General features: G+C 38.6%; 12 protein-coding genes and 2 pseudogenes across 12 annotated transcripts; 2 read left to right on the top strand and 12 right to left on the bottom strand.

Annotated features, from left to right (window-relative positions):
* The first annotated feature begins 4,698 nt into the window (after positions 1–4,698).
* Positions 4,699–8,764, top strand: LOC112180506 (probable aspartyl aminopeptidase). The gene is made up of 11 exons (XM_024319066.2): positions 4,699–4,859; positions 5,046–5,181; positions 5,338–5,416; positions 5,523–5,725; positions 5,835–5,904; positions 6,737–6,823; positions 6,984–7,139; positions 7,311–7,484; positions 7,741–7,815; positions 7,894–8,034; positions 8,202–8,764. Exons 1-11 carry the CDS (start codon positions 4,766–4,768, stop codon positions 8,421–8,423), a joined length of 1,437 nt encoding a protein of 478 aa, XP_024174834.1. The 5' UTR covers positions 4,699–4,765; the 3' UTR covers positions 8,424–8,764.
* Positions 8,765–9,673: 909 nt separating this feature from the next.
* LOC112178746 (adenylate kinase 4) lies at positions 9,674–12,528 on the bottom strand. The gene is made up of 6 exons (XM_024316954.2): positions 12,283–12,528; positions 11,361–11,506; positions 11,141–11,260; positions 10,865–11,032; positions 10,559–10,648; positions 9,674–9,994 (listed from the first exon to the last, which is right to left on the bottom strand). Exons 1-6 carry the CDS (start codon positions 12,380–12,382, stop codon positions 9,893–9,895), a joined length of 726 nt encoding a protein of 241 aa, XP_024172722.1. The 5' UTR covers positions 12,383–12,528; the 3' UTR covers positions 9,674–9,892.
* Positions 12,529–13,030: 502 nt separating this feature from the next.
* Positions 13,031–16,487, bottom strand: LOC112179286 (nucleolar protein 56). The gene is made up of 8 exons (XM_024317665.2): positions 16,127–16,487; positions 15,257–15,471; positions 14,983–15,140; positions 14,662–14,849; positions 14,322–14,574; positions 14,055–14,203; positions 13,828–13,962; positions 13,031–13,631 (listed from the first exon to the last, which is right to left on the bottom strand). The coding sequence occupies exons 1-8, from the start codon at positions 16,329–16,331 to the stop codon at positions 13,282–13,284; spliced, it is 1,653 nt and encodes a 550-aa protein (XP_024173433.1). The 5' UTR covers positions 16,332–16,487; the 3' UTR covers positions 13,031–13,281.
* A 5,923-nt stretch (positions 16,488–22,410) lies between these two features.
* Positions 22,411–26,058, top strand: LOC112179807 (probable inactive leucine-rich repeat receptor-like protein kinase At3g03770). The gene is made up of 8 exons (XM_024318288.2): positions 22,411–22,638; positions 23,019–24,338; positions 24,428–24,561; positions 24,659–24,899; positions 25,009–25,217; positions 25,312–25,334; positions 25,420–25,531; positions 25,660–26,058. Exons 2-8 carry the CDS (start codon positions 23,054–23,056, stop codon positions 25,885–25,887), a joined length of 2,232 nt encoding a protein of 743 aa, XP_024174056.1. The 5' UTR covers positions 22,411–22,638; positions 23,019–23,053; the 3' UTR covers positions 25,888–26,058.
* Positions 26,059–26,140: 82 nt separating this feature from the next.
* Positions 26,141–29,279, bottom strand: LOC112177360 (annotated as a pseudogene).
* A 1,307-nt stretch (positions 29,280–30,586) lies between these two features.
* On the bottom strand, positions 30,587–33,368 carry LOC112179827 (protein MAK16 homolog). Its single transcript, XM_024318308.2, has 9 exons — positions 33,209–33,368; positions 33,017–33,126; positions 32,699–32,817; positions 32,484–32,581; positions 32,223–32,310; positions 31,983–32,123; positions 31,702–31,810; positions 31,392–31,510; positions 30,587–30,907 (listed from the first exon to the last, which is right to left on the bottom strand). The coding sequence occupies exons 1-9, from the start codon at positions 33,268–33,270 to the stop codon at positions 30,863–30,865; spliced, it is 891 nt and encodes a 296-aa protein (XP_024174076.1). The 5' UTR covers positions 33,271–33,368; the 3' UTR covers positions 30,587–30,862.
* A 1,520-nt stretch (positions 33,369–34,888) lies between these two features.
* LOC112177359 lies at positions 34,889–36,759 on the bottom strand (annotated as a pseudogene).
* Positions 36,760–51,701: 14,942 nt separating this feature from the next.
* On the bottom strand, positions 51,702–52,691 carry LOC112179446 (probable inactive leucine-rich repeat receptor-like protein kinase At3g03770). Its single transcript, XM_024317863.2, has 3 exons — positions 52,365–52,691; positions 52,024–52,245; positions 51,702–51,929 (listed from the first exon to the last, which is right to left on the bottom strand). The coding sequence occupies exons 1-2, from the start codon at positions 52,660–52,662 to the stop codon at positions 52,091–52,093; spliced, it is 453 nt and encodes a 150-aa protein (XP_024173631.1). The 5' UTR covers positions 52,663–52,691; the 3' UTR covers positions 51,702–51,929; positions 52,024–52,090.
* Positions 52,692–52,714: 23 nt separating this feature from the next.
* On the bottom strand, positions 52,715–53,416 carry LOC112179444 (preprotein translocase subunit SECE1). Its single transcript, XM_024317862.2, has one exon. The coding sequence runs from the start codon at positions 53,365–53,367 to the stop codon at positions 52,849–52,851; it is 519 nt and encodes a 172-aa protein (XP_024173630.1). The 5' UTR covers positions 53,368–53,416; the 3' UTR covers positions 52,715–52,848.
* Positions 53,417–55,495: 2,079 nt separating this feature from the next.
* Positions 55,496–56,098, bottom strand: LOC112177358. The gene has a single exon (XM_024315654.1). It carries the CDS (start codon positions 56,096–56,098, stop codon positions 55,496–55,498), a length of 603 nt encoding a protein of 200 aa, XP_024171422.1.
* A 10,359-nt stretch (positions 56,099–66,457) lies between these two features.
* LOC112179761 (probable adenylate kinase 7, mitochondrial) lies at positions 66,458–68,162 on the bottom strand. Its single transcript, XM_024318240.2, has 5 exons — positions 67,709–68,162; positions 67,394–67,537; positions 67,115–67,196; positions 66,920–66,960; positions 66,458–66,711 (listed from the first exon to the last, which is right to left on the bottom strand). Exons 1-5 carry the CDS (start codon positions 68,066–68,068, stop codon positions 66,589–66,591), a joined length of 750 nt encoding a protein of 249 aa, XP_024174008.1. The 5' UTR covers positions 68,069–68,162; the 3' UTR covers positions 66,458–66,588.
* Positions 68,163–69,175: 1,013 nt separating this feature from the next.
* Positions 69,176–72,378, bottom strand: LOC112177116 (argininosuccinate synthase, chloroplastic). The gene is made up of 8 exons (XM_024315323.2): positions 72,225–72,378; positions 71,828–71,957; positions 71,416–71,464; positions 71,115–71,297; positions 70,792–70,866; positions 70,527–70,712; positions 69,927–70,015; positions 69,176–69,824 (listed from the first exon to the last, which is right to left on the bottom strand). The coding sequence occupies exons 1-8, from the start codon at positions 72,289–72,291 to the stop codon at positions 69,272–69,274; spliced, it is 1,332 nt and encodes a 443-aa protein (XP_024171091.1). The 5' UTR covers positions 72,292–72,378; the 3' UTR covers positions 69,176–69,271.
* Positions 72,379–75,193: 2,815 nt separating this feature from the next.
* Positions 75,194–79,721, bottom strand: LOC112177115 (argininosuccinate synthase, chloroplastic). The gene is made up of 10 exons (XM_024315321.2): positions 79,566–79,721; positions 79,221–79,276; positions 79,003–79,087; positions 78,058–78,199; positions 77,518–77,566; positions 77,217–77,399; positions 76,878–76,952; positions 76,613–76,798; positions 75,992–76,080; positions 75,194–75,888 (listed from the first exon to the last, which is right to left on the bottom strand). The coding sequence occupies exons 1-10, from the start codon at positions 79,630–79,632 to the stop codon at positions 75,336–75,338; spliced, it is 1,485 nt and encodes a 494-aa protein (XP_024171089.1). The 5' UTR covers positions 79,633–79,721; the 3' UTR covers positions 75,194–75,335.
* A 10,349-nt stretch (positions 79,722–90,070) lies between these two features.
* On the bottom strand, positions 90,071–91,099 carry LOC112177357 (F-box protein At2g26160-like). The gene has a single exon (XM_024315653.1). The coding sequence runs from the start codon at positions 91,097–91,099 to the stop codon at positions 90,071–90,073; it is 1,029 nt and encodes a 342-aa protein (XP_024171421.1).
* Between the last annotated feature and the right edge of the window lie 15,115 nt (positions 91,100–106,214).

Below are 106,214 nucleotides of genomic sequence, written 5' to 3'. Positions count from 1 at the left end.
AGATGCATTCGAAAGTTTGAAGTGAAAAAAGCAACAAAATATGATGAGTCCCTAGCACGATTGGAAGCTTTACGTACATGTAGATGCATATAGCTAATCGAATCAGAGGGCCTTTTTTTTTTTCCTAGTGTTTACACACTATGTTTTTCTTGCTGGTGTTTGCACACTATACTGCTATAGCGTAAAGAGCCGCTGTTTTTGGGTCCTAGTGATTTGAAGTTCAAGCCTTTGGAGGTAGCTAAACTAGTCAGGAGAAATCAGTTATGGTTAAAAACAAGTAGGGACTCGATGTCTTAAATGAAGTATTAAAAACTATATGATTAATCTCCATATGCTTTCTCACATCTAAGGATCTATCATCAATCCGCAATCAAGTTCTGAATTATTGCAAAATTCTTGAACTCAATGTACCCTAATTAGACAATGAGAATAAAAACTTGAGAATGATAAAGATATCATGCCAAAGAAAAGATGAGCAGTTAACATATTGTAAAGTGGTTTTGACATTGTAAATTTTTGTCCAAAATGCCTCATTTCATTATCAAAATAATAGAAATTAACATCTCACTTATAATATCTCGGCTTGATATTTGGAACGCTAAGAAGGAATACTCTCATACTATATTCCAGAAGTTAAAGAAAAATGTTTATTTTTTCTATTTTGAGTAACGAAAGCAAATTTGCAATATAGCAGACATGTTCTCCCCGTCGCTTGACGATCAAGAGTTGATGATTACTTACTATTGAAATTAGTACCAACGAATGACATTGACATTGAATAATGTTGAAGAGAAAATTAGAAAAAAAAACCCAAAAAATAAAGCTCCTATTAGGAAAACTCATTCCTATATTTTCTTTTAATCTACACATATTCACATAGTTAAACCTTCCTTATAGGTTTTAAGTCTATAATTATGATTTTTCCTTGTTTTTTTTTAGTTCGACTATTTTACCCTTCTGATTGAATAGGTAAAATATTCCTCAAATATAGTTGTTGACTTTTTAGTAAAATATTCATTTCACCTCATTTACCATAAATGAAATAGAATAATCCAACACCCTTGTCATTAACTTTCACTTGCTAATTTTGGTATTTCTAGATGAATCATAGGCCTAACTGTATAATTTTTCCTATCGTACGTACATGTGTTAAATATTATATGAGTTTTAACATAAGCAAATGATTTAGGTACCTATCATTTAGGAGTTCAAAATTTGTACCTATCAAACAGGGAATAAATTAGGTAGAATGAACCATTGGTAAAATTGCATAATTTTGTCTATCGTTCAAGTGTTAAACATCGTGTGGGTTTTAACATAAGTAAATTATTTAGATACCTATCATTCAGGGAGCTCACAATTTGTATCTAAATCATTCAGAGAATGACTTAGGCACCTATAATTTCAGCTTTTGAATGTGCTTCAACCCAGGTATTGATTTAGATTAGGCCTTTGAATGTGGAGATTACATAACCTCCAACCCAGGTATTGATTTCAATTGCTGAAATCAAGAGTTGATTAATTCTGGGCAATGTCTTTGCGCAACCGTTTCAAGACTTGCATTTACAGAAAGTTTGGAGATGGTGGCAGCTTTAGTAATTTTTAACAACAATGAGTTTTAATATTTATCCTATTTAATAGGTTTTGTTTTAGATAAACCTAATTAATAGGTTTGAGTGTATATTAAAACAATCTTATAGATTGGTTTAATCTAAAAGGTGTGTGTGAAATTAGGTGTAGAATCAAATTCCCCAATGTTGAATAATATACTGGTTGTAGGGTGGGGACTCCCTAGAAGGTCCAATGAAGGGCTCATTTGAAATGATGAAGCGTGTGTCTGGCAAATATGCACCGCACTCGTCCCATCTATGCTAAGTGTACACTGACTCATGATATGAGCATTTTAATGTGATATTTTAATAGTTAATTCCTCACATTTTGCTTAGTTAATTCCTTAACTGAATCGATTTTTAATTCAATTTCTATTTTTAGGTACATTGGAGTAGATGAAGGTGAAATGAGCGTTAGGTCCATAATTACCTGGAAATGATGGAGAAAAATGGAAATGTACTAAAAGATCAATTTTACACATATTCCTACTCTGGCTAGGAGAAACCAAGCCAAGCAAAGAAGAAGGAGCGGCCGCCTGACCAAATGAACTTCAAATGAGCTGAAACCTTCCAGATCCATTCTAGACACCCAAAGGATCATTTCTTATGAAGAGTGCCAGAGCAAAATATGAGTGGAAGACCTTCAAACAATCAGCCCAATTTTCTACAGAAGCAAAACCGGAAAACTGGACCTGTAAGAGGTCCAGCAGCATTTCCGGCCCAACCACATGGATTGAAGCTCTGAAAATTTGTCAGGATGATCTACACTCATAGAGGAACATTTGATATGAAGAAATCGGAGGCCCAATATGAAGTTTTGATGGAGAAATAATTGAAGGAATAAAGGGGCAGAAACTGACCTGAAAACAGCTCAACACCACATATTCATGTTTCCCACCCACATGAAGAAAGCTAGATGCTTTTCTCTTTTTCCTTGGATATATTTTTTCTATAATCTCTTTAATAGATCATCATCACTTCCATGTTGCTGCACCTTCATGCTTTGCTTTCATTTCATCATTTCTCTTTCTTTTCCATATTCTACAAATCACTTTCATACTCCACTTTCATTATTTTTCTTCCACTCATCATTTCACTCTTCTTTTTCTTCCCTATATAAACACTTTCTCCTCTCATTCTAAAACATCTTCCTTCATCCATCTCATCTTCTTTGTCTCTCCATTTCCTTTCCATTTTTCTCTCCATTCTCTAGTTTTAAGTTTCTGCATTTTTAAGCAAAGAGAAGAAGAGAAGAAGAAGCCATGAAGCCTCCTAGCCGTCATCATCCACCTTGTGCCGTGATAGTGAAGTCTTGCTTTAAGGATTCAAGATCAACGTCTAAAGCTCTTCATCATCCACTCCCTTCATGGTGTAATTCTATCTTTTTCCTTGTAATTTCTTTTGGTTTTCTTTGTTTAGATTTGTAGAACTATGAATTCTAGTTAACAAATAATGTTAAGGGCAAAGTTTAAAGCCCGTTTATATGTTTTGAGATAAAGTTGTGATTTCTATATGTTGATTTTTATGTTGCTTTATGATTAATTGAGAATTTTCAGATTCATATATTGTGATTCGAGAGTTGCTTATGTGAGTTTGTTTAATTAAATTTGCGTTATAGATAACTTTTGTATTTTAATCTTATGTGGCTGCAAACACGTAGGGTTTTGATATGAATGGTGCTAGGTTTAAGAACATGAAATCGACTTTTCGTTTTGTGTAAACTTGAATCAAAGTAGTAAAGGTTTTGTGCAAAGACCGAATTTAATTAAAGAGAATTGCAATTAGGTGGACTTTTCCATACTAAGTTGTACACTTGAGTTGATAGCCTTTCTCTATGTGTAATGCGTTAAACATGACATGATTGACTAGCTTTCTAGGGTTTGATTGCATGTTTAATAGGATTAATCTAGGTGCTTTCGCTTAGGTTAATTAGTATTGAAAAGTAAAAAAATGGGAATTCATTTGCTTTCGAATGATTCACATGATCAACTCCTCTCTCATGACTTAGATGAACAATATTAGGGTTTGAATCAATTTTAATCATATGTTTCGGTTTTTGATCTTTGTTCTCTCACTCCATTTGTATTTTTATGTTTTTGCATTTTAATTATTTTGTTAACTTAGTTTTATTTTCGAAAAAACCAAAAACAAAATCCCCCCTTTTTCGTAAATAATGTTTATACTTGTGAATATCTTTGTGAATATTATACTTTGTTTTAATTTTAATTGTTTAATTGTTTGACAATGACAGGTGTACCCTCAATCCCCGGAATAGAACGATCCCTATTTGCTTATACTACTAACGATATTTCAGGGTTAAATTATGCGCTTGCTAAAAGCGCATCAACTCACAACCTCAACGGATAGCTCCCTAACTAAGAAGAACCTTCTTACTTAGGGACTTGTAGGCACGTCCACATATGTGAACGTGAGAGCCACACTTGTGCGAAGCAAGTAACTCCAGCATGGGGCCTATTTTGACTCCTTGCACGCTCTCCACGTAGAGGCTTCTAGAAGACCGACGTGCAGACATACACGTGAGGACGTGATCCTTTGAGCGAGAGTCGGTACAACAGCTGACACCGACTCTCATCGACCCCCGCCACCTATAAATAGGGGTTCACTCCTCATTTGTGCGGAATTGATTTCTTGAGCTATACTATCTCTCTCTTTTTCTCGCTTAAAATGTATCCTGACTTGAGCATCGGATGAGTGAAGTTCGGACGACTCTGAACTGATTTCTACCGTTACTTGAAGCTTCCAACAAGCAGGATGCGTAGCGCGGAGCATCGGCGGATCCGATCTCCAGTGAAAACACTCCTAAACACTGGTGAAATAAATTTGATGATACATGACCAAACAATTCTTGATCACCAGGTGACCTGTAAAATCAGTGTTTGTTGCGCAAGTTCTAATTGGCCACAAAAATAAACGGTTGGCAATGGAGGCTTGATGAATGGGTCACTTCGGGTAAGGGCCCGTACAGCCCAAAAGAGATATTCTGATTCCCCGATTCAGTAAGTAAATCTCACGCAAAGCTGCAAAGCCCGCCGGCCCAAACAAAGCTAAAATCCTCAGTACAAAGTTACACACACACACAAGGGAGAGATACAAAGAAACAAACTTTAGGAGAAAGAGAGAGAGGAATAGCAGAAATGGCAAAGCAAGAATCAAACTGTGAAGGAAGCTCAGTCGTCTCTGACCTCATCAACTTCCTCAACGCTTGTCCCACTGCTTTTCACGCCGTCGGTAAACTCCAACTCCATCACTCTCTCTCTCTCTCTCTCTCTCTCTTTTTCCTCCATTTTCGAAGAGATCGTGATCACGCTTTCCACCTTATCGGTTAATTTTTTGATCGGTGTTGTTAGTTTGAGTTCGGAATTTGATTTCTTCAAGCGCTTGAATCTGTTATCTGCTTTGGTTTTTGTGTTGCAGACGAGGCGAAGAAGCGTCTGCAAATCGCGGGGTACGAGCAGGTTTTGGAGAGAGAGGATTGGAAATTGGAGGCTGGTAAAAAGTACTACTTCACCAGGAACTACTCCACCATTGTGGCTTTTGCAATCGGTAAAAAGTAAGTACCGCTTCTTCAATTTGAGCTTGTTTTCATTGAGTTTTAGCTCTCTTTGGTTTTAGACTGTGAAAGTTTACGGATTGAATAGTTGAGAAAGCTGAAGTTTGTATGTTATATTGGTTTTTATGCTCATATAGTGGCTATATTGTGGTTTAGATTTGTTGCCGGAAATGGATTCCATATAGTTGGTGCTCATACTGATAGTCCTTGTCTCAAATTGAAGCCTGTTTCCAAGGTGATGTAGTGTAATTTGTATCTGATTTGAACTGTTAAGAAAAATGACGAATGAAGAGTGTGCGAGAGCTTTGAACTCAGCATTGGTGTATCGGTGGCTTGTGCAGGTAGCTAAGGGTGGGTACTTGGAAGTGGGAGTCCAAACATATGGAGGTGGCTTGTGGCATACCTGGTTCGACCGTGACTTGACAATTGCAGGAAGGGTGATAGTAAGAGAAGAGAAAGATGGCGTTGTTTCTTACTCACATAGACTTGTCCGGATTGAGGAGCCCATCATGCGGATTCCTACTCTGGCAATTCACCTGGACAGGTAATCTTGCTGTGCAATTTATTATTCACATGTTTGGGTTGTTGAGTGGTTTGTGCTTTGGACTGACATATGCGTGTATTTTTCATTTTTATTGGCTTGCTCTTGACAGGGATGTTAGAGAGGCGTTTAAGGTGAATGCACAAAGTCACCTTCTTCCTGTCTTGGCAACAGCAGTCAAGGTAATCTTGTAATATATTCAATTTATCGTTAGCATCCACCATCACTTTTAAGAATAATTGATTTACTCATAGTTCAATTGTTATGACTTATTAGTAGTAAATGACATAATTTGTATTGATAAAACAGACAAAGTTTGTCTTTGAATGCTTGGGTTCAAGTACTACCATGTCATTGTTCTTCGGTCCGACTATACTACCATGACAGTCTCTGAAGATTGCATCTGGTTACATACGATGAAATGATGTAACTTCTTCAAATTTACAATTATAGTTATATTTCTGATTAGCCACACTGGGTTCATATGTTGAATAGTTGATAGAGTGAGAAGCCTATGTGGTTACTTGCATCCATGTACTTGCAAGTAGTTACTGCCAAAACTTCATATTATGTGTCTGCAACTCAAATTAAATATAAAAGATTAAGAATGACTCTGTAAAGAATCTTAGTGCTGGACATTTACAAACTAGTTGTATCTTCCACGATACACACTCTGGTTTCTTTGCTTATTTATATGACTAAATGGCTAACTATTTTTTTCTTGTATGTGTATTCACTTAGGCCTTGTATAAATGTTATTTAGGTTAGTTAGGATGTTGTATTTGATTAGTCATGCAAGTGTATACATGAAATTAGACTTGGTATAAGGTATCGAGCCATGTGTTGGTTCATAAGTCTGATTTGTTAAATGGTGCATCTGTCACATAGTTATTTATGAGGATGGTATATAATTACTGAAAGCCCAGTAACTGATGGTTTTTCTCATATATCTTTATAGGGAATTAGAGTCAATAAACTTCCCTTTCAATCTAACGAATTAATGTTTTTTAACAGGCAGAGCTCAATAAAGTAGTTGCAGAAAGTGGCCAATCTAAGGAAACAACCTCAATTAACTCAAAGCATCACTCGCTTCTGTTACAGGTCATCAGTAAACTCTAGAACTTTGGATTTCTTTTGTATGTTGGAGGATCGATTGACTTTTTAAATGTGATAATAAGAAGATTAATACTCCTTTAGATGGAATCAGATTTGGGTATGCTCTTTTGGTGATGAAATTATTCATCTGCTTTCTTTCTTTCAGCTGCTTGCAGATAAGCTTGGGTGTGAACCAGAACATATAAGTGATTTTGAATTGCAAGCATGTGATACTCAACCAAGTTTAGTAGCCGGTGCAGCAAAAGAATTTATTTTCTCAGGAAGGCTTGATAATCTCTGCATGTCATTTTGTTCCCTAAAGGTATTAACGTTTTGATTTCTTTAATCGAAGATTAGCAATGGCGTTTAATACAATCAGTATTACTTTCTTATATTTCTTGTGCTTTGTGCATAAGATGAAGTATAATCTATTATGTGGTTTCAATTTGGAGAAGCTGATGCATATTTTTTTTACTTTATTGTTTATATTAAGGCATTGATAGACGCAACAGCTCCTGAAAGCAACCTTGAGGATGAGACTGGTGTTAGAATGGTGGCTTTGTTTGATCACGAGGAGGTTGGATCTGACTCCGCCCAAGGGGCTGGGTCTCCAGCCATGTTGAATACTCTTTCACGAATTACACATTCCTTTACCACAGATTCTAAGGTACTGACTCTTTGATGTCCTATTAATTCCATGGTATTGGGTTTGTTTTGATAGAGAAGGGATCACTAGTTACTGCAATTTTTTGTAGATGCAGAACTCATAGAGACAACTGTAGTAATTGGTCCAGTGCCATGACATTCTGCTATATTTATTTTAACATACACACATTCTGTAATTATCCTATTGTTTGGACAGCTTGTTTGGTTATACTGCACTGTTTGTTTGTTTGTGTAATATTTTTTTATTTTTTTTACAGCTGCTTGAGAAAGCAATACAGAGAAGCTTTCTTGTATCTGCTGACATGGCCCATGCCTTGCATCCTAATTATATGGTAGGTTGTTTAATATAGTTATTTTTCCATGCTGTTAATTTGCTCTATAGTCTATACTGATATAGGGATCTTTTACAGGATAAACATGAAGACAATCATCAGCCCAAGTTGCATGGGGGACTTGTGATCAAACACAATGCAAATCAACGTTATGCAACCAATGCTGTCACTTCCTTAATATTCAGGGAGATAGCAAGGAATCACAGCCTTCCTGTCCAGGTCAGCTTATCCTGTTCTAACTAGAAAAGTTTTAGGCATTTTAAGTATATAGGCGTTTGATGTCGACACATTACATATTATAAAAGGAAGTAGGAAACTGAATAAAGAATTGAAAGCCTTTCGCAGTTTTTCTTGATGGTTGAGAGTGTATCTCTATCTGTATGCAGGATTTTGTGGTTCGTAATGACATGGCCTGTGGTTCAACCATCGGTCCCATTCTTGCAAGTGGAGTGGGGATACGTACAGTAGACGTAGGTGCACCGCAGTTGTCAATGCACAGCATACGCGAAATGTGTGCTGTTGATGATGTGAAGCATTCATATGAGCATTTCAAAGCCTATTACCAAGAGTTCACTCATCTGGATGCAAAGATTAAAGTAGATGCGTAGGTATCTGATCCTCATCTTCCGAAGTGTTGTTGGAGTCTGGTGCTCTTGTGAGGTCTATGCTCTTGAGATAACCGTGGAAACATAGTAATTGCCTGTAATAAGCACCCATGAGTGGCTAAAACTGCAATGCTGAATTGATTGGCAAAGATTAAAGTGAATGTACAATGAATCGAGTAGGATAGTTCTGGTTGCACTCGCAGAGTTTTTACTTGGGAAACCCATCTAGTTTTTAAGTTTATACTAATCACAGCCGCAGAACACTCAAACTCAAGGGCTAAGACTCCATTTTGATATTTGGTTCATTTTTTGATTATGATTTTAGACTTTTAGTTGTGGATTCATTTTGATGGGGTCATATCCAATTCCTTAATATCCGTGAAAAATTTGAGTAAAATTTTCGATGATAATTTTGTGCTAAGCATGTGTTCTTCTATTTTATTACCTCATATATGAAATATGAAGGATGCGTAATTGCATAGTAGCTCATTATTTATTTAGCAACAGACTGCTAAACAGTAGAACTTTGAGTAATCCATCCTCAGTTATTCATAATGGATTTCAAGATAACAAACATGCATCGTTTTGTCACACGTTCTAAACTAAAACTGAAGCTTTGGAGATTTAGGATGGGAGACGACATGCACGCACCATTTTGCATTAAAAACACTAATCACACATCCTTTTATATTAGAAATTACTTGCCAGCCACACTCGTGTGTTACATAGAATATCACCTCCCTCATTATGTTTTTATACAAAGAAATTACTTGAATAATGATGATCTAATATCGATAGCATTGCATCTGCCTCCATGACAGAGATTGATGCAGAGGAATGAGAGGAGGTCGAGATTAAGAGAGATCAAGGACTGGGCTTCCAATTTTTAAGACTAGTTAGGAGAGTAATAATGATAGAAAGATTGTAAATGAGGAACTTATTGGGTCAAGTACAATCAGAATTGATTAATGACTCTGATTCTGAGCTGAGTGAGGATTTTGCTTGTGATTTCTTTGAATATCATTTTCAAAATTGTATTTGAATATCCTTGATTTAAGGGTCTGATTGTGAGCTGAATGAGAACTGATTATGGAGTCAACTGAATTTGTGATCATATTGCTGTTAGGGTTTGTGTAAAAAATCTGCTTCGAGTCCTTTTTAAGCATATTTGCATATAACAGGATATCAAGTGGCCAGGCATTCGAACAGATAACATGTGCATCAAAGTAACGCATAAGACTATGATCAGAAGGTAACCAACACTAACTTTTCACTTACGAAAAAAAGGTTCAGTAAAATTTTATTTGACAGGTTACTTCTCTAATGAAACTCTTTGAGAGTTGACAGCAGCCGGTGCTTTCAGTTTGAAATTCAACACATGAGCAGAAAATCATCCAACTCAATTGTATATCAGAATACAAGTGACCAAAAAAACTTGCGCTTTTGGATGAATAATCCAGGAGGACCATGTTTTACGAAGAGAGCACTTTCTGAACCTCAACAGTGACCTCTTTTGGAGGTTTCTCAGCTGGAAGATTGGCAACAACGCCTTTCTTGGAATAATAATCAATAACCTGCAATTCCAGATAATGATCCCCCATTAGAGAAACTGATTAGCAGCACCAAGGAAAACCATGCAAATTGTGAATGGTACAACAAACAAGAAATTTGAGATGCATATCTAACACTCGAACAAAAAGCAAAGAGCAAAGAATGCAACGAAATGAATAATAATACGCAGATACTGAATATAAAAATGTAACTGAAGACTAGAGAAGTTTATGAACAGTGAAAGATTTTTCCACAAGTGATTAATCCAGCTTATTTATATAGCAAGCACTTATTGCCTTGGGTTATCAGATTGTTACGATAATTCAATACAGTTCTTAAAAAAAAAAAAAAGACACATATCATCACCAGAAGAAAAAACAACATAAGCACACTTGCATAAGAAAGTGGTCATTATAAACTTCAGAACTCTGAAGAAGGTATAGGTAAATTTCTCAAGACCAGAGAAGGTCATTATAAACTTCAATCATGGAAAGAACTAGACCGACAAGGATAAATCATGCACAATTCAACTAATCCAGTTTTCTTCCTTATCAAATATTAAATCTAATGGAAAGAAGAAGCCTTACTGGTTCAGTTTGCTTGTGAAATGCTTCCAGCCTTGACTTGAGAACGGCTGCAGTATCATCCTTACGTTGAATGAGAGGCTCTCCAGTTACCTTCAACAAAGCAAGAAATCATGATATTTAGATGGAATTTGAAGCTCAAGTACAGTATGCTTACAACCATACACAATAGACTCGAGTCTAGTATGCTGTTTTTGTTTTCCAACAGTCGATGTTTCTTGCATAATAGTCTTAGATGCATGAATGGTGCTATTCTAACTAAAAGATAAAAAAATTAAAAATCAAAATAAAAGGTTGTGGCCTTCTTACATCATCAACACCAGGAACCTTGGGTGGTGCAAATTTTGTGTGATAGCTTCTGCCACTGGATGGGTGAATCCAGCGACCTGTAATCCTCTCTTCCAAGATTGAGTCATCAATTGCAAAGTTGAGCACCTTATCAACCTTAACTCCACGATTTTGGAGCATCTCATCTAGCTGCAATATAACCCTACTATTAGTACACAAGGACACAAATAGGGATACTTTTGAGTATAAGATACTACAGCAATACTTATTCCAACAAACATTATATAAATACAGCACCTTCTGTGCTTGGACCACAGTTCTCGGAAATCCATCGAGAATGAAACCTTTCTGGCAAGAAGGCTTCTTCAATGCTTCATCAATGATGCCCACAACCAGGTCATCAGAAACAAGTTCTCCCTGAAATATAGTATCCAATTAGCAATCTATTGCGAGATACAGAAAAGTATGAAGACGAAGATAGTGATATGGTAAAACAACAAAGAAAGAGAGGATTCACCTTCTCCATAGCCTCCTTAGCTTTAACGCCAAGAGGAGTCTTAGCAGCAACAGCGGATCTCAACATATCGCCGGTAGCCAAGTGGCACAAGCAGTACTCATCCTTAATTATAGGCGATTGGGTACCTTTTCCGGAGCCAGGTGGACCTGCAGGACAATTTGCAACCACAATCAGGTTTCCATCCTCACTCAGACACTGGAAAACCGTCAGGAAAGAAAAGCATGCAGAGCTCATTGCCATAGAAACCAAGCATAATTTGAGACAAACATTCCTAAACACTCAACAAAATTGGCCCTCGAGTATCAGAAGTCATCACCGTAAGAGGAAACACAGGGAATACAACTCTAAAACTTATAGTCCTCTCCTTTTTCCCGTCTCAGTTTGCACAAGGTGGGGACTGGGGATAATGATCTCAACTTAAACAACGCAAACAGATACCTACATGTGTATACAATGCACTAACGGGTGGGATGTGAACATGCCGGAATTCCTCAGCATGACACCCTTTTGAAAAGAATGACTCCGCATTGTACTGCTCACTAGAGAAGAAACTAGCGAGAGAGAGAGACAAATGAATACATAATTGTTCAAACATTCAAAATTCTGATTCATAAGTAGAGAGTGCAAAAGGGCAACAACATTTAAATTTCTTCACTCTAACAAACAAAAATCTCATTCACTAACTGAGCAGAAGAAAGAAATCTGAGTACATGGTCATACAGCCATCTAATTTCACAAGTCAAAAACACAAAAAGCATCAAACTTTGGAATCAGAAGAACATCAAACTGCCTGGATCTGAGCGGCGTTCTCAAAAATCAAAACTTTTTTTTCACCCAAAATTGGCACAGAACAAAAATCAAAATCAAAACTTTAAGAATCGTATACTACAAAGGGATGCAGTAGGTGAATGTAGGGACTCACCCACAAGAATGAGGCGCTTGTCAGGCTTGGTGGAGCACTTCAAACGACGGAGCACCTCACTGAAAAGATCGGCGGAGGGCACATCTTCCAAGTTCGACATCACTGGTTAATGGGTTAGGGTTTTGGTCTGTGGCTCTGAGATCGAACAGGAGATTGGGATTTTTGTTTTGTTTTGTTTTGTGTTTTTAAGGTGAGAGGCCTGGAAGAGGTTGTTGTGTACTAGTTCAGACTTCGGACCTTCCAATGCTTTGAACTCAAGCAGCCGTTTTTACCTAACCAGCCTCGGTCATGTGAAATGCCTTCCTTACCCCTTTTGGACAAGAGTGAAACAATTCCCAATTGTGGTTTTGGATCAAATTCTATTTAATAAAAGAGTCAAAAGGACAAAAGCAAAGTCAAATTGTGATTTTTTTTTTTCTTTCCCTTTATTAAAAAAGGGTCAAATTGTGATTATCTTCTTGCCAAATGCATATTTCATGCTCTCAATCTGGCCTATCCAACCTTTAAAGGTCAAAACCGAAGGCACAAGAAGAGGAGCATCAGCTTCACACTATTTTCTTTTAAGAAAAAGTTTCATGTCAAGCACGAAACGTATAACATGATTTTATGTCAAGCACGAAACGAATAACATGATTTTATGTCAAGCACGAAACAGATAACATGATGAAAACTTGAACAGTGGTCCACATTCATTCGAGTTTGGAGTCGAAGCTTGCAGAGGACTGCAATTTGTATTGGCAACACAACATTATAAATATGATCCTAGTATCATTACCATAACCAAAATCTGCAAGATACCTATGGTGTTCATCACAATTTCAAAACTAACATAAAAGGCAGCGACTTGAAAAGTCACTACTAGTGTATTTGACATTGCTAGACTGATAACATAAGAAAGCAAGGGGCCATTTCTACAACTACGAAACAGTTGACATCAAAACCGGATAGAGGAATACACCAGATTAATATCCACACGAGACTTGAGCTCCACCAATAAATCTAATCGGAGTCTTCACTTTTAGATTTCTTCTTTTTCTTCTTCTTAACATCACTGGCCAAATCAGCTCCATCAGCCTCTCCGTGTTTACTTTTCTTCTTCTTCTTCTTCTTCTTGCCTGTTCCATCCTCCTCAGCATGTCCATTGTTTGCATCCTCCATCTCTTCATCTTCCTCATCCAATTTCCTCTTGTCCTTCTTCTTCTTCTTCTTTTCAGATTTACCCTCAGCAGCATCTCCATTTGTAGCTGGTTCATCCACATCACCATTCTCTGTAGCTGCACTCTTTGATTTCTTCTTGCTTTTCTTTTCTGAAGCTTCAATAGTCACTTCTTCTGTTTCCATATCTGTATCTGTACAAGTTACATGACAAGTAATATGCAAGATTACAACACAGAAGTGAGACTAACAAAGTTTATACTTCCAAGTCAAAATTTTATGTCTGATCAAATTATTGACAAATTCATTAAAAAAAAGTTGGAAACTGTTAATTGGATGTATGGCAAGTGAAATGGAAAACACTGGCAACATATTGGTTTGCTTCCTCACCTTTGCTTTGAGTACTCTCCATCGCAGATTTCATCACATCAATGTTTTTACGAGGTGCAACACCCTTGTCATAAAAGTCAAGACGCTCCTCAACTTGTTCGCGGAGTTTCTCCCCAAAAGCAGTAGTGCTATTATCTGCAAGCCAAAGGTTGAAAAATTATATATACATGCAATGCATAAGAAAAGAAAAGTAACCCAGATAATTATATGTGCGAGGCTAGAGTCACCTGCAAAGCAGTCAATGCGAGAAGCAATAGAACACTTGTTTGCAAGATAACGAGCCATTCGGCCCTTGTTCCGGGCAGATGCGCGACCAATAAAAGATGAATGGAATATCAGTCCATACTTGGGTGTGTTTCCCTTGGTTTTCAAGGCTCTGTGAAGAACAAAAGTATCGACACGAATCAAGAGGATTAATATTTCCTATTGTCGTACTCAACTAACTTTCATGTGGTATCTATGAAGCAATTGAATGAAAGGAAAAGTAAAAGCACCTGAACAGGGCCTTCTCGGCACCAAGGATCTGAAGGGTAGAAGAAGGGCATTTAGCCAAGTTTGTAAGACTACCCGCATGAGAAATTAAACGTGCTCCAACTACTTCCCCGATTAAAGAGGCCAAATTGGGTGCAATATCATTCATCTTAGTGACCAGATAGTCATACAGTTTTTTCCTATACTCAGAAAGGTTCATCACTTTTTGTGCAAATTGTTGAACATTAAGCAAATCAACATCAGACAAATCCTGCCCTGTAGAAACATTAAACAAAAACAACGATAAGGATACATATTTGATAAAGAAACATAAATGAAAGGTAGTGTACTATTAAATCTTACCCATGGATGCTTTGGCAGCTTCAATGATCTCCTTTGCCTTATCTTCATCCCCAACAATATCAGTTAATTCTTCGAGGTTGTCTTCAGACAAAGTTGACTTATCTCTTATAGTTTTTGCAAGTTTAGCATAGAGATAATTGTCATTGACAATCTTCACCAATTCAGGAAAATGCCAAGAGTACCATTCTCTGCACGGATATGAAAAACCACAAGGAGAAACATTAGTTGCTTTTATTTTACAAAATCTTAATACAGTCCAGACGCTCTTCCGGAATAATAGAGGAAGATGTGCGCGTGAATGACAGGGCCATACGCCCATACCTGACTCTCATTGAGAAAGAATTCACATCCTTATCGAGGGTATCTAAAAGGAAGATTGCTTGAATCACCATATTGTCAACACGGTTAACATTAAACTTGACCTTGGACCTGCTGTAACTGTGGCTGAGACCAAGCTGGGCTTTCTCTAAGTCCCCGGGCTGAGGTGAGAACAGAAGACAAAGAAAAAAAATTAAAGAATGAAAATAAAAGAGTTCTTAATTTCTTAAATACAGAGAAAAATACCAATAGAAAGACTAAAAGACATTTATCAAACCTTTAGGTCCTTGATAAACCTATCAAAATGAAGCCGAACTCCACGAAGTAGCTCAAGAACAAACTCATTGCTTTGGCAGGGGATTTTAGTCACTTCAAATATGTGAGACCCGAGCTTGGGTTCATATACACCCAAACTGAACTTTGGCTTCTTGCCTTCCTTTACTTTTGGGAGATTAAGTTCCAAAAAGTTCCTCAACTCATCAGTCATAATCCCTGAAAATAAACCACAACTGATAAGCACAGACCCTCTGTCCTGACGGAAACTAACCAAACCAAATTTACAAACAACACCTTGCAATGAAACGCACCAAGCTAGCAACCTCAGTGTATATTATATACAAGATTAGCTCATTTCACCCTAAAGCCAAATCAGAAGTTTTGGAGGAAAAAGAAGGAAAGGAGAAAACGGAACACCAAAACCATGAAGCATGTAGAAAACAACATTAGAAAAGTTTGGCCTATAGGGTTTAGGGTTTAATAAGCAGGACTGAAAGCTCAAGTCTTCTAAAACTTTTCAACTAGTATGTTTTCCTTTTCTGTCAATATAGATTTTTCAGTGTTACAGAGCACTAGAAACCAAGTATACGGCTATCTGAGTTTGTCGGTTCCACTTACTCATTATTTCTTACTAATCCAAAATCGAAAACACTAACAGTAAATAATCAAATGCAGCAACAGTAAAACCAAAAATCTTCATACATTTATAAACTAGCTTTTCATTCTCCTCCCATTGAGCAAATGAATAAGCAAACACAAAAAAAAAAAAAAAAAAAAAAGACAGATAAAAATTTACATATCAAATCAACCAATCAATATATACAAAGCGAAAGAAGTAAAACCTAAACAAGCTTGGTTCTTTAGTCTTTACCTTCGGAGACTGAGTTGCACTGGTTAAGGGCATCGAGGGCCTGCTCAAATGGGTGAAAAGCCGCGAGCTGGACCACCTTCCCGAAACGGTTCAGGTCCGAAACGGAGCTCCTAACCGCCTCGGTGTTCTGGCCGATTTGGTCGAGGCCGTGAGCTAGGAACAGAGAGTAACCGGAAGCTGCTTCGTAGAGCAGGTAAACCGCCATCGAGAACTGTGAAGGTGAGGCGGTAAAGGTTTGAGCTTTATAGACGGAACCCTCAGAAACTCTCTCTCTCTCTCTAAGGCAGTTGGAATCGGCGGTGAATTTAGAGAGGAAGAGAAGCTCGCATTTTAGGGGGTTAGGGTTTAGGGTTTTTATCAGTGAGAGGAAGGGTGGCGTTTATGTAGGTGGGGGTGGGTTGTTTTGGTCCGTTGGATGTGGAGACTGATTTTGACTCGTGGTGAATCTAACGGACCTTGGCTGTGTATGTAGGGTTATAATCATACCTAAAATTAAGACCCTTTTTTTCTTTTCTTTTTTAGACCATGATAGAACAAAATGAAATAAAATGGAGACATATGATATGAAGCTAGTATTTAAATTTTATTACAAACAAAATGTCACTTTAATTTTATACTGGCCTTAAAATCTAAGACGGAATTGGGATTTAAACCATAGTTGGAGTGACTCAATAATTATCAACCTACCACTACACTAATGCTAATGTATGTGATTTATGTGCAAAGTTTATACATATATATGAATTATATTAAGGGGCCGTGACCATTTACCTAATTTTAGCCCAAAAATTGTCCACTTACTCCACCAAGAGTTTTTTAACCTCATTTACCCAATTCAACAGTATTTGACAGTATTGCCCTCGTTTTAATTTATAAATTACACTCATATCTATCTCTCTCTCATCCCTCCGATCTACGTTTTCTCCCTTCTCTCTCTCTCCCCCCGCACCATGCACCAATCCACAGAGGTCAGACGACGCCGCCTAGGCCGGAGATGACGCCACAGAGGCCGGACGACGCTGCAGAGGCAGGACGACGCCGCATAGGCCGAAGGCGACACCTCAGATGCTGCAGATCGAGGACTTTGTTGAGATCGGACGGCGACGAGCACAGTTGATTATGCGACCGGGCTTCTGGTCGATTTCAGCGATTTGGGATTTCCGGAATCCGGCGACGAGCACAATTGATTGGAGAAGCAGCATCCACTCCTGAAGACGACAAAGAAGCTTTGGTCCGCCTACCTCGCCGGAGTCCAACACCTGGTAGGCGAGAAGCTTTTGTCCGGTTTTGTTGTGGGTGCCCAGATCATTTTTCTGGGTGCCCAAATTTGTTTTTTTGTTTTTAAGTAAAATAAGGGGCAGATGGAAAGAAAAAAAGAAAAAAAATGTTTTGAATGTAAAATGGAGGCCAATTTCTGGGTGCCAGAAGCATTTTTTTTTTTTTTTGTACACTGTGAACCCCGAGAATGAGGAAGGAATTGCAATGTAACTGTGGGGTTTGTTTGATGGTCTACTGGGGGCAGTAGACACATTATTGGCCCCCAGTAGACTTCGATATGAGGGACAGGGATCACTATAGTGTGGTGTTTTGATAAGTTATATGTTGTTTTCTGTGTATTAAAGTCAAATTATCTGTGAATCCTACAAAAATGTGCATTTTTGGTGGTCTATTGGGAGGCAGTAGAAACATTAGACTTTGTATTGGGGGGCAATAATATGATTACTGGGGGCAGTAATATGATTATAAATTGATCAATTGTTCCTGTAGTGTATTCATTTTGGTTTTGGGAGTTCATACAATTCACTGGACGTCAATAATATGATTTTTGGGAGGCAATAATATGATTACTGGGGGGCAGTAATATGATTACTGGGGGGCAATAATAGCCGGATTCTGGAATCCGGTCACCGTTCGCAGGAGTCCGGTCACCGGTCGCCGGAGACCGCGCCGGCCACTAGTCACCGTAGCACAGCAAGGTGGAAGGTGACTTCTCTCTCTAAGTGAGAAAGAAGGAGAGGGCAAAAAAGTCTCAAAAAAAAAAGAAAAAAGAATTAATTGGGTAAAGGGGAAATAATCTCTTAGAGTGTTTTGGGTAAATGAGGTTAAAAAACAGTTGGTGGAGCAAGTGGGCAATTTTTAGCCTAAAATCGGGTAAATGATCATTTTCCCTTATATTAAAACTCAGATTTCCCAACACTTTCCTGCAGTCGATGGCTTGAGGCGGTTGCCTCAGTTGGTAACCCTCGGGGCTAGCTATGTAACTCTTAAACAAGAATGTGAACATAACTTGAGGCATTCAATCCGACTCTTCAATTGAATATCTAGACAACATGATTTTAGAGTCTAGGATTCAAATGCGACATTCTAAACATTAAGTGAAGTTTCCCATGCGTGACATTATAATTATTATTAAAATCATTAAGAGATTCACTTTTAACTTATTGATTGATCTTTCGAATGTCAATTTGTTTTTTCGTAATCTCAAATACTAATTACATATCATGCTATTTCTTTTAGGATTATTTGACAAAGTAATCACTTTTACTATTAATATATCATTTTTTGACGAGGATTATATATTGAGAAGATTAATATAAGCTCAAAAATTGTAGAAATATAAATTATTTTCATCGTCGTTGGTAGTGCAGATACAAACGACGAGACGTCCTGTACAGTCAAAAATCAAAATGAACCTCCGCCATAGTCAGAGCCACTTGACCAAGACCAGAGAGGGAAAAGGCCGATGCTTGAAGCACATCCGCTTTTCAAATTTCAATCCGGGTAAACCCTCCACTCTCAACTATATACCCTTTTACTTGTTAATCCAAAATCCAAAAGCTTTGTTTACTTGGCACAAAGCTAAAGCAGAGAGCTTTACCATTTAGCCATGCCTACATGTTCTCCCAAACCCTCGAATTCCTCAGACCCACAATGGTTTACAGTCTCTTACCTCCAAAATTCATGTGGGCTGTCCTTATAATCCGCCATTTCAGCTGCCCAGAAGCTTCAGATTGAATCCAAACACACCCCTGAATCGGTTCTGAGCCTATTCAGAACCCACGGATTGAATCAAACCCACATCAGGAACATAATATCTAAACGTCCATTGTTGCTTTTGGCTGGTTTAGATGGAAAAATTAGGCCCAATTTGGAGTTGCTGAACTCCTTGGGGTTGCTCAAGTGGTTCTTAAAGACCCAATTGTGCTTGAGTTTTTTAGAAATCATGGTTTTAGTGAAAAGGATATAGTAACTCTTCCTACAATGTATACATTTGAAGCACAGAAGACTTTTAAGCCAAAGATTGATTATTTGAAATCAGTTGGGTTTTCGGAACTTGACATTGCAAGGGTTTTATCCAGTGAGCCTTATATTCTCACAAGGAGCCTTAAAAATAAAATTGCTCCAGTGTTGAAACGCTTAGGCGAGTTCTTGGCAGTGATGAACTGATGATGATGTTGGGAAGGTTGTAAAGAAATGCTATCGGATACTTGAAAAATCTTTGGAGAAGGTGCTTGAGCCAAATATAGATATATTGAGGAGCCATGGTGTGCCTGAATCACTTATTTTGAAATTTTTTGTGGATCATCCACCAGCATTGCTTCTAAGTCCATATCAAGTTAGTGAGGGTATTGGTTTTGTTAAAAGTTTAGGTTTCAGTCCCAATAATCTGAAGTTTCTTCTAGCTCTGCATTCTGCGGCGGTGATGAGTAAGGCTCTCTGGGAGCAGAAGTTGGAAACTTATAGGAGTTGTGGTATGTCAAAAGATGAGATTTATTCAGCATTCAAATTGCAACCCATGTGTATGCTTGTTCCAGTGAAGAAGATTCATAAAATGATGAATTTCTTCCAGAGTAAAGGGAATTTGAATCCCTCAATTATTTCAAAGAATCCAAATCTTTTAAGGCTTAGCTTGGACCGCTTGGAGAAGAGTGTTATTCCCAGGTGTTCAGTTCTGCACCTTCTGTTGTCTCATGACTTGATAAGGAAAGATATTATGTTGTTTATGTGTTCAAAATGACTGAGGAGACTTTCAAGGAAAAGATAATGAGCAAGTTTAACGAAGTGGTTCCAGATGTTATTAAGGCACACAAAGGCTAGATAAAATTTGAAGGGTTTTCGTTTCCTTTAAGTTTATAAAGTACCTGATGATGAAATTGAATAATTACGCCAGAGATGAAGGACCCCAATTTTATTGATTTCATCTTGTTGTGTGTTTTTGCTCATCTTTACTCTTTGATTAAGAAGACATAGGGAGCAAGAGCAAAAAGTTTTGTTTTAGTACAGTGGTATTGTCAATAAGATGAATCAGTATCTATGACAATAAGGCATTAAGCTCTGGAGCTTATAGCCTTATATGATGGTGGTTGGTTGTTGAGTACTGGGAATTGACCTATATCTGAGGCTCTGAGGAGAATATTTTGACCTGCAGTGAACTCACTGCCTCACTGGTAGACATTGTAACCGAGACTTTAAGTTGGGTCATTCAAGGGTGTCCAGGCTTTTGAAGCATTCAGATCAAGATCAATTTAGATTAGAATAAGCTACTAGAGTATTATTTTGGCCCCTAAACTGGTTGATTACTCTTTCTTCCTCTTCTTTCATATGTATGCCTTTCCTTTTAATTCCTAGCACCGACTTATATTTTATTCAATTTTCTGCTGTTATGAGATCTGTGTGATCTGGTTTATTCCTACAGATGTTTAGATATGTTGTTTAGTGTTTGTATTGTTGCCAATGGCATCAGATTAAGAATATAACGAGAGATTTTACTCACCCAATTGCTTGGTTCAACTTGTAATTGAAAGACAATTAGCCAGCAGCTTGGTTAATCTAGAACCAGGAGATCTCCTGGTTAATATTTGCATGTTTGGTTCTTCAAGCCTAAGTCATACTCATTGGAGTTGCTAATTAATTTGATGAAAGTTCTCAAGGGAATCAAATAAAGGTCTATTTTTGCTTATGATTCAATGAGTACCAAGCAAGATATCTTAAAGACAATGAAAAGGGCCAAGATTCTACTTTGTGTTGGTTATGATGATAAAAGGAAGAGCACATTGTATGGTTATTATAACTCCCTCAAAATTTTCTTTGATAAGAGAGGTTTGTTTTTTTTTTTTGGTAATTTCTTTGATAAAGATATTCCAGGATGCTAAAGGTGAGATCATGAATTAGTTGGCCCCCTACTGAATGAAAGATGGGCAAATGTGAAAATGACTCTGCAATTGAGTTCCATCCCCATATTCTAAGTTCTAATCTTCATCCTCATCAATGATATTTTCAATGCTGCTTCTCTGTAATACCTGTGTAAAACCTCATCTTGATGAAGAAGTCTCAATGAGAACTGAAAACAAGGTTTCTATGATTGGAGTCTGGAACCCTGTATGATGTATACTGTAATATAGATATGGTTCTCTTTCCGAGTAGGGTCATAAGATGCGGTATAGATAGGGTTGTTTTCCATCTCGTCATCGTCTCATCGGGAGCCCTCCAATTACTTGCATAATTGAAGTGGGGTTTAGCCCCTTGCCCTTTTTACTTGCTTCAACTTTGGAATCATATCTTCATAATCTGAAGCAATAAACAATTAGTTTATCGTTGTTTTTTTCTCAGTTCTCACATCTCACATCTGGTCAAGTTACTCTTGCTTTGCCAACTTGTGGGTAACAAGTTAATACGTATTTGATTTCGCGTGCTTACGAATATAAACTTTTTTTCTTTTTCCTTATATTGAAGAATGAGAGATTTGATCGTTTGAATTTAAGACTTCATCCACCATTGTGAAGAGAAAATATCATTGAACCAACTAGATCTCGGTAAGGACAGAGACTTTTAAAGCTAATCGTGAGAGCAAATCTAGCATGTTCTTGGAAGCTTATATACACCACATGGTCACTTGAATGTGAGTGACCACTTTGTATTGACTTTGTCTTTTGGAATGGTATCAGAGCTCAGAGCTCTTCATCTGAAATCAATTTCCACTAAAGCTGGGATTACTTGTCTTGTATTGTTTAATTTCTTCATATTTAAAGACAGTCCGAACTGAGAAATAATTGTCAAGTTAATATAGTACAGGCCAGTAGCTAAATTTCCCGGTGGATTTGTATGGAGGAATGCATCTGCTACAGCCTGTCAAGCTCTTCTAATTCTTTTTAGGTGGGAAACCTGCCAAGTTATGATAAGTTGCAATCACAAGTTCCAAGGACATGGATTCATATTACCAATCTACCCCCACCAATAACCTCCAGGTTTAAAAGAAAGAAATTACTGGCAGCAAAGGTCAAATATAAATGCTCTCCATCAAAAAGTAACTTTTCATGAGATGAAGAAGCAAACTGGTTCTCAAAGAGAGCAAGACTGGTTGTATCAAAAATAAGAGAGCAAAGGCTGTGATGCACTCAGTCCAGGCTTTATTCTTCTGCCTATCAGTAAATTCATACTCCTTTAATGCTGGAATGAGCACACTGTACTCAAGAAAGAACACCATGTGGGAGAACTTAATGCATTGAATTAAGGTAACCCCACTTTCTCATTTCTTTTACAGCAAACTATGCCAGCAGGAAAAGAAAGTTTAAGTTATTTTCCTCTCTTCAATCTTTATTGCACATGGCACTAAAATGGATGTTTGTCTCTCATCTCTCTTGGTTTTGCTTATTTTCATTGAAATAATAGTTCATTGCTTCAAGGCCTCTCTGTTCTTTTCTGTTCTGCTTCATGTATTAAGAATTCAGAAATTTCAGGTCTTTTGGTTTATGGGGGAGCTTACGTTTTCTCAGAAGTTTCAGTTTTCTGTCACAACTGTTTCCTGTTTCTTTCATCTTTAATGAGTAGTCACCTGTTTCTACTCTGTTTGACTAGTAATTTTAGCGTTCTTAATATTTCTATTTAATGACAGGTTCATGAAGCATTTCTAAATAAAGGGTGTTCTTCATGGGGTGTTGTAGATCATTTCTGCTACTCTTTTTTGCATTGAGTTCTTTATTTTTGGGTAGTCACCAACTACCGTCTTCTCAAACCCAAGTGCTTCTACAGCTAAGGAAGCATTTAGAGTACCCAAGCCAGTTGGAAATTTGGAAGGATCATACCGTTGATTTCTGCTCTGTATCTTCATCTGCACAAGTAAACATCACATGCTTGGACAACCTTGTAATTGAGCTCAGCATCAAGGGTGATAAGCCAGCTAAAGTTAGTGGCTTCAATGGGTTTTCAATTCCAGGCCAGACTTTATCAGAGGCCTTCTCATTGGATTCTTTTGTTACTACTCTGGCAAGACTAAGCAGCTTGAGAGTCCTCAGTCTTGTCTCTTTGGGAATCTGGGGTCAACTTCCAGACAAAATTCATAGGTTGACTTCCCTTGAATATCTGGATTTGAGTTCAAACTTTCTCTTTGGTTCAGTCCCACCTAGGATTTCTGCAATGGTGAAGCTTCAAACTCTTGTAATGGATAACAACTTCTTGAATGGCACTGTTCCCAATTGGTTTGGTTCACTATCCAATCTTTCAACTCTAAGCTTTAGAAACAACCAGTTGAAAGGTCCATTACTTGATCTCAGTAGCTTAGGTAGCTTACAAGTGCTTGATTTGAGCGTGAACAAGTTGAATGCTGTATTGCCCTCAATGCCAAAACGGTTGGTCGTGCTTGCCCTCAGCAACAATTCCTTCTCTGGTGAGATTCCTCAGCAATATCGGAAACTAAGCGCGCTTCAACACCTTGACATGTCATTCAACTCACTTACAGGCACACCTCTTGCTGCATTGTTCTCATTGCCAAATATCAACTACTTGAATTTGGCTTCGAATTTGTTAAGTGGTTCGCTTCCGAGCCATTTAAGCTGTGTCATTAAACTTGATTACATTGATATATCGAACAATAGATTGACAGGTGACTTGCCTTCTTGTTTGGGAACTAAATCAGGACAGAGAGTTGTTAAGTTTGGTGGGAATTGCTTATCTGTTAGTACGAAAAATCAGCATCCACAGTCATACTGCAATGTAGTCAGTCCAAAGGAGAGACAAACTGGAGGAAAAGAAGTAGGAATCTTGGTGGGTGTGATGGTTGGAATACTTGTGCTTTTAGTGCTTCTGGTTTTGAGCTGTATCATTTTGTGTAGAAGATATCTCCCTCGGGGAGTGCCGGAGCAGCATTTGCTGCATAAGCCAGAGCAAGATCACCCAGTAGCAGTAGGGTTCTCCACCGAGATGCTAACAAATGCAAGTAGGTAATCTAACACAAATATTTATCATTTTTCAAACAGATTAATTTTTAGGCTGACCAAGTTAATTGGCTTTTTGTCTATCCTACAGGGTTTATTTCACAAGCAGCCAAGGCAGGCATGCTAGGTCTCCCAGGATGCCGAACTTTTTCATTAGAGGAGTTGGCGGACATTACCAGAAATTTTGACAACTCTGCCTTTTTGGGTGAAGGTTCATACGGGAAGGTATAGTTTTAATTCAAAACTTGTTATATTATTATGCTCAGTATGATGTGAACTTGACTGAAAACTATAGAAGCTTTGATTTGATAATAATATGCAGCTTTACAAAGGTAGACTAGAAAATGGGATCCAAGTTGTTATAAGGTGCCTGCAAGTGTCAAAGAAATACACAATTCGAAATCTTAAACTCCGGTTGGATTTGCTTTCCAAGCTTCGTCACCCGCATTTAGTATGCCTTTTAGGACACTGCCTTGACGGTGGTGGAGATGATTACAGTGTGAACAAGGTGTATCTTGTATCTGAGTATGTGGCAAATGGGACCTTTCGTGCTAAACTCTCTGGTAAGCTTGGAAAACAAGCAATATATAATCTTCTCACTGAAATTTAGAGCCTAATTTCAATTGTGCCTACTTTATATACCAATATTACTTCCTCTTGATGTAAGTATAGGTAGGCCTGAAAAAGTTCTCAACTGGCCACGGAGATTGTCAGTCCTCATCAGTGTGGCCAAGGCTGTGCACTTCCTACATACTGGAATTATTCCAGGTTTCTTGAGCAACCGGCTGAAGATGAACAACATCTTGCTCAATGAGCATGATAATGCAAAATTGAGTGACTACGGAATGACCATTATCTCAGAAGAAACTGATAAATCTATGGTAGGTCTCCCCCTAATGCAATTGGTCCTGCAATCATCTCTTTTTCTTTTTCCTGATGTGCTTATGAACTATGTTCTTGGTTTGTATCTTGCAGGCAAAAGAAGGCCATAAGTCATGGTAAGATTTCCTTTTATTGAAGCAGTGCTGTCACTAGAGTCATTTAGTTCTTGACAGTTAACCATGAGGATGCTATGTTTTTCAGGCAAATGAAAAGTTTAGAGGATGATGCTTATAGCTTCGGATATATATTGCTCGAGGCTATTGTTGGAGCTTCAATCTCTGCTAGAAGAGAGGCATTCCTGCTAAATGATATGGTAGTTAATCAACTTCTGGCTTGTTATGTGAAGCTATCATCGTCCCTCTACGTTCCATGTCTTTTTAAAATGCTGTTGCATGTATAACTATGTAAGTTAGTGATTAATCATGATTCTGTAATTTGCAGGCATCTCTGAACAGCCAGGAAGGCCGAAAGCAGCTAGTAGAACCGATAGTTCTAGCAACTTGTTCACAACAATCTTTATCAATTGTGATCTCCATAATGAACAAGTGCATTTCTCCAGAGGCGAGCCGTCCATCTTTTGAGGACATTCTTTGGAACTTACAGTATGCAGTTCAAGTTCAGGCAACAGCAGACGGAGACAATAGATATGATACTGCATCAAAGAGTTGAGTTGAGTTTTTGTGGTCTTCGTTTTGTTTGTTCTCAAAGTATAGCATTCTCTTGAGGCTACATCACAAAGAAATGTGCCTCAATCAGGGGAAGTTGCATTGGTTTAGTAATTGCAAAATAAATATTATTTACTACCTCCATATATATTTTTTTCTCCCTGCTTCCAAATAATTTCATTGTTAGAAGTCGATGAAAGGATGAATAACATACATAGTACTTGGCTTTCCTAGGTGCCATCTCCTAAAAAATAGAATGAAAACCGCAAGCCTATGAAACTTAACATTTAGGGTAGAGTATGTTTAACCACTTTTACTTTTTGTCTAAGCTTATACGTATATATATGACATCCTAACCCTTTAAGAAATTTGGTAGCCACTTAGCAGATTCTTTAGGAATGCGCTTGAGATTGTCTTTGTAGTCGACATAGTAAAGTCCGCTCCTTGGAAGATAGCCTTCCCCCCACTCAAAGTCATCGAATGGAGTCCAGTGGAAATATCCTTTGACATTCACCCCATTCCTGCAAAAACAGCAGTCACAAGTAATACGGATATATACCATCTATATCCTCAACCCAGTAAGCATGTAGAGTAATGCCTCACAGGCTCACAATGAGTTCAATGGATGGCTTACTTCATTGCCATCTTGATCCTGTACAAGTGTCGAAGAATGCATTCAATTCTATGTGGATCCTTGACTGCTACATCGAGTTCAAGATTATCGTCCTTTTCTTCTGTAATTCCATTTTCGGAAATGTAGATTTTAGGGCTTTGGTAGTTTTGCTTCATGAACTCCAAAAGTTTCTGAAGACCTTGTGGATAAGAGAAGATGTAGACGCTTCCATTAGCCTGCGAAACAATTAATTAACAAGTCTTGAGTTCTACGTTTATACAATGATGGAAGGAAATTCAGACACCAATTCTCTTACAAGAGGACCAATTAAGACTCCATTTGCATCTGCAACAGTTACATAAATACTTGGTAAGAAAACATACGCATACAACACAAATGACAAGCAATTAATAAAGGTAAGGAAGTATGAAGTGTACTTGTTTCAGTAGATGTAGCCAAAGCGTCATTGTGATAACTCAATGGTTCAGCTTGACTTGCTGGAACGTTTTTACCATATCTCGTGGTATAATAGTTGATGCCAATGAAATCGAAGGATCCCTTGATCAATTTTTTCTCTTCTTCAGTGAAAAGGGGTAGCCTTTCCTTGACCAAATCTCTCATAATCTTTGGGTAATCTCCGAATACTATTGGTTCCATGAACCTAATAAGAACCAGCGCTAGCATCAGTATAATTAGCATAAGATTAAGGAGATTTCTTGCTCAAATCGATCAAGCAAGTAAACTTAGGTTCAGAGTGGATGTTGCTAACCATCCAAGTTCAAAGTCTAAAATTCTTTTTGCTGCAGCTTTGTCTTCTTCTGTATCTGAATAAGGCTCAACATACTGACCTACATGAGACCATCCAATTTGTCCACCTTGTTTTGCCTAAGACAAACATTGGTCAAGAAAAATTAATTTCGTATCGTAATTTTGATACTATACCTTAGATACTATGATACTATAAAGTCAGAAGGTGTCAACTCACCTGAAAGTTCTCTCTATAGAGCTTAACAACAGTAGCATGAGAGAGGATAAGGTTATGGGTCACAATGTAAGGTTCGGTAGATGAATTACCAACTTCGCATCCAATCTTGCTTTTTGGTAGTTGTACTGAACACCTGCCTGGTGGAGCAACAGCAAGATCATAACCCATTTTGGCCATTACAAGTGGCTCGTTGATTGTAATCCAATTTTTTACCCTATCTCCGTAGGTCTTAAAACAAAGTTCACTGTAATCCTTGAAATCATTCCTGAGCAAATGCAGTGATTACAGTAGGAGTGTTGAATAGCATTATGCATATTGGCACTGGTTATAGAGTCTGATCGATGAAGAAGATATTCTATCTGTTTTAATAAACTAGCTACATTACATGATAAGTAAGAGAAGTACTTACACAAAGGAGCGATTTAAAACGCCATCATACTTGTCTGTCAAGGCTTGTGGTGGATCAAAATGTAATAGGGTTACATAGGGTGTGATGCCTGCATTTGAGACATTACCAATATATATTTCGATATGAAAAGATTGGAGGTTTGTAAAAGATAGTATACCAAGCAATGTTAGGTTCTTACCATTCTTGATTAGTTCATCAATTAAACAGTTGTAGTGATCAACACCCTCTTGGTTTACTCCTCCACTCAATGTTCCATCTACATATCAAAATTTTCAAACGAAGAGCAGAGGTTAAAATCAATTATAATTGCTTCATTGAATTTCTTTTAAGGGACCAAGAAATTAGATTAAAAAGCTTACTCGGAAGAATCCTAGTCCAGGGGATGGAAAATCTATAAGAATCAACTCCAAGGTCTTTCACTAACTTCACATCTTCCTGTAAATACAAATACTTATTGGTAAAATATATACCTAACAGAGGAGTGGTAGTTGGGAGATATATGTTTTGTTAGCTAGTCCTCTACTCACCTTGTATCGCTTGTATGAATCAATGCTCGTAAACATGTTAGATTTGTCCATAATTCTCTCTGAATCAAAAGGAAATAATAATTGGTAAAACACAGCCATCATAAAATTATTATTCGCAAAAGTATATGAATAACGTCCCCAATATATACCAGGGATCTCAACAAACTTGTCCCAAACACTTGGTCCTTTTCCTGCTTCTTTTGCCGATCCTTCAATCTGCAATAGTATAATCCTGAATAGTTACATTTCATGCACACAAAGTCGAGAAACCATAACCATGTGCCGGAGTCATTTCAAAGTTACAAAAGTGCACCTGTGCAGCAGCAGTGCTGACTCCAAAAACAAAATCATTAGGGAAATCAGTCCACTTCACGTTCAATTCTTCAGGGTTTGATGCATTCATGTGAAAGTTGGTCTCAGCATTCACAGCACCTGCAGTATAATTTGATAAAGATTATCAATTAAAGTCGGTTTCTTTCCCTCTCGTCGAATTAAAATGTTTAATTCAATAAGAAAAATGGTATTGGAACTCAACAGGAATATACCCTAATCAATTTCCTATCCACGATTTCTTTTCAAGCTTTACATGTTTCTTTTGTTTAATTTCCTAATCCAAGCTTTGCACGGTTGTCCCAGTAATTAATCAACAAAAAGGATGTCTGATGTCAGTTAAAAGTACTTAATCTTAGAGAAAGTATGAGCATAAAACAACACAGCTTTATTATATGATTACAAACAAAGCAAAATTGTTGTTAAAATTGATGAAAGTAATTATCAAACCTTGTTTGAAATAGGCAATCAAAACAATGACATATAATATCATCCTTTGTGAAATGCTTAACCATGCTGGTGAGCACTCCATGACCACCAAAAAGTTTGTGGCACCCTTTCAAAAAAGAAGAAGAAGTTTATGGCCCAATCGAACTCTTAGTATTGATTATCAGATTGAAGCTTAAGCAAACGATGCCCAATGTTGGTTACGAGTTCGAGGGTGAAGAGCTAAGCCCATCTAACGTGTTGGAATTTAATAAGAATATTTTAAAGTACCTGATATTTTTGAAACCTCCTTTAAACCGTTATTTGCATATAGTAATAGTCATGAACTCTTTTTGTGCCATTAACTCTCTTTGATTGTGATTGTTACAAAGATTTCATCAGCTTGGATTGTTCTTAATGGTATAATTTAGTTAACTCTGCAATTATATTGGTTCATTCCTTATTTGATACACTTCCATTTGTTTTGATTCTTTCTAATCAATGTCATTATATTCATTTATGTTACATAAGTTATAAAGCTGAATTGCTATTAGTAAATTAGTAAAACTATTATTGCATTAATCATTTTTGCCCTATATAATCTCTAGCTTTCCCAATCAAAAGAACAGAAATTCAATCTCCTTTGTTTTCTTTCTGAGCGAAGTAATCATGTATTTCCTTTAATTTATCTATTCCACCAAAATAAAGTTTCACAATACTCGATACGATCCGAGTATTGTGAGTGTACACCTACAAGGATTGAGGTTGTTGTATCCTAGAGGGTAGGGTGCTACAAACCTGCTACACCGAGACATTGTCTCCGATGGGTGAAATCTACTCTTAAGGGCAGTGTTTACACGTCTCAGCCTTAAACTCTTTTCGAGTAATGTGTCATTCGGAAGCCTATAAATCAAAGAGATAAGTTCTATAATCCTTGTTATTTAATTATTATGATAATAATATTATGATTATTATTTGTTATTAATATATTGTATTTTTGAGATCTTGTAGGAGAATCAAAATATGGTGACTCAAATAACATCCATCAACCAAATTTCCAACATACAGTACCCTTCTCTTAATAATAAACCGAATAACCTACTAACTGACATTCTACTGACAACTATGAAACTATGTTTTGTGTGAGGTGTTTTTGACGGATCACCACTACAATTAGGAGGGGTATTAGGCCACGTCCCTGAAAAAGACAAAAATTGTAATATTTGTGATTTTTTTTTTAACAATATAATTTATGCTTAGAATGTAAAAGCTATTAATTTTCAACAAATTATAGTTTTTCTTTTAATACAAAAAGAGGTTTACAACCACAGAACCGACTAAACTACCGATTTCCCTTGTCACACAAGCTCCAACTAGATGAAATGAGATCATAATTAGAAAAGACACCAGACGAGTCTAGAATCATACAACCCAATAGCGAGTTGCAAGACAATCAATCAACAACAAACAATTTATATTGGTCGATAACTAACTATAACAATACGCTGGTAACATGAGCATTACATGAATTAAAAATGACAAATCATCTCTCTACAGTGATCAAAATGACATATCAAAATTTTTCAAAACTTGGTCTCCATCACCAAGTTCCTTCTTTGCCAAGCTTTGTGAAAAAAGTGACAGTAGCGTTGCCACCATATCTTTTACAGATCAGACATACAGAAGCTCCTAATAAACTGCCTTCTGTCTTTCGCGGGTATCTTCATATTCAACCTGATAAATAAGGAATATATTTAGGTTGGAGGGAAGAGTTACAGTCTTACAAGATCACAATTACTATAGAGCATATGACTTGTAGTTATTTTATTAGTTTAAAAGGAAAATAGTTGAATTCACAATGCTACACTGATCAAGTATTCTTTGAAAAGGAAGATAAGGTGGATCTGGAACAGTTTTAACACTTGATATTAGATCATATTATAGGAATGTAGATAAAGCATAGTTTTAGTCCAAACCAAAAATATAAAACAGATTTTAGCGATCTTAAGTAACAGTGTCATAGTTTCTGAGTCAACTAGAGAAAAGCGAGATGTCTTTGCTGGAAGAAACTAAATCTTTCCAGTAATGGCCTACAAGTTCTTATAAATAATAGCATTAATATTCATATCTCATACTGCTTAACAAAACCAAATCTGAATTAAGCCATAATTGACAAGCTAGTACGACTTCAAGAATCTAAGATGTAACTAGCTATTACCTCAATCAATACTCTAGGCTTCTTCAACTTGGCAACACCTTTATCTTTTCCAAACTTTCTAGAATCAGATTCTTTTCTCTCTCTCTTGCGAGTAACTGCTTCTGCTTCTTCATCTCCACCTGCAAGATTAACCTCTTTTTGATACACAGTTTCTCCCATAATTTATACAGCAGTTAGAACAAAAACAGGCTAGATAACTCCATATTTTTAATAAAAGGTAACAGCATAATTGACCAAGATTGCGATTATGCAAAAGGGAATATCATCATGATCATCTGCATTATGTTAAGATAATAGAATTTAGCTCTACCACTATCATCGTCTGCATGAGAATGGTCCATTGCAAAACCACCAAGATCTTCAATATCATCTTCCTCTTCAAGTTCATCATAACCTTCAACATATTCAATTTCAGCCTCCTGCTTGTTCCAATCACAAGTATATATCAATTTCCAAAACATATAATTTGAAATATACCCACTATCAAATGTTTACACCATCACACTTATATATACTACTAAGTGGGATACTAGCTGATCCAAAAATAAGGCAATCATCAAAGCATATAAATTTAAGTTTGTACTATAATACCTCCTCATCTTCTTGTTCTCTTTCAGTATCCACCTCCATTTCTTCCCCTTCAATGAGTTTTTGGAATTTATCAAAGGGATAGTTATATATATCACCATACATTCCTTCCTTAAGGCGGCTTAATAGTTCTTTCTCGATGCTCTGCAGAAGGATAGAAAATCTTTATCAGTAAGTGGAAATAATATATAGCTTCAGTTCGTCTATAGTGTGTGGCAGAGTTCTAGCGGCATGAGTTATAACCTTATCCAACACCGCAGCTTTTTCAGCCTTTTCCTCTCTTCTGGCCTCTCTTTTTATCTCTTTCCTTGGTATTGTCATTATCTTCTCCCTATTACACAAGTACACAACACAAAACCATGATCCAGTGGCTCAACATATAACACCAACAGCATAAAAGTAGTAACTAGCATTCCTCCAGGCAACTTTTTAATGAACCAATTATTAGATCCATGGGAATTCATGACAGAGACACAAAGCATTTGGAAATGAGAAGATGTAAACCTCGTTTTCAAAGCAAGCTTCCTCATGCGTATCCGCATCTGAGTCATTTTAGTCAGCCGTTGCTTTGTTTTATGTACAAGAAACTTAGGCCAATACATCTGTCAATTCACAAAGGTCATGCCAATTAGCCACTCCAACAAAGATCAGACCAATAACTCCAAATACAACCCAGACTCGATTAATTAAAACCAAACAAAGAGCGCCATTTTCCCTACCAAGTGTTTATCAATGATTCCAAGTGCTTTCTCATAATTAACTGGCAACTTAACTCTTTCCCACAATTTGTTCGGCATATGGGCTCTTTCTATAGTTTTCATATAAAGATAAAACACTCCTGCAGGCCAACACCAACAACATAACCATATCAATAGAGTGTAAGCATTGCAGAAACTGTTTCAAGTCACAAACTTTAAGTAAACTAGTAACTGTGTGCCAGAAAACAACCAAATTACACTAAAAAAAAAGAGAGCTAAAAATGCAGTAATTCCTGAAATGTATAATAAAAAAAGCATCTTTTATGAGAAACAAAGTACCATCATGGTCACGAATTGTAGCATAGCGACTATTAGCGAGAGGGCAGGAGCTTCGGTTACAAATCCCAGTAACGTTATATGGGTTTCTACAGAATATCCCAGTTTCAATTCTACCAAGAAGCACACAAAACCCAGGTCAATTTTGGAAATTGAAATACAAAGAGGAGGTGAGAGATGAAGAAAGAGACGTACTTGGACATGAAGCTGCAGTGTTTGTGCCTGATCACCTGCCATATGACTTCGTCGTGCTGCATATTTGATCGAATTTATCAAACCCTTTTTGAATTTTGGCTAGTTTTTTTTGGGGGGTTTAGGGTATAGGGTTTATGGGGAGCCAAAAAAGAATGGAGCTTTTACAGTGTAAGGATTTTGAAGGGGAAGGAGACAGCGACGTTTTTGTTTCCACGGCGTCGTTTTGAGTTGAGTACGTAAATCCGAGGGAAATAAATGGGCCGGGTCAGACTTCAACTAAACTCGGGTCTAACATGAGCAAAAATGCAAAATTACAAGGTAAAGAATGCTTTTGGGATCTTAAATATTTTTACCAAATGACATCATAATGCTCATTTTGTTTTATAAAAACGTTTCTGTTCTTTTGAGACCCAGCAAAATTTTCATGCCATCATGAGATTTTAAAGACCAGTGGGCATAGGGTTGGGTCAAGTTGGGGTGCCATGGATATGGTTATGTTGTTGGTTAAGTAAACTAGTAACTGTCATTAGATTGTAATTTGGTTGTTTTCTGGCACACAGTTTACTTAACAGAAGATTGTAATTTGGACAATCTAATGACAGTTACTAGTTTTCTGTCATTAGATTGTAATTTGGTTGTTTTCATGCCATCATGGACAATCTTCTGTTATGGAAATACTTTGAACCTAGCTACCATTCATCATTATTTTATAACATTTTGCAAATGAATATTTTGTGTCATTATTCAATAAAAAAAAACCGCAAATCTGTATAGACGAAAATTTTATCGTATATAATTCCAAACTAATGTTTGACCATGAGTAGAAATGCAACTATGTAATTATTTTGAACCCATTAATGCTTGGTTAGGCTATAAAATATTGAAGGAAATTAAAAAATGAACAATTAATGTCACTATTATTTTAGAACTGGAATGAGAAAATGCAAAGTCAATAAAATAGTTGTATTGCAGTAACTGAAAACAGCAGTGCAACCGAGGATACTAGTTGGTCTCTCTTATCAGGCTATGATTGAAAGCAAATACGTACTGAATTATATAGGTTGATATTACAACAAATTAACTTCGACAGTCATGTTCAAATTATTTTCCTGACCTTATTTCATCATTATTCTTAGCCATGTTGTATGCATGATTTTGATTAGCTTTCAAATTTGAAGGACGTTTCACTAATCTGGAAAGGTGTGAATTTACCTAGTAACATATTAATTGCTTTATCTCTGGGTTGTATGCTTGTTTGAAAATTTGTCCAGTCTAACAAGAATATCAGCCTTAATTATTTACATGTTTGTGTCATGTTCTTGATGTCAATTGACTTTCCATTCTTCATATTTGTTGATTGGCATTGATGTGCTTCCTTAACCGTGGGGTAAAATACAATAACAATTAACAAATGTTCGATGTGCTTCAGTGTTTACAAAGCTCCCAACACTTCCCCAAATATCATAGACCAAATACCCTAAACCCAAATTCAAACACTTTTTCATGAAACTTTATTGAATGCAAGCGATGAAGTACAAAAGAGAAAGAAGGACTCTTTCTCACTAATAATACAAAAGAAAGCAAGGAGCTAGAAACACTCTCTTAAAATCAGTCGACAAACAACAAACAGAAAAAAATCAGCTGCTGGAACCTTTGAAGAACATAAACCAAGATGAGTCATCAGACCAACTCAAGATGATCGACAGTCTTGACTTCCTTGGTTTCCTTATCCTTGGAAGCAAATAACTTGGGTATGTAGCCTTTCTTAAGCAAATTGCCAACCTCCTCAAATTGCAGCCGTTTGGTTTCAGGAACCAAGAAGAAAATAAATACGAGTCCAATGAGAGACAATCCAGCAAAAAGGAGGAACGTGCCAGCAGAACCCAAAGCATGAGTGAGGGTTAAAAATGTCTCACTCACCATCAGATTGGCACTCCAATTAGCCACTGCAGCAATCCCTCCACATGTGCCTCTGTATCTGAAAGGATATACCTCTGAGTTCACAAATCACAATCCACGGTACGATTCCCATCCCAGGTGCGTAGATGATGATGTACAATCCCAAAAGGATCACTGCAATGAATTCAACTTTGCTTGGACACCCTTTTGTGTATCATACACGATGTTTTCCGCCACACGCCTTTTTCAAGCCATCATTCGAAGCCACTCATGCTCCCGGGGTATGAGCCGTGACACTATTAGCACAGAAGTCGCTCTGAGCTTTCAAACATGTCATGCAGTTCCATGAGGCTGGATTAGGGACGACAGACACATAAGCCGGACATGTATAGTTACTACCAAAATGAGTTGATTCCAAATTACTAATACGAGGAGCGTGAGCTGGCGCCTGGAAAAACACCACAGATAACACCCCCAGGCAAGTGATAATTTCAACCATAGAAATGATCATAACTTCGTAAGCCTTCTCCTACCATATCTATCCACAAAGCACATACTGATTACAGTGACAACAACATTGAGACCAGAAGTGTTGAGACAAAGTGCTAAAGCCGTTTGGTTGGAAGCAAATCCAGCAAACTGAACAATGGTTGGGATGTAATACATGACAGTGTTGATACCCACAAATTGCTGAACTACCTGGACTGTTATGCCTGCAAAGAGTCCTCTTCGAACCACAGGGTTGCTGAATGCACCCATTAGTTTTGCTATGATGCCATCATTAACATCTCCTTCCTCAGCCTTTTCCATTTCGACAGATTCATGCAATGCTTTCATTTCATCCTCAACCTCAACCTCATTCGTAGGATAAATTTTCTCTAAGGTAGCCCTGGCTTCATCTACCTTATTCTTTCTGTATAGCCACCTTGAAGACTCTGGGAGTGACCACATCAATCCTAACTGAACCAAAGCAGGGACTCCGGCTACTCCAAGCAGCCAACGCCAGGTTCCAGGAGTCTTGGTAAATGCAAGATTGATGAGGTATGCCAAAAATTGAGCTCCAGTAATTAGAAAACCGTTTGTACTAACAAGAGCACCTCGGACACTAGCAGGAGAAGCTTCTGAGATGTATAGTGGTGAGGTCATAGAAGCATACCCACTCCCAAACCAACCAGAATTCTTCCAATTATGATCACCCACGGAGCTGGTGCAAAAGCCATGACTATTGCACCAAAGAAGAATACAAAATATGCACACAAGATTGACTTTCTTCGGCCAAGAGCATCGTTCATCCACCCTCCAATTGCAGCACCAAATATGGCTCCGGCAACTGCCATACTCACAATGGTCTCCTGCAGCCAAGTCATCTTGTCTACGTCACTAAAGTCCTCACGTATGTAGAGCAATGCCCCAGAAATCACACCTGTATCGTATCCGATCGAAAAGGAGGCCCTCCAATACCAGCCGAGAGGGCAAGACACATAATGCAAGTGGTCTTCCATGTTATTCTCCGACACTGTGTGAACTCCATCTTACTAGCACCCGGGTGTCCTTCCATATAGCATATAGTTGATTATCCAACCAGCACTGGTACGTTAGGTAATCTAACTACTCTACACTAGTTAAGTATTCTCCTTTCTGTTTGTTTCTTCTTCTTCTTCTAGGCAGACTAGAGCAGAGCACTTTGGATCATTGGATGAGTTTGGTTATTTCACGCGGCTCCATCCTTTATAAAATATTGCAGTGTTAGTGTCCCTTTCTAGTTAGAATTGAAAAACTAAATGCTTTTTTCTGGTTAGAGCAAACAGAAAATGCAAAGAGTCTTGTAGACCATGCCTTTGTTTGAGGTGGAAAAGGTTTATGGCATACAATCATACAAAGAGTGGTTGCTGGTAAAGAAACAAAGGAAAGGCTCTGCAAGAATGATAGTACTTGGCTGACCAGGTGTGGTTACTAGTTAGCATCTCCTGACCAGGTTTTGAGTGCTTCTCTAAGTGTCTTACACATGTCCCTCCTCTTCTTTTTTTTTTCTACCTTTATCTGTGTCCACAATTTATCAAGCCTTCAATATAAAATCCTAAAGCATAGATCTAGCCTTCTTCATGCCACATTTTCACCTAACGACATCCTGTCTAAAAGGTTACTTTCAGGGCGGAATCACTGTTGTTCTAGACTTTTTGGACAATCAATCTTAGCTTTAAACTGGTAAACAGATAAATTGCAGTATTTAAAACTGTAAACAAATATTTTCATACTGCATATTGGGCTTCATATAGAATTTATTTATTTAACATGGTTACAGAAATTCAGAGTCTCATTCTCAGATAAACAGCTAAGAAGCTGTTTAGCCACCCATAAGAATGATTTCAGTTACTTACTTGTAATGAAAGCACGCTTCACACTAAGACAGGAAGGAAAGAGCACACTGCTACTATGGCTTTCTACTTTGAGAGAAGTTTCTGATCTAGAACTGATCTCTCCTTTTTTTTTTCAAATACCTTACAATGAAACCTAAAGTTCCTTATATAAGGAGCGAACCCCAAACTGGAATTCAAAACAACTAAATCTACAAAATACTCCGTGATTTCCTGCTTTCCTGAGTGCTCCTGCTGGTGGAGGTCGGACAGGGAAAAACAGATTCCTTTAGCTGAAATGTTTTTCACCTTTCTTTTCTGAAAAGCAAAATCAACTTTTGGGAAAGATCCAAAAGTACTTTCGGTGCTTTCTACACCTGCTGCTTCACATGTTCTCGTCTGTTTCTGAATTGTGACCTAGGACAAACGAGTCGTTATCTGCATGGGCCATACGAGCAGTTGTTGCATTATCTTCGACATCTGTATCAACATACAACTTATAGTGGTTGTCTGTTTCAAGCCTTTCAATCCACTGTAAACATGTCAGTGTCGAGTCTATCTCTTTTCTTGTGAGAGATAGGAAAAGGTCATTACTGACTACGTCAGGATGATTGTAAGCAGTGATAATTGTTTTTTCTCCTGCTGTCAGGAAAGTATTTTTTGTATCTTCAGAGATGATCTTCTTGATATATTCTAGAGACATGGCCTTCATCCATGGAATGCTTGAATTTGGCTGACCATTGTATCCAACACAGGCGGGCTGAAGATATCTTCTTTGAATAATTCTCACATAATGATATGGAGAAATATATTCAACTTCACCATTTGTTTTCTTTATCCATTCTGGTGGAGTAGATCTGAACTTCAGTCTCCGTATACAGTCATTTTTTTTTTTGACATTTTTGACTGTGTTGACAATGATAAGGGGTAGTCCCTTGAGATCATCATTTGTTTTAGTCCATAGATTATGGACAAAACCATTTTCAACAAGCCAAAGCTTGCGTTCTTGAGGATGTTCACTCTGAACATTGACTAGATACCTTCCAACATAAGGTCTTCCAATAATGAAGAGAGTTGGAGGAATATGTGCCTCAGAATTATGAATTCCTATCAGATTATGGAACTCGAACCATTCTGATTCTGTTAATGCCATGATAGGAACTCTACCACTTTCTGGATCTTCAAGAAAATGAACTTTTTTATTTCTATCAGCACTCTGCTGTGTATGAACTTCTTCAAACTGTGGCTTGCCATTTTCATGAAGCTCTTCTGCTAAAGCAAACAGAGCTGGGAACATTATGCCACTGTTTCTTTCTTGAAAGGCAAATAAGATGTTATCTAAGATTGCCTTCTGGTGGTACGCTAGTCTCCTGCCAGTTCTAAACACAGGAGTATCAAATACTTGAAGTTCATAGTTAAAAACATTTATTACTCCAGATGGAGTAGGTTTTCTTTTTGGCAAAGCAACAGCCGTCAACTGTCTTGATGAACCTTTACCGTCTGCCGTTTGAGACGGGCTAGCCAATCCTTTACCCTGGGATTGATCAATTGTGGCTAGTCCTTTTGGACCTAGCAAGAATCTTTTGAGGATTTTTTCTTTAGGATCCTCAGCAGGTTCATGTTCTTTCCCAGGTCTTCTGCTTCTGGGATTACGACATTCGTTGTCATCTTTTCGGCTGAAGATCGCCATTTCTCTGGTTAAGGCGTCTGGAAAATAGTTCTTATTTCCTACAATTAATTCAACATTATAATCATATTGGTTAAGAAATAATTGCCAGTTGGCTAATCTTCCTCTATCAGCAGCTTTATCAAGTTTAAAATTTTTGAAATTCTTTACTCTAATACAATCGGTGCGAACAGTAAAGGGTTTTCCAAGAAACGCTAGAGAATTTAAAATTGTTTTTTTTGACAGCCAAAATTTCTTTTTCCCCTGTGGGACAATTCAGTTCTGCAGGGCTGAACTTGCCTCCACAAAATTTGCAGATTTTTTCAATGTTAGTTCCAGGCGTTTTTTCCAGAACAACACCGGACCAGCAATTATCACTCGCATCTGTCTGGAGGATAATTTCATCATTTTCCTCTGGTTGTTGTAGAGGAGGGAGGTTTTTGCAGAGATCTTTTATCTGCTTCACAATTTTTTCATCATCTGTGGTGAAGTTCCATTTCCTCTTGGAACTTGTCTTAAGAGATAACATTGCTGTTAATCCTGAGATTTCGGGAATGAAATCTCTCCCATAATTTATGACTCCTAAGAATCTCTCTAGACTCTTAGCATCAGGAATTCTATCTGGGAATTTCCAGATCTTCTCAAGGATGTGAGATTGGAGTTTTATTACTCCATTCTTGATGTTTATTCCTAGGAAATCAACTTCATCGAGGATAAAGAAGATTTTTTTTTCACCTAGGATAATTTCATGCTGAACTATCAGCTTTACAACCTCATCGAGGTGTTTCATGTGTTCTTTTCTGTTTTTGGAGAAGACAAAGATGTCATCTATATAGACGATGCAGAATTCAGCCACATGTTTGAAGATGTTGTCCATCTTTCTTTGGAAGATTGAGAGAGCTTGCTTTAGACCAAAAGGCATTACTAACCATTCATAATGACCTTGTGGTGTTCCAAATGCAGTGAGAGGTATACTCTCAAAATGCATCTTGACTTGCCCGAAACCCGACTTTGCATCGAATTTCGAAAAGACTTTAGCTCCTCTGAGCTGGTTGATCAGTACTCTTACTTGAGCAATTTGATAACCGTCTTTGACAGTCTTTTTGTTGACATCTCTGTAGTCAATCACCATTCTAGCTTTTCCTCTGAGGTTTTCTGCGTGGTTTCTCACGTAGAATGTTGGAACATGATGAGGGCTAGTGGAAGGTTGAATTAATCTCTTGTTCAGGAGATCTTCAATATATTTTCTGTATTTTTTCTGATCTTCCTCTTTGTACTGAGGAATGGCTTTGACATGACAGATAGCATTCATATCATGTAATCTTAATTCACAGACCACTGGGATCTTTTTCCAAAATTTCTGAGGGTCTACATAGATGTTCTGCTCGAGTAGTTTCTTGATTTTGTCAAGAGTGGGAATTTTCTGAGACTCAAGCTTTTTCTGAAAGTGTTTGAGGTTATGTTCGTGAATGAAACTAGCTTCTTCTTCATCTATGCTAGTTGTTTCTTTATCTTCATCTTCAGAAGATGAGTTTTCAACAAGTAGTTCTTATTGTTTGAATTGGAGGATGGTTTCAAATTTGGGTTTGTAGGGGGTAAGATCACCACTATTCTATTGCGATCTCTGATATTGTGTAGTAAAGTTGGGACCTACTACACTTTTGGCCTGGGTAAGCCTATCTGCCCAGTACACCCTTTCTCCTTTTCTGAAGCCTATAACTTCTTCATCCTGGATAAATCTCTGTTGGAGAATAAAATCATTTACCAACAACAAATCTGATCCTTGGCCTTCAGATTGCCAAACATTATGGATGATAAATGTTCCTCCACCAATGGTGATATGAGCATTTTTTGCTACTTTATTCATTGTGAGATGGCTTCCCTCAAACGTAATGCCAGTAGCTGTTCTTTTCTTATCTTCTTTCCAGAGTTCTTCTGGAATTGCAAATCTCTTTGCAACAGTAAATCCTGATCCATTATCTACAAATGCATGTAGATGATATTTTTTATGATCAGGGAATTTGAGTCCAATCTCTATGTAGTTGCTGTATCTACTAGTAGAGATGACTTTTGAGTGTTGTAGCTCATTTTCTTGAGCTTGTTCCTGAAGTATGAATGGTTTACATTCTTCTGGAATATTTTCTGGTATTTCAACCAATTCAATGGTCTCATCGAGTTTTTCTTCCTCAATTTTTTCTTCCTTTATTTTTGAGGAAGATGGTTCCATAATTTCTTGGAACTGAGTTTCTAATTCTTTCTCTTTTTTCTCAGAGAAATATTCTTCATATTCTTGTTCGACCAATTGGCTAACAAGGCCGTTCTTGATTTTTCTTCTTGTTTGTGATAAGTCTTTTTAGACATTTCACAGAACATAGGAAGTCTATTCTTTTTGTGACATAAGCAGTAATCACAAACGAATGTACCAGGGTTCACCTGATAAGAAGACGTTATTGCTTCCGTCTTACTTTCTTCCCAGTTTTTGACGTGTAGAACGTTCATCTGTCTGGATTCTAAGTACTCTACTTCAGAATCTACTTCAGAATCAGATGATTCTTCTTCTTCTTCAGACCAGGCAGAGTAAACTGATCTGTCGTCTTCTTTATCAAAATAGGCTATTTCGTAACCCTTCATATTTGCTATTTCTACTATAGGCTCATATTCTTCAAATATGGTTTTAGTAGATCTTTTACCCTTTTCCGAGCATTCATTGGCATAGTGCCCTTCAGCTTTACATAACCAACATCTGCAAGCTTTCTTGCTTGGTTGTTGTTTATGCTTATTGTTATCCTTCTTTTTCTTGAATAATTTCTTTTTAGGATCTTCATCCTGTTGTTTCTTGAGGTTGGAACTTTTCTTGAATTTCCAATCTCTTTTATTACTCTTTTTGAATTTTTTCGAGTAATATTTTTCTTTTCTTTTTCTGTGGAATTTGGATTCATGACATCCTCAGTTAGTTGGCATATCTAATATTCCATAACAGAAATTCTCAACTCTTTTGAGTTGTTTCTTGGCCATCTTAGCTCTAAGATTGGCTTTGCATTGTTCTTTTAGTAATTGCCTGATTCTGTCGGCAATTCCTCCAACTGAAAATCGTTCAATTGGTTTTTCTGCTATGCTTTCTCGCACAGCTGTTCTCCATGGTTCAAGGAGTTTCTTGTGCAACAGGTTTACTAGATCAGTGTTCTCTAGCTCTCCAATTGTACAGTAGTATTCTTGAAATTCATTCAAGTATTCTTCAAAATATCTCATGTCACAAATTTTGAGAGCATAGATATTTGATTTGACCGTTTCTTTAGCCTTCTCACTCAGATTTGAGAAATCTCCACAAAACTAATCATACAGGGATACAGCAAAATCATACGGAGATTTTGAATGTTTTATTTCTTCTAGCCAGTCTTGCCCTTTGGCAGTCTCTTTGAAAGAGAAGTAATATTTTTTTGCTACTCCAGTGAGAGTAGTTTCATAGTACACCTGAAGATCTGGTGCTTCAAATTTTCCAAGGGTTAGAGCAGAAGTCATCATCAGGCTATTAACCCATTGGTCAAGAGTTTTTCTCTTGTCTAGAGCTTTGTCTAGATTTAACTAGATACCATGAGAGGAAATTGGTACTCTGGATATATTGTCTTTTGAGACAAATTTTTGAGAAGTTCTTTTTCCATTTTTGCCTGTAAGGGCCTTCTGTACAGGGAGCTTTACTTTTTTCTTTTCTCTTGTGATGAAAGTTTTGGAGCTATCTCCTTCTTCCATTTCAACATCTTGATAGGGAAGGAGGTTTCTTTCCTTTCCTGGTTTGAAAATTTTCATTTCTTCGATTAGTTTTTCTAATCGTTCAGGATCTTCGTAGATTTCTGCTTCATCATAGAGATCGTAGAGCTTTTGTGCTCTAAACATGTTTACTGGTCTGTTCAGATTAGCTTCTAATTCTTCTTCAGTGATGGTTTCTGATGGTTCTTCAGAATATTTGGTACCACCAACATTAGTTTCTCTAGTGTTGTAGCTTCTTCAGAGAAGATTGTTGTTTATCCTGACATTTTCAGGACAGACGTCACTTTTTCTGTGATCTTCGAATTTTAGACTGATATCTCCAGTCTTTCTGCTTTCATAAATTGCCGCTTTGGCATTTTCTGCTGGTTTTTTCAGACCAGACAATTTTCATTCAATAGGAAAAGTTACTTCATTCCAAGTAACCTTGTGGATCTGTTGTGAATGATTTTTCTGGCTCGTGAGGAAACTAGTAGTGAGACCTGGGATATTTGATATCCTAGTTTTAGGCTCCACTGTGGTACTCATTAATTTATAGTATATTTTGTATACTATAGCCAGTTCTTGCATATCTTTTTTCATTGATATGCCATCTGTGTTAACTCTCAGTCTTAGACAGTGAGCTGCATCTTTCAAGCTTGTTGAGAAATTTGGGAAGCAGTTAAAATATGCCACTTGATTACATAGAGATGCCTCAAGGGTTCCCAACAGACTAGCTTGAAAATCTGTTAGTCTATTGTCTTGGAGGACACATAGAACTAAACAGTTTATGCTTTCTCGGGCAAGAAGTTTTATGCCTACTTGGACTGCTCCAATATGCATAAATTGATAATTTTTTGTTCTTGCTCGGGCAACTTCTACAGGAGTGATCATCAGTATATCGGTTTCTTCTGTTGTTGAGGGGGTTGTAAATTCCATTAATTTGAAGTGATGGCTATCCATCAGATCAAAAGTTCCCCTTTTGTAGATTTGTTTGAAATCTAACTTTGGAATTGAGGCGTTTTTCACCTCATGTTCGATTTCATTGTATTAGAACTCTTCAGCATTTAGGAGTTGTACTCCTTTCTTTTTCCCGAAGATGCTCATCATTTTGACATCTCTTGTGTTTTACTGGCTGTCATACTGAATACTAGTTTGACTAGTAGATGGTCCAAGAAAAATCATGTTTGGAACAAGATTCTTCTCAGGTTTTTCTAATGGTTTAAATCCATTAGCTTTCTTTGCTTTTACTGTAGGCACTTTCTTGTCATTCAGTATATTTTTCATAGAATCCAGCGTTTTTTGCTGTTCATTGATTTTTCTACTAACACTTGTTAGCTTTTCTTCTTCCGTTTTTGGAAGTTCCTTGATATAATCTATTTTGTTTTCCAATTTTTCTAATTGGTAGATTATAGCAGGTAGTTTTTCTAGATGATCTTGACATCTAGATAATTCTTTCAAGAGGATCTGATGTTTCTCATCAGAAGATTTCAATAGAGAATTCAACTTCTCTAATATTAAATCAGACATTGTCCCCATTGGGGATTCCCCTTTTGAGCTATTTTATAAGCTCTGATATCAGTGATGTGCAGATCTAACCAATGCTCAAATAATCAAGAGGTTTTTGTTCTTCTTGAAGAGTGTATAGGAGATTTTCAATATCTTCTTCAACTTTATAGATTCTTGTTTGCAATCTATAGATGATATCCCAATAGTTGGGAGTTTCTTTGCTAAGATTTTCTCTAAAGGTTTTCAACTTTCTCAGCTTCTCTTTTTCTTTTTTCAATTTTTTGCTAGTACTGTTACAGATAGCAACTAATTCAAGTCTGTCGACAACCGAAATTATGAATAGTAAAATTTAATTGCTTACCTTTGATAATTGAGGATGAATTAACTGCAACATATTACAACAAACAAACTCAAATATGGGCTCACTATGTTTCCCTAATAATAAATGTAAATGTAGTAAAACTGCAGTATATTATGAGAGATGGGGCAAAGGAAGAGATAAAAGGGAGCCGGACAAAAGGTATCCTATGTGTAGAGCTTTGATTGGGTATGGGCAGCCCTTGCTGACCAGGGCTAGTCAGCGAAGTTTTTTTCCCTGCAAGAAAGGAAACACAAAGGAATTGATTAATTTCCTTTCCGTGAACTAAACGCCTAAGAGCTTACTGTTTTCTAAGTTTCAAAACAAGCACCCTCAAAGTAGAGTATTGGAAACACAAAATGCTGAATGGCCCAGAGTCGTACCCTGTAATTTTTTCGGCAGAATAACGGCAAACTTCAAAAGGCTGTAATTGTTTAACTTCATTCAACGATATGTACGTTATTTTTCCCGTCACTTAACGATCACTAATGTATCACTACTACAAATATGGGCAATAGACACACTGCTTGATTGCTGGATATAGTTTTACTTTTTTATTTGTAAGTTGTTATTAATTAATGCCTTTGTGCCTCACGGTATAGCTTCTAGTTGTTATTAATAGATGAACATTTAGAGATCCTATATCAATTTTTTTCTTCTCAAGAAGCTGAGTTTCCAGTTGCTTATTAGGTCTTTGCTCGTGTTCAATTGTTGAATTGGTTCTCCAAGATTGCACTTTATTTAATTCTTGGCTGCCCATTGTTTGTTCTTATGCCTGTAACATACGTAGGTGGTTCTTCAATGCATTGTATGCTTTGTTAGATTTACACTAATCTTGTACTGTTTAAACCATGTTAAACCAACTAATTGGAAGCAGAGAATCTAGGTTGTTTTCAGACTTACTGGCCAACCATTTCGTAAAAATATGTAGGATCCCAAGCATTTTCCAAATTTGAAAAATGAGTTATTTTCATCGAATTTAGTCTCGCTATGGTGCAGAAATGCATTCGTTCATTATGGAGATCACAATTGATAAAGATTGTTGTGAACAAGTTGCTAGAACTATCGGTTCTACTAGCTGCTTTCGGAAATTACAGAATCATGATCAATCAATTACTTAGTTACACGTGCAACAGAATTTCAAAAATATGTGGAATATAGAGGGGCATGATGATAGCTTCGCATCACGAGCCCGAAGCTAATCAATTACCATATCATTTTGCAGGAATGCCTCTCTTCTAGCAGAGATGGAAGCTCCAACAATAGCCTTCAGCAATATATATCCGAAGCTATAAGCATCACCCTCTAAACTTATCATTTGCCTGAAAAACATAGTGTTGGTGAAATTACAATAAAAATTATAATTTCTATATGAGAAACTCGTTGACAAAAAGCTGAGGCGCGGGTATCTCGCTCTCTTTAAGGAGATTCAAGCCCTCTGCGGAACAATGCCGGTGCACCAGAAATCTCTTGACTTGTCCCCTCCAGGATACAACAGTCCAACAACAAGTTGTGTGGCTCACACCAATCTGCACAAATTGGAGGAACCCAAAGCTCCACCAAAAGAACACCTTTCTTTGGCCAAAAAAAACACACAAGACACTTTAGGGGATTTTTAAAAAGAAAGTTGATGGGTGAATAGTTGTGTATCGTAATAGTATTACGTAAAAGCAATGATGTGTTTGAGCATGCAACAAATGGTGCTATTTATAGGCTCTTAGGACACTCCCTACCATTAATAGGGTAGTAACCAATAGCCATAGGTTACAAGAATTAAAACCCAAAATAAATCAAAATAAAACACCATGAGTTACAAAATAAAATTCAAAATAAATTCTGAATTTAAACACACAAATAAATTCAGATTTTAAACACAAAATAAATTCACCCAAATTTAATTTCAATAATAAATATAATATTAAAATGTTACAACATTCCCCCACTCATTTTAATATTTAAAAAAATATATAAACCAAAGTTACCGGCCCAAAGACGAACCATTATGCATCATGAAGGTGTGCTCTGCATTGAACATTCACTTAGTGAAACAGTAATTCCAACTCCAGAGTTGATAGTGGTCTCAGACTTGAACTACAACTGCTTAAGGGAAAATAAAAACTACTGCTCACACATAATAATTCAGGTGTTAATATGAGCTTTATTAGCCAGCACGTTACGGCCTTGTGCTTATCCCAGTTTTCATGAGTGCATTTCAAGAATAAGCCCAATTCTCATAGAGAGCGGCCCCACTCTCACACTCATATAGGTAAAATCCGTCAAGGATGCTCTTGTAACTATGACATCCCACTCATATGAGCTACGGACTTTATTAAGAGTTTTAAGTAAACTCAACCTTCATATACGTTACAAGATTAATGCACTTACATCATAGGGATGAGTAAGAAAATATAGTGCATTTTTCTTACGGCCACCTTATGATTCGTTTTTCCCATTGAACCCAGTTTTTAGGATCTCTAATCACCGGGTTGGGTGTCCTCATATATGGCTCATGACGATATGGGCTTCAATCCCATCCCCCTCGATGTATTCCAAACCTTTTCTCTTGCCAAGCCCTTAGTTAATGGATCTGCAAGATTATCACATGATTTAACATAATTCACATTAATAATTCCATCACTCAAATATGATCTCACAGTACTGTGCTTTCTTCTTATAGGTCTGGATTTGCCGTTATAATAACGGTTATTTACTCTACCAATAGCTGCAGTGCTATCACAATGAATCAATATAGGTGGTATAGGTTTTTCCCACAAGGGAATTTCATGCAATAAATCTCTCAACCAATTTGCTTCTTCACTTGCTGAAGCTAGAGCAATAAGTTCAGCTTCCATGGTTGAATTAGAGATTATTGTTTGCTTCTTTGATTTCCAACAAATAGCACATCCACCTAATGTAAAAATATAACCAGTGGTAGAGAGAGAATCACCTGACAGAGTATTCCAATCGGCATCACAAAAGCCTTCAAGTACAGCAGGATATTTTTTATAAAATAATCAATAATTTTTAGTACCAAGCAAATATTTCATAACACGCTCAATTGCATGCCAATGTTCTTTACCTGGTTTACTTGTGAACCTGCTAAGTACTCCAACTGCATATGCAATGTCAGGTCTAGTGCAGTCAGTTGCATAGCGCAAACTGCCAATTATGCTAGCATATTCCTTTTGATTAATCACATCATTTTCACTTTCAACAGGAAATAAGTGAACACTAGAATCAAAAGGAGTAGACACATGCTTGTGGCCAACATAATCATATTTCTTCAAAATTTTCTCAACATAATGTGACTGATCAAGAAAAATACCATCACATGTTTTTGTTATTTTCATGCCCAAAATAACATTAGCCTCACCAAGATCTTTCATATCAAAATTGCTCTTAAGCATAATTTTTGTCTCATCAATTACATGCAAATTTGAGCCAAAAATTAAAAGATCATCCACATAGAGACTAATAATAACATGTGAATTTTCCAAGATTTATAATATATGCATTTGTCACATTCATTTGATTTATAACCATTTCCAATCATGCAGGAATCAAATTTTTCATGCCACTGTTTAGGAGCCTGCTTTAAACCATAAAGGGATTTAGATAACTTACATACCTTGTGCTCTTGACCAGGTTCTATAAAACCTTCTGGTTGGTCCATATAGATCTCTTCATCTAAATCACCATTTAGAAAAGCTGTTTTCACATCCATTTGATGAATAATCAAATCATGAATTGCAGCAATAGCAATCAATAATCTAATTGATGTAATCCTTGTAACCGGAGAAAAAGTATCAAAAAAGTCTAGATCATGTTTTTGCTTAAAACCTTTAGCAACAAGTCTAGCTTTATATTTGTCTACACTTCCATCCGGTTTGAGCTTTTTTCTAAGGACTCATTTACACCCAATGGTTTTAAAACCTGTTGGTAAATCTACTAATTTCCAAGTATTATTAGAAATTAGAGACTCCATTTCATCATTCACAGCCTCTTTCCAAAAAATTGCATCTGGTGATGATAAAGCTTCATGTAAAGAAATAGGATTTTCCTCAACATTATAAACATAATAGTCAGGGCCAAAATCTTTTTCAACTCTAGCTCTCTTACTTCTTCTAGGTTCATTTTCATTAGTTTGTTGTATATGTAAATTAGAAGAAGAAGAACTAGGTTGTGAAAAAATATTTTCTCTAGATTCTTGACCCCCACTATTTTTGATTTAAAAGGAAATTTTTCTTCATGAAAAATTGCATCACCAGATTCAATCACAACATGATTTTCAACATCAAGAAATCTATAGGCTGTACTATTTAAAGCATATCCAACGAAAACACAAGTAGTAGCTCTAGCACCCAATTTTGGTCTTTTAGGGTCAGTTAACCTCACAAAGGCTAGACAACCCCAAACTCTAAGATAACCCAAATTTGGTTTATGCCCCTTCCACACCTCAAAAGGTGTCATTTTTGTATTTTTATGTGGCACTCTATTCAACACATAACAAGCAGTTAAAACTGCTTCACCCCAAAGATTAGAGGGAGCACCTGAATCAATCAACATGGCATTTGTTAACTCAATCAAAGTTCTATTTTTTCTTTCTGCCACACCATTAGATGCAGGTGAATAGGGTGGAGTAACTTCATGAATCACTCCTAAAGATTGAACAAAAGAATTGAATTCAGAAGAATCATATTCTCTTCCTCTATCACTTCGGAGCCTTTTAATTTTTCTACCAAATTGATTTTCAACCTCAAGGAGGAACTCTTTAAATTTGGCAAAAGCATCACTTTTATTTTTCAACAAATAGACGTAAGCATATTTAGAACAATCATCAATAAAAGTGATAAAGTACCTGTTACCTCCACGAGTTAAAATTCCCTCAAATTCACACAAGTCTGTATGAATTAATTCCAATAGCTCGGTATTCCTTTCAACATTTTTGTGAGGCCTTCTAGTAATTTTTGCTTTACTGCAAGTCTCACATTTTTCAAAATCTTTTTGCACTGAAGGAATTAAACCCAAACTACTCATGATTCCCACATATCTACTATTTATATGACATAAACGTGCATGCCAAAAATTTAAAGAAGAGAGCATATAAACTGAAGTGGATGCTTTATTATTATTCTCAACATTCAATTTGAACATGCCATCACAAGCATAACCTTTGCCCACAAATACACCTTTTTTGGTGATCACATATTGGTCAGATTCCATAGTTTGTTTAAAACCAGCCTTATTAAGAAGATAACTAGACATCAAATTTTTTCTCATGGAGGGTGTATGCAACACATCTTTCAAAGTTAGCACCCTACCAGAAGTAAATTTGAGTTCCACCTCACCAGTTCCAAGCACATGAGTAGTATGTGAATCTCCAAGCATAACTGTTTTGGGCTCCTTAAAAGGAGTGTATTTCTTGAACCAATCTTTATCATAGCAGATATGCCTATTAGCACCACAATCTGCCCACCATCCTTCAACACTTTGAACCATATTTACATCAGTTATCATTGCCACATATGGTTCTTCAGTGACGTGAGCTTGAGGAACAGCCTCACGTTTTCGATAATTGCAATTTCGAGCAATATGCCCACTTTTGCCACAAACATAACAACAAGTATATTGTTGCTTATTTTCTGAAGGAGGATATTGGTTCTTATTCACATAGCTTGGTTTGCCTTTATTCTGTTGGTGAGGTTTACCAATTTTTTCATATTTTTCTTCTTTGGCTGCATAAGAGAATTTGTATGAAAATGACCATTGGGCATATTATTATTGGAAGATACTAAATTTACCTTGGAGGTGTTATTGTTTGTATCTTGCATAAGAACATCTTGACCTCTTGCTTCCTCCTCAACTCGGATGCGAGTCGTCAAGGTCTCCAAGGAAATCTCCTTTTGTTTATGACGCATGGATTTTTGAAACTCTTTCCATGAAGGTGGAAGTTTATCAATGATACCAGCCACCACTAGATTTTCACCAATTTTGACACCTTCAGATGTAACTTCAGCTACAATCATTTGGAAGTCTTGTACTTGCTCCGCAACCGACTTGCCATCCACCATTTGATATCGGAAAAAACGGCTTGCAGCATATTTTTTCGCACCAGCTTCCTCGGTGTCATATTTGCTCTGTAATGCTTTCCAAATTTTCTTGACAGAAGAATATGTTGTATCATAATAATCATAAAAATGATCAGCAAGACAGTTCAAGAGATAGTACCGACAATTATACTCATCTTTTTGAAATTTTTCAACTTTTTCTTCATGAGCAAGGAGTTCATCATCCTTCATGCCTTCGGTACTCTTCTTTGATGGATTCTTCTCCGTTAGCACATAGGCAACTTTGAGAAGATTAAGGTAGAAGAGAACTTTTCCCTTCCATCTCTTGAAATGTGCACCTTTGAAGCGGAAAGGCTTGTTGAGATCTCCCACATTGTCAAGCGGCTTCTCTTGAGTACGCTCCATCTTCTTTGAATCTCCTTAAAATTGTTGGTGAAATTACAATAAAAATTATAATTTCTATATGAGAAACTCGTTGACAAAAAGCTGAGGCGCGGGTATCTCGCTCTCTTTAAGGAGATTCAAGCCCTCTGCGGAACAATGCCGGTGCACCAGAAATCTCTTGACTTGTCCCCTCCAGGATACAACAGCCCAACAACAAGTTGTGTGGCTCACACCAATCTGCACAAATTGGAGGAACCCAAAGCTCCACCAAAAGAACACCTTTCTTTGGCCAAAAAAAACACACAAGACACTTTGGGGGATTTTTGAAAAGAAAGTTGATGGATGAATAGTTGTGTATCGTAATAGTATTACGTAAAAGCAATGATGTGTTTGAGCATGCAACAAATGGTGCTATTTATAGGCTCTTAGGACACTCCCTACCATTAATAGGGTAGTAACCAATAGCCATAGGTTACAAGAATTAAAACCCAAAATAAATCAAAATAAAACACCATGAGTTACAAAATAAAATTCAAAATAAATTCTGAATTTAAACACACAAATAAATTCAGATTTTAAACACAAAATAAATTCACCCAAATTTAATTTCAATAATAAATAAAATATTAAAATGTTACAACACATAGCATCCTCATGGTCAACTCTCAACAACTAAATGACTCTAGTGACATCACTGCTTCAATAAAAGGAAATCTTACCATGACTTACGGCCTTCGTTTGCCTGCAAGATACAAACCAAGAACAAAGTTCATAAGCACATCAGGAAAAAGAAAAAAAGATTATTGCAGGACCAATTGCAATAGGGGAAGACCTACCATAGACTTATCAGTTTCTTCTGAGATAATGGACAGTCCGTAGTTGCTCAATTTTGCATTATCATGCTCATTGAAATTGAGCAAGATGTTGTTCGTCTTCAGCCGGTTGCTCAAGAAACCTGGAATAATTCCAGTATGTAGGAAGTGCACACTGCACAGCCTTGGTCACACCGATGAGGACTGACAATCTTTGTGGCCAGTTGAAAACTTTTTCAGGCCTACCTATACATACATCAAGAAGAAGTAATATTGGAAACAATTTGGAAAATAAAGTAAGCACAATTTAGATTAGGCTCTAAATGTCAGTGGGAAGATTACACTGCTTGTTTTTCCAAACTTACCAGAGAGTTTAGCACGAAAGGTCCCATTTGCCACATACTCAGATACAAGATACACCTTGTTCACACTGTAATCATCTCCACCACCGTCGAGGCAGTGTCCTAAATACGGGTGACGAAGCTTGGCAAGCAAAATCCAACCGGAGAGTTTAAGATTTCGAATTGTGTATTTCTTTGATACAAGCAGGCACCTAATAACAACTTGGATCCCATTCTTTAGTCTACCTTTGTAAAGCTGCATATTATCATCAAAATCAAACCTTCTATAGTTTTCGGTCAAGTTCACGTCAAACTGAATCATGATTTTGTATTTGTAACCTTTAACAGTGCGGTTCTTTCTTTTACCAACGATCAAGGAAAAACAAGAACAATTTCTTCAAAAATTTTCGATATACAATGCTGCTATTAAGTTAAGCTAAAATATAATGTGTTATTGAACATAAAAGAAACGAGTCAGATGACCCAAAAATAATGTACATTTTGTCTCTCAGCCGAAAAAATCCTGAACGCCCCTGCCGGCGAAAACCCGGTCGGACAGCTCGGCCAAAACGGCATTGACAGTGAGCAAAACGACGCTGGAGCCGGCAATAACCCCAAGCACAACTCCAGTAGTCCCCAAGACCTTGCCGAACACAGGCCACTCGATCTCCCTAATCTCCTCCGCCACTCCACTCAACAAATCGCCGCCTCCTCCTTCTTTCTCCTTCTCCTTCCTCTCCGACATCGCCTTCTTGATCTCCGCCCCCAACTCGCTCAACTCGCCGGGTTCACTCGCCGACGCCTTCGACTCTCCTTTTGGCTTGGTGTCGGAATCCGCTTGGCTTTCGTCGACAGCTTTGATTGAACTGAAGAGTGGTGGCTTTCTCTTGCTCTTGCTCTTCTCCGTCAGGTGACTGACACGTGGCGGTTGCAGTCTGACGGAAGAGGAGGAGGTAAGGTTGCCGGATTTTGAAGTGGACGGGAAGGGTGAGATTACCGGGAATTGGGCGAGAAACGGAAGCGCCATGGTCACACACTCGGTGGTGATACTGGTGGTAAGACTGAATTTGGATAGTGTTGGATTTTTGGGGGATAAGGGTTAGGTCGTATTGGGCCTTTTCTTGAGACCACTACTCCATAGCCCAAACTTGGAATCCAGCCGTCAAGATGAAAATGTAATAGTGATTAGTGAAAGTATACAATTAAGTTAAGAGTGTTTCTAAATAGACCCAGCAATTATCTAAAGAAACTCAACAGTAAAAAAAAAGTCATTTAATTTCCAGTTTTACCCCATATTGTCCAGGATTTCAACAATTGGAACACTGGGTCATGGGTTTCTTGTCCAGCAGAAGTGATCATATCCTGCTGGGTTATGAGACAAATTGAAGGCTCTAACTTGCAAGTGCTGTAATCCAGATTCAAAGCCTTATTACTTGAGATTTAAGCTCCGGCGGAAATCGCCGACATAGTGATTTGATTGTACATTGTAGAGAACGAGAAATAATGAGTAATTGAAAAAGGCATGTTCTTCCCCATAAGGAACTCTCTTGATCTTCTCTTACATTAAGAAAAGCAACCAAACATTTTAGAATTTCCAGAATCGGGATTTGAGTCAATGATTTGATCAAATGTGAGAGAAATCGGAACCTGAGAGAGATATCAGTGCTGGGTTTTCTAAGGATAGAGTTGGAAATTTAAAGGTAAATTTTTTACTGCTGGCTGTATAAAGAGATTTGCTGGGTACATTTAGCAAAACCCTTAAGTAAATGATTTACCAACTTAACCTATGGTAATGATCAACTGATCAAGGCAGCTGTTACTTATACCCCATTTGCACTCTAGATCATTTTGTATAGACGATTTTGTTGGTGTAAACCGTATGAATATGACTATCAATATTAGGCATGCTCATTTTGTATGTTCATGACCGACATATATTGTGTTCTTTTGAGTTGTGCTGTCACCTTAAATCGTAATTCAGTTACAATGAGAATTTTTAGTGTCACGATTTGTGAATGAAATGACTTGCGATCAAATTAATATTTTTCCCCTCATATGGAGATATAGGAAAAAAAATATATATATATATATATATAAAAAAAAATGTTTCCCACCAACACTAAAAGCTAATAATAAGTTGTTAGAGACACGTTAAAAACCTCCCCATAATTCAAAAAAATTTAAATTAAAAATCGAAATAGCACAAAGGAGATGGGGGACGTCAACGATTTCTTCAACCTGTTGTCACTGGCAAACTGAGTGCTAACTCAACCATCAATGAAACGGGACTGAGAAGCGGACATTGTCCGTAAATATTTTTCCCTCGGTTAGGACCCTTTACATTTGCCATGATGTCATCTTTAACTCTATTTTGTTTCTGCTTGCAACGAAGAGCCACAAAAAGACTCAAACGGAAAAACCCATGATGGTTTTTGACTTGGTGAAAAATGTTAATTTCTTCCAATATCTTATTTTAAAAAAAATTATGTGAAGCCATGAAGTTTTATTCATCTTTTAAAATGCTAAGATTGAAAACAGATACTGAACTATATAGATTGATATCACAACAAATTAACTTCGACAGTCATGTTCATATTATTTTAAGGCTTGTTGCTTATTTGCACTCCTAGCTTTCACTTTGGTGTCAATTTGCTACCCTAGGATTTATTTATGTCAATTTGCTACCCAACTATCAAATTAGCTAGTAAGTTGTTAATTTTTTTTTTCTGTCCAGATGTCAACACCATGTGAGGGCATTTTGAAAAAAATTCTGATAATTCATTAATTTTTCAAAACCAACCAATGCATCTCAGGCAATTCGTTAAGTCGAATGAAATTGAAGGAGGAGTTGATAAAGGAGTCGTATTGGAAGTGAGGGTTTAGAGAAAACCTAATTTAAAAATATGAAAATACCCTCATGTGTTGACATCAAGACAAAAATAATAATAGAAACTAGCTAATCTTACTGTTGGGTGCCAAATTGACTAATTTGAGAATCCTAAGGTACGTAGCAAACTGACAATAATAAATTTTAGGGTAACAAATTGACACCATTATGAAAGCTAAGGGAGCAAACTGGCAATTAAGTCTTATTTTAATGACATCATCCCATCTTTATTCTTTTTTTCTTTTCTTTTTTGAGGAGGAAAAGAAAATTACAACAAGAAACCCCTACTACAACCAGAACTAAACTGATCAAAATTAAAAGCGGACAAAGCCGAGAAAGGCAGCTTTCCTGACCAAGTGATAGGCGTAGAAGACTTGTGACCCATATTTGTAACAGCATCAGCAACGAAGTAGGCTTCCCTGGGAACATAGGAGAAGGAAATAGCTTCGAAATTGCTAGCCAGACTCAGGATATCTTTCACAAGAGTACGAAGACGCCAAGGAGGAGCGCATTTCTTGTTGATGGAGTCTATAATTAACTTGGAGTCACCTTCGACATAAAGCTTTCGACAGTTAAGGTGGAACGCATGATAAAGACCATCACGAACTGCACTTCCCTCAGCAATGGGGACAGAAGCATGACCAATGGCTCTCGCACCAGCAAAGAGGGGGGAACCATCATGATCCCTAATAACAAAACCAGAAGAAGCTTTCTTATTGTTGACAACAGAACCATTGAAATTGAGCTTGGCGAAGCCAGCAGGAGGAGGTAACCAGCGGAAAACTTGAGGGATAGAAGCAGGACCCTTGAAGTGGCAAGGGTTGTTTCTTCTGTAGTTCTCACCAATGGAGGCCGCAGCATGAACCACCATGTTAGGAAGAGAGGAGGAATGTCTAAAAATTAGATTATTCCTCGCCTCCCAAATGTTCCAACAAAGAAGGAGAAGATTTTCAGTAATAGACTTTTGGTAATCCTTCCTGAACCAGGAAAGAAACCAATCTTCAAAGGTTTGGAAATCTGAATTGATAATACCAACAGAACGCCAAACATTTGTAGCAAAGGGGCAGAAGAAGAAAATGTGGTTTATGTCCTCATCCCCTGAGTTGCAAAAGGCACACAGAGTCATAATTAGTAGAATAACGAGTAAGTCTTGCCCTAGTTTTCAATCTCCCCCTAGCTAAGAGCCAAGAGAAAATCTTGACCTTTGGAGGAATGTTAAGTCTCCAAATTTCATTCAAAATTTTAACCCTCGAATGAGGAGCAACATAGTCACATTGAAGCTAAGTGGCAGATTTAACAGAAAAAACACCACTAGAGGTTGGGCCCCAAACAAATTCATCCTTAGAGTTCAAAGCAGGAAGAGGAATACTCAAAATAGAGTTAACAATATCATGATCATGAAAAACAGAAAGTTTATTAGCGTTCCAACAACCATTATCAGTATAATCACTCACATTCTCATCAATATTAATAGAATTTCTATTAGTAGTCGAAATAAGATTGATCAAAGGAAAAGAAAAGGCCCAGTTGAAAGTCCAGAATTTGATGTCAATACCATTACTAACAATCCAGCGCATACCCTAGATTATAAGATCTCTGTTTTCAAGAATACCTTTCCAGGCTATAGAATGGTTGGCCTGCTTAGTTTGCATGAAAAAAGAATGTTTTCTTAAGTACTTCCTACGAACAATATCAACCCACCAGTTATCATGATCAGAGATCACTTTCCAGCCTAGTTTTGCCAAAGCAGCCTTGTTGAAAGAAGCTGCCGGCCGAATTCCAAGACTACCTAAGGAATTAGGCAGGCAAATTTGGTTCCAGGCAACTGGGGGGGGAATGACAATCCTTAACCCGGAAGAAAGATCTAGTTTCTTTGTCAATGGCTTTAGTAACTTTTGGAGGGCATTTGAAGCAAGACATAACATGGTTTGGCATTCCAGCAATATTAGACTTTATAAGAGTAAGTTTCCCTGCTCTAGAAAGGGTGGCCTTTTTCCAACCACTGAGCTTATTTGAAATCTTCAAAAGTAATTCTTTAGCATTCAAGGGGTCTTTCCAGAAAACAATATCCTATGCATGATTTTGATTTTTTTTTTTTTTTTGGTCGAAAGGTAGCATCAATTAACAAGGCAGAAAGCCAAACAACAATACATGGGACACAGCCCAAAACAGACTAAGTCTGCAAGCATGATTCACATGGTCATCTGCCAGAACAAGCAAGACCAGAGAAATCAACATACAAGAAAGAAAACAACTAAAAACAAAAAGGCCAAAGCAGCCCAAAAACCCAAATCCTAATCAAAGCTTCTTCTTCATCTCCAACTTGCAGCCACCATAGCAGATTCGACTCCGGAGCTCCGACAGAAGTCATGAGCAAGGGCTGGTAACCAAGGGTGGTCGGCAGAGGTGAGGATACGGACAGAGCCGCCATACATTCTCCAGTTGACCGAATACGAGAAGATCTCGCATAAAAGGATAACAACAACCAAACCAAGATAGATCTTACCAAAGAAACCTGAGATCTGAAGAGGTGGTTGCAGAGGAGTTCAAACTCTTCCATGGCAGAGCAAGGTAGACAAGAAGAAGGAGATCTGTTCATGGTTTGGACATCTTGAGGAGCAAAGGCAGAACAGAAACTGAGAATGACCATGAGAATAAATCTGAGAATAAATCTTAGAGCTTTTGATCTAAGATCTAAGATCTAAAATCAGATTTGAACAGTGAGGACAAACTCAGATGCAAAAGAAGAGGAAAACAAGGAAATCAAAACACCACTTGGGTGAGGAATCACCACAGAGGATGAGGAATCACCACATGGGTGAGGAAAATTTGGGGAAGAAAAGGTTGCTGCAGAGAAGAGAGAGGCTGGGTAAGAGAGAAGCAGGAGCTTCTCACTCTAAAATGAACAGTACACTTACACGACTCTCATCAACTTTTCTTACTTTACTGGGTTGAAAGAAAAATTTAACTTTAAAATTTAAAGAAAACCACATCGTTTCGACATTTCACTAATGTGGAAATTTGTAGATTTACCTACTAATGTATTTCTTTATTTCTGTTATCTATGCTTGTTTGAAATTAAATTTGTCTAGTGTAAAGAGGATATCAACCTTAATTATTTAAATGTTAGTGTCTAAATATAATGTTCATGTCGATTGGCTTCCCGTTCTTCAGATTTGTTGATTGGGATTCATGTGCTTTCTTAACCGTGCCTTGAAACATCAATCATTATAGGGATATTTTAATGCCCATTGCAAAAGGAACGGCTTCGTTCTTCTGTGGTTTTGATGGCACAACACCATTCCGATCCTTAGGCAGCAAGTCTTAAGATTGAACACTGTTGAAAGCAACAAATTAAGTAAGCTCAATTTGGAGGCTATAAGATGCTCCTGGACCAACTCAAATGTTGCTCCTCAAGTATATATGTTGCTTTTTGCTTGCTTATTTTTGTCTTTTAACGTAGTTGTTGCCGGTTCAGTTCCTATAGGTTATGCCTCAGCTTGTAAGACTGAGACAATTAATTGGTTCTAAAATAGATTTGTTGGGGTTACAAGACTTAATCTTCATCCGGTGCAGGTTGAGGGAAACTCACTTTGTTACAAGGCAAATATCAAGTTAGAGATTTTTGATAAATCATTCATAATATAAATTTTCACGTCGCTGTACACATTTATTGAGAAGCAATAAATATGGTCGCAATACGAAGACTTCTAATCCAAATGGAAAGAAGTTATTGCTGCCTTTACTAGCTTTTACTGATCTGCAGGCCGGTACATTGTGGCTTTCATTCTTGTTATCTACTATTTCAAGATTTACAACATGAGTAAATCAGCCTTTTCGTTTGGATTGGATTTGCAAGTAGCTTTTTGACTGTTCAGAACTTACTGATGAGGCAAGCTAGACAGATCTAAAGGAATTTGAAGAAGATAAAGGTTAAAAATGTGTTTGTCTTTGCTTGATTTGCTTTGTACATTAGAAAACTATTTATACAACAATAATAGAGACAAGGAGACAAAGAATCACAAGTGAAGCACGTCTTGTCCCTTGGTGGTGTGGTCTTGAGCTCCTAACACCTTGTCGTCTTCTTCATTCTCAATGTATGGGAGATGGTGACTTTGTACTTTTGAGGACAGAGAGCATGCTTTGTCTCTTGGTGGAGAGTTACTGTTATTATCCCCCGCAAGCTGATGCGGGGATGAGGAGCAATCAGCTTGGAGGTAAGAGAACAGAACCGTTGCTTGGACAGACTTTTGGTGAATATGTCAGCCAAGTTGGCAGAGGATGAAACATGATGAACCTGAATAGAGCGACGAGCAATAGGTTCTCTGATGAAATGGTAATCAATATCAACATGTTTGGTCCGAGAGTGCAGAACGGGATTGGCAGCAAGTGCAATGGAACTGACATTGTCACAATAAAATGATGGGGGCTGCCGGAGAGAAATTCTGAGATCTCGGAAAAGGTAGCAAAGCCATAGAACCTCTGCTACGGAGAGGGCTAAAGCTCGATATTCTGCTTCAGTTGAAGATCGAGACACTGATGACTGCTTCTTTGCACTCCATGAGATGAGATTGTTGCCCAAAAAGACACAATACCCCGTTGTTGAACGACGATCAATGGGGCACCCTGCCCAATCGGCATCGGAGAAGGTAGTGAGCAAGAAAGGGCCTTTAGTGAAGGTTAAACCATGGTTTGGTGTACCTTTGAGATAGCGAAAAATTCGCTTGACAGCAACCAAGTGAGTGCTGCGGGGATGGTGCATGTGTTGGCAGACTTGGCTGACGGCATGAGCAATGTCGGGTCGTGTCCATGTGAGGTATTGAAGTGCACCCACCATGGAACGGTAAGCACTTGGGTCAGAGAGAGGTTCTCCAGAATGATTGTCAAGTTTAATGGAGCTCTCTGGTGTGGCAGTGGGTTTGACATCAAGCATTTTGTGCCTGGCAAGTAGATCATAGGTGTATTTGGATTGATGGAGAAAAAGAGAATGGGAGGTGCGAATGACCTCAAGACCAAGAAAGTAATGAAGAGGCCCAAGGTTTTTCATGGCGAATTTGGTATTGAGTTGTTCAACTAATTGTTGACAAAAGGTGGGGGAGTTACCAGTGAGTATGATGTCGTCAACATACACAAGGAGAAACGTGATGTGGTGATCAACTTTCACAAATAAAGAAGAATCTGCAGTGGAAGAGGAAAAACCTAAAGATAATAAGCATTGGTGCAATTCCTCATACCAGGCCCGTGGGGCCTGCTTGAGTCCATAAAGGGACTTGTGAAGTTGACAAACATAATCCGGTCGTTGAGGGTCAACAAAACCGGGAGGTTGGGCCATATAAACTGTTTCTTGAAGGTGTCCATGAAGAAAAGCATTAGACACATCTAATTGAGAAATGGGCCAATCATATTGGACTGCCATGGAAAGAAGTACCCTAATGGTGGTGGGCTTAGCAACTGGGCTAAAGGTTTCAGAATAGTCAAGCCCAGCCTTTTGGTGAAAACCTTGAGCAACCAAACGGGCCTTATATCTGTCAACGGTGCCATCAGCTCTCTGTTTGATGCGAAAAATCCATTTGGAGCCAACAAGATTTTGAGATGAATGAGGAGGGACAAGGGTCCAGGTAGAAGTTTTGTGAAGAGCATGAATTTCCTCTTTCATGGCAGCAACCCAATTTGGGTCCTTAGAGGCTTGAAGGAAGGTGTTGGGAATCTTGGGTGGAGGTGATGAAGCAAGCATGACTCCGACGAATGGGTGTTTGGTGATAAAGGCTTTGGGCTTAGAAATACCAGATTTTAAACGAGTTTGCATATTGTGAGTCGGAGGTCCGGCAGGTGGACGTGGTCTCCGAATTGGCAAAGGAGGTGGTGGTGGAGGTGGTGGTGGTGAAGATGATGGAGGAGAAGGAGTGTGGACAGTCGGAGTAGTGGGCAAAGAAGGAAGTGGGGGAGATGGAGTTATTATGGGCGTGGGTAATGGGAGTGGAGGTAAAGGAAGAATGCTTGGAACAGATGTTGAAGTAGGTTGGGAGTGAGAGATGGGATTGTGGAAGGGGGGTTGTAGACTGGGTTCTTGAAAAGGGAATGTATTTTCGTCAAAAGTGACATGACGAGATATGTAGACTTTGCCAGAAACCGGGTCGAGACAACGATATCCTTTGTGTTGGGTTCCATAGCCAATGAAGACACAACGACGACTCCGAGAATCAAATTTGTGAGAGGAGTAAGGTTTTAGCCATGGATAGCAAGCACACCCATAAGATTTTAAGAAATAGTAATCTGGGGCATTGTGGAACAATTTTTGGAATGGAGAATCAAAGTTCAAAGAAGATGCAGGCAATCTATTGATTAGAAAAACTGATGTTTGAACCACTTCTACCCAAAATTTGAATGGTAGAGAGGATTGTGCAAACAAGGTTCGAGTGAGTTCAATAATATGGCGGTGTTTTCTTTCTGCCATGCCATTTTGTTCTGGAGTATGTGGGCAAGAAAATTGTTGGGTAATTCCATGACTGGAAAGAAAGGATTGAAAAGCTGCACTAGTATATTCACCACCGTTATCACACCGCAGAGTTTTGATACGCACATCAAATTGATTTTCGACAAGATTTTTAAAGTTTCGAAATATTGGAAAGACTTCAGATTTGTATCGCAATGGAAACAACCAAGTAAAACGAGAATAGTCATCAATGAAAATCACATAATACTTGAAACCACTAACAGAGGAAATAGGTGCCGGACCCCATACATCAGAGTGTAAAATTTGTAATGGGCCGGTTGAAGTACAACTTGATTTAAAGAAAGGCAACCGAGTTTTTCTACCTAATTGACAAGCAGAACATAAAGTGGAGGAGCTGGAATGTAAGACTTTGAGCTGATGACGAGAGAGAATGCGGTGAAGATTCTGAGATGAAGGGTGACCAAGGCGTTGGTGCCACAATGATGATGACGCAGAACTGAATAGAACTGATGGAGTTGATCGCGGAGATGGGGTGATGAGACGAATAGGATATAGGCCGGCTGGATTAGAACGGCCGCGAAACATATCCGCACCCGTTCGAAGATCCTTAATAGCACAAGAAGAGGGAGTAAGAATTAGTGCACAGTTATTATCATGAAGAAAGCGATTTGTAGATAAGAGATTTTGAGTAATGTGTGGAACATGGAGAATATTAGTCAACTTGATTGAAGAGTTGGAGAAAGGGAGTTTAGCAAGAGTAGAGCCAGTATTTTGAATGTTCAAACCTTCACCGTTACCGATGGTTACTGTGTCGGGTCCATTGTATGGGGTGTGGATGCTGAGATTGTTAAGATCTGCAGTGATATGGTTGGTGGCACCGCTGTCAAGATACCACAGAGAGCTTGATGAATCAAGCTGATCTTCAGGAGTGTGGGAGGTCATAGCATCAGATCGTGGAGTTTGAGCTTGTGCTCGGTAGGTGGGTGCCATCATTGCTGCAAGTCGGGGTGGTGGGAGACGGCCTTGATAGGTATGATTGTAGCGGTGGAAGCAATCCGGGGCACGGTGGTTGTTGAGTCCACAGAGCTGGCAGCGAGGAGGACGGAAATTAGGGCGAGAGTTTGGATGAGGACCAAGTTGGTGCTCAGGATAAGGTGGGAGGGGATTTGGAGGAGTGGGAAGTAAAGGGGCTTGAGTTTGCTGACGATTATGGAAGCTGGTGAAGCGAAAAGCATTATTGGGGTAACGAGTTCTGAAGTTGGTAGAACGAGAGTTGAGATTTTGAACACGGTTTGTGGTTCTGGGCCTTGATGAAGTAGAGGCAGTAAAGGCTTGAGAGTTATTGTTGTTGGGCTGGAGAAGTGAGGTGGGATTGACCCGATGTGCAATTTCAATCTCCTGACTTAAAAGTAAGCCATGAAGCTCATCTGCTGTCACAGGATCAGACCGTACACGAATAGAGGTAGTGAAGGCATCATAGTCATCAGTGAGACCATGAAGAGTATGGGCGACAAGGTCGCTGTCATCAAGAGGTGCTCCAGCGGCGGCAAGAGCGTCAGCAACCGTCTTTATTTGCTGTAGATAGTCAGTGATGGAGAGGCTACCCATTTGAATGGTCTGAATCCGTCGCTTCAATTGGAGGACATGAGATCTGGTCAAGGTAGAAAGTCGCCGCTCAAGAGTGAGCCAGAGAGACCTTGCAGAGGTAGAGCCGACTGTGAAAGGCAGGACAGACTCAGAGAGGGAAGCAATTAGCCAAATTCGACAGGTACGATCTTTCTTGACCCATTTAGTGTAGGCTGGATTGAGATCAGTGTTGATGAACTGGGGTGGGCAGGGTTCAGATTCATCCACCATGCCGTACATCTCGTAGTTCTGAAGCACAATGGTAGTGATGTCCTTCCACATAAGATAGTTTTCTTTTGTGAGCTTGAGTGGGATGAAGTTACTGACATGATTTGGTGTGGAGGAGCCAGAGAGAAGGTGCGAAGCAATTTCTGGTGAGAGAAGAAGTTGGGTGGGAAGAGGGGGATTTTGAGAGATGGGTACATCAGTGGGAGCCATTGAAATTGGATTGAAGCAAAAGAAAAGTTAGTTGGATTGAGAGAGATGGATCAGATGCCTTTCGGCTGAAGCTCTGATACCATAAAGGAATTTGAAGAAGATAAAGGTTAAAAATGTGTTTGTCTTTGCTTGATTTGCTTTGTACATTAGAAAACTATTTATACAACAATAATAGAGACAAGGAGACAAAGAATCACAAGTGAAGCACGTCTTGTCCCTTGGTGGTGTGGTCTTGAGCTCCTAACACCTTGTCGTCTTCTTCATTCTCAATGTATGGGAGATGGTGACTTTGTACTTTTGAGGACAGAGAGCATGCTTTGTCTCTTGGTGGAGAGTTACTGTTATTAAGATCTTTATACGTCAGCAGAGATGCTATACTAAGTAACATCTGATAATAAAAATAAGCAAGTAGACACCAAAAGTTTGTACTGAAAAGCAAAGAAAAGAAAGTCGTAAAATGGCACAATTTATGTCAAAGCCTTCCGGTTCTTGTCGTTTTAATTGTCGAGCTTGTCGTTTTAATTTATGTCAAAGCCTTCTTTGTCGCAGAGAAAAAGTGGAAGACGAATAGGAAAGTCCTAGAAGTGTTAGCCCCTGAAGCGGAAAAGGCCCAAAGATCCACAGAGACAGCATGTAGGAGTAGGACTGGTGTCAACACTTCTTTAATTTAGCTGTTTCCTTGTGCATTTATCATCAATTTTTTTAATTTCCTCCAACATTTTATAGCCTAAAAAAGCAATAATGGGTTGAAAATAAGTATATAGTTGCATTACTGATGAGTAATTTAACGGTGGAACCGTGGAACATTAACTAGTTTGGAATTATATACAATAACAATTTTCATCTCACTTTTATATGCAAGTACACTTAGAAAATTGTTAAAATGACACAAAATATTCATTTGCAAAATGTTGTAAAATAATGGTGAATGTTAGGTCCAAGAAGGTATCTCCACAACAGAAGTGTTGAAAAAATTATACCCGCTAATCTTTAAAATCTCATGATGGCATAAATTATTTGATTCATCATAAAAGTTTGCTGGGTCTCAAAAGAACAGAAACGTTTTCATGAAATGAGCATTCTATATAAAATATTGGATCGATGATCTCTACATTATATTTTAGAACATAATAATGGCGGGTCTTGATCAAAATGAGTAATTTGTTATGGGAGTTATTGATGATTCATTCATGCGATTTACATTGGCAAATTTAGTTTCTAGAACTCTTAATTCTCTTCCTTTTAAGTTAAACTAAGTCGTGGAAGTTAAAAAAGTTACTTACAAATGATTTGATCATGACCAAAAATAAACTAACATATAAGATTGTGAGAAAATTATTTAAGCATCCTCACTCGAAAGAACTAAGTTGTTTACAACGTCTAACTAAAGAAAAAAAAAAGGAACTCCAGAAAAACAGCAAATATTTGATAAGCAACCGTATAGTAGAATATACTTCTTCAAGTAGAGTCTGTTAGGGAAATTAATCCCTCCGCCACGCAAGTACTAGAAATAGAGATAGAAAGAAGAAAAAACCAAGTCAAGAAGACAACAAGATTTAACGAGGTTCGGCCAATATCCTTGCCTACGTCCTCGGAGAGTTTCACCTTCACTAATGAGAGAATTACACAAGTACAAGATTACACCACTCAAGTTTATGCCCAACCGCCCCAACCCAAGCCCTTGTATCCAATAGGATACCCCTTGTACACCCTCTCTCAACCTAGAAGATCACTCTACCCCAAGAGCTATTCACACTCTTGAACACAACTCACTTTGCTTCTATACACAAAGACCCTTAGAGTTGCTCTAGACCTCTCCTCTGCTTGCCTCCACACAAGCTTCATATATTTATACCATTGATAGAAGTCTCTAGACTCACTTCATCAATGCTCCTTCATGAATCAACCACCTATCTCCCACATTAACTCCCTAGGAAGACTAAAAAAGGTCAATACATGAATTTAACCATGCACGTATTCCCAATGCATCAACTTGACCATGCATTTATACCCAATGCATGCACTTGACCATGCACCAATTTTCCATGCATAAGTTGTCACTTGAATGCACAAACAATTAATATCATGCATTCATGCCATGCAAAATATCTCCACCAAGGGGGGATAGGCACCAAACCCAACAAAGTCTTCTGTAGAAAAACAATAGGACAAAAGGTGTCTCTACATGTGGTTGTCTACAAAAATAGACTGCTTTTGATTATCCTGTTATCATATACTCTTCTTGATACCGGAGAAGTTGCTAGAAGAGTGCTTGCCATACAATTGGCTGTAAAACAAAGTTGTGCTGATACAGAAGACTCCATCCAACTCGGAAATTTGCACGGTTTATATATTTATTTCAAGTCTAAACTCTATAACGATCACTGTTTCATACGATCTTCATAGTTCGCAGACATACGAAATGAAACTTCATGCAAAAGAATGCGACACTTGGAAGAATGCACTACTGATTGATGTAACACCAGATATAACTAGCATACGAGAAGAGTCTTTTCTTGAGAACAAATTGATTCTTGATGGACGGAAACAAAGGACTTAATCGAACAAAGGGTAAGGATTTGAACCACAAGTTTGCATCAACGATGTGCCCACCAAAGTAGTTGACGAAGAAGGAACCAGTAAAACAGCAATTGAGTGCTGCCACTCCTCATTGTGAATATCTCAAAAAACCATTTGATTTGGCTCCTACTCTTCATTGTCAAAAATCCGTTTAATTTTTATATAACTGGTATATTACAAAATTGTGCTGATACAGGAGACTGCATCCGACTCTGCAATTTGCAAACTTCTTATATACATAAGTTCAAACCTATAGACAAGGACTACAGTGAAGAGTGTAGATGCAGAGTAGCCAAGAGCCCTTTCCAAGTCTCCCCAGGTGCACTACTGACTTGAAAGTCAAGAAGCTTTTCCTCTTTCTTGTAGTAATCTTCTAGTGGCTTACTCTGGATAGAGAAAACAGAAAATGTTAACGCCACTCATCCCCGATTTTACTTTTATAATCACAACATATAACATAGTTTGGCTGTGATGCTACCACTATCCAATACATCAAAGCTCACAAGACAGTTGGTTAGCCTCCATATTTTAGTACATCACTTAATGATATCAGTAGTTCATATGGTCTTTATAGTTCCTAGACAAGAGGACTACCTGCTCCGCAAAGATTTGGAGTTTCTCCCTCCAGGCAGCTTCTGCATAAGCAGTGGAGAATGTCAAACTTGTGGCAAGGTAATACTTGTGTTAACCGTGACACTAAGGTGTTGGTAATATAAGTTTTAATGCAATAACCTGCCAACCTGGTAGACTGATTAGAATATTAGATTGCAATGAAATAATAGATATTACCTCTTTTGTGTTTCACCAAGCAATGTTCTGTGCATTTGAAATTCACCACTAGATCAATCTCAACCAGTTGTGAAAGAATTTCCTGAAATGAAAGAAAACAGCAAACTGGATTAACAACATCACCTTATCTAACAACATATTTCATACTAACACACCAACACTTTGAGGCCTAGATTCATTCGTTTAAAGTTGAACATTCCATAATTACTTTACTACACTCCACACAGTATACAATTGTGATTCAGAAACCAATTCAAAGGCCAAGACAACAACACTTACAGCTTGGATCTTGGAACGAGGAATTCCATCCAGTATAAATCCACTCTCTCCTCTCCAATATCCATCTTCCAATCTCTTTGACAACAACCCTAATAGTATATCCTCCTCCGCCACAATCTCCCCCCGATTCACGGCATTCGCAATCTAATTCGATCCACAACAAAAATGCAAAAGCTAAAATACAAAAAAAAATGTCCAATGTGCCTTCATTGTTTACAAAGCTATTAACTCTACCCCAAATATCATAAAACCAAAAACCCTAAACCCAAATTTCAAGACTTTTTGATAAAATTAACCAAGACAAGAATCTTTGACCTGGCTGTAGAGAGAGGAGTGAGGGTGAAGGTCTTGACGGACGAGGGTGGCCATGGAAATGTGAGGAATTTGAAGAAGCTTGGAGATTCTCTCGGCGTAGACGTGCCTCTTGGCGATTGGGCTCCCTATGAACGCCCACCGCACTCCCCTCACGGGAACCGAGCCCGCCGCGTCCGCCAACGGAGCTTGATCGCGTGGCGGCGCGTGGTGGAGCTGGCAGTAGTAGTCGTAATCGAGAATCGGCTGAGCCGCGGCGGCGGAGGAGGAGAGTCGGCTCAGGGTGAGCCGCAGAAGACGGAGTAGAGGCGGCGCGGCGGCGGTGGCGGCGGCAGGGGAAATTAAAGGGCGTAGTTTGATCATTTCTGACTCAGAGTCTGAGGGAGAGTGAAAGAAGTGAGGAGCGGTTTAGAGCGGGAGTACAATGGGCTGTGCCCGCCACTTCTGTGGGGCCTACCTATCAACCGGAACTAATTAATAAATAGTTGCATTTTCTTTTAATTTCAAAGATGACCCTCTAAATTTCTTGAAATTAACTAAATTGAACCTTATGAAGAGCTTGTAAAGTTGTAAGCAGCCGTGTTCGGAGGTTTTAAGTTCTCGTCTTCCAGTATAATAGTCGGTCGAAACTACGATTTTGAATTATCCTTATCACGTCTAATGCAAATAACATAACATGTCATACTTTATGATTTAAAAAACAAATAATACAGAAATACATGACTTTTCGAGAGATCTCAAAATTACTAGTATGACTACAAAATTGTAAACATCCGCGTGGAGATCCTAACATAGGAACAAAATGATAGCAGAGGTTTACTATCATATGAACTAAGCAATGAGTAGTTTCAAATTTTGATGCGCTTGTGCAGCCTTATTTTATAGTGGCACCTGAAACTATTAGTTCTGAACTTATGCTTCAAATTTATCCAGCTTGTCTTTCTTGTGACTAGAAGATTTTGACGGTCAGATTATGGATCTTAATTTTTGTTATCTTAATGTTGCATTGGCCATTATTGTGGACCAATTTCATTGCAATAAATAAAAAATGAAATGCTCGACTTTTCGCAAATAAATAATATTAGTAGAGGTGTACTTTTGTACAAACAGTAAAGATAAATATTTAAGAAGATTGAAATCTACACTCTCTTTCTAAGATACAAAAATTTAAGTTGCTAAGTACAAATCCTTTTGAAGGAACTAAAAAAAAATATTTAAATTATTAAAAATGAAAAAAAAATGTGAATTGTAAAATAGAGATTATATATTTCACTACTCTTATTTTTTTTTTTTTTTTGAGAATGAAAAAAAAAATGATAAAGAGTATATATTTCACTTCTCATATTTAATATGATGTCTATAGAGGATTTTGGGCGTTTGTAAAAATTGAATTTTGGTCCAAGTGTTGAAAGTCATTTTTGGTTGAATGTAGAGGGGAAAAAAAACAAAACAAAATGTACAATCAGCACATATTAAAGCTGGTCAAGGCTAGAAATTATTACAAATACGAAATACCAAATAGAACTCAATTCTTAGCTGTTCAAACAACAAACAATACAAAAGAACCTAGATCCCCTCCTTAAGCATTGCCCGCACCCTCATGGGGAGACCATATAGCCTAATAAACCCAGCTGCATCGGCTTGATCATACACATCTCCGCTCTCAAATGAAGAGATGTCTTGCCTATACAGGCTATATGGACTCTTACGGCTAGTTACAGTGATCGAACCCTTGTACAACTTTAGAGTTACTGATCCCGTTGTTGTCTCCGAGATTTTCTCCATGAATGCATCCATGGACTCACGAAGTGGGTCGAACCACCTGCCTGCATAGACTAGCTCTGCATATTTGAGGGCAAGCGAGTCTTTAACTTGCATTGTTTCTCGATCCAAAGTTAAGGACTCCAACTCTCGTGCAGCAGCGAATAGGATGGTGCCTCCAGGAGTTTCATAGACTCCACGGCTCTTCATACCAACAAGACGGTTTTCAACCATGTCAACACGACCAATTCCGTGTCTTCCGCCAATCTCATTAAGCTTCGTAAGCAAAGACGCTGGTGAAAGCTCTTGTCCATCGACTGAAACTGGAATTCCTGAAACGATCCCAATATCTACATACCTGTGCGAACATGGGAGCATGCTTAAGAAAATGTTCTTTATTTTAGCAACTAAGAAAATGTACTTGGCACACAAAGTAAAACAAAGTTGAACTGCAACTTACTCGGGTTCATTCGGTGCATCTTCTGGATCGACAGATAACATGAACATATCCTTCTTCGGCTCATTTTCCGGGTCTTCCAAAATATCACCCTTTGATCAAAGAGGAGTAAAATTTAGAACTGAAACAGCAAGCAAAATGACCCAAAAGATTCCACTAGCAACTTTATCAAACCAAAAACTGTTGCCAAAGACTTAAAATTGTAAGTTGTAACCTAGTTCACTTGGGCAGGCATCAATTGATACATTTCTCCTAATACCTTTACTCATCAAGCAAACATACTCAGAACTCCCTTAACCAACAGACTCATGTCCTTAATGTTCAGGGAATATCCAATGTCTGCAGGAGACTGCAACTTTTTTTAATCATTGGTTATGACATAAAGGGAAGGGGAACTAGAACTTCAGACTGGTCCTCTGGAAGACAAGCATAACTATCAACTGGGAGTATCGAATAAGTTCTGACATCAAATATTACAAGCGCAGATATGCACCAGTCATAAAAGCTTAGGCATAACAGTGCAATTACCTAAGATTTTATAGCGAAAGATGCATTTATCCAGAATTAGCAAAAACAAAACTGAAACAGAGTTGTAAAAACTACCTCATGACTAAGGTGCCATAAGTTCCCATCTCTGCTGTATATGGATTTCTTTGTCACTGGGACAGGCACATTATGCTTCTTAGCATATTCAATAGCATCTTCTCTACCTGTAATGTCCCATTCCCTCCAAGGAGCCACCACATTGAGTTTGGGGTCGAGAGCAAAAAAGGTCAGCTCAAACCGAACCTAAACAGACATGAAAGGTAGTGTAAGAAGAAAAACAAGTGAGATGTTGTTATATTAAATGCTTAAGTGCAACACATGCCTGATCATTTCCTTTCCCTGTGCATCCATGAGCGACGGCATCAGCTCCAACTGCCTTGGCAACATCTACCATGGCCTGTTTTCAGGATGTCATATGGATATATCAATGCCACAACAAAATGACCAGCAAAGTTCTGAAAATTAGCTACTTAACCCTATACTCAACTCTACCAGAAACAGAGAAAACTGTTCAAGGAAGAGCAGATGCATTTATCACTAAATCCAAAAGGATTCTTTTCATTTGTTTCAGCTGTGCAAGTAGAAATCAACAAAGGCAATGAACATATAATGAAACAACATAATAGCCTGAGATTTGGAGATCACCTTAGCAATAACAGGACGGGCCATTGAGGTCCCCAGCAAGTATTTCCTCTCATAGATTGCACCAGCTCGCAAGCAAGGGAATATATAGTCTTTTACAAACTCCTCCTTCAGATCCTTCACTACTAACTGACAAGCCCCGCTGGCCTTGGCCTTCTGTTCCAGACCATCCAATTCTTTTATACCCTAAAATATTTAGAATAGGGAATGCACGGAAGTCAGAACCAACAATTACCACCTTAAAATTCATTGCTTGAAATAATATCAGATAAATCTGAAATAGATGTTGCTTCACCGAACTTACTTGACCCACGTCGGCAGTGAAGCAAACAACTTCACAACCATAGTTCTCCCTGAAAGTAAAAGGTAAATGAACAGATCAATAATGGCAAACTATTGATTCAGAAGTATAAGCTTGTATGTGAACTGCCTGAGAAAACATGTGAAACAACATATGCAATATGCATCAATAAGCATTAACACTAATTGTAAAGTAATGGTGTCTCAATTTTGCAACAAATTTAGTAGGAGGGGGGAGATATGCAGCACACAGAACGAACTATCCAAAAAGGAAAATTTCTATTTTGTAATATGGCAGAACTGTTCTTAGTATTGCTTCACTATCCTTTGGTGCTTTTGAACACTTATGCAGGCATCATATGCATGGCTGATGTTTACTACAGGTGTCAATGTAACTATAAAAACAAAGTGCATACCTTAGCCATGGGACAATGACTGACGTGTCTAAGCCACCACTATAGGCCAGAACAACCTTGTTCAATTTGCCACGTAATCCTCTTTCCTTTGTAGTTCCAGCAACTTCAGTCTCACTGTAACTGGGCAGTGCTGCTCCAATCTCAAAGAGTAAATATCCAGCATGTAGTACTTAAAATCTCAGAACGCATGGATGAGTGAATCTCAATCTAAAATATAATGCTTGAAATCTCATTTTAAATCCTTAAGCATCTACTTGTCTGGGTGTTACTAATTTCTCCTTAAATTGACAAAAAGACAAAAGCTTTAATCTGTGAAAACAAACCCAGAACAACTTGAGCAAAAAATTTCAGTCTTTAATGATCTTCCAGAATTTTGTTTCGGAAAAATAAAATGGACCTGATTTTGGAGCGTGAAAGGCGAAGTTGGTGGGCAAGCAAGCGGACGTGGTGTTCAACTGAGCCATAATGGCGGTCACAGAGCTTCTGAGCGTCTCTGAGAGAGAGAGAGAGGTTGGTCTAATATCAGGGTTTTATACAGGGTTTTTTTTTTTTTTTTTTGGGACAAATCTATATTTTTAGCTTCTGTCTAATTACAATAAGTTTCTTGTATTAAAAACCTAACGAGTGTAGTTTGGCTTGTCTATTATTTGCTATGTTTTCCATAGCTTATAGGCTCGCTTTTGAAGTGAGCGATTAGTTCGAATATAGTTGGTCTATCATATGTACTATTATGGCTCCTCCATGAAACTTTGCTCTAGCCATTGTTATGTGTTGGCGGGTGAGTATGTAATGGCCTTCTTAACATGCGCTATTATCAATGGAATTACCATTATTAAAAAAAAAAAATTAGGCCAAAATTAACAAAATGTCTATGGACCAAAATACCCCTCCAATTGTTGAAGAGGGAATCAAGAGAGATTATTTTTCTTCCAAAATTTGTTACCAATCAAAGCGGTGTCATATCGTATATCTTACAACGATACGTCGGTGATTCCGCTGCTGCCTTTCTCGATTCCTCTTTCTTTTTTCATTTTTCTTTGTTTAACAATATGCAAGGCAATTCTTTGCTTAGCGATATGCTAATGATGTTGTTTGATGTTTTGTATGGTTTTGAAATTTTGTTGATTGATGGAGTACTTTAAACTTGAACGTTCGTGCAATTGAGTGATTTGGTTTCTTTCCAGACTCTTGTTGAAAAGTTTGGTGATGTCTCTGTCTCACTCGGAGGAGCGATAGTTTTTGCCGATGTTGGCAACTGTTGCTAGGTTTTCCTCTGTTGGAGGATTTCCTTCTGGATTCTCCTCTCTTGAAGGGTTTCCTCCCTTGATGGATAGCTTGTTTTGGTTTTCTTTTCAGTTTGTTTGTAATTTTTGCCTAAAATTTATTTGGGTCTTTTGTTTGCAAAATTATTGTTTGTTTAAAAAAAAAAAAAAAGAACAATCAAATTATTCACCTTTAGGAAAAAGTAATCATCATTTCTACTTGGTAAATCAAAGGAGATGGAATTGGTAGAAGATGGCAATAAGCAATGGTAGTGTGTTGAATAAATTTTTGTACCAACTACTATAAATTTTAATTCTATATCGCGAAATTTTGATATTAGTAGGTAGTTCGACAATATCATAGAAAAGATCTCTCTAGTTTGCAAGTTTCATTACTAATAACAACAACTAGTACTTCTTGTTGATATGAAACTGAGGCAACGCATATTGCAAATGTTTGCCGATGGTGTTGAACAGTTGAAGCATATTGCAAATTACGTAGTGACATATAACATATGACTTTTGTCTATACAACTTAAAACAAAGAATAAGCGAAATTCAATCATATCCAAATATCTCGAATCAGTTCTCTCTCCCTCTCCTTCTGGCCAAGTCACTGGAAGATAAACAATCATCTTTGCCTCTCTTTCTGCCTGCAACGATGACGGATTAGATCGCACTCTCAATCTATCCCTGGATCGTTCTGGCAATTCTCAATCTGAAGTTTTACCTCTCTCTCTCTCTCTCTCTCAATCTCTAGATGATTCTGAATTCTCAAAAAACAAAAAAACAAAATTTCATTGTTGATATATTAAACGGCAGAACCAATAAAATAAAATCTCAAAAAATAAAAAGGCAAAAGCATTACGACCGTACAAACTCCATTCTACTTTCGCATTATAGTTATAATAGTGTTTTCAGTACAATGATTACATCAAAGAGATAAGATGCAAAAGCCAAAACATGCTAGGATATAGACACCAACACAGAAATGCACATGGTATGAGGGCCATCGTTACTCCTCTCTAAACCGTTTAAAGTGCATTGAGATGTGCGTGACTAAATTATTGATGGAATACGATATAGCCTGATCCGAAATCAAATTACAAAGAAAACAAGCATAGCAACCACCAAGTCAAAGAACTGAAATCTCCCAGGAACCAAACTGGCGGTGGAGATGTGAAAAAGATAAGGCCAAAGTTGAAGTTGTTGAAGTAAAAGAGTGTGGTGGGGTAGCAAGAAGAAGAAGAACTTTGAAGTTGGTAGCTAGCTCCAGCAATGGTAGAAGAACTTTGAAGCCTGTTTTGCACATTTGCAAATACCAGTAATTACGTTACAAACATACAGGCGAACATGTCAACGTACTGAAGTTAGGCTTAGATCCTTGTTGAAAATTAATGTTCTAAAAAAGAAAAATCCTTGTTTTCATTGTTGTGAATTTCCTTGTGGAATGGTAGTAATGAAGCCCCAGTTGTAATACAAAAGATAGAAACAGACGAAAGCTGCAGCAGGAACAAGCACTAAATTTGTTCTCGAAAGAGGCAAGTAAAACACGATCGCGGAGAGGTTCAAAATACTTATGTACGTACTATGAATAATCTTTTTTTTTTCTTTGAACCAACAAAGAGGAGGGTGAACACGAAATTAATAAAACCGCTTCGATCAAAAACAAATTGGCATATGATATGGCCGTTCAGAAAAAAAGCAACAAAGCAAAAATGAAACGACCTTGAAGCTTGAAAGATGTAGGCACACATATATCCAAGATTTAAACTCGAGGATTTGGTTCATGTTTACCCGACCTATTGGTCATTCTCTCCTTAGTCGTGGGGACAAACCAGGTTGACTCTTCCAGGAAAAAAAAAATGTAAAGATAAGTATTTATGAAGAGTGAAATCTACACTCTTTTTCCATATTTGGTTGTAGTTCTAAGATACAAAATTTAAGTTACTAAAAACAAATCTTCAAGTTATTAAAAATGAAAAAAAAAAGTGTAAATTATACAATAGAGTATAAATTTCACTTCTCATATTTAATATGATTTCTCTGTGTCTGTAAAAATTGAATTTTAGTCCAAGTGTTGAAAGTAATTTTTGGTTGAATGTAGAGGGGGAAAAATGTACAATCAGCACATATCAAAACTGGTCAAGGCTAGAAATTACTACAAATACGAAATACCAAATAGTACAAATACCAAAAAGAACACAATTCTTAGCTGTTTCAAACAACAAACAATACAAAAGAACCTAGATCCCCTCCTTAAGCATTGCCCGCACCCTCATGGGGAGACCATATAGCCTAATAAACCCAGCTGCATCGGCTTGATCATACACATCTCCGCTCTCAAATGAAGAGATGTCTTGCCTATACAGGCTATATGGACTCTTACGGCTAGTTACAGTGATCGAACCCTTGTACAACTTTAGAGTTACTGATCCCGTTGTTGTCTCCGAGATTTTCTCCATGAATGCATCCATGGACTCACGAAGTGGGTCGAACCACCTGCCTGCATAGACTAGCTCTGCATATTTGAGGGCAAGCGAGTCTTTAACTTGCATTGTTTCTCGATCCAAAGTTAAGGACTCCAACTCTCGTGCAGCAGCGAATAGGATGGTGCCTCCAGGAGTTTCATACACTCCACGGCTCTTCATACCAACAAGACGGTTTTCAACCATGTCAATACGACCAATTCCGTGTCTTCCGCCGATCTCATTAAGCTTTGTAAGCAAAGAAGCTGGTGAAAGTTCTTGTCCATCGACTGAAACTGGAATTCCTGAAACGATCCCGATATCTACATACCTGTACGAACATGGGAGCATGCTTAAGAAAACGTTCTTTATTTTTAGCAACTAAGAAAATGTACTTGGCACACAAAGTAAAACAAAGTTGAACTGCAACTTACTCAGGTTCATTCGGTGCATCTTCTGGATCGACAGATAACATGAACATATCCTTCTTTGGCTCATTTTCCGGGTCTTCCAAAATATCACCCTTTGATCAAAGAGAAGAGTAAAATTTAGAACTGAAACAGCGAGTAAAATGACCCAAAAGATTCCAACAGCAACTCTATCAATCCAAAAACTGTTGCCAAAGACTTAAACTTGTAAGTTGTAACCTAGTTCACTTGTGCAGGCATCAATTGATACATTTCTCCTAATACCTTTACTCATCAAGCAAACATACTCAGAACTACCTTAACCAACAGACACAGGTTCTTAATGTTCAGGGAATATCCAATGTCTGCACAAGACTGCAACTTTTTTTAATCATTGGTTATGACATAAAGGGAAGGGGAATTAGAACTTCAGACTGGGCCTTTGGAAGACAAGCATAACTATCAACTGGGAGTATCGAATAAGTTCTGACATCAAATATTACAAGCACAGATATTCACCACTCATAAAAGCTTAGACATAACAGTGTAATTCTGGCTCCAAAATACCACATCCTAAGATTTTATAGCGAAAGATGCATTTATCCAGAATTAGCAAAAACAAAACTGAAACAGAGTTGTATAAACTACCTCATGACTAAGGTGCCATAAGTTCCCATCTCTGCTGTATATGGATTTCTTTGTCACTGGGACAGGCACATTATGCTTCTTAGCATATTCAATAGCATCTTCTCTACCTGTAATGTCCCATTCCCTCCAAGGAGCCACCACATTGAGTTTGGGGTCGAGAGCAAAAAACGTCAGCTCAAACCGAACCTAAACAGACAGGAAAGGTAGTGTAAGAAGAAAAACAAGTGAGATGTTGTTATATTAAATGCTTAAGTGCAAAACATGCCTGATCATTTCCTTTCCCTGTGCATCCATGAGCGACGGCATCAGCTCCAACTGCTTTGGCAACATCTACCATGGCCTGTTTTCAGGATGTCATATGGATATATCAATAAGAGAACAAAACTGAGACAAAAAACAACGACCTGGAAAGTTCTCAAACTTAGCTACTTAACCCTATACTCAACTCTGCTAGAAACGGAGAAAACTGTTCGAGAAAGAGCAGATGCATTTATCACTAAATCCAAAAGGATTCTTTTCACTTGTTTCAGCTGTGCAAGTAGCAATCAACAAAGGCAATGAACATATAATGAAACAACATAATAGCCTGAGATTCAGAGATCACCTTAGCAATAACAGGACGAGCCATTGAGGTCCCCAGCAAGTATTTCCTCTCATAGATTGCACCAGCTCGCAAGCAAGGGAATATATAGTCTTTTACAAACTCCTCCTTCAGATCCTTCACTACTAACTGACAAGCCCCACTGGCCTTGGCCTTCTGTTCCAGACCATCCAATTCTTTTATACCCTAAAATATTTAGAATAGGGAATGCACGGAAGTCAGAACCAACAATTACCACCTTAAAATTCATTGCTTGAAACAATATCAGATAAATCTGAAATAGATGTTGCTTCACCAAACTTACTTGACCCACGTCGGCAGTGAAGCAAACAACTTCACAACCATAGTTCTCCCTGAAAGTAAAAGGTGAATGAACAGATCAATAATGGCAAACTATTGAATCAGAAGTATAAGCTTGTATGTGAACTGTCTGAGAAAATATGTGAAACAACATATGCAATATGCATCAATAAGCATTAACACTAAGTGTAAAGTAATGGTGTCTCAATTTTGTAATAAATTTAGTAGGAGGGAGGAGATATGCAGCACACAGAACTAACTATCCAAAAAGGAAAATTACTATTTTGTAATATGGCAGAACTGTTCTTAGTATTACTACACTATTGCTTCACCATCCTCTGGTGCTTTTGATAAACAAATGCTAAATATATGTTTAAACCCCAATCATATGCTTCATTTACAATCATACCATTCAGAACGTACAATTGCATAGTGAAACAGAAAAAAACAATGTTGTGGTAAATTTTGAACACTTATGCAGGCATCATATGCATGGCTGATGTTTACATAGGTGTCGATGTAACTATAAAAACAAAGTGCATACCTTAGCCATGGGACAATGACTGACGTGTCTAAGCCACCACTATAGGCCAGAACAACCTTGTTCAATTTGCCACGTAATCCTCTTTCCTTTGTAGATCCAGCTACTTCTGTCTCACTGTAACTGGGCAGTGCTGCTCTAATAACTGCATGCATCTCAAAGAGTAAATATCCAGCATGTAGTACTTAAAATCTCAGAACGCATGGATGAGTGAATCTCAATCCAAAATATAATGCTTGGCATCTCATTTTAAATCCTTAAGCTCTATCTTATCAGAGATTAATTCATTCACAATTACCCCTCAATTAATTAACCACTGGTATGTTTACTCCTGTAATCCAACAATTCTCTGTTTTCTGTGTATACAACCAACAATTGTGTATTTCTATTTTGAAACCCCATCAAGAAAAACTTTTTTGACAGGAAATGATTTTATGAGATTATTGCATGCTTAGAATGAAATTTTAAAGAAGACAGACCTATAGCCTAGTTTTATAGGAAAGAAAACTAAAAACTAAAGCTAGGAAGGCCTTTGCCACCTTATTCTCTGTTTTACTATGTCAGGGAATATCAGCTTAGACATAAATATCAGAGGAGGCCCAGCCATTGAAATGCTGGTATTGGACTACAATGCCAGAAAACGTAAACATACTTGTTTACAGAATACTGCTACACATCACCCCTTTGATGTGCAAGTTCTACAGTCTAGACCTTAACATTCACAAATAAGGACAACATGAACGCAAACATAGTAATCTGCTAAACTTGTCATAGACGTCCAAGTTTTCCGCCATTTCAACAGATTACATAACCATAACGAACACATCGTATCATGTACACTAAAATAGCAACACACACAAACAGGAAAAGAAAAGACCAATTATAGGATGCAGTGATTTATATAGAAATTCCAAGAGTGTAACAAAAACAATGATAAGCATTCCCCACCTTGGTTGCGAGCTCTAGTTACACCTCCATTGATACTCAAACCCGCAAATGCATTCCCCTGAAGCTCACTCTTTCTTGCCCCCAACTGCGGAAACAAATTAAAAACATGATCATTCAAGGCCAACGAGAACAAATCAATATGAAATAACTAAATACAATTACAAGGAACGGGAAAATCGATGCATAACACAAGGCATTATGGCTATAGGTAGCTCTACCTCTTGAAACGATAATTTCCTTTGACATGCAACTCCATCATGGCATAAATTCAACTCTGCTCATTCGAAAACCAAAAAAAACAATAGGTTGATATCGGAACGTAAAATCACACTGTAATCCAAGCACTTTTCTTTCAAAACTTAAGCATCTACTTGTCTGGGTGTTACTAATCTCTCCTTAAATTGACAAAAAGACAAAAACTTTAACCAACTGAATTGATTCTGGTTTCTGTGAAAACAAACCCAGAACAACTTGAGCAAAAAGTTTCAGTCTTTAATGATCTTATCGAACTCCATCAGCCCATTTCTAAACCCAATATTTTGTTTCAGAAAAATAAAATGTACCTGATTTTGGAGCGTGAAAGGCGAAGTTGGTAGGCAAGCAAGCGGACATGGTATTCAACTGAGCCATAGTGGCGGTGACAGAGCTTCTGAGCGTCTCAGAGAGAGAGAGAGAGAGAGAGGTTGGTCTAATATTAGGGCTTTATACAGGGTTTTTATATGTTGGGAACAAAAGCCATTATAAATAAAAATTAGGCCAAAATAAATGAAAAAGAAAACAAAATATCTATGGACCAAAATACCCCTCCAATTGTTGACGTCTTTTTTTTTTGGGTACAGTGGGGGCACAAGGCCCAAACGCAAGGAAGAAAACAGAAAAAAAAAAAAAAAAATTAGTCCATCTCAGAAGACATAAAGGTTCTTGGCCTAGAAATGCCATCAATATCATCCATCACAGCTTGATAGACAAAAGGAGGAATGGAAGGGCATCTGCAAAGCCCCAACTCTTGATCAGTACTTCTCTTGGCTAAACCATCCGCAATCATATTCCGCTCACGATGGATATGCTGAATATAATAAGATTCAAAGGAGGTAAGCATAATCTTACAATTAGAAAGCAGAGTACCCAAGGGATGGGGATCAATGACAGCACTCATCATTAGGTTCAAAAGAGTAGCAGAATTTGTTTCCACAGTAATATGATTGATCTTAAGCTCAAAGGCAATCTGCAAACCTGTAAACAAACCCCAAGCCTCAGCTTGAAGTACTTCACCACTACCAATGTTGTGCATAAAGCCATGATGCCAAATTCCTGAGCTGTCACTTATGACCCCTCCAGCACCAGTTAAACCATTACTGGTTCTAGATCCATCCACATTTAATTTGAATTGGCCAACAGAAGATTTTTGCCAACACAACATCTCAATTCTACTGATAGAGATATTCTTAGAGTTAATGTGACAAGAACTCCATTCTCTAATGTACTGAAATATAATGGAAGCAGTATTATGAGGTCTTTGGAAGCCATTATCAAAAATATACTTGTTGCGCCATTTCCAAATAAACCAACAGGTGTAAATGAACAAATGAGACCATTCAAATCCCAAAAACTTCCAGTTTTTTTGCAAGAGGTTAGCTGCTATCCAACTATATATTCCAGTCAAGATTGAAAGTTCTAATAATGGTAGCAGGCATTCCAATTTCCTTCCAAACAGTAGTAGCCATGGGACAATCCCTGAACAAATGAATCATAGATTCAGGTTCCTCAGGGCAATGTTTACAGTTTGGGTTCATAGTAAAGTGTCTTTGTGCTCAGTGCATATTAGTTAGCAACCTCCCTTGAACAAAGAGCCAAGTGAAGATTTTTAATTTTGGATGAATATTTAAGCTCCAGATACCTTTCCAAAGACCACTAATAGGTTGACCATCATCAACAATGCTATTATAAGCACTTTTCACAGAAAATTTGCCATCAAGTGTGGGCTTCCATATCATCTTATTAGAAATTCACCTAAAGCTATCAATAGGAATGCAAATAATTTTAGCTGCAACTTCAGGAGGTAAACAAGCATAAACCATTGTGATATCTCAATCATAGCCATTCCAGAAGTCTTGAACTAGTAAGTTGGGATCCACCATGGTACGATCAATAGCCAGATGAGCCAAAATTCCTTGAGGGGACCAATGGTCAGTCCAAAATCGAGCAGTGCCACCATCACCAATTCTCCATATAATTCCTTGTCTTAATAGAGTAGCACCAGAGCAAATACTACGCCAAGTAGTAGAGCACTTATCAGGAGGTTTGTAGAGATTGCTAATCAAACTGACATGTTTCAAATACTTAGCTTTGTACAAATTGCACCAAAGACCATCATCATTTTGTAGAATTCTCGAACTAACCTTAGCCAACATGGCTTCGTTCATATCAGTTGTCCTCTTAATGCCCAAGCCACCCCTATTTTTAGGTTTGCAAACATTGTCCCAATTTACCAAATGTATTTTCCTTTTATCATCACTATCACCCCAAAGAAAATCCCTGTTGAGTTTATCTAAAGCATCACAAGTAGATAAGGGGCTCTTAGCTGTCTGCATAGTGTAAATAGGTATAGAAGCAGTCACAGAATTAATTAGAGTGAGTCTACCAGCCATGCTCAGATTTTTACTTTTCCATCCATAGAGCCTACCATGAACCTTGTCAATCATTTCAGAGTAAGTGTGTTTAGTAACTTGAGAGTGCAAAAGAGGCACACCAAGATACTTACCAAGATCCTTCGTGAGAGGTGAGCCACAAATACCACTTATAGCCCTTGCAAGGTTAGTCCTAACATTAGGGGAGCAGTAAATTTTGGATTTCTCAAAATTCACAGACTAACCAGAGATACTACAAAACAAATCCATGCATTTTTTCAGGACTCTAGCTTGGTTGGTAGAAGCTTCAGCAAACAGGATTAAGTCATCAGCAAAAAACAAGTGTGACACCAATGGACCAGATTGATAGGATTTGATTGGTTTCCATTGGCCAACTTCAATCGCCGATTGAATGAGATGGGAGAGCTTTTCCATGAGATGGGAGAGCTTTGTCAAGAGGGAATCAAGAGAAATTATTTTTCTTCCAAAATTTGTTCCCTCTTTATCAATCAAATCGGTGTCGTATCGTATATCTTACAACAGCACGCCGGTCATTCCGCTTCTAACTTTCTCGATTTCTCTTTCTTTTTTCATTTTCCTTTGGTTAACAGTATGCGAGAGAATTCTTTGCTTGGCGATATGCTAATGGTGTTATTTGATGTTTTGTATGCTTTGAAATTTTGTTGATCGATGGAGTTTTTTAAACTTGAACGTTCATGTAATTGAGTGATTTGGTTTCTTTCCAGACTCCTGTTGAAAAGTTCAGTGATGTTTCTGTGTCACCTGGAGGAGCGGCAGTTTTTGGCGATGTTGGTAAATGTTGCTAGCTTTTCCTCTCATGGAGGATTTCCTTCTGGATTCTCCTCTCTTGAAGGGTTTCCTCCCTTGATGGGCTATTACTATAGTTGGGTTTGTTTTGGTTTTCTTTTCAGTTTGTTTGTAATCTTTGCCCAAAATTTATTTGGGTCTTTTGTTTGCAAATGTATTGTTTGAAAAAAAAAAAAATTTAAAACCTTTCACTGCAAAAAAAGGGACAATCAATGAATTTTTTTGGGATAATTTTATCTTTACAGTCCCTTCTCTCTAGCGAGAGTTAGGGTTTTGGGATAACGGAGTGGACGTCTGCGAGTCCTTCTACCTTGTCGGCCATCATCTGTGCGTATGTGGTGGTGGCTCCGAGGAGTGGAGTGGGTTTGTTGGTTTTGGGTATTCAGTACGACGTGGTTGTGTAAGATGGAGGAGGTCCTTGTAGATCTAACCAAGCGAATGGCCATTGAAGATGAAGAGGATCTGAATGTGATCCAGTTAGAAGATCTGAAGGAGGTTGTTGATCGAAAGTATTGGTTGGTGGGTAAATTATTGACAAATAAACCTTTTTGCTTCGAAGCGTTGCGGAGTACCATGAAAAGTCTTTGGGCCCTAAAGGAAGAGGTAGTTATCTTTCAATGGGAAGCTTTTGATCGGATTCTTTTCTCATTTGGGTCTAACGCAGATCGTGGGAAGATTTTGAAGGGGAGTCCGTGGACGTTTGATCATGCTTTACTTCTCCTTAATGCATCAGATGGAATGGTGGATCCCAAATCAATATCTCTTAATTCTCAGTCTTTTTGGATTCGTGTCAAAGGTATTAAACCTGCTTTCATGACCACCAGACTATCTGAGCGTATTGGGAGACAGTTAGGGACTTTTTACCCAATGGGTGGTGGCTTTGGGGAGGATTGCAGTGGACGGTTTTTACATATTCGAGTTGGGTTAGAGGTGTCCAAGCCACTGCAAAGGTGGGTCAAAATTTCGATAGGTATGGAGTTGTTACCTGAAAAGTTCCAGTTGGAGTACGAACATCTACCTTATTTCTGCTTCTTTTGTGGTCTTTTAGACCATGTGGGTTCAGGATGTCAATTGCACAAAGAGGGTGTGATTCTGAAAGAGAGATTTGGAAGATGGAGAATGTTATCCAAGGATGTGTTTTCGATCGACCCGGAAGGATAGCTTCAAGGGAAGCGATTTGGGTTGATTCCTAAGCCAAAGGGTTGGTCCTTAAGTGTTTCTGATAATGAAGTTACTGGATCAGTTCGAACGAGATTGGAATTTGAGGAAGGAAGAGTGCAGGGAATGGAGGAGATGGATGTTGATACTGAGGATCGAAACTTGACGGAGGTCCCTCCGACCAAGCGCCGGCGTCGACTGAGGGATGACGTGGCACCTCATTTATCCCTGCATTCATGTCCAAAGGAATCACAGGATGATATGTTGGCTGTGAATTCGGGATTGATTGAGCGAGATGTCAGGAAGCAATCTGTAGAAGATCATGATTTAATTGAGGGAGGCTCCACATTAGGCAGGAAAGAAGCTGGTTTGCTTGGTAATGGGGCACGTGGGGTACAAGTGCCCACTTCAAAAGGTGGGCTACAGAGTGGGCTACAGAACCATGCTTCTAATTTGGCCCAATCCCACCCACTCACACCGACTACAGCTCCAGATTCTAATCTCGAGATTGTATCTGCTGGGGGTTGTTTCTCAACCTCTCATTCTGATTCAAAATCTGTGAATCAAAAGTCAAAACAGAAGAAAGGGATTTTTGAATTTGGGGAAGGCAAATCTGTAGGGGTGGAAGGGGATGATGTTAGAGTTTACAAAAGGGGAGGTGGAAGAGGTCGGCGAAGTGATGGCAGAGAGGGTTTTGGGGGAGGAGGGGGGAGTACTAAGGACAAGGAGAAAGGGAAGGAAGTTGTCTCTGAAGGTGTGGAGAATGATGGGAAGCTAAAGAGGATGAAAGATACGGCAGCATTGGGAGGTCGAGGTAGAGGTGGAAAGGGGCGCTATGGCTTAAAAGTCAGCGGTCAGGGGCGGGGGCACTCCTCCAACCGAGTTCCCCCACGAAAATCCAATCTTGCTGATGTCTCAGGTAACTGTTTAACCGTGATGGGCTCCGGTTCTTGGGCCCATCATGAGCAATGATAGGAGTTAGCTAGAATGTGCGGGGATTGGGGAACCCGCATACATTCCGAGCCTTGAAGAAATTTCTTCAAGCGAAAGACCCCGACTTGGTGGTCTTAATGGAAACCAAGAAAAAGAAGGAGGAAATGGCTGATATTTGCTTTAATTTGGGTTTTGGTGGGTGTAGTGTAGTGGGGAAGGTGGGTCATAGTAGCGGTGGTTTAGCCTTGTGCTGGAAGAGTCAGTTGGTCGTCAGGCCTTTGGGCTTTTCCCAAGGGCATATTGATGTTGAGATACAGCTGAATGCGGAAACTATCAGGGTCACTGGTTTGTATGGAAATCCAGAAACTCATCTCAGGCAATTTTCTTGGGAACTCTTGCGACGAATAGCTGCTTCGGTAAGGGGATCGTGGATTGTCTTTGGGGATTTTAATGAATTGCTCAGTGTTTCTGAGAAGATTGGTGGGAATGAGAGGTCTGAGGCATAAATTCAGAAATTCTGGGAAGCCATTGATGATTGTGGGTTACAGGAAGTTGAGTTTTCGAGCCCGATGGTTACTTGGAGACGTGGTTCCATTGTAGAGCGATTGGATAGATGTTTTCTTAATCAGGAGGCGGCAGATTTGTTCCCTTAGTTTCATGAGTTTCACATTGATGCAGGGGCTTCTGATCACATCCCTCTACTTTTTTTAACAGATGGTGGAGTTGGGAGAGGAGTTGGTAAGACGAAATTCAATAGAAGATTTCAATTCGAAGCATTTTGGGCAAAAAGAGAGGGCTGTGGGAGCGTTGTTCAAGAAAATTGGGCTGAGAGTAATTCCTTGGGAGTCATTCAAAGAAATCTATTTACTGTTTCAAAGGCTTTGAGGCGTTGGAATGATGATAATATTGGCCATATTCCGCGGAAGATAAGGCAGTTGCAGGGGGAGTTATCCAAATGGCCTTTTGATAATCTAGATGACAGGGTACAGTAGAAGAGAAAGGAGGTACTGGGTGAGTTGAACAGGTTTATGGAGCTTGAGGAGTCATTATGGAAACAGAGGTCTCAGGTGTCGTGGTTGAATGAGGGAGATAGTAACACAAAATTCTTTCACGGTATGCAAAGACTCGGGGAAGAAAAAACAGCATACAGGGTATTACTAATTCAGAGGGAGAATGGCAGGATTCTGATAAGGGTATTCAGGATGCTTTCTTAGATTACTTCTCAAAGTTGTTTACTTCTGAAGGGTGTAACTATATGGAGCTGGTTCTCGATGCGGTGCCACAGAAAGTTACCAAGGATATGAACCAGAAACTTGAACAACCTTTTACAAGGATTGATATTGATGTTGCATTGAAGCAGATGGGTCCAGACAAGTCACCGGGTGTAGATGGTTTCTCAGCTCGATTCTATCAGACTTATTGGGAGGTGGTTGGAGATGATATCAGTAAGTTCTGTTTGCAGGTTTTGAATGATGAAGTTGAGTTAGCTGGGCTCAATCACACATTGTTGGCTTTGATTCCGAAACTTGATAATCCTATAATGGTGACTGACTTCCGACCAATTAGTTTATGCAATGTCCTTTACAAGCTGATTTCTAAAGCATTGGTGAATCGCATGAAAGCAATATTACCAGAGGTGATTTCAAGTTTCCAAAGTGCCTTTGTACTAGGTCGTTGCATCCATGATAATATGATTACAGCATTTGAGGTGGTCTACTCCATTCGTAGTTGACAAACAGGGGATGATCCTTTCTGTGGATTGAAGTTGGATATTAGTAAGGCGTATGATAGGGTGGAATGGGTCTTTCTTCGAAACATTATGCTGCGATTGGGGTTCAAGGAAAGTTGGGTTGATTTGCTTATGCGTTGTGTGCAATCTGTATCATTCAGTGTTCTGTGGAATGGTGAAGCAGTAGGGCTGGTCAGACCGACGAGGGGATTACGACAAGGAGACCCGCTTTCTCCATATCTTTTTCTCCTGTGTTCTGAAGGGCTTACTGGGTTGTTTCAAAAGGCTGAAAGAGATGGTCTTGTTCATAGAGCTAGGGTGGTTGAGGGGGCGCTAGCAATCTCACATAACTTATTTGCTGATGATAGCCTCCTATTTGGGAAAGCAGATATCCCTGAGTTGACAAGATTAAAACAGTGTCTACTACTTTATAAGTGCGCAGCGGGGCAGAAGATTAATTTTCAAAAATCTGCAATTGCATTTGGGCCAGGAATTACGGATGACCAGAAAGTGTCTATCACTCAATTACTAGGGTTCCTGTTGTTCCCTTTCACGAGAGGTATTTGGGGCTCCCAACGGTGGCTGGCAGGAATCGAAAGGAGATGTTCAAGAGGATACATGAGTGGCTTGACCATCATTTACAAGGGTGGCAGTCCAAATTGTTGTCGAAGGCTGGTAAAACAATGTTGATAAAGGCTGTTGCACAAGCCATCCCATCTTACACGATGTCGGTCTTCAGGTTATCTAAAGGTATTTGTAGAACCTATCAATCTAAGGTTGGGAAATATTGGTGGGGTAATGGTGGTAAAAAGAAGGGTATCCACTGGTGTAAGTGGGATGTTCTATGTCGAAACAAATTGGCAAGCGGCTTGGGTTTTAGATATATTGAAGTTTTTAACCAGGCTTTGCTTGCAAAAACTTTATGGCTGATTGTGCTCCATCCTGAATCCCTAGTTAACCATATACTATAACTCAAGTATGGCATTGGAGGTAATTGGGCAGCGACTCAAATTGGAACAAAAGCATCCTTTATTTGGCGAAGTTTGGTGTGGGGTAAGGAATTGTTAAGTGCGGGGATCCGGTGGAGAATTGGTAATGGAGAAACGACAAGAATTTGGGAGGATAAGTGGCTGGCCTCGCCACTGACCTTTTGGATAATTATGCCAAGTTTCTTGAATGGGAATACCACAGTCAATCAGGTTATGGCAAGGCCAGGTATATGGAACATTGAATTTATTAAAGAGCACTTTCTCTCGGTGGATGTTGACAAGATCCTCTCAATTCCTCTTTGTCAACGTAGTGGGGGGGATGTGGCTATTTGGCATTATACAGAGGATGGATACTATACGGTGAAGTCAGGGTATTGGCTTGGGATGGAGTTGAAGCAGATGGGTATGAGAACTGAGTATAGTGGGGGGGAATAGTGATTTAAACTCCAAAAATATCTGGAGTATTATTTGGGGGCTAGGGGTCCCTAACAAAGTCAAGCTCTTTCTTTGGAGAGCTTGCCATTCATTCCTTCCTTGTGTTGAGCGCCTGTTTACGCGCAAAATTTGTTCTCATGACGGTTGTGGTAGGTGTGGTAAGTCAGTTGAAACGGTGCTGCATAGTCTTTGGGAGTGTTCTAAAGCCCAAACGGTGTGGAAATGTATGTGGTTGAGAGGTTTTGTCAAACACTAGAGGGAACTTTCTTTTATTGATCTTGTGCTTCATGTTGCTGTTGTAGGTAATCAAAGTGAGTTGGAGTTGTTTGGGTTGGTTAGTTGGTGGATTTGGAAGAGTAGGAATGAGGGGCTGCATGGGAAGGTGGCCTTAAGGGCGGACCAGATCGTTCAAAGAAGTGTGGAGTGGCAATCTGAGCTTGCTAGGGTGAAGGCAGGTCATAATAATTTGCAGGTTGGACAACATGCAGGGGTTTCTGCTACTGTTCCGGAGGTTGGTGTTGCAAGTAGGACAGAAACCAAGTTGTTCTTTGATGGTGCTGTTAATGTGGTTAAGGAATGTGTTGGGATGGGTGCAGTGATTGTGAATGATGAAGGACGGCTGCTGGGTGCTTTATCTATTCCTTTGCATGCTTCCATTAAACCTGCTGCAACTGAGGCATTAGCTTTGTGGCATGGGTTCAAGTACTGTAGAGAATTGAGATTGAGAAATGTGGCAGTTTATGGTGATGCTCTCAATATGCTTAATGGATTGACTGTTTCTGGATGGGATCTTAGTGATATTTGAGGAATACTAGATGCAGTTAGATTGATGATGAGAGAGTTTGATATGGTCTCTTGGAAGCATGTGAAGAAACGCTTTAACTTGGTGGCTCACAAATTGGCAAGATCTGCTTTGTCTTTGGTGCAAGCTATGTTTTGCAAAGATGTAGGGCCTCCTTGGCTCAATGATTTAATTGATGCTTTGTAGTCTAATAGCTCTGTGGGGGTTCTCAGTGAGAGAACAATTTGTCCCCATATTGATGTATTCTTTGGAGTTATTAAAATTTTCTCTTTGATCAAAAAAAGAAAAAAAGAAAAAAAAAAGGGACAATCAAATTATTCATCTTTAGGAAAAAGTAATCATCCTTTCTACTCGGTAAATCAAAGGATATGGAATTGGTAGAAGATGGCAATATGCAATGCTAGTGTGTGGGCATATAGAATAAATTTTTGTACACTACTATAAATTTCAATTATATATCGCGAAATTTTGATATTAGTAGGTGGTTCGACAATATCATAGAAAAGATTTCTCTAGTTTACAAGTTTCATTACATATTTACATTCACTAATAACAGCAACTAGTGCTTACGGTTGATATGAAGCTGAGTCGACGCATATTGCAAATGTGTACCGATGGACCGATGGTGTTGAACAGTTGAAGCATGTTGCAAATTACGTAGTGACATATATACAACATACGACTTTTGTCTATATGGTGTTTTTTGCAACAAAAAGATAAGAAGCAAAGCCAAAACATGCTAGTGTAGTCCTACTCAGTAGACACCAACACAGAAAAAGCACATGGTATGAGGGCCATCGTTATTCCTCTCTAAACCGTTTGTAGTGCATTGAGATGTGCGTGGCTAAATTATTGATGGAATACTATGTAGTATATAGCCTGATCCGAAATCAAATTACAAAGACAACAAGCATAGAAACCACCAAATCAAAGAGCTGAAATCTCCCAGGAACCAAACCAGCGGTGGAGATCGATGTGAAATAGATAAGGCCAAAGTTGACGTTGTTGAAGTAAAAGAGTCTGGCGGTGGTAGCAAGAAGAAGAAGAACTTTGAAGTTGGTAGCTAGCTCCAGCAATAGTAGAAGAACTTTGAAGCCCGTTTTGCACATTTGCAAATGGCAGTCATTACGTTACAAACCTACAGGAGAACATGTCAACGTACTGAAGTTAGACTGAGATCCTTGTTCAAAATTAATGTTCTAAAAAAGAAAAATCCTTGTTTTCATTGTTGTGAATTTCCTTGTGGAATAGTTGTAATAAAAAAGATAGAAACAGACGAAAGATGCAGCAGGAACAAGCACTAAATTTGTTCCCAAAGGAGGCAAGTAAAACGCGATCGCGGAGAAGTTCAAAATACTTATGTACATACTATGAATGACCATATTGTTTTTTCTTAATAATCGTTTTTTTCTTTGAACCAACAAAAAGGAGGGTGAACACGAAATTAATAAAACCGCTTCGATCAAAAACAAATTGGCATATGATATGGCCATTCAGAAAAAGAGCAACAAAGCAAAAATGAAACGACCTTGAAGCTTGAAAGATGTAGGCACACATATATCCAAGATTAAACTAGAGGATTTAGTTCCTGTTTACCCGACCTATTCAGACCAACAATTGTATCCTTAATCGTGGGGACAAACCAGGTTGATTCTTGCCGGAAAAATTTTCGTTGTGTATTGTCGAATCGTTTGATGCGCTCATCTTTTAGAGAATACACGCCAATTTCATATAATACGTTGATGAAATATATGTGATTCTCTTTAAATAGTGAAAATTTTCCAACTGCAGGTAAAGAAATGCAGCCATTTCTATCCCAAAACAATGCTTGATCCCTCAAGCTTTGCAACTTGACACAGCGCAAGGAACCATCCTCCTCTACAAGCAGTAGTTTAAAGACCTGGAATCCAGTCGTGTGCTGTCGCTGCGAAAATTGTTTCTGTACGAGCAAGAGATCTCCACGGGACTCCACCAAGCAGGCCTCTACCCTTGTCTCAGTTTCTATGTCTTGACCAACATACCGGCTACTAATTAGAAAGGGCTGCAATTGTTCGTTTAAGCTATAAGCAGTAACAATTGTCTTGGACTTTTGGATCTCCAATGTATATATTTTCCCACTGTAAAATAACACATCATTGAAGTCCTCGTGGAGGGCGTCCCTCCATGGCCCATTGTCACAAGTACATACAATAAGAGAATCCCATTGAGTATGTATAAACACACCAGCTGGGAGAACTGAATTATCACCAAAGGTTACTACAAGAAGTTTCTTCATGTCTTCTAGGAGATAATGTATTCTTGGTAGGATTGGTAGCATAATTTGGGCATTCAAGATTGGATTCACAAGGCTAAGTAACCTATAGCATTCGGGATCTTCAGTAAGCACCCAACCATTGGAAGCTCCCACAATTATATGTTCTTTCGGTGGTATTGTATTATTGAATCTGTAAACTCTTTCTTCTGGGAGAGACAAAAACTTACTGGTGCCGCGAAACAGGAGCCATGACTCAGGAACAGGTGGAGGAGGAGGAGGCTTGGCGGCGGCGATGGAGAGCCAATCCTTGCATATTGAAGCAAAACGAATTCGATCAGACATGGCGGGCAGTCGCTTATAGATTTCCTTCCAGAGTTCCGGCGGTAGAACAGACCAGGTTTGGCGACGGACATTCTTCAACCGTCGCATATTCTCTCAACTCTCTCGAGACCTATTTCTCAAATTTTGAATGTGTTATCAACCGTCCTTTATATCGAGGACTAATCCTTTCCTAAACTAGCTAGGAACAGATGATAATGAAGGCCCAACATGCATGTCTTTAATTAGGAATTCCTATTTATCACAAATTAGACTTCAACCGTGAAAGCAAATCGAAGTCATGTCTAAGTAGGCTTTTAATTCTACAATGCAGATAGGTTTACTATTGATGCAGGAGTGTTAATCTTTCCGTCCCAATGTTAGCAACAACGAATTAAATGCATATTGATCGTGCTTATATATAATTATATATACATAGAGCAGTATTAGTGCACACTACCACCACATCCGAGCAGTATTAGTGCATACATAATTATATATATATATGTCCGGTCTACCCTCACACATCCGGTCAGTGTACTGCACTCATCCGAAAGAGTGTGATAGTTTGAGGAATGGAACAGGCATTAGTTAGTAGCCGCTCGCCGAATCACTCTAAGCAGACCTCTCGGGCAACATATCCGAGATGTGCATAACCAAATGGTCCAAATTGTAGATGGAATACTAAAGCCTTTTCTCCACGTTTGCAGACATTATATATTGGTTAAAAACTTACAGCAGTACATGCATGTATCCTTTTCTTATTGCTGACTATTCTGTACACTAAATATGCTTCTGCAATAGTTGAAATGAAGCCCCAATTGGAATACAAAAAAGTGAAACAGAAGAAAAATACAGGAATGTACACGAAGCACTGACTTTAATTCACAAAACAAGGTAAATAAAACACCGTCAAGAAGTTCAAGATACTATTGTACACAGTATGAAAGAGCATTTTGTTTTCGGCTTTTCTCTTGGCAATTTTTTTTTCTTTCTGTTCACTAAAGGCAAATAAAATGAAGAAAGAACCGAGAGAGGGGGGGTTACATGATCGAACTCCTTCAATCAAAAACAAAATGGCATATGGCCAAACGAAAAAGAGCAACAAAGCAAACCGAATGAAACGTCTATGATCAAAGCTTGAAAGATGTACGTAGGCACCCAAGATGGGGTGACCTGAACTAAAACCCCTCAATTAATTAAAACAAAAACAACATATAGCCAAACGAAAAAAAAAGCAGCCAAGTAATTTCAAACGAAACGTCCATGATCGAAGCTTGAAATATGCGTACGTATAGGCACCCCAGATTTAACCTCAAGGATTTAGTCCCCTTCACCGTATCCCAATTAACAAAGGTATCCTTAATTTTTGGGAAAAACCAAGTTGATTCTTGCTGGAAGGATATTTGTGGGAGATTTTGCATTTCTTTGAGTCTCTTATCTTGTAGAGAATACGCACCAATTTTATGTGATAGGTCCTGTCCTTGAACACTGAAATATATGTGATTATCTTCAAATAGTGAAAATTTTCCAACTCGTACAGAAATTCATTCATCTCTACCCCAAAACAATGCTTGACCCTCCAGACTTTCCAACTTGACACAGCGCGTTGAGCTATCCTCATCCACAGCAAATAGTAGTTTAAAGACCTCAAATGTACGCTGCCAGAGTCTCTTTACAAGCAAGAGATCTCCACAAGACTCTACCAAGTAGACCTCTAATACTCCACTCCTCCTCAAATTGCCCATGTCTTGAACGACATAGGTATCCTCGATCTCGACGGTGATTCAATTGTTCATTTAAGCTACGAACAGTAATTGCAACAGTGTTTGATGTTCGGATCATCATGCTATACATTTTCCCATTGTAAAACAACACATCATCGGAGTAGCCGCCAGGGTAATCCCTCCATGGTCTATTGTCACAAGTACAGGCGATAAGATAATTCCCACGAGTACGTATAAACACCCCAGCTGGGACAACTGAATCACCAAAGGTTACGACAAGGAGTTTCTTCATGTATTGGATTCGTTTATATTCTATTGGTGGTAGAATAATTTTGGCATTTGAGATTGGATTCACAAGGGTAAGTTGCTTTTGTGCTTCAAATTCAGGACCGTGATGTTCAGTAAGCACCCAACCATCAGAAGCTCCAAGAATTTTATAGTCTTTTTTTGGTGGTATTATATTATCGAATCTGTAAAACCTTTTCTGTAATAGAGACCAAAACTTATTCGTACCGCGAAACATGAGCCACGGATCCAGCACAGGAGGAGGCGGCGGCTTTGTGGCTACGATGGAGAGAGTGAGAGACAGTTATTCGAGACTGAAGCAAAACGAATTCGATCTGACGTGGGCAATCGCTTATAGATTTTCTCCCACAGTTCCCGCGGTAGGACAGACCGGTACCTGCCACGGTGACCACGCTTCAACCTTTGACAAAAAAAATGAAAAACACCATGCTTCAATGGTCGTCTCATTCAGAAAAGATTTGGGATGTATTTACGAAACTTTTCAACCTTCCCTTATATAGAAAGACTAATCGATAGGAAATCATAGGAATCAGTTGGAAACGAATTATATGTACATACGGGAGAAGGATTGGTTTTTCCTAAACCAAAAAAACTTAGGAGTTTGAAAACCAAAAGCTTAAGAGAGTGAGTGGAACCCAAAACCAGAAGCTTTCATTCGGACCTGCTATGATCGAGTTTTTGTGAAGACGAGCAAAAGAAAACTAAAATTGGCAAGATAGACACGTTCACAGTCACTTATAATACGCTTCTTCAAAATAAAATTTTCACAAGAATTGAGAAACATTTTCCGGAAACATTTCATTAGAATTTAGAAGTTTGCAATCACATTGTTTTTCTTTTGGATTTTTCCGACTACAACAGAAATTTAAGGCTAAGCTAGCAGATCCACAGCCTCTACCATCTATTGAACCTCGACTTAAACAATTGTTAGATTAGTTGACACTAAAATATTTAAATAACAAATTCATGACTCACTCTTCACCGCACAACACTGCAACCATGTGGCCGCAGAGACGATGGTGATCGAAGCAGCAATAGGCCTATAGCTGAAGGAGACGAAACATAACCGGAAAAAAAAAATTGTACTTGTTTTAGTTTCCTCCATTGTTTCATCTGGACAAAAAGAAATATACCTGTAACCTACTATTTGCAACGATTGCAGCTACTTGCAAGAAAAGATATGCTAGTGAAGCCAAACCCTGCGAAGCTAGTCCTACGTACTAAGCTGTGTATATGAATTTTCTACGTGTAATTATGGAAGTAAAGCCACTTGTGCATCTTACTTCATGCTTAAGTTTTTGATAAGCATGATCTTCTTGATTAGTCAAAAATGGAGGCTTGCTTCATGCTTAAGTTCTTGATAAGCATGGTGTTTTTGATAAAGTCAAAGATTGTGACTTCATGCTTAAGGTATTGATAGGTCAAAGATTGTGACTTACTTCATACTTAAGTTGTTGATAGGTCAAAGATTGTGGCTACTTTCCAACATATGATAGTTGTAAAGATTGCATTTACAACTCATCTATAGCTAAGTTTCTTAAGCATTAAGAAGCTAGCTGTAACTTCCTCTATCTAGTATAAATAGAGGTCTTGAGCTATAGAGTTAAAATCCCATGTTGTGGTGAGTGAAAACAAAGAGAGAGAGGGAGTGGAGTTTAGAGAGAAAATGGAGATTTCTCCTAAAACTCAAGTGTCTTTCCTTTGTTAGTGTGTATTTCCTCTTGTTATAAGAGAGAGGGTATTCTCAATTGTTGCTCTCCTTATTGCAGAAGAGAAATTGTTGTATCCTTTTACTATAGTGAAATCCTTCTACAATTTGCCTATCATCTTGTGCTTCACTCATTTTCATAGTTTCTACTTCAGTTGTAATGGGTGCCCCATACCACAACGTTCCTAACAGTGGTATCAGAGCTCCGGGTTTATAGCCAGTTTTCGTGCTAAAGTGAGATCCAGTTAGTGGAAAGGAGGCATCTTCAACAATGACGACGAAGTATGAAATAGAGAAGTTCAATGGGAACAATTTCTCATTGTGGAAAATGAGGATAAAAGCAGTCTTGAGAAAAGATAACTGCTTGGCGGCAATTGGAGATAGGCTTGAGGAGATCACTGACGATGGCAAGTGGAACGAGATGGATGGCAATGCGATTGCTAATCTGCATCTAGCACTAGCCGATGAAGTATTGTCAAGTGTGGCAGAGAAGAAGACGGAAAAAGAGATATAGGATACACTCACAAAATTGTACGAGGCCAAATCACTACACAATAAAATCTTCTTGAAGAGGAAGCTTTACACCCTTCGGATGATGGAGTCAACTACAATGACCGACCACATCAACACACTCAACACCTTGTTCTCACAGCTCACTGCAACGGGGCATAACATAGAGATGGGTGAACGTGCTGAAATTCTACTTCAAAGTCTACCTGATTCGTATGATCAACTCATCATCAACTTAACTAACAATTTAGAAATACTAGTCTTCGATGATATTGCAGTTGCGGTTCTTGAAGAAGAAAGTTGGCGCAAGAGCAAAGAAGATAGATTGGGAGGCTCACAGCAGGCCGTGGCTTTGATGATAACGAGAGGGAGATCAACGGAACGTGGCCCTAGTGGGAGTCAAAGTCAGAGTAGATCAAAATCCAAAAGTAAGAAGAATGTCAAGTGTCATCACTGTGGCAAGAAAGGGCACTACAAAAGGGAGTGTTGGCATCTCAAGAAGAACGATGAAACCAAAGGAAAAGGTCCTGAGTCATCAAGAGCTCAGGGTTGTGTAGCAAGCACCTCAGAATATGGTGAAGTTTTATACAACGAGGCAACAACAGTTATTGAAGGGAGGAGAAAATTTGCTGATATCTGGCTTATGGATTCAGGTGCAACATGGCATATGACCCCCCCCCCCCCGGAGAGCATGGTTCCACCAATATGAACCTATCTCAAGAGGAACTGTGTTCATGGGAGATGATTATCCCTATGAGATCGCTGGTATTGGTACCATCAAAGTGAAGATGTATGATGGTACAGTTCGCACCATTCAGGAGGTACGGCACGTGAAAGGCCTGAAGAAAAATCTATTGTCTTGGGGACAATTAGATAGTAGCGGATACCAAATCCATGGTCAACATGGGATCATGAAAATAGTTAAAGGTGCGCTTGTGGTGATGAAAGAGGAAAAGATAGCTGCAAATTTGTACATGATTAAAGGAAAAACACAACAAGAAGGAGAAGCATCTATAGCGTCAGTAAGATCTTTAGAAGAATCAACGATGATGTGGCACCGTAAGCTTGGCCACATGTCGGAACGAGGTTTGAAGATTCTCGCTGAACAAAAGCTTCTTCCACGGCTCAAAAAGGTTTCGTTACCCCTTTTGTGAGCATTGTGTCACTAGTAAGCAGCACAGATTAAAGTTCAGCATTTCTAATGCTAGAAGCAAAGCTATCTTAGAACTGATCCATTCCGATGTTTGGCAAGCACCAGTTCTATCCCTAGGAGGTGCAAGATACTTTGTGTCTTTTATTGATGATTACTCCCGGAGATGTTGGGTGTATCCAATCAAAAGGAAGGCGGACGTGTTTCCAGTTTTCAAAGTATTCAAAGCGCGTGTGGAGCTTGAATCTGAAAAGAAGATCCAGTGTTTGAGGACGGACAATGGAGGAGAATATACCAGTAATGAATTTGATAACTTCTGTAAACAAGAAGGTATCAAGAGGCAGTTCACAGTGGCATACACTCCACAACAAAATGGAGTAGCAGAGCGGGTGAACAGAACCTTGTTAGAATGAACAAGAGCGATGTTGAGGACTGCAGAGATGGCCAAGTCATTTTGGGCAGAAGCAGTAAAGACCACCTGCTATGTGATCAATCGGTCACCATCAACCGCAATTGATCTGAAGACGCCAATGGAGATGTGGACTGGTAAACCAGCTGATTATTCTCGCTTACATACATTCGGAAGTCATGTGTACGTTATGTACAACGCCAAAGAAACATCAAAATTGGATCCAAAATCCAGAAAATGCATTTTCTTAGGGTATGCTGATGGAGTTAAGGGGTACTGCCTGTGGGATCCCACTGCCCACAAGGTGATAATCAGTAGAGATGTAGAAGATAAGGTACAAGGAAAAGAAAATGATAGCACTTCAAAAGAGAAACTAGAAACTACAACAATTCGAGTAGTCCTGACGATGTGTGCTACATTTGACTTGTGCTTAAAGCAGTTAGATGTGAAAACTGCATTTCTTCATGGAGAACTTGAAGAAGAGATTTACATGCTCCAACCAGATGGATTTGAGGAAAAAGAAAAAGAGAACTTGGTTTGCAGGTTGACCAAATCTCTGTACGGTCTCAAACAGGCGCCGAGATGTTGGTATAAGAGATTTGATTCCTTCATCATGAGCCTTAGATACAACAGACTTAGTCCAGATCCTTGTGCTTACTACAAGAGATTTGGTGATAGTGATTTCATTATTTTGCTGTTGTATGTTGACGACATGTTGGTAGCAGGCCCCAACAAAGATCGTATTAAAGACTTGAAGGCACAGTTGGCTAGGGAGTTTGAAATGAAGGACTTGGGACCAGCAAACAAGATTCTAGGGATGTAAATTTACCGAGACAGAAATAGTAGGAAGATTTGGCTCTCTCAGAAAAACTACTTGAAGAAAATCTTGTGTCGCTTCAACATGCAAGATTGTGAGTCAATCTCTACCCCTCTTCCTATTAATTTCAAGTTATCCTCATGTCTCGAGTACCGTATGCATCAGCAGTGGGTAGTTTAATGTTTACCATAGTTTGCACAAGACCAGACATTGCACAAGCAGTGGGAGCGGTTAGTCGATACATGGCAAATCCTGGTAGAGAGCATTGGAATGCTATGAAGAGGACCTGGAGATATATCAAGGGTATCTCAAATGCTGCATTATGTTATGAAGGATCAGTTTGGTGTCGATCCTCTATTAGCCTAGTAGAAACATAAGCAGTGTGGACATGGCAAAGTAGAAAGGATAGAAGAATTTCAAAAGTGACTTTAAGTGGGAGATATGTGGAAGTAAAGCCACTTGTGCATCTTACTTCATGCTTAAGTTCTTGATAAGCATGATCTTCTTGATTAGTCAAAAATGGAGGCTTGCTTCATGCTTAAGTTCTTGATAAGCATGGTGTTTTTGATAAAGTCAAAGATTGTGACTTACTTCATGCTTAAGGTATTGATAGGTCAAAGATTGTGACTTACTTCATACTTAAGTTGTTGATAGGTAAAAGATTGTGGCTACTTTCCAACATATGATAGTTGTAAAGATTGCATTTACAACTCATCTATAGCTAAGTTTCTTAAGCTTTAAGAAGCTAGCTGTAACCTCCTATATCTAGTATAAATAGAGGTCTTGAGTTATAGAGTTAAAATCTCATGTTGTGGTGAGTGAAAACAAAGAGAGAGAGGGAGTGGAGTTTAGAGAGAAAATGGAGATTTCTCCTAAAACTCAAGTGTCTTTCCTTTGTTAGTGTGTATTTCCTCCTGTTATAAGAGAGAGGGTATTCTCAATTGTTGCCCTCCTTATTGCAGAAGAGAAATTGTTGTATCCTTTTGCTATAGTGAAATCCTTCTACAATTTGCCTATCATCTTGTGCTTCACTCATTTTCATCTACTTCAGTTGTAATTGGGTACCCCATACCACAACGTTCCTAACAGTAATTTACTTGTGGAAGATGAAACTGCAAATCAAAAATAAAAAAATAAAGAGAAATAGAAGAAATAAATGTAGAAACACTAAGGATTGATTATTATTCAAAAAATAAGATAAATAATTAAGGATCGATGTAGCAACAAAACACTTGAATTTCAAGATACTATTGTACATAGCTATGAACAACCATTTAAATTTAGGATCTAGTTCCTGTTTACCCTATCCAGATTAACAATGGTATCCAGAGTTGTCTGGGGACACTGAAGTATATGTGATTCTCTTCAAATAGTGAAAACTTTCCAACAGGTAAAGAAATGCATTCATCTCTACCCCAAAACAATGCTTCATCTCTCAAGCTTTGTAACTTGACACAGTGCGCCGAGCTAGCCTCATCTCCGAGTAGTATTTTAGAGACCTCAAATACATTCTTCCGGTGCAAGAATTGTCCCTTTACTATTAAGAGATCTCCATTAGACCCTAGCAATTAAGTAGGCCTCTACTTCTTCACGCCTCGTCTTAGCTTCTATGTCTTCAAACTAGTACTTTTGCTCTAATGGGGGATTTAGTTGTTCATCAAAGCTAAAAACTCTAACGGCAAAAGTCTTGCACGTATGGATAGACAAGCGCGCACTACAGTTTCCCATTGTAAAATAAGATATCATCGTAGGAGACGGGTGTGTAAGGCTTGCAATATGGCTTATTGTCACAGGTCCAGGCCACCAAATAATCCCACAAAGTATGTATAAACACACGGGCTGGGACAATTGAATCACCAAAGGGTACTACAAGCAGTTTCTTCACGTCTTCATAACTTGTTAGAGATTGCATAATTTTGGCGTTCGATGTTGGGTTCAGAAGGACAGTAGAATTTACTCGAGGATGGGGGTTTGCAGTAAGCACCCAACCATTGCAAGCTCCCAGAATTCTACAGTCTTCCTTTGGGGGTATTATATTATCAAACCTGTAGATCTTTTTTTGTGAGAGAGACAAAAACTCATTCGTACCGGGAAAGATGAGCCATGGGTCGACCACAGGAGGAGGGGGAGGCTTTGTATGGCGGCGACGGAGAGCCAATCCTTGGAGACTGAAGCAAAACTAATTCGATCAGACGTGGCAATAGCTAATAGATTTCCTCCTACAGTTCGGACGGCAGAGCGGGACCAGGTTTGGCGACGGTGACCAGCTCCGGCCGTATTGGCATATTCTCAAACCGCGCCTTATATGCGGACTAGGCCTTTCCTAACCTAGCTAGGAACAAGTATAAGGCCCAAACAAAGACAGCCGAAAGCAAGTATATAAAAATCAAAGAGAAAAATTCAGTGTCAGCGCCCAAACTTTAGTAGATCGACTAGTACTAAAGCCAATTTGATACCTAAACTATGATACTTGAAGTCTTATTTTGATATCGACATGATACCTATGTCCAATTTCTATAACAGCTCTGTCAAATTAATGATGCGGCAAACAGGTGGAGACAAAAAAATAATTAAATGACCAATTTACACTTTTCTTTTGTTAATTCATTTTTTCTTTATTTTATTCTTCTTCTTCTTCTGGGATTTTGTTCTAGTTAAATCCAATGAAACAAAACAATGCAAAATCAACAGCTTGCTTAGTTTATGATCTCTGATCTATATCTATCAAACCAAAAGTCCATACTTTGCTCAAGTAAACTAAACCTTGACCTTCTACAACTAACAATCTAACATCCTGGTCTATATCGACAAAAACTTAAAACCCAGATGCATAAAACCATCTATTTGCATTCAAAAGCTAAAGACTTTTGACTTGAGCTTAAATATCAAAACCTTGAAAACCCACATTGAACCTCTGACCCTTATCCCAAAAATTAACAAGCAATGCAGCTGGATCAGAAAGAAACAAGATTTTGGTATAATCTAAAAAACTCATTTTGCTTTCTTCAACAACTTTAAATCCAAATTTTTCACCAAGGAAAAGCCCAGGTAGCTTTAGACATGCAAAGAAGGAAATAAAGGAGCAATCTGTAGAGAAAATAATGAATGTTCTTAGATGCAGAGGAGGAAGATACGAATGGTGTTGGTGAACAACCCCAAGATCTTCGTAACCTCCACCGTCTTGCAAAACCTCTTACTGCTCAACCCGGCTACTCTCCAGCTCAGAATCACCGACACCACTCAAAGACCCCGAACCGGAGTCATAGTCCCTCTTCTTCTTCTTCAACTTCGTCTTCGATTTACTTCGCCTCGCCTCTCTTACTTCGCAGTTTATCTCTCCTCTGTTTCTCTCTTCTGGAGCTGTCGTCACTTCTATTGTTAGGGTGGAAGCCCTAACTGAAAGGAATTTGCAGGAAATCGAAAGCAAAGAAAGAAATAACACTAAATTGGATTCATAGATAAGGCTGAAGGTTACAGCAGTGGAGATTATATACTCCAGAAGAGGACACGTGTCGCTCATGTAGTGAGCAATATGGGATAAAACCCCAATGTGACTAATTATGCATAAAGAGCTAATTAACAGATAATAAGCTAATTAACTATAATTAACTAAAGTAACCATGTGTCGAACAAGAAGGCTAGTTTTCTAACAATCCAACCCCCATCGGATAAGCTTGTCCTCAAGCTTTAAAATCAGGGAAGCGTTGTACGATTTCCTCAGCATCCTCCCATGTGCCTTCCTCTGCTGTTGTACCAATCCATTGAATCAGCCATCTAATCACAGGTTCATTTCCTCATTTAATGAGCATTCTATCCAGTATCTTAGTGGGATACCATCTGGGAATATATAGATCAATGTTTGGTGGCAAATGAGCAGATACCACAACAGAATCCCCAATCTTCTTTTTTAACAAGGACACATGAAACACAGGATGGACTTGAGCTGTAGGTGGAAGCTTCAACTTGTAGGCCACCTTACCAATCTTCTGCTCAATTTGGAATGGACCATAAAGACGTGGAGCCAGCTTGTGAATCAACCTTCTCTTGACTGATTGTTGTCGATAAGGTTGAAGTTTCAAGTACACCCACTCACCTTCTTCAAAAGTCATTTCAGTATGATTCCTGTCATAAAACTGTTTCATTCTCGCCTGAGCTACCTGTAAGTTTCGTTTGATAGTAGATAGCACCTCATCTCTAAGTTGGAGTTGGCTATCTACAGCTGCCACAGAAGTCGATCCTGGTATATATGCTCTGATAGAAGGAGGTTCATAGCCATACAAGGCCTGAAATGGAGTCATGCATATCGCAGAGTGGTGAGCAGTGTTATACCAATGTTCAGCCTAAGGTAGAGCATCGACCTAGGAGTGAGGCTTCTCCCCTACAACACATCTCAGATACTGCTAGAGTGTTCTATTCAGATTTTCAGTCTGACCATCGGTTTGGGGATGATAGGCTGAGCTCTTATCAAGTGAAGTCCCTTGAGCCTTAAAGAATGCCTCCCAGAAGTTACTCAGAAACACTGGATCCCTATCTGAGATGATAGTCTCAGGCATGCCGTGGAGTTTAAACACATGAGTAACAAAGTGTTGAACAATGACTGCAGCAGTATAAGGATGAGCTAGGGGATGAAATGTCCATACTTGGTCAGTCTGTCCACCACAACCATTATGACATTCTTTCCTACAGAAGTAGGCAGCCCCTCAATGAAGTCCATAGAGATCCTTGTCCAGGCCTTATCCGGGATCACATTTGGTTAGAGGAGACCTGGGGGGTGGATAGTCTCATAGTGATTTTGTTGACAGTTATGGCAGGCAGCCACATAAGCTTTAACATCCTTATGTAACCCTGGCCAAGCAAAAGACCTTGTAATCCTCTTCTTAGTCCTATGAACTCCGGCATGGCCACCACTGTAACCATTATGAAATTCTGCAACAATTTTGGATCTCCATCCTGCATGTTGTGGTACATATAGCCTTCCCTTACACATTAACTGAGAATTAGCCAATGAATAATGTGATGAGGTAATGGTACCCTGCTCCAGTTGTTGGATTAGCTGGCTCGCCTCAGGATCAAGAGTATTGGCCTTTTGAATCTCTATGAGGTAGCTATGTACTAGTGAAGAAATACCAGTAATCGCATTTTGTACCCCATACTTGGTGATGACTTCAGAATTAATGTCACTTAACTCCTCCCTTCTTGACAAGGCATCAGGAGCTGAGTTGTTCTTACCAGCCTTGTAATGGATAGAGTAGTCATAGCCAGCAAGTTTCAAGAGCCATTTGTGCTGTGTAGGAGTGGAGATCTTCTGGTCCAAGAAATATTGTATGGTTCTGTGATCAGTGTAGACCTTAAAGTGATTCCCTAATAGATATGGCCGCCAATGTTGAACTGTAAACTCCACTGCAAGCATCTCTTTATCATAAACTGACAAAGCAATGTGTCTTGGAGCCAAGGCTTTACTGAGAAAAGCAATAGGATGCCCTTCCTGGGACAGGACAGTTCTAATCCCTATTCCAGATGCATCACATTCAATGACAAATTCCTTTGAAAAATCAGGTAATGCCAACACATGAGTATTCATGAGGGCTTGTTTTAGTTCCTCAAAGGCTGTTATTGAAGCTGGAGTCCATTTGAAGCCACCAATCCTTAACATGTCAGTGAGAGGTTTGGCTATAGTACCAAAATTCTGCACATATTTCTTGTAAATACCCTGCAAGCCCTAGGAATCCTCTCAAACCCTTAAGAGTCTGTGGCCTACCCCAGTTTTTGATGCATTCTATCTTAGCTGGATCTACTGCGACTCCTTGAGCACTAATGACATGCCCCAAATATTCCACTGTGGAGACCCCAAAGTTACACTTGCTTTGTTTAACCTTGAGAGAGTGTTGCTGCAAAGTTAGGAAGATCTTTTCTAAGTGATTCAAGTGTGCTTCCAAAGAGGGGCTATACACCAGGATGTCATCAAAGAAAACCAAGGCAAATTTTCTCAAATAATCTCTCAGTACATCATTCATCATAGATTGAAAGGTGGATGGTGCATTAGTCAAGCCAAATGGCATTACCAAGAATTCATAGTGACCATTGTGAGTTCTGAAGGCAGTTTTGTTCACATCAGTGGGGTCCATTCTTATCTGGTGATAGCCAGACCTCAAATCTAATTTGGTGAAGATGGTGGAGCCATGGACCTCATCTAACAATTCATCCACAACAGGAATTGGATATTTGTCCTTGACTGTTGCTGCATTCAATGATCTATAGTCTACACACATTCTCCAAGTCCCATATTTCTTCTTAACCAATAAAACTGGGGAGGAGAAAGGACTCACACTTGGCTTGATCACACCATTGTCAAGTAATTCTTGCACAATTTTCTCTATTTACGATTTCTGGAAATGGGGATACCTGTAAGGCCTCACACTAATAGTAGGTGTGTTTGGCAACAACTCAATTTTGTGGTCTTGACTTCTAGCTGGTGGTAATGAAACAGGGACAGCAAAAATATCAGCATATTTGTTAATGAGTGCCTGTATCTAAGGATGTGGTGTCTCAATCGTCTGAGTCATCAGTTTCGGTTGTACTTGAATTAACATTGCTTCCCTTTCCTTCTTAAGCAGCTTGGTCATTGCTTTGCAACTGATAACAGTAGCTTCAGCTGTAGTCTCCCCCTGTAACTGAACAACAGTATTGCAAACTGAAAATTTCATTATCATTGTTTCAAAGTTCCACAGGATGTCTCCCAAGGACCTGAGCCAAGAAGCTCCTAGTACAACTTCACATCCAGTGACTAGCAGTATATAGAAGTCATCCAGAAATTTGAACCGCTGTATTTGCATCTCTACCTTTACTTCACCTTTGGTCTACATTTTTGCCCCACTAGCTAGGATCACATTTAAGGGAGAGAACTTATGCGCTTGCACTTTAGTACCTTGGAGTAGTTGAGGATGAATGAAGTTATGTGTAGCTCCAGAATCTATTAATATGTGAACCATTCTGTTGTTAAATACTCCCTTCAGTTGCATGGTAGCTGGCTGTGCACACTCATCTCCCATAAACAAAGGGTTAGGGTATACTTGGTTGGGTAGATTTGGCTCTGATACCACTTGTTAGGGTGGATAGCCATAGTTTGGGGTAGCTGCCTGAAAGGGATGATATTGAGTGTGTAATGGATGGTGAGTGGAGGTAGTAGTGGCATAAGTGGGAGGGATGTACTGGTGTGATTGTGGTGGTGGTTTGGAATACAAAAATTGGGGTGCTGAGAATGGCAAGGGTGGTTGAGTAGCTGATGAAGGAAAATTTATCATGGTAGTGGAATAAGGCCCGGAGTAAGTCATTGTAAAAGGGTCAAGACCTTGCATAGATTGACTGGCTCCCTGCATCATTCCAGGATAATATGGGCTAGAAAAATTGGGGCAATGTTGGGAGGTGCTCAGATGGTGAGACTGATGGTTAAAAATGTTACTAACAGAGTGACCAACAGAGCCCATTGAGCCACTAGTATGACTAATAGAGTGACCAACATCATTCATCATAGTCCTATTTTTGCTAGTACCATTCAGCACAGTGGCATTCAGATAAGGAACAATATTCACAATTGTAGCAACTATCCCACTAGTAGCTTGCAGGGATGAATTAATTTCCACACTAGCATTCAAAGCACCAGTGACCAAAAATTAAGAGGTGTTAATTTGAGAAACGGGACCCTCAGATTGAGCCACTGCAGAAGAACTTGAGGTAGTCATTGATGAAGATGGAGGGATCGGTGAAAGTAGAGATCCAAATCTCACATATCCATCCGAGAGGGGAACAGCAGTGCTCCCGTGATTGACGAGCTCAGGGGAAGGAGGAGAGATGTGTTCCTTGACGATGGTTGTGAGCTGCTGCTTAAACTCATCCATCAACATGGATTTGAAATTGGCCAACGAAGTGGCCATGGCATCTTGGAAGGAGGCCTGCATCTCATCGAATCTAGAGCTGGTTTCCTCACAATGTGCTTACAGCTCATACTCGAGGTGAACAAGCTCGCCGGAGAGGTGTGGATCCTCAGAGACGTGTGGTGGGGAGGAGGGTTTGCCACCCCCTTAAGTTTGCCCATGAACGTCCGGCTCTGATACCACTTGTTAGGGTGGAAGCCCTAACTGAAAGGAATTTGCAGGAAATCGAAAGTAAAGAAAGAAATAACACTAAATTGGATTCATAGATAAGGCTGAAGGTTACAGTAGTGGATATTATATACTCCAGAAGAGGACACGTGTCGCTCATGTAGTGAGCAATATGGGATAAAACCCCAACGTGACTAATTATGCATAAAGAGCTAATTAACAGATAATAAGCTAATTAACTATAATTAACTAAAGTAACCATGTGTCGAACAAGAAGGCTAGTTTCCTAACATCTGTGACGGTGGCGACGACGCCGTTTGATTGGCTGAGGAGACTAGAGAGTGGCGGAGGAGACTGAAAATATCTTGTTCTATTTGTCATCTCTCTCGGATCCTCTGGCCAGAGACTCTCCC

This window comes from Rosa chinensis, chromosome 7 (genome assembly GCF_002994745.2).
Source record: "Rosa chinensis cultivar Old Blush chromosome 7, RchiOBHm-V2, whole genome shotgun sequence".
NCBI lineage: Eukaryota > Viridiplantae > Streptophyta > Magnoliopsida > Rosales > Rosaceae > Rosa > Rosa chinensis.
The sequence above is the reverse complement of the archived record's forward strand: the minus strand, read 5'-3'. Positions and strand labels throughout refer to the sequence as shown.

Coding starts and splice junctions, on each gene's coding strand:
- LOC112180506 (XM_024319066.2), top strand. CDS start 4,766: ATGGCAAAGCAAGAATCAAACTGTGAAGGAAGCTCAGTCGTCTCTGAC. Junction 5,726..5,834: donor CTGGCAATTCACCTGGACAG/GTAATCTTGCTG, acceptor TGCTCTTGACAG/GGATGTTAGAGAGGCGTTTA. Junction 7,485..7,740: donor CCTTTACCACAGATTCTAAG/GTACTGACTCTT, acceptor TTTTTTTTACAG/CTGCTTGAGAAAGCAATACA.
- LOC112178746 (XM_024316954.2), bottom strand. CDS start 12,382: ATGTCGAACTTGGAAGATGTGCCCTCCGCCGATCTTTTCAGTGAGGTG. Junction 10,649..10,864: donor AGGTTCCTGGTGTTGATGAT/GTAAGAAGGCCA, acceptor GCTTTGTTGAAG/GTAACTGGAGAGCCTCTCAT. Junction 9,995..10,558: donor TTCACAAGCAAACTGAACCA/GTAAGGCTTCTT, acceptor CTGGAATTGCAG/GTTATTGATTATTATTCCAA.
- LOC112179286 (XM_024317665.2), bottom strand. CDS start 16,331: ATGGCGGTTTACCTGCTCTACGAAGCAGCTTCCGGTTACTCTCTGTTC. Junction 14,850..14,982: donor TCTTTCTCAATGAGAGTCAG/GTATGGGCGTAT, acceptor ATATCCGTGCAG/AGAATGGTACTCTTGGCATT. Junction 13,632..13,827: donor GGAGAGTACTCAAAGCAAAG/GTGAGGAAGCAA, acceptor TAACTTGTACAG/ATACAGATATGGAAACAGAA.
- LOC112179807 (XM_024318288.2), top strand. CDS start 23,054: ATGGGGTGTTGTAGATCATTTCTGCTACTCTTTTTTGCATTGAGTTCT. Junction 25,218..25,311: donor AAGAAACTGATAAATCTATG/GTAGGTCTCCCC, acceptor TGTATCTTGCAG/GCAAAAGAAGGCCATAAGTC. Junction 25,335..25,419: donor AAAGAAGGCCATAAGTCATG/GTAAGATTTCCT, acceptor TATGTTTTTCAG/GCAAATGAAAAGTTTAGAGG.
- LOC112179827 (XM_024318308.2), bottom strand. CDS start 33,270: ATGCAGCACGACGAAGTCATATGGCAGGTGATCAGGCACAAACACTGC. Junction 32,124..32,222: donor AAGCTGCGGTGTTGGATAAG/GTTATAACTCAT, acceptor ATCCTTCTGCAG/AGCATCGAGAAAGAACTATT. Junction 31,811..31,982: donor GAGAACAAGAAGATGAGGAG/GTATTATAGTAC, acceptor TGGAACAAGCAG/GAGGCTGAAATTGAATATGT.
- LOC112179446 (XM_024317863.2), bottom strand. CDS start 52,662: ATGATTCAGTTTGACGTGAACTTGACCGAAAACTATAGAAGGTTTGAT. Junction 52,246..52,364: donor CTTTCGTGCTAAACTCTCTG/GTAAGTTTGGAA, acceptor ATGTATGTATAG/GTAGGCCTGAAAAAGTTTTC.
- LOC112179444 (XM_024317862.2), bottom strand. CDS start 53,367: ATGGCGCTTCCGTTTCTCGCCCAATTCCCGGTAATCTCACCCTTCCCG.
- LOC112177358 (XM_024315654.1), bottom strand. CDS start 56,098: ATGGTGGTTCATGCTGCGGCCTCCATTGGTGAGAACTACAGAAGAAAC.
- LOC112179761 (XM_024318240.2), bottom strand. CDS start 68,068: ATGATCAAACTACGCCCTTTAATTTCCCCTGCCGCCGCCACCGCCGCC. Junction 67,197..67,393: donor CTCGTTCCAAGATCCAAGCT/GTAAGTGTTGTT, acceptor CTTTCATTTCAG/GAAATTCTTTCACAACTGGT. Junction 66,961..67,114: donor CTTGGTGAAACACAAAAGAG/GTAATATCTATT, acceptor CTGCTTATGCAG/AAGCTGCCTGGAGGGAGAAA.
- LOC112177116 (XM_024315323.2), bottom strand. CDS start 72,291: ATGGCTCAGTTGAACACCACGTCCGCTTGCTTGCCCACCAACTTCGCC. Junction 71,958..72,224: donor CTTTCACGCTCCAAAATCAG/GTCCATTTTATT, acceptor AGATTGGAGCAG/CACTGCCCAGTTACAGTGAG. Junction 70,867..71,114: donor CCCGTCCTGTTATTGCTAAG/GTGATCTCCAAA, acceptor TCCTGAAAACAG/GCCATGGTAGATGTTGCCAA.
- LOC112177115 (XM_024315321.2), bottom strand. CDS start 79,632: ATGGCTCAGTTGAATACCATGTCCGCTTGCTTGCCTACCAACTTCGCC. Junction 79,277..79,565: donor CTTTCACGCTCCAAAATCAG/GTACATTTTATT, acceptor TCGAATGAGCAG/AGTTGAATTTATGCCATGAT. Junction 77,400..77,517: donor TCACTGCCGACGTGGGTCAA/GTAAGTTTGGTG, acceptor TAAATATTTTAG/GGTATAAAAGAATTGGATGG.
- LOC112177357 (XM_024315653.1), bottom strand. CDS start 91,099: ATGTCTGATCGAATTCGTTTTGCTTCAATATGCAAGGATTGGCTCTCC.